This window comes from Amphibalanus amphitrite, unplaced genomic scaffold (assembly GCF_019059575.1).
Source record: "Amphibalanus amphitrite isolate SeventyFive unplaced genomic scaffold, NRLGWU_Aamphi_draft 000464F_arrow, whole genome shotgun sequence".
In the NCBI taxonomy this organism is placed as follows: domain Eukaryota; kingdom Metazoa; phylum Arthropoda; class Thecostraca; order Balanomorpha; family Balanidae; genus Amphibalanus; species Amphibalanus amphitrite.
Window position 1 is genome coordinate 157435 of NW_024881958.1, and position 144179 is coordinate 301613.

General features: G+C 48.4%; 6 protein-coding genes and 1 long non-coding RNA gene across 8 annotated transcripts; 3 read left to right on the forward strand and 4 right to left on the reverse strand.

The window, feature by feature from the left end:
• Positions 1 to 2697: 2697 nt before the first annotated feature.
• Positions 2698 to 8378, forward strand: LOC122391971. 2 transcript variants are annotated; one of them, XR_006258437.1, is made up of 3 exons: positions 2698 to 2853; positions 4190 to 4279; positions 8061 to 8378. It is a non-coding gene; the product is annotated as an uncharacterized LOC122391971 (long non-coding RNA). The 2 variants fall into 2 exon arrangements; XR_006258438.1 differs by having other exon boundaries at positions 2699 to 2853; positions 4203 to 4279.
• A 12770-nt stretch (positions 8379 to 21148) lies between these two features.
• On the forward strand, positions 21149 to 24756 carry LOC122391972 (larval cuticle protein LCP-22-like). Its single transcript, XM_043386355.1, has 2 exons — positions 21149 to 21199; positions 24212 to 24756. Exons 1-2 carry the CDS (start codon positions 21191 to 21193, stop codon positions 24620 to 24622), a joined length of 420 nt encoding a protein of 139 aa, XP_043242290.1. The 5' UTR covers positions 21149 to 21190; the 3' UTR covers positions 24623 to 24756.
• A 12441-nt stretch (positions 24757 to 37197) lies between these two features.
• On the reverse strand, positions 37198 to 38520 carry LOC122391973 (larval cuticle protein LCP-22-like). The gene is made up of 2 exons (XM_043386356.1): positions 38421 to 38520; positions 37198 to 37732 (listed from the first exon to the last, which is right to left on the reverse strand). Exons 1-2 carry the CDS (start codon positions 38427 to 38429, stop codon positions 37322 to 37324), a joined length of 420 nt encoding a protein of 139 aa, XP_043242291.1. The 5' UTR covers positions 38430 to 38520; the 3' UTR covers positions 37198 to 37321.
• Positions 38521 to 47131: 8611 nt separating this feature from the next.
• LOC122391974 (larval cuticle protein LCP-22-like) lies at positions 47132 to 47984 on the reverse strand. The gene is made up of 2 exons (XM_043386357.1): positions 47881 to 47984; positions 47132 to 47650 (listed from the first exon to the last, which is right to left on the reverse strand). The coding sequence occupies exons 1-2, from the start codon at positions 47887 to 47889 to the stop codon at positions 47249 to 47251; spliced, it is 411 nt and encodes a 136-aa protein (XP_043242292.1). The 5' UTR covers positions 47890 to 47984; the 3' UTR covers positions 47132 to 47248.
• Positions 47985 to 48992: 1008 nt separating this feature from the next.
• LOC122391975 (larval cuticle protein 65Ag1-like) lies at positions 48993 to 50261 on the reverse strand. Its single transcript, XM_043386358.1, has 2 exons — positions 50169 to 50261; positions 48993 to 49564 (listed from the first exon to the last, which is right to left on the reverse strand). Exons 1-2 carry the CDS (start codon positions 50175 to 50177, stop codon positions 49256 to 49258), a joined length of 318 nt encoding a protein of 105 aa, XP_043242293.1. The 5' UTR covers positions 50178 to 50261; the 3' UTR covers positions 48993 to 49255.
• Positions 50262 to 52064: 1803 nt separating this feature from the next.
• Positions 52065 to 54648, reverse strand: LOC122391976 (cuticle protein CP14.6-like). Its single transcript, XM_043386359.1, has 2 exons — positions 54534 to 54648; positions 52065 to 52543 (listed from the first exon to the last, which is right to left on the reverse strand). Exons 1-2 carry the CDS (start codon positions 54612 to 54614, stop codon positions 52229 to 52231), a joined length of 396 nt encoding a protein of 131 aa, XP_043242294.1. The 5' UTR covers positions 54615 to 54648; the 3' UTR covers positions 52065 to 52228.
• A 42142-nt stretch (positions 54649 to 96790) lies between these two features.
• LOC122391986 (zwei Ig domain protein zig-8-like) lies at positions 96791 to 138990 on the forward strand. Its single transcript, XM_043386373.1, has 5 exons — positions 96791 to 97546; positions 112493 to 112659; positions 113807 to 114017; positions 127343 to 127642; positions 137433 to 138990. Exons 1-5 carry the CDS (start codon positions 97489 to 97491, stop codon positions 137600 to 137602), a joined length of 906 nt encoding a protein of 301 aa, XP_043242308.1. The 5' UTR covers positions 96791 to 97488; the 3' UTR covers positions 137603 to 138990.
• Positions 138991 to 144179: the final 5189 nt, after the last annotated feature.

Consider the following 144179-nt stretch of genomic DNA (forward strand, 5'->3'; position numbering starts at 1 on the left):
ATAACTCCCACATTTTTGAACCGATTCTTCTAAAAATTGGTATGTAGGTGCACATAGACCACTTCTTTGACATATATTCCGGTTTTTTCGATACACTCAAAATTTTGGATTTTATAAATATTTTCCAAAAAAGGCAGTTTTTTTAAATTTGGGCCAAAATCCAAAATTTTCAAAAAACCGAGACAGCCATTTGATAGACAAAGTAGAATCACGTATAACCTTTTTTGTTACGTCTTGATTCCTTTACAAATGAAGATGTTAGCGGCGTTTGAAATTTTGCCATTTTTGAGGCGAAAATGGCGAACATGACGTCACTAAAACGTCAATTTCTCCAAAATTTTCTGACGGATTTCACTCAAATTTTCAGGGAACGTGTCAAATTGATGTATGATAAGGTACTGAAAGTTTGACGTCGCTGGCGTAACGCGTTTAGAAGTTATTGGTGAAAAACGGGAGGGGGGGGCAGATTCTGCCCCCCCCCCCCAGCGGGGCGCGGGTTAACCGCGCAACGACGGGGGAGGGGGTGGATACCCACCTCCTGAGATTTTCTTTTTAGAGATAAAGACAAATTACGAGCACGATTGTATAGAGTTTGACCTAGAGAAAAATATAAAAATAGTTTTGATGACCTGAGGTCAGAAGTCAGGTCAACGACCCCGAAATGCGGTTTTAGTTTTTCGCAAATAACTTCGACAAAAATGGTCCTAGAGCTACGCCAGTGGTACCATCGCATTTGCCTTGTCAAGCCGCGTCGAATGATATACCTATATTTGGTTTGGAAAAGTCAAATTTTATCTTGACCTCATGTGACCTCGAATGACCTTTGGTTGACCTTGACACATGAAAGGTCGTTTATGATGAATTTGTACCCGCTGATCACGAATATGGCATCTATTTTCCTCTAAGCCCTCATTTAGAGCTTCCGGATGGCAAAATTGTCTTATTTATTATTAGGCACCTACTAACATAAATCAGTGAAATAGCCTTTAGCAAGGATAATCTTCTGTGACCTTGACCTTTGAGCAGCCTTGTATCGTAAGATGAACCACAAATAGGGAACTGATAAGCCTCAAAACATTTTAAATCATTTTGGAAGTTAGCACGCAAGATGTGCGAAAAAGTGCAAAGTTTGAGGTCAATTTTGGGCGTGAATTTGACCTTGACCTTTAATTTTGAGCACTTTTTTGGAATCCTCAGATTCTCTTCTTTCGTTTGACTTCCAATTTTGCCAGTTTGATGCGTCCTGCCGTCCTCTAGAAGGCTTAATTTGTGATCACTACACATGATCTGGTTTTTGCCTTTGACCTTGACCTCTGACCTTGAAAATAGACCTGAGGTCAAATATTTTAGGTGCCTTAGCCCTCGCCGAACCTATTGGTTTTCTACATACGCGCCGGCCGAGGGGAGGGGGCGGGAACGACCCCCCTCGCCGTTTCGCCCCTGGTGGAGCTAGCGCGTCGCGGAAAAAACGAGCGGATGTGCCGTTACGAGACGCAGAGATTGGTACCCAATTTTAAGGTCCTAGGTCAACCGGTGACCTCTGAGGTCAGGTCAAGTGCCCCAAGGTACGGTTCAGTTTTTGGTGAATAACTTCGCAAAAACGGCCGCAGAGCAGCCATTTTGGCAGCATCGTGTTCGCCTCGCTCAGGCGCGTCGAATGATATACTTTTTGTTCGGGTCAGGTCAACTTAGGGTGTTGACCTCAGGTCAAGGTCAGGTCAGCACCCCAGGTCACGAAGTTGGTCGAAAGAGGTCATGTCGCATATCATTCGATTCGGCAGGTCTTCCTGAGTTCATTGGTGGCTTTTTCGACTCGCTAGCTCAATTTGATCGGGAGTTATTGACGAAAAACTAATATGACCTTGATGACGTCATAAATGACGTCACGCAAGGTCAATATTGCAAAAGTGACGCACCTAACCTTGCAAGGAGTGCATCAAATCACGATTATGTGTGCTTGAGATAGTTGGAGATCGTTCCCGGCGCCAGAATACTCAGTATAATAACAGTTTTCATTTTTCCCCATTGACTTATAATGGTGAGGTCACGAAAATGACCTGACCTCATATGACCTTTAGGAAAAATCCGAGATATACAAGTTGTGGGACTCATAATGGATACTAGATCCTGCAAGTTTCATTTCACTGTGACATCTCCTCTAGCAGTTAGGGCGTTGCCAAGTTGCGACATCTGAAGACCGTGCAGAGGATCACTTATGACGTCATAGGTCAGTGACCTGACCTGACCCAAAAATGCGGTTGGTGTCAAAAGATGCGGCTTGGATCAAAGGTCAGGTATTCTAAGTTTCAGCTCTCTATCGCCAACGTGCTCGGAGCTATCGCGAAAAAACCCTATGGGGGGGGGCACCCCCCTCGGCCGGCGAGAGTTAATTACCTGATATTAATTATTAACTCATGGGTTTACGTAGTTGTCTTGGGTGCAATTATTCAATTCAGTGTGCCATATTTAGGTGCCTGTATCCTGATCTCTGAGAAAGTTTATTAGGTACTACCTTCGTGCAAAAGAAAGCAATTGAATTTTCTCAAAGTGACTTTTATAATAGAGAAGTCGCAAAAACATGACCTTAGATCAACGAATGTATTTGTAATTATATTTAATTGGTTGGTAGCTGTAAGTGTCTGGTAGATCTAGACAAATGTATATAATGCTGTTTTTTTTTACTGGCTCCAGATGGAGTCTGTGTACCGCTCTCGCCGTCCGCAGCATGCCAGGAGTACCCCGGCGTCACCTGTGCCGTGCACGAGACGAGCTCCAGCACCATCTAGCGGCAGTCATCCGAAGCTCCCAGCCCGCCGTAGAGCCCCTGATCCACAGCCCGTATCGATGACCGAAGTTAGTAAATTGCTATGAAACTAAACCGCATCCGGGAAGTGAATAATTGACACGAAACATGTTAATCCTCGCCGGCTCAGCCAATTTTGAGTCCTTCGACGGCACAAGGGGGGGGGGGGGTGGTACGACCCCCCCCTCGCGTTTGGCCCCTGATCGAGCTAGAGCTTCGCGGAAAAAACGAGCGTGTTGCCCGTCACGAGAGGAAGCCGATGATACCCAATTTTAAGGTCCTAGGTCATCGGGTGAACTTCCAGGTCAGGTCAATGACCCGAAAACCGGGAAAATCGGGACCTGTTAGAAAGTCGTAAAGTGTAGCTGCTATGTGGTTTTCCGGGGTGCTGATCACGAATATCGTGTTAGTTTTGATCATAGATGATGTCTTTAAGCATTTAGACCAGGTCGGGTCAGGTCAGGTCAGGTCAACCGGTAGGGGTTGTGACGGGTATTCGTAATACGTGTCAACCGCCTCTGACAGCTTCGTAACATGTTACGAAGGCACCAAAACTACTTCGTAAATGTTCAAATGGTTGCTAAATTCGAATTCAGCTCCAAAAACTAGCCTAGAAACATGTAAAACTCGAAAAAGTGAACCGAGGTCACCCGAGGTCACCAAAGGTCAGTGACCTGACCTGACCTTCAGGTGACCTTGACACCCACCCTAATGCATGGGAGCAACATTAAATCACATGTTTGAACGTTTGAAACCACGAAAAGCTTGCAAACGCGCGGATAATGCGAGCGGACATGCGCCGAACCGCGATTTCGGCCAAACATGGTCACAGAAAAGAGGTCACAGGTCAAAGGTCATTGGGGTCAGGGTCATGAAATTTTCAGGGTAGGTGTAAAATTGATCAATGCGAGGGTACTGAAAGTTTCGTCGCGATCGGCCGCTTTTTACACGAGTTATTTGCGAAAAACCTTAGGGGGGGGGGGTTGCATCAACCCCCTCCCTGTGCCGGCGAGGGTTAAAGCGAATAACTTAGCCGTTTTTGAAGATTTCAGGCAGAACTTTCTATATAATTGTAATCAGTATATGTGTTTCATCGCACATGATAAGGCTAGTTCAAAAGTTAAACACTTTTAGGCTATGAATTAAAAAATATGTTTTTAAGAACTGAGCATTTATTCAGAACGTTGATTTTCCTAGATATCAAAATAAAGAGGTTCGATAGCCCTGTATATGTGTCATCTCATGCAAAGAGAGGGGTTCTTGGTTAAAAATGCCACAGCATGTAAACGTGTGGTGATAACGCTACTGGTTTTCATGATCTGGAAGATATATAAAAAAACGGTTGTGTATCGAATAATGTATACAGTTCACCAGACGCCAGAACAGCTGTATTTTCCAGATGACCTGAGACGTATTGACGTCGCAGTTGGCGGTGAGCTGAGACACCGAGAGGAGCCTGCTTTTGAATTGAGCTAGGTAAGTTGTCGCTAATACTTTGTGCACCGGTCGGATTCCGCTTATGCCTTCTTAACCCGGCAGTTGCTGGGGTATTTCGCCACCCACCGTTTGCTGGGGGGGGGGGGGGGGCGTTAAACGCCCCCAGCCGATAACTCGAGAACCAATAGGCGCAGCGAAACGCACGAGGCGGCAAACGAAAGAGCGCGACGAGACGCTTCAGATGAGTACTTTAAAGTTGAATTTTGAGGTCACAGGTCGGGTCAAGGTCAGGTCAAACACCTGAAATCGGGCTTTCAGTAGCATGGACTTCAGGACTTCGCAATGGGCGCCTCTCGCCATAAACTCTGTCAAAACGGTGCACAATCCATCTTATAAGGCCTACAAGAGTGTCAGCTCCATATAGGGGTCAGTCAAGCATAGGTCAGGGTCAAGGTCAGGTCAACCGGGTAGGCACATATCCCCGAAAATCAAAACTGATATTCGCAGCCTGTGACACATGTTTTATAGGTAATTTGGGGCGTAGAACACGATGGTGACATTCATTTTATCATATGTGTACGTTTTTGGCTCAAAAAGTTCAATTTAATAAATTCATGTATCATGGTCGTGAAGTAGTCACGAAAAATTGCCAAGATTCAGTTCAAGATTTTGGAAAATGCGGAACGATAATCAATAATCGAAGATAGCCATTTGATTGATCATGGTATTGGCAGTCTAATGGCGTTTACGGCATGTCTGTATGTCTATTCTGTGATTTTATATGATTTTTCGAACATATGCCGTTTTTGGTCGAAAACTCAGAAATCATGACGTCACTAAAACCTCGATATCTCAAAAATTTTCCGACTGATTTTTTTGAAACTTTGTCAAAATAAACTTCAATCAATTCCCTACCGGGCCCTCAAAATTTGGCGCGCCTGCGGCGCGCCGTTTTTATGCTATGGCCCGGCGAAAAAAGTGGGGGCGTTTAACGCCCCCCCCCCAGCAACTCGCGGGTTAACCCGCGCCCTGCTGGGGGGTGTTTGAACACCCCCCCTTGTGGTTTTTTGCAAATATCTCAAAAACGGCGGCGCGGAGCGCCGCCGTTTTTGGTACACCTTATCATACATCAATTCTACACATGTTGTGAAAATTTCAGACCAAGGTCATTCAAGGTCAGGTCACCAGGTCACTTGAAGTGACCTCACCTCATAAAAAGTTTCAATGTCTGTCATAGCTACATCGAGTGACCGATCGCTTTGAAACTTTCAGCGATTGCTAAGAGCAATAGCATGTACAAAATGTTTATCTCAGAATTTTGATATCGATGACCTAAGGTCAGGTCAATTTTGCGACCTCCCCATTATAAGTCAATGGGAGAAAATTGAAATGCGCCTCTTTTGGACGAAAGACATTATAAACACTCCCAAATACCGCTTTACAAGTGGTTTAGACACCCTGAACATGAAAATGGTGTCCGTGACCCTTGTTTATGCCCTGAGGTCATCTTAGGTCACGAATGGTATCTAACAGTTTTTCGCAAATAACTTTTGATAGAGGCATGCTAGAGCGATGAAAACGCCTTAGATGTGTTCAGCTCGACGATACGGATCGACTGATATGCAACATGACCCTTTCCGGTCAGGTCATGACCTTGACCTGAGGTCAAATTTTCAAGTTGACCTTTCAAGGTCAAGTTATAGTTCATTCGATGCGTCTTGACGAGAGGAACACGATGCTGGTAAAAGTAAGCTCGTACAGGGCTTAGGTCAAAAGTTATTGTAGAAAAACTGTTTCCGAAAAAAATCGTCTATTTTTGCAGTTTTTGCCCCCTGCAGGCAAAACCGTTGACGTTAGGTCAAATCTGAGAGATTTATTCAGAAAGGGCGTTAATAGGGCTATCGAATGCGCTTTTCCGCGGCGCTGTAGCTCTATTGGTTCCCGAGTTATGCGTTGGCTTCTTGGAAATTTTCGACATTCGACCTGGAAATCGGCGAAATTTTGCCTTCAATGACCTCTGGTGACCTGACCTTTGACCTGACCAAAACATTGACCGAAGTGATTTCCTCATTATTTTTGACGCTCTTTCGAACGCCGCCTTCCGCGTATCGCTACGTGGCCCAGGAGCCGAGTTACAAGGGGGGTGTTCAAACACCCCCCCCAGCAGGGCGTGGAAATCCAGGACCCCCAGCCGGGCGCGGGTTAACCCTCGCCGGCACAGGCCATTTTGCGTCCTTCGACGGCACAAAGGGGGGGGGGGGTACCCAGGGCTGCGGAGTCGGAGTCGGAGTCGGAGTCGGAGTCGGACGGAGTCGACAGTTGTGACCGGAGTCGGAGTCGGAGTCGGAGTCGATTTTAGAAACCCGAACCGGAGTCGGAGTCGGAGTCACCGAAAATCTGTCGACTCCGCAGCCCTGCTAGGTCTGCGGATTCGGAGTCGGGAGTTGGAGTCGGTCGGAGTCAACAATTCTGCCCGGAGTCGGAGTCGGAGTCGGAGCTTGTTTTTGAAAGCCGGAGTCGGAGTCGGAGTTGCCGAAAATCCATCGACTCCGCAGCCCTGGGTACGACCCCCCCCCCCTCGCGTTTGGCCCCTGATCGAGCTAGAGCTTCGCGGAAAAAACGAGCGTGTTGCCCGTCACGAGTGGAAGCCGATGATATCCAATTTTAAGGTCTTAGGTCATCGGGTGACCTTCCAGGTCAGGTCAATGACCCGAAAACCGGGAAAATCGTGACCTGTTAGAAAGTCGTAAAGTGTGGCTGCTATGTGGTTTTCCGGGGTGCTGATCACGAATATCGTGTTAGTTTTGATCAGAGATGATGTTTTTAAGCATTTATACCAGTTCGGGTCAGGTCAGGTCAGGTCAACCGGTTGGGGTTGTGACGGGTATTCGTAATACGTGTCAACCGCCTCTGACAGCTTCGTAACATGTTACGAAGGCACCAAAACTACTTCGTAAATGTTCAAATGATTGCTAAATTCGAATTCAGCTAAAAAAACTAGCCTAGAAACATGAAAAACTCGAAAAAGTGAATCGAGGTCACCCGAGGTCACCAAAGGTCAATGACCTGACCTGACCTTCAGGTGACCTTGCCACCCACCCTAATGTATGGGAGCAGCATCAAATCACATGTTTGAACGTTTGAAACCATGAAAAGCTTGCAAACGCGCGGCTAATGCGAGCCGACATACGCCGAATCGCGATTTAGGCAAAACATGGTCACGGAAAAGAGGTCACAGGTCAAAGGTCATTGGGGTCAGGGTCATGAAATTTTCAGGGAACGTGTAACATTGATCAATGCGAGGGTACTGAAAGTTTCGTTGCGATCGGCCGCTTTTTACGCGAGTTATTCGCGAAAAACCTTAGGGGGGTTGCATCAACCCCCTCCCCCCTGTGCCGGCGAGGGTTAATGGCCAAGAAAATTACAGAAATGCCTTAGCTTGCCACTGCAAACTAAAAACTGAAACATGTATTGAAAATGAAATATTGTGCATACCCCAGCAACTGCTCTGTTCTGTTATCTGCTCTAATAAGGTTATCTGCGATAAAAAACCCTGAATGGCAGGGTTAAGTTTTTCTCCAACTGTTTTCCAAATGTAACGAACTCCGGTGACCCATCCACCAGTTGCTTTCTCATTTCTCGCTCATCCTCTGGCTTCCCGATCATCCTCTGGCTTCCCGTTCATCCTCTGGCCTCCCTATCGCCCTCTCGTTTCCCTCTCGCCCTCTCGTTTCCCTCTTACCCTCTCGTTTCCCTCTCGGCCTCTCGATTCCCCCTCGGCCTCTCGATTCTCTGTGACACCGTTGCCCGTTTTCCGCAGGCTGAGCCGCGACTCACCATGCCTGACCTGCGTGCGCTGCTGATGGCGACTCTGCTGCTGGCGCTGCTCGGCTCCGCCGCTGCCTACGACGACCCGTTTATTCCCGGCCCGGAGATGGCGTCCTCCGCGGAGAAGGCCAGCGGCGCGCTGCTGCTGGTGGCCGCCGGGCTGCTGGCCGCCCTCCGTCTGCTGTGACCTCTGTGACCTCTGACTGGTCCGGCGGACTTGCCATTGACTGGCAACGCGTGGAGCGTAAGGACCTGTCGCATGATTTTGCACCTTGACAATAAAAAGGCATGAATACAAAAACATATATGAGTATGCTTTTCCTATTTCACTGATGATGTTTCAGTTACTGGTTTTTATGTCAAGCACTGGTGAACTGTGAATGTTTGAAATGTGAAAGTTACAAGGCTCAAAATGGAAAGAAACGTCAAAAGATAGCTATATTATCTCTGTCCTCTGGCACCGCCGTCAGCACCAGCGTCACCACCGCCAGCTGCCGCTGACAGCCTGGGCCGGGATTGAAATTAGGGAACCCTGTGCTGGTTCCCATCCTTTTCATGCAACGCCGTCGATTTGGACAATTTGGTACTGATCTCTGGAGGCTAAACCGTTGATCTTCTACCAAAGCTAAGAGCATTATTCAGAGGGAGCATAAGAGAGCTATCAAATGCATTTTTTTCACGGCGTTGCAGCTTTATTTGTTCCCGAGGTTAGCGTCAATTTGTCAAAAGATGTGGAAAATGCGAAATTTGACCTTCGATAACCTCAGGTGACCTGACATTTGACCTAACCTAAAAAGGCCGCAATACTTTTGTCATCATTTTCCATGCACTTACGAACAAGGCCTACAACGCGTCTCTTCGTGGCTTATGAGCTGAGTCATGGGGAAGGGCGTAAAAATGCCCCCTATTTGAATCCCACGAATAATTCAGACGCCAGCACGGCATGGGACACTCAGCTCAGTCAAATAAAAGTCAAATCGAAGTCAGTTGAATGAGAAAGCTGGTCTCATTCATTCACTGAGAAGGCGCAGAGGTTCCTATCCAGTAACACGACACCTAGGTATGTAGAGCAACATCCATAGGCAAGCCGATTATGAAGTTTGACGGTCTTTAGCAAAACAGGGTTATTTATTCAAACACTTATCAACTCGCATACCATTGTGCTCGCTGATCAAGTGCAAATAGCTGGTTGCATGTGTCTACAACACAATGTTTGAGGCGGCGGCGGCGTATGCGGCGTCCTGAGCAGCCTTGTTGGGGTCCTCGGGAGCCACCGGGATGGCGGCGCCCTCCATCACAACGCCCTCGGGGCCGGCCCGCCAGGTGATGGTGACCGGCACGTCGTTTCCGTCCTCGTCCTTGGCGACGAACGAGTAGATGCCCTGGCTGACGATGCCGACCTCCTCTCCGATCTGCTCGGGCCGTCCGGACACGTCCTGGGAGCTCTCCTGGCCCTCGCCGGCCGTCTCGTAGCCGTACTGGAAGGAGCCGTCGTCGTTCTGGACCATATCCATGCGGACGATGCCGGCGGCTCGGAGCTCCTCAGCGGGGTCGTAGGCCGGGTCCTGGGGCCGGGCGGCGGCCACGGCCAGCAGGGCGGCAATCACCAGCTGCAGAGATGAACGTGAACGCATGACATGAGTTATCGACTCGTTCGGGTAAGTACGTGATTTGATAATAAGCTTTCAAAGATGCTTGAGGAGTAGGGCTGTGCACTGTGTAGTTTATGCCAATCATGATTCTGGGCAAGGCCAAATGGACATAATGAAAACGCTGGTAGCGTTCGATCAATCCACAACTTACCAGTTTCATGTTTCAGATCCACACTGTTTGAGGCTACTGACAGATTATGATTTCCAAAACGCTTTATATACTACATGGCCAAAACTGGTTTGGCAACAGACATCTTCCTCAGTAACGCACAACGTTCCTGACCCTGACTATGTGCAGACGGCTGTCGCTTGCAGCCGGCGTATACCGACTTTCGACACCAATCAGCCCTTCAGATCTCACGGGTTCCCGCAAGAAACACCCTGCGCGCTTGGCTGATGTGCGTCCTGTCGATGACCCTCGCCGATTAGCTCGTGTCTGACGGGACTATACGGAAGTCAAACCGATTTATTATTCACGCTGCAAGCCACCGTCGTCGTTCAAAACTCTTCATGCAGCAGCATGAAAATAAGCGCTTACGCGTCTTACCACAGGTGAAAGTCGAGGTCATTAAAAAAAAAAAACTAGCCCGCACATTACTGCGTGACGCGAGTGACTGAAGGGGAGGGATAGCACCGGCTGTCAAACCCGCAGGGATATCACTGGCCGCTTTGTATTTAGTCAGCCCCGTGCACACTCCCTACGCGGAAATCCACACACACTGCACACTTATATATGTTACAGACCACATATATACACAGTGAAATAGCGTAAGCAATAGCCGTTTTCACGACGGCCATCTGGTAAGTACACATTTGGTGCATATTAGGTGTAGATTTGGTCAAATTAGTGTGTGTTTTTCTGAAAAAATTATCAGTTGGAGTTGCACATGTGCTTATTTATCTAGTTGTTCAAATTATCAGACATCATTTTTGATTAAAATACTGAAATAAACTCATTGCATGAAGATATTTATTGTATAAGAGCTTTTTATAGAAGACCTTGTAGATTTTGTCATATTAGGTGCATTCGTCAGAGGGGTGTTCACGGGCACCGCACACTGCTGCGTGCGGTGTGTGCGGTACGTCCAGCAGGCGTGGGGGTAGGGGATGAGTAGGCGGTTCTGACGTCACGGCTGCGTGTGGTGGACGGACCGCTGTGGCCAGTCCCGACCGGCCACAGCGATCGCTGTGTGCGGTGACGGAAGGCTGACGGACGCAGTGGGCAGAGCTTCGAGGCTGTGTGCGGTCCGACCGCACACGGGGCCCGTGAACAGCCCTCTGATAGCCCGTCGTGAAAATGCTAATATAAAACGTTTTTTATTGTGCAATTTGGCGCAAGGTACAGTTTTTTGTCCTCTTGGATATAGGCACATATTTTCAAGCATAGGACTTTTTCGGGTAAAAGATCATCCCTCAACAAGAGCAAACCAAACAGCTCCAAGTCTCAGCAGCAAGTGAGTAAGTAACGAAATTCATCGGCCTTGCCTAGCTGGCACCTTATCGGGTTTCCTTCTTGCTTTGCATCCCACCGGACGTCGCATGAGCCGGTTTCACGGAACATTTTATCTTGCCTTGCCACTCGAGCCTGAATTAGATAGCCGGGGTTCAAATCATGTAAAACAAAAGATCTGGCCCTGGACGGCGAGGAACTGGCCAAAATGGCGCAAAATTTGCCAACCGTCAGGCGTCAGAGACCGAATAGTAAGAATAAGAAGGTCCGCAAAATTTACCTGAGCTTCGCTCCGTCAACAGTTCCGTTAAATAAAATATGGATTTTCCATAATGCAACAGCTCCAGCGGAAAAGCTTGTTAGCTGTCAAGACCTTTTGATATTTAGGGTTTGGTTCTGTAGTGCTGATAAGGCTTCGAAGGACGCCGTTGCGGTTTAACCCGCGCCCTGCTGGGGGTCCTGGATTTCCACGCCCTGCTGGGGGGGGGGGTGTTTGAACACCCCCCCTTCTAACTCGGCTCCTGGGCCACGTAGCGATACGCGGAAGGCGGCGTTCGAAAGAGCGTCAAAAATAATGAGGAAATCACTTCGGTCAATTTTTTGGTCAGGTCAAAGGTCAGGTCACCAGAGGTCATTGAAGGCAAATTTTCGCCGATTTCCAGGTCGAATGTCGAAAATTTCCAAGAAGCCAACGCATAACTCGGGAACCAATAGAGCTACAGCGCCGCGGAAAAGCGCATTCGATAGCCCTATTAACGCCCTTTCTGAGTAATTTTCTCAGATTTGACCTAACGTCAACGGTTTTGCCTGCAGGGGGCAAAAACTGCAAAAATAGCCGATTTTTTCGGAAACAGTTTTTCTGCAATAACTTTTGACCCAAGCATTGTACGAGCTTACTTTTACCGGCATCGTGTTCCTCTCGTCAAGACGCATCGAACGAACTATAATTTGACCTTGAAAGGTCAACTTGAAAATTTGACCTCAGGTCAAGGTCATGACCTGACCGGAAAGGGTCATGTTGCATATCAGTCGATCCGTATCGTCGAGCTGAACACATCTAAGGCGTTTTCATCGCTCTAGCATGCCTCTATCAAAAGTTATTTGCGAAAAACTGTTAGATACCATTCGTGTATTGTATTGTATTGTATTGTATTACCTTCATGGACAATCCACGCGGGGCGTGGCGATTACAGTCCAGAGTCTGAGTCGGGCACAAACAAAAACATGCGGGGACAAGAAACACAGGCATACAGATTCAATCGCTGGACATTCGCTCTCTCTATATACAAACGGACGATTCAAGACAGCACACCGTACACGGATGTCGCACCTCCTTCCCCTGACACGGGTCATCGTCGGGCGGACGCCATCGCCGGACAGACTGCAGCCTTGGCCGCACGGGCGAATGGGGCGGGGCGCTGTTCGATGACACCGGGAGGCAGACTGTTTAGTAGCGCCGCGGCCCGGTAGCCGAATCGTCGCTTGCCAGTCTCGAGCCGCGAGCGTGGAAGGTGGAAAAGGTGGTCCTGTCGAGTGGACCTCTCTCGCGCGTCACTGTTATTCATGAAGATGGCAGCTAGTGCTTCGGGCTCGCCGTTGCTTATTATTTTCTGCGCAGTTACCATGGTTTTAACATCGGCCATAGCTTTTGGAGGCATCCATCCGAGTGAATCGCGGAGGCCAGAGACGTGATCGAATTTCCGGCGGCCGAATATGACCCGTGCTGCAAAGTTTAGAATTTTTTGAAGTCGGTCGAAGTTTTTCTGGGAGCCATTTCCATATACAGTGAGGCAGTACTGGACGCGCGAGATGACGAGTGCAGTCACGATCGTTTTGAGGATACCGTCTGGGAGGCAGTGTCGTGCGTGGGAGAGGCCGATCAGTACGCCCATGCAGCGGCGGCTCAGCTCGGCCACGTGTGCTTCCCAGGTGAGTGCGCCGTCGAATACAACTCCCAGGTTTCCCACCTGCGCGCACGGCAGGAGCTCAGCGTCACGGAAAGAGATTTTGAAGCGAGGCAGGTTACGTAGGTTTTGTCGGCTACCGAATACCATCAGTTGAGTTTTAGAAGCGTTGACTTTCAGGGCGTGTGCGCAGAACCATGCGTTAAGTGACTCTAGCGATGCCTCCATGCGCGAGATGAGACTCCTGATGTCGTTGCGTGGGCCGCTCACCAATATCTGGGTGTCGTCTGCGTACTGATAAGCGGTGGCGTCTCCGGCAAATAGTGAGAGGTCGTTGGAGAATATAGTGAAGAGGAGGGGACCCAAAGCCGAACCCTGGAAAACTCCTACGGTGTTTGGGAGCGGTCGAGAGGTTATCTTACGGCCGGTTTTGTCTTTCAGGGATACACTCTGCGTGTGTCCCTGAAGATAAGCGGAAAACCAGGAGGTCTCAATACCGTAGATTTGGAGCTTTTTGACAAGGAGTTCATGGTCAATGACGTCAAAACATTTGCTAAGGTCTATGAGGCATAGCATTGAGATCTCACCCCTATCGGTGGCGGCAAGGATGCTATCTGTGACTGACAGCAGTGCGGTCTCAGTGGAGTGTCGGGGGCGGAATCCGTGTTGGGTAGACGAAAGAAGGTGGTTATGGGTGAGATAGTGATAGAGCTGCTGATGGATTACACGCTCGATGATTTTCATGATTACGGGAACTAGGGAGATCGGTCTGAAATTGCTGGGGTCAGATGGGTTGCCCGACTTGAAGATCGGTTGAACGATAGAGTGTTTCCATGGGTCAGGAATGTCGGAACGGGTGATTGAGACGTTAATGATGTGTAAAATGATGTCGCCAATAGTTTGGAAGCATACTTTTAACATGCGGATGCATATACCGTCAGTGCCACGCGCGGCAGAGTTTCGCATGCTGAACACTGTGAGTCCGAGTTCCCCGAGAGTGATGGCCCTCGGCCTAAAGCTGCATGTGCCGACGCGGGGTAGACGTACATTTAGATCAGTATCGTTGTTTTGGGTACTCAGTTCGGCGGCAATGCGGGGCCCGACAGAGACGAAGAAAGAGTTCAGATCGTCGGGAGACAGATCGGGCTGAATATTTGGACCATCTTTCTTTCCAGCGATCACTGATTTGATGCTTTGCCAGACTTTGTTTACCCCACGCTCGCTGATCTCGTTTTGGAGGACGTGACGGCGGTCTCGGCGTAAGGCGGCACGGACGGAGCCTAAGATGACCTCAGGGCATAAACAGGGGTCACAGACACCATTTTCATGTTCATTGTGTCTAAACCACTTGTAATTCAGTGTTTGGGAGTGTTTATAATGTCTTTCGTCCAAAACAGGCGCATTTCAATTTTCTCCCATTGACTTATAATGGTGAGGTCGCAAAATTGACCTGACCTTAGGTCATCGATATCAAAATTCTGAGATATACATTTTGTACATGCTAATGCTCTTAGCAATCGCTGAAAGTTTCAAAGCGATCGGTCACTCGGTGTAGCTATGACAGACATTGAAACTTTTTATGAGGTGAGGTCACTTCGAGTGACCTGGTGACCTGACCTTGAATGACCTTGGTCTGAAATTTTCACAACATGTGTAGAATTGATGTATGATAAGGTGTACCAAAAACGGCGGCGCTCCGCGCCGCCGTTTTTGAGATATTCGCGAAAAACCACAGGGGGGGGTGTTCAAACACCCCCCCCCCCCCAGCAGGGCGCGGGTTAAACGCCCATATAAAAGAGTTCCTTGTCGCCTGTGCACACAGTGCATCTGCAGTGCGAGCTCCGTGGTTACATAGCGACATGAAACTGGTGAGTTTTTTTCTAAGGCTAGTCCAAATATAAATATTTTTTTGATATTTTCATGTCTCGCTCGCTCCCTGGTTACTAGGCTTGCTGAACATAAAAACTCGGTTCTCCGACTTGCGACGAGGAGTTATCCGGCCACCAACCCGCTGCCACCGGGATAAGTGACCGAGTGTGGTATTGTATCAAATTACCATTTGAACGTGCCAAGCTGTATGAAGATTAGCACCAATGGTGCATGCTGTAAGAATAAGTGTTAAGTAAAAGGTTATAGGCAACCACTCTGTAACCAAATCGGTTAAAGGGACCCTCCCACCTTCAAAAAAGTTCATGAATTGGCACGAAAGTGATGTCGCTCGGTTCAGAAAGAGCGAAAACGAATATCTACCAAATTTCATCGAAAAATATTCACCGGTTTTCAAGATATTAGACTTTTACTTTTGTTTACTTTTTGGGATCTCCGCTGTTCCTAGCGACTTTATTTGAAAGTGCGGCATTTGTTGCGCGCAAAGCAGCATATACCACCGCGTGCTACCAAACGTTTTAGTAAAAGATTTAAAAATTGTTAGATCTCCGCTGACGTCACAAATTCTAAGGGGGCATACCAATGCACTAGCCCCTTAGAATCCGAAAACTGCAAGTTTAAAATTCCATATCTCCGAATTAAAGCATTTGTCGATGTTGTGAGTGCCCAAACCGGTATTTGCAGGCCATGGCCACCATGGCCTGCAAGGTTTCGTCAGACCCACAGAGCGCCAAGCGCAGCACTGACATGATATTTGACTTGTTCGTGTCCAACGGCTACCCTCCACGCTGGCTGCACGGGATAGCGCGTCAGGCTCTGAAACAATACAACAGACAAAAGTATCCGACAGCTAACCGCACAAGTGACCGTAGTCACACAGGAGCCCATCCCAAACGTAGGGATAGGATATATGTGTCACTGCCTTTCATCAGTGACAGCCTGACCCGGAAAGTAGATGCGGCCCTGAAATCTGTTAATCCCAGCTTAACAGCATCGTGGAAAAATGGCAACACCCTCGCCAAACGCCTGGTACATTCGGCTTTAGAGCCCCCACCCTGTCGCGCAGGGAAGCAGTTCTGCCGTACGTGTAACAATGGACTACATGGGCGATGCACAACGAAAAATGTCGTCTATCAGATCACATGTATGATGTGCGCAGCTGCCGACGGGCCTCCTCAGACATACATTGGAGAAACAAAGCGCTGTGTCAGATACAGGTTCGATGAACATTTTAGAGACGGCACCAATCGTACGAGGCAGACTCCCTTTGGAGAACATATGAGGGAGAGCCATCCGAATGAGTCAGAGCCTCGGCTATCTGTCACCATTCTTCGCAGATGCAAAGACGCAGCTGACCGGAAGATAGCCGAGGCTCAGGCTATCCGGGATAGGCAGCCCTCTCTGAACGGTCAGATCGACACGTGGCCACTGCTCCACTAAACGATTACGTTTTGTCAGCCATCGATCGATGTGTATTATGTATGTACATGTTACACGCATGTAATGTATTCGGTGTGATGTGTTGATACATTTGAGTACGAGGGTAGGACCCAATTACTTGTAATTACTAAATTTCGGTACCGGTGTCAAATGTGTAATTGTGTAGGGATCGTGTGTGTTCTTATTTAGGCCAACATGCGTCATTTTATTTCTGTATACCTATGCTGCCAGTCTGGGGAGAAGATCGTGATCGTAAATTATGCCTTTTTATTTTATTTTAGGTATCATTGACTTATATGTATTTAGGATCAGTACTTAGGGTAAAGTGTTAAAATTGGATTATTGTTATTTATGGTAGCAACAACTTGTGATCGGTGGTGCAAAGAATGTTATCCGCACGTTCGCCATCTCTGCTTCAAATATGAATGTTTTAAATGTTCACTCTGAAGAAGCCACAAGGGCGAAATATCAGTGTCTTTATATATATTTTGTTTTTTTCGTCATTTTTCGATTAAGTATGAGCAAAGGCTATTTCATCATCACTAAAGCCATGGCCACCAATTTGGCTATCTCAACTCAAAACTAATGTTAAGGTGGGAGTGTCCCTTTAAATATTGCAATGTCTGCTGATATCACCGAGTGTCCAAATACTACACATCCCTGTTTTTATTTTAGTTTTGATAACCTGAGATCATCTAACTACATCTAACTACATATAGTTGATGTAGTCGTAGCGTTGAAAATAAAGGGAGTTTTCACATATATTCAATTATGAAAACATTGAAGATGTCGTCTCGATTTCGTCGTTTTTGTTTTTTTGCTTTTTTGTGTTGCATGCAGCTCTGCCTACGTCTTTTTATACCAATGCATGACAAAGTGTGTGCTTGCGTGCCATAGGATAATAATTAATTAGCCAATCGCCAGGGGGTGTCGTCATAACCCTTCTCTCCCTTCCGTCCACGCTATGAAAGAAAGGTCCTGGCCTGGCGCGGGCTAACCCGCGCCCCACTGGGGTCTGCGTATAACACGCCCTACTGGGGGGGGGGGGCTATTCATAGCCCCCCTCCTAACTCCGAAACTACTGGGCTGATCGTCAAAATTCAAACGGCGTCTGATAGCCCCGGAAAAACTGTCGAGCGAAACCTAATTTCATTGACCTCGAGGTCACCGATGACGTCACAGGTCAGGTCAAAGTAAAAATTATTAGCATTTTGGCATATTCACGGTTTGGGCTCTGGCTGCCGTCTTACAAGTCAGATCAGGCTCATTTTTGGATCACACACTCTGGAACAGATGCTCTAGTTACCCTGAGGGTACCAAACTTGTACTTTGATTTTCAGGTCAAGATCAGGTCATCACAGGTCACGAAAATATTATATCATGCGTCGGTCACGTGACACATGTTTTATGGTCCATTTAGGTCAGAGATTTCGAATTTGATGTCGTCTGTGTCATTCGAGGTCATTTTGAGTCGAATTTAGCTTATGTTATGTCACTTTCAGGTCAAAAAAGGTCAAATTTTGAAGTTAACCCTAGAACGCCTAGGGGGGGGGGGTGGGTTGTATCAACCCCCCCTGAGGTTTTTTCGAAGTGCACGCTAAACGGCTTGTCGTAGCGGGCTGAAATTTTCAATACCCTCTGGGGCAACCTTTGCGCATCTTTTGCCGAAAAAAAATTGATCGGGTCATGTCAGGTCACGGAGTTATGACGTCATAAGAGGTACAGCCTCCGGCCGACAGTTACCAAACGTGTGCGCCGAATCCCTAGGTTTTCTGCCGGTGATACCCACATTGTTTGATGGATCATGATGAAACTTCCCATGCATGTTGGGGCAAGCATTGGCTATCGTGTGGTGCAAGAAAATTGACCGGGTCAGGTCAGGTCACGGAGCTATGACGTCACAAGAGGAACAGCGTCCGGTACTATTTTTGAAAAGCGCCCGAACCACTATTTTGCTAATTCTTGTCACCTCAATGGGAATATGCAGCAATATTAGCTTCTATAGGGAGCAAATGGACCTCCCAAATCCAAAAATACAATCAGATTTCAAAAATTTAAATTTTGATTTTTCGAATTTCTGCCGCCGACTGTGACCTTGCCGACTTCCGGCGCTCCCAACGCGCCATTTTTAGAGCTAGGGAAACGAAATACATACCAAACGATAGAGAATTGATCAAGGAGCACGATAGTGAAGGTTTCAAGTCGATATCTTCCACCGTTTTGCCGCAATCGCCGCGGAAAGTTGAAAAATTTTGATTTTTTCGGAAAATTTGACCTTTGACCGGTCATAAGTAGGTCAAATGTTGACCTAGGACCAAAAAATATACCACCAATCGCGAGATCTCGTTGAGAGCAATCCGTTGGTTTTTCCGCTAAGCTCTACGACCTTCCGTTTCGAAACGCCAGGGGGGGTCGTAACAACCCCCCCCCCCCTGGTTGTTCGTGTTGTGAGAAATGGCCTGGTCGTGCGAGGGTTAAAATTTTTCAATAAAAAAGGTGTCTATTGGATGCAGTTTGAGCTCAGGAACACGATGGTGCTACTTATATTGGCGTACGATGTCAAATACGTGCTGAAAAATTGATTTGAAAAATTAATAATTGTGAATTTTTTGCAATAATAAGTAAAACTTGGCCATTTTTGAAGATATTTAGCTAAAACTTGCTAGAGTTAGTCATAATAATGCGTTCTATCACATATATTCCGTTTTTTCGAAAAGTCAAAAACTTTTTGAAAAAAATGTAAAAATATAAATTTTGGATATTATTATATCAAATTTTCAAAATTTTCAAAATTTCGAAAATCCGAGATAGCAGTTTGATAGCGCAGTCTATTCTGAGTCCTCTCATGCAAAGAAATTGGATCTAGTCTAAAAACTGAGCTCTTGGGAGCGATTGCCGTGGTTCAATGTTTTGCGTCGAAATCGGCCGAACATGACGTCACTCTGACGTCATTTCCGGCCGACCTATAGTAGGTACGAAGTTCAAATTTTGACACAAGGTGTCAAATTGATGCAGCCTAAGGTACTGAATGTTTGGCGTCGATACGTCAAGCGGTTTTGAAGTTATTGCAGAAAAACGGGAGAGGGGCTATAAATAGCCCCCCTCCCCAGTGGGGCGCGGGCTAATCACATTTTATATGGGCTCAGTAAAAATGCAACGGTTTTTACATAAATAACTATACTATCTTTGCACTATTTCTACAGCTGGTGATTGCCGCCCTGCTGGCCGTGGCCGCCGCCCTGCCCCAGGACCCAGTGAACGACCCTTCTGAGGAGCTCCGAGCCGCCGATATAATTCAAATAGAGACGTCCCGGAACGTCGACGGCTTCTTCCAGTACCTGCCTCCGCCTCCTTCCGGCGAGGGGCCGGAGAGCTTCCAGGACGTCTTCAAACTATCCTTCAGGATCGGAGAGGACGCCGTCTGAGACGTCAGCCAGTGCACACACTCATTCGTCGCCAAAGACGAGAAACGAGGTGCCGGCTACCATCAACCGGCGGACCGGCCCCGAGGGCGTTGTGATGGAGGGCGCCGCCATCCCGGTGGCTCACGAGGGCCCCAACAAGGCTGCCCAGGACGCCGCCTACGCCGCTGCCGCCGGCGCTGGCACCAATTCTAACCGCACTGGATATTGATCTGAGCGTTCTGAGCAGTACTCTTTTGGGCGTAGCCCATTACCAATCCTGACTGGATCAAGATAATTGATAATTGACTACTCCCGAAATAGTCACTGCGTTTTTGTCGTATATTTGGCAATACATTCAGTTTTATTATAAGGCTGTGGTTTTTTGTTTTCACTTTTTTGTTATGGGTGTTTGGAAAGTGACATTGGTGTTGATTGATTTGCCGTGGAAGTTGCCAGGATAATGTGGGTGTTTGGACATCCACAGTTGAATACAATTCTCTACCTTTGTAGCGGTGAGCAATTCGGTAGTCCTCAGTGTTAGTACTAGATACGTTAACCCGGCGGCCGTTGGGGGGGGGGCATATAGTTGCCCCCCCTTTATTTCTGCGACGATATCGTCGCAACGCGAAGAGATAGAGAAACGAAACTTTGCACACATCTTCCTGAATACCTAGCCGAGGTTGTGTCCAAATTTGGTGTCGATCTAATTTGAAATGACGTCACAGTGACGTCATAAGTGAAATTATAGATTTGCGACTCTCATATTCCTCACGATACATCAGATATATGGGGGGACCGAATATAAAGGGTCGATTATTGGTCAGAAACTAGATGGAAGTGTAGTTAGATGTTTTAGGATGACAGCAGGTGCTGTCTAGTTCATTTACAGTTGAGTTTCATGCTCAGCGTCATCAGAAATGGTCCATATCGGAAAACGGCAAAACTTTATGACGTCACTGTGACGTCATCTTAGGTGCTACAACCACCAAACTTTCCTCAAACATTGCCTAGGTATTCATTTGAAGCTATGCCAAGTTTCACTTTCGTAGCTCATCAGGTTTCGGAGATATTTCACAAAACGTAAAGGGGGGCAACTTTATGCCCCCCCCCAGCGGCTCGTGGGTTAAGCTTTCAAATGCATTCTGCAACGACTTTACTGTAATGCGCGTAGTCATAAGCATACAATCGGCATTTTTCAAAGCATAGTGGCTCCGATTGAGAAGCTAGTCATCCGTCAAAGCCTTCGGATCTTTAGTGTCTGGCTTTGCAGCGCGGATTATGCTTACGAAGGCCGCCGTGTGGTTCGCATAGCCCCTATAAAAGACCACCTCTCCGGCAGGAGTGCACAGTGCATCTGCATCGCAAGTTCGTGCTAACATATCGACATGAAGCTGGTAAGTTGAGAAACTGAGTGGGGCATTGGGCTAACTTTTAACGCGCCATTTGGCATGTAAATTATTACTGATTACGGTGTCGCAACGCAGTGGCGCAGCCAGGATTTCGTTTCGGGGGGGTCATCGCTTCCAAAGCGGGCCCCCTAGTGTGCGGGCCCCCACCCATTTTTCAGAATCTCTCCATATTTCATACGCATTCTGCTGGGCGGGCCCCCTTTACCTGCACGATAACCCTGAGCGAGTTTGAATCAGAAAATTTGCATAGGACAATAGCTCGGTAATCACCCGGTCTTCACTTTTTACGCAAATTGACCACGACAGAAATATGTTACTATGACGTATGACTTCGTATCTTTCGAGTCCGATATGAGCCCCAATTCCGCAATATGCATAGCATATTATATGCAATCGGAACTGTTGCCTGCTTCTGTCGCACAAGATTTAAAAGTAGTCCCATGTGCCTGTCCTAAGTCATTTATTGGCTGCTGTAGTAGAATGTGCTTTTATTCTTCTTCATTACGTGAATTCGCTCGTAAGAAGTTTTAACCCTCGCCGGCACAGGGGGGAGGGGTTGATGCAACCCCCTAAGGTTTTTTCGCGAAGAACTCGCGTAAAAAAGCGGCTGATCGCGACGTAACTTCCATAGTGCGCTGAAATTCGCGCAACTTATAGAACAAGGATGGGTAACGTGCCTGTGAAGAGTCACAGCTCGATCGGGCCGGTGGTGAGCACATGGCGCGTGCTCAAAAAGTGCAAATTCGCGTCATAGACTTTACATGCATGCATAAATCGGCTTGCAAAAATGGGCGACAATGGCTCAACTTGCCCGACACGGGTCCGGTCCCCGTGCAGTATCTCGGTAACCGTGGGTCCGATCGGCACGAGGAACACAGTATCGTGCATGAGAATCGAACGGGCTATCGAATGGTGTGCGGTGCAGGGATGGCACGCGCCACGTGCACCCGTGAGGGCACTTATGCTTGAAAAATTGACGTTTTGGACGGATTTTGGACTTAATGCTATTTTTGGGTGACTGTCAGACGGAGCGGGTTCAAACAACGCTTGTTGGCAAGAGAAATGTACCTACCGCCTCTCATGGGAAAATTGTGAAAAGCTAATTGATCAAAAACAAGGTGGAACAAATTGCTGGAGAAAATAGCATTTGCTTATGACTTACTTAATTACAGGGGTTTTGCTACATAACCTGGTATGTTTGACAATTGAAATGGGCATAGATTGGAAGAGCATTCAATTGTGACCAAGGTCCAATCATCGCTTTTGCATGACGAGCAACAATATTCTTAAGAATATAAATGTTTCAAACCTCTACATAGTAATTCATCGATGGCTTTCACTCTTCAATAACCTACGCCAACCTATGTCATGAAATACACTTGGCATGTTCTATAGTAGAACGCATGGTTATTATCAGACACGAGCACCTCGATGCGATGGATATTTTTCCCAAAACCAAAATGCTTAGCCGTCAAAAGGCAATCGACCGTAATGGATACATAACCCACAGACACAAGACCAACCAAACGCCCACCGATCGAAAATACCCCTTATTCGCGTTGCGAAGCAAGCGGGTCACCCTAGCGGGCCCCATTCACCCGGGGGCTCGGGCCCTATCCACATGGGGGACCAAGCCCTATCCATACGGGGGCCCGGGCCACGTTCACCTGGGCTCCGGGCCTCGTCCACCCGGGGCTCCGGGGCCCGCTCACCAGGGGGCCCGGGCCCCATCCAGCCGGGGGCCCGGGCCCCGTCCACCCGGGGCCTGGGCCCTGGGGTCCGTACTCCCGGGGGCCCGGACCCATCCATCGGGGGGCCCTGGCCCCATCTACCCGGGGGGCCGTGCCCCATCCACCTAAGGGGCCCGGGCCCGTTCTCCCGGGGCCCGGGCCCCATCCACCCGGGGGCCTGTGCCCTATCCACCCAGGGGCCCGTGCCCTATCCACCCAGGGGGCCCGGGCCCGTTCTCCCGGGGCCCGGGCCCCATCCAACCGGGGGTCCGGCCCCGTCCTCCCGGGGGGCCCGGGCCCGCTCTCCCGGAGCCTCGGGCCCCATCAACCCGAGGGGCCTGGACCCGTTCTCGCGGGACCCGGGGGTCCGGGCCCCGTCCACCCGGGGCCCGTTCTCCCGGTGGCTCGGATCCATCCACCGGGGCCCCATCCGCCGGGGGCCCGGGCCCTATCCACCCGGGGGCCCGGACCCATCTACAGGGGGCCCGGGTCCCATCCACCCAGGGGGCCGGGCCCGTTCTCCTGGGGGCCCGGGCCCTGTCCACCTGGGGCCCCAGGCCGACCCCTCACCCGAGGTGTCGCAGTGGGCATTTCTCGAAGCGGGCTCGTCCGATTAGATTAGGACCTCTCTCTCTCCTCTCTCTCTCTCTCTCTCTCTCTCTCTCTCTCTCTCTCTCTCTCTCTCTCTCTCTCTCTCTCTCACTCTCTCTCTCGAGCGGGCCCCTGACAGAAATTTCGGGGGGGTCAGCTGACCCTCTGACCCCCCCCCCTGGCTGCGCCACTGTCGCAACGTGTAACTTACATCTATGAAAACGAATTGCTGAAAAGAGAGTTAGACGGGTACAAATCAGACACGCACACCAATTATTGCTTCAAAATTGTTTTGAAGTGTGTATTAAAAAAAAAAAACGAGAACAGAGTGGACATGCTACATGTATCTGACGGTGATATCTTGTGGTTAGTGAGTGCAACTACGACCTCCCGATTACATATATTCGCCAGACCGTATGGTAGGTGTCGGGGCTCAGTAAACGGCAGGCTTAGCTTAGCGTGGTCTCCGCGGTGACCATCTGTATATTACAATATTCAGGTAATAAAATAAAGGGAAAATATTCGTTGAAAAACACTGAGCCGAAAATTGAGCGATGGGGGTAAGGACCTGGGCAACAACATTTGCTTGCAACAAATGAGATAAGCAGACGGTCAATATGTTGGTCAATCATGACACTGTTTAACATAAATAACCATCTGTGCACTATTTCCACAGCTGGTAATTGCCGCCCTGCTGGCCGTGGCCGCCGCCCGGCCCCAGGACCCGGCCTACGACCCCGCTGAGGAGCTCCGAGCCGCCGGCATCGTCCGCATGGATATGGTCCAGAACGACGACGGCTCCTTCCAGTACGGCTACGAGACGGCCGGCGAGGGCCAGGAGAGCTCCCAGGACGTGTCCGGACGGCCCGAGCAGATCGGAGAGGAGGTCGGCATCGTCAGCCAGGGCACCTACTCGTTCGTCGCCAAGGACGAGGACGGAAACGAGGTGCCCGTCACCATCACCTGGCGGGCCGGCCCCGAGGGCGTTGTGATGGAGGGCGCCGCCATCCCGGTGGCTCCCGAGGACCCCAACAAGGCTGCCCAGGACGCCGCCTACGCCGCTGCCGCCGGCGCTGGTGACTTCTAAGGCGGAAAATGATCCGAGAACCCTGAACTATCTCGCCTCTGTGAAGGCTGTGTGCTGATCGAGTGGACGCACTAACACTTGCGAGTCATTTCGCTGTCATCATGTGATATTAATAAATGCAGAAGTATCATTGAGCCCGCCCGTATTGGTCTTGTCACAGCTTCTGATATCATCGAGAGGATCGTGAGGTAGGAGGGTCCAGAGCCGTTCCGCCTCTGATCTAGCTAGATTTTCTCGTGAAAAAAAGAGCGTGCTGCCCGTTACAAAAGAAAGTTGATGATACCTTAACCCTCGCCCGCACATGCCATTTTCCCATCCTAGAGCGCACATGGGGGAAGGGGGGTGGTTGCCACCCCCCCCCGCGCCATTTCGTTCCTGTTGGAGATAGAGCTTAGCGGTAAAGACCAAAAAGATTATTTGGGAAGGGACGAATCCAATGATACCCAGTTTTACCTTCTCAGGTCAGTCATTGACCTTCCAGGTCAGGTCAAACTTAAAAATGTTGCTCTTTTGGGTCACCGTTGGATATCAAGTGCGCTGCTTATCATATACCGATGACGATGCTGTTTTCTGGTGCCAAGCCAGCTAGAACCTCTTTGTCACACTACCCGACCAAATTTTTGCTGCTGAGGTCATTTCAGGTCAAGTTAGGACAGGGTCAGTTATCCCGCGCCCCGCTGGGGGGGGGGGGCAGAATCTGCCCCCCTCCCGTTTTTCGCCAATAACTTCTAAACGCGTTACGTCAGCAAGGTCAATCTTTCAGAACTTTATCATACATCAATTTGACACGTTCCCTGAAAATTTGAGCGAAATCCGTCGGATTTTTTTTTTTTTTTAGAAATTGACGTTTTAGTGACGTCATGTTCGCCATTTTCGCCTCAAAAACGGCAAAATTTCAAACGCCGCTAACGCCTTCATTTTTAAATAAATCAAGACGTAACAAAAGGTTATACGTGATTCTACTGTGTCTATCAAATGGCGATCTCGGTTTTTTGAAAATTTTAGATTTTGGCCCATTTTTTTCTCAAAAAACAACTTTTTTGGGAAAATAATAATAAAATCCAAATTTTTGAGTGTATCGAAAAAAAACGGAATATATGTCAGAGGAGTGGTATATGTGCACCTGCATACCAATTTTTAGAAGAATTGGTTAAAATTGGTTTATGCCGGTCCCGTAGCTCAGTTGGTTAGAGCGTTGGACTCCGCGTGGTGAGAGCACGCGTTCCCGGTAATAACAGTCCGGGTTCGAAGCGCGACGGGCGCTCGACATTTATGGGCCTCCTGACAGGTATGGTTGCGGTTGGTGGCAGGCCGTAGCCAGGCGAAGTCAGAGAGGGGACCGGCCGTGCGCGGCTTTGTGCGCACGTTAAACTTTGGACTCTAAATTCTGCCATAGAATCGGAATTGCGCGATCGGAGGGTAGAGGGCAGGGTCATCGCAACAAGCTTCGCTTAGCGGTGGCTCTGTCCTTGTGAATCCTTCCCATCAAAAGGTTCGGACAAAATTTATAAAAAAAATGTGGGAGTTATTCAAAAATTTATGACGTCAAGACACACAAAAATTTTGAAAAAAATGATTTTTTTTTGAAGTTTTACACCTCGTACGGCAACAAAAATAGCACCATTCGATTCTCCATGAAAAACTGCATCAGATAGACACCTTTGTAGGCCTTAACAACCAACTTCAAAATTTGACCTCACTTGACCTGACCTTGACCTGACCTCGACCTGAAATTCATCCAGAGTTGGTCCATATCACTTATTGAGTGTGCCTATTGAATTCTATGAGTAAAATGACCCATAAAACATGTGTCGCACATGCCCTTTTCTATATTTTGTTTTTGGTGACCTGACCTGACCTGACCTGACCTTGACCTTGACCTTTAACCCGCGCACCGACGGTTAAAGGTAAAAACCCCCTGAGGTTTTTCGCGAATAGCGGGAAAACCGCGGCGCGTAGCGCCGCGAAATTTGGTATGACTATAACCTCATCAATTTCACACATGGTGTGCAAGTTTGAACCTCCTACCTTTTAACACGCGCAGTGGAAGGGGGGCGGATTTCGCCCACCCCTCCTGTTTTTCGCCAATAACTCGCGCCGCAAACATGATATTATTGTGAAATTTGGGCTACCTGTCCAAAATTGAATTGCGGATCTTCTCGCGCATAAAATAAGAAAATCGGTTCGCAACTTTTCTAGTAATAGCGGTGTAAAGTCAAACATCCTGCCGCCGCGGCGGCGCGGCGGCGCGGCGGCCGGCGCTAGCCGTTACGCGCCGCCTGAATTGTAGACTGTGCCGGGGCGGGACGGTTCCGTCTTTACATCGCGCTCCTTACCGCTGATTATATTCGATTCGCGTCAAATTTGACGAAAAGACTAAGAAATGTACAGGCAATCTTATGGTCAAATAATTTTAAAAATCGGCCGGTAAAAACTTGAGTTATGAGTGTGTAAACACAAAATTGTGATTGCCGCTTTTCCCGCGTCCGCCGATCCCGCTTCGGCCGGCGACATCTTACCCTTAGCAGGCTTCTAACTGCCATATTTATTGTTTGATTAACTAGAAATTCACCATACATACTCGCAAATGTATGTTCTTTCGTATAGTGAAAGAAAAAAAGGAAATCGGCCGGTAACTTTTTGAGTTATCGGCGTGTAAACGCAAAAAAGTCGCTCATATGGCAGATTTGACCACATTTGACCTCGTTTGACCTTGAAGATATTGACCTAGGGTCATGAAATTCACACACAACAGAGTTCCCCAGGGCCCCCACCTACCCTCTAAATTTCGTCTCCCTAGCTCCATTGGGAGCTGAGATCTTAGGGAAGGGCCGCCATCCGCCCCCCCCCCTTCCACTGGGCGTAGTACTCGCAACCCTTCCACTGCGCGTGTTAAGGTCAGGTCACCAGGTCACTTTGAATGACCCAACCTCAAGTCACTTTTTTGCAACTTTGTCACCGTGCCACAGCTACAGTAGATGTCGGAGGCCTTTGAAAGTCGCAGGATATTATTAGGTCATTAGTAGCTACAATTTGTTTATCTCGGAATTTTGATATCGGTGACCTAAGGTCAGGTCAATTTCGCGACCTCCCCATTATAAGTCAATGGGGGGAAAATCAACTCCCTGTTTTTACCACTAAAACGGGTCGGAATGGCCCCATATACCATACATGACTTCATATACGATCAACCTTCACTACCTTGAGGTCTGTTTTGCTGTTGGGCAGCTGTGAGGTCATGTGACGTCATCAAAGGTCACCAAAGGTTTTTGGCCAATAACTCCGTACAGGAACAAGATACAAACGCGTGGATGGTCTCATTGTGTTCAGCTCGTCAAGACGCATCGAATGATATACATGATGACCTCGAGGTCACGTGACCTGAGGTCAACCTTTGACCTTGACCTTTCGAGGTCAACATATATATCATTCGATGCGGATTGACGAGAGGATCACGATGATGCCCTTAGTTTGTTCCTATCTTGACTAATTCGAAAGTTATTCGAGAAAAACTCTCCATATCTAGCGCCGCCATTTTGACTTTTTCGACCCCTGTGACGTCATCTTTGACCTGACCTGAAAATGACCTTTGTAAAAATTGTAGATCTTGGCCGTACGTATCCGATGCCGTTTACCGCTTGTCGCTATCTTGCTTCATTCTCGAGATCTCAGGGGGGGGGGCGGTCATCCGCCCCCCCTGTCGGTGCGAAGTTGGCGCAGACCCCCGTCGGTGCGCGGGTTAAATGACATTGTATGCAACGAATATTGTCTTGGTAGTCTAAGAACACGTTTTGGGCAATCAGTCTCAGTCCATTCTTCGGCAACTACGGTGCAAGGCCGATACTGTAGAAACTTGCATTTTGTACCCTTGACCTGACCTTGACCTGACCTCTGACCTACTTAAGGAAAACAATTTGGGCTCTTAAGATCCGCCTTGTTGAGAGCTTTCGATTGCCGTTTTCCCCGTCTTTCTACGACCATCGGTTCGGAAGTTAGACAGGGGGGGGGGGGGCAGAATCTGCCCCCCAGCAAGGCGCGTATGGCTGAATAGCCCAGCGGGGCGCGGGTTATATGTGTTTGTATGTCTGTGTGTGTCTGTGTGTATACTGATGTGTGCACCGATTGTTTTTGTGTCCATATTACATGAAATCATGATCTGCTGAGAAGCTTTTACCAAAAATGCAGTAAAAAAATTCACAAAAAGTAAATTCAGCTTGCCTAAAACGCCATTATCTTAGATGACCTAGGTTGACCTTGACCCTGACCTTGACACCTGTACATCGTCGAACAACATGTTCCATGATAGGTGGGAGGTAAGACTGGCAAAAAAGGCCGAAATCAAGGTGTCAAAAGCTCACAAGGCCCATGGCAAACGTAAGATGCTGAGAATTGGCCATTTGGGTCATGACATGACCTGAAAAACAAGGTCATATCTCCGAAACCAAAAATCACAGAAGCTTGAAATTTTCAGTGGACATCAAGAAAGGATAGAGGAGCAGCTCTACGAAAAATCAGCCTTCGAGCTTTAAAAATGTTGAGTGCAGAGCAGAAAGACTACCTGGGGGGGTGGCAACCCCCCCCCCCCCATGTGCGGGCGAGGGTTAATAAGGGTATTAGGACATTGGTTGACCTTCAAAGTCAGGCCAATGACCCCTAGTAATCGGAAATGTATGGACGTAATAGAGCTTAGTAATACTAGATTGTCATTTTTTGGGGGGACCTGATTTCGAATTTCCTATTGGCATTGATTAAAGATGATGTATTGGTGCCTTTCGAGTAGGTCGGATCAGGTCAGGTCAAGTCCCCCAGAAGGCAGAAAAGAAGGCCTGCCATCCATACCATGTGAAAACTGCCGCTGAAAGCTTCGTAAAATGTTTCATAGGAACCAAAACCAGTCCACTTTCCTAATGCTCAAATGAGTGCCGAATACGAAAACAGCTTCACAAAGTACCATCCTAAAACTTAACCCGCGAGTTGCTGGGGGGGGGGGGGGCGTTAAACGCCCCCACTTTCTTCGCTGGGCCATAGCATAAAAACGGCGCGCCGCAGGCGCGCCAAATTTTGGGTACCTGTAGAGAGTTGATTGAAGGTTATTGTGACAAAGTTTCAAAAAAATCGGTCGGAAAATTTTTGAGATATCGAGGTTTTAGTGACGTCATGATTTCTGAGTTTTCGACCAAAAACGGCATATGTTCAAAAAATCATATAAAATCACAGAATAGACATACAGACATGCCGTAAACGCCATTAGACTGCCAATACCATGATCAATCAAATGACTATCTTCAATTATTGATTATCGTTCCGCATTTTCCAAAAGCTTGAACTGAATCTTGGCAATTTTTCGTGACCATGATACATGAATTTCTTAAATTGAACTTTTTGAGCCAAACACGTAGGGTAGACCGGGGCAAGTCGCCCCGCCGAGGTAAAACGCCTCACCGATGTTTCTCGGAACTGGCAAGGTTCTGGGGAAACATCCTCTCTTCTATAAAACGTGCACTATACGATCATTATATGAGCAGACTGGAAAGAAATTGTGATGACTCTTTAGGGAGATATAGCCAAAAATGTGTTTTTGGAGTGATTTTTATTTTTTGTTGTCAGATTATGCATCATGGCGTTCTTTTATCGTCCACATCAGGTTAACGACTTTTATGTATTTTGAAAAACTACTGTCTAACGCTTACAATGCCGGGTTGGTTCGTGTTAAATTATGTCTTCCTGGAGTGCAAGGCGTTGTTCTCTGACCGAACTACGTGATGGGGTAAAACGCCCCAGTAGGTCGCGGGGCAAAAAGCCCCATGGGGCGTTTTACCTCATGTGTTGTTCGGACTACCCACTTCCTAACGTTCGGTAGCTGGCGAACGGTATGTTTCTATGCATTTATATGTACTTTTCTCAGCAACTGGATGGCAAAGGAAGTATTTTGTTAACATTTGCATTGCAACAATGTATTATTTGGCCTTATGAGGCAGGTGAAAAACCTGCTCATACAATAGTGTCGTAGCTGAACACCTGATAGGATGGAAGGTGCTAACTTCAGTGCCATGCCTCCCAAGGTCCAACGGACCTTTCATATAAGATTTAGTCAACTAGCATGTTTAATCTTTAATCTAGAGTATGGGGCTTCTTGCCCCAGGCCGTGGGGCGTTTTGCCCTGGGGTTGGGGCAAAACGCCCTATTTGCAGTTGCTTAACAAACCACTTCCTAGCTGGGAGTCCGATCATAAGTGAATGAATTTGAGGGGTGGAATTTAAAGTAAAATGTCCAAAGAACGCATTGAGCACAAATTTGGCCTTTCAGGTTATGTGGAATAAAAGTTATGTAGCAAAATAAATTATCTGGGGCGTCTTGCCCCAGGCTACCCTACACATATGATAAAATGAATGTCACCATCGTGTTCTACGCCCCAAATTACCTATAAAACATGTGTCACAGGCTGCGAATATCAGTTTTGATTTTCGGGGATATGTGCCTACCCGGTTGACCTGACCTTGACCCTGAACTATGCTTGACTGATCCCTATATGGAGCTGACACTCTTGTAGGTCTTATAAGATGGATTGTGCACCGTTTTGACAGAGTTTATGGCGAGAGGCGTCCATTGCGAAGTCCTGAAGTCCATGCTACTGAAAGCCCGATTTCAGGTGTTTGACCTGACCTTGACCTGACCTTGACCCGACCTGTGACCTCAAAATTCAACTTTGAAGTACTCATCTGAAGCGTCTTGTCGCGCTCTTTCGTTTGCCGCCTCGTGCGTTTCGCTGCGCCTATTGGTTCTCGAGTTATCGGCTGGGGGCGTTTAACGCCCCCCCCCCCCCCCCCAGCAAACGGTGGGTGGCGAAATACCCCAGCAACTGTCGGGTTAAAAAGTGAGTTAATAAAAACTCAATGAACTAAAAGTTACTTTGCAAGTCCATAATGTATGGATTTCACATGAAAGCACATTTCTTATCAGAATAAGCCTGAAAATGCACGGAAAATGTGCGCCGACATACGCCGTATCGCGATTCCGGCCAATATAACATTAAATCAGGGAACAAGTCGAGTCCAAATGTCACTTGGGTCAGGGTCATGCTGATGCTATTTCAAGGCATATTTGTAAAAAATGTTAACTCGATGAACTATTTGTGATTCGTCTTACGATACCAGGCTGCCCCAAGTTCAAGGTCACGGAAGAGGATCCTTGCTAGAGACTCTTTCACTGATTTCAAGTCAGTTATCCCTTGCCCCGTAGGGGGGGGGGGGAAACAGCCCCTTCTTGTCCTTTTCCGTCGATATCTCCTGAACGGCTGAAGATATCGCCACCAAAATTTTAGTACCCATCTGGGCATCATTTTTACACATTGTCACCAACAAATTTTCAGAGGCTATGACAGGTTGGCCACAAATGACGTCAGAATGACGTCATGTTCTGTCATTTTCGACCGAAAAAAGACCTTCGCAAGAAGACCTGTCAAGCCTACAGCTTTGAAGATACAGAGAAATGATCGAACCTAAAAGATGTAAAATTGACAGCACTACAAAACTGCTTCCTCGGATTTTTGAAATTTTTGAGTTTTGACCCCCAAAATTAAAAAACCTTTTTTTAGATATATTAGCGAATAAATAAAAAATTGGAGTTTCGAAAAAAAAAACTGAATATATCCCAGCAAACATGCCCACATGGTTCCCATATGGGGCCCACATGGGCCCCCCACCTCTTCCATATGGGCCCCACATGGGAATGGCAGTGGGTGACACGTGGGACCCATATGGGCCAGCCCACGTAGGCCCCATATGGGACCCACGCGGCGCCCACATGGGACCCATATGGGTAGCCCATCTGTAGCCCATGTCCCACGTGGGCCCATCTGGCCCATGTTCACCCCATATGGGACCCACATGGGATGCCTATCTCAAGCCCACATGCGTTTGGCCCATCTGGCCCATTTTTATCCCATATGGGGCCCATATGGGTAGCCCATCTGTAGCCCATGTCCCACGTGGGCCCATCTGGCCCATGTTCACCCCATATGGGACCCATGTGGGCATGTTTGCTGGGATGTGATAGTAACTATAGTTACTATCACAGTAACTATAGTTATAGACGGTATACCGTCTACTATATAGGTACATACAAAATTTCAGATCGATACCTCGTTTTTTGGCCAAGTTATAGCCAAAAACCGCTCAAAAATGATGACGCCAAATTTTCAAGCTCATTTTTGGCAATTCTAGACCTTGTAGAGCAAAACAAAGACCACCATTAGACTCCCCGTGACGAGCTGCATGGAATCGATACCCATTTTATGCAAAAATATCAACTTTAAAATTTGACCTAATTTGACCTGACCTTGACCTGACCTTCACCAAAACGTGACCTATGCTGGCCCCAAAGGCTGCCTAACCCACATAATCGCATTTGTCATGTAAAATGGACCATAAGACATGTATCACACGACACTTTCATATTGTGACCCCCGGTGACCTGACCTCGCTGTGACCTGACCTGGTATCAGTGACCTCAGATAGCAAAGTATGTGTTTGACGAACAATGTCCCATCGATGGTTTTCAATAAATTACCAATTTTCTCGATTTCACAGCACATTTCTTGAAATGCCTGTGAACGGTTAAAATCCGACCTTTGACCTGACCTGTGACGTCATTGGTTTGACCTAGGTCAATGAAATTTTGTCACAAGGTAGTTCCCGGATGGGGATATCGAACACCGCTTGAGTTTTGAAAATCGACCGATAAATTTCCGAGATCTTAGGAGGGGGGGGGGGGGGCGAAACGGCCTCTCCCCTACGGGTGGTAGGGTCCGCCGGTAGCCCTACGGGGCGCGGGTTATGACAATGAACAATTTTGTCATACTGAGGCTCTAAATGAATGCTTAGAGCAAAATGGATGCCAGATTCGTGATCAGCGGCTACGAATCCATCATATACAACCTTTGGTGTGTCAAGGTCAACCAAAGGTCATTCGAGGTCGCATGAGGTCAACATAAAACTTGACCTTTAACCCTCGCCCATGTAGGGGGGGGGGTTGGTGCAACCCCCCCCCCCTGAGGTTTTTCGGAAATAGTGCAAAAACGGCGGCGCGCAGCGCCGCCAAATTTTGGGTACCTTATGGGGCAAACCTTGCGCATCTTTTGGCAAAAAAAATTTGACCGGGTCATGTCAGGTCACGGAGTTATGACGTCACAAAGGGAACAGCCTCCGGCCGGATTTTCACAAACTGAGTGCCAACGCCCGAGGTTTCCTGCCGGTGGTACGGACATCGGTTGATGGATCGTGATGAAACTTCCCATGCATGTTGGGGCAAGTATTGGCTATCATATGGTATAAGAAACTTGACCGGGTCAGGTCAGGTCACGGAGCTATGACGTCACAAGAGGAACAGCGTCCGGTACTATTTTTGAAAAGCGCCCGAACCACTATTTTGCTAATTCTTGTCACCTCAATGGGAATATGCAGCAATATTAGCTTCTATAGGGAGCAAATGGACCTCCCAAATCCAAAAATACAATCAGATTTCAAAAATTTAAATTTTGATTTTTCGAATTTCTGCCGCCGACTGTGACCTTGCCGACTTCCGGCGCTCCCAACGCGCCATTTTTAGAGCTAGGGAAACGAAATACATACCAAACGATAGAGAATTGATCAAGGAACACGATAGTGAAGGTTTCAAGTCGATATCTTCCACCGTTTTGCCGCAATCGCCGCGGAAAGTTGAAAAAGTCTATTTTTTCCGAAAATTTGACCTTTGACCGGTCAAAAGTAGGTCAAATGTTGACCTAGGACAAAAAAATATACCACCAATCGCGAGATCTCGGCGAGAGCAATCCGTTGGTCTTTTCCGCTAAGCTCTACGACGCTCCGTTTTCAAACGCCAAGGGGGGGGGGGGTCGCACCAACCCCCCCCCCTGCATGGGCGAAGGTGGCAGATCGCCGTTTACGGGCGAGGGTTAACGGACAAAATATATACCAGCCAACGCAGCTTGACAAGACGAATGCAACAAGCTAAAACCTCACCTTAGTGTCTTTGACCTCGGACTTCTGACCGCGGATAACCAAAACTATTTTTTTCCTAGGTCAAACGCTACATATCCGTGCTTGCAATCTTCTCTCTCGCTCTCTCTCGCTCTCTCTCTCTCTCTCTCTCTCTCTCTCTCTCTCTCTCTCTCTCTCTCTCTCTCTCTCTCTCTCTCTCTCTCTCTCTCTCTCTCTCTCTCTCTCTCTCTCTCTCTCTCTCTCTCTTTAAAACTAGATTTTTGACAGCTATTTGAAGCTCACGTCTGTGACACCGAAGTTTGCCGTGCAAGGTTCCAGCAAAATCAACCCTGTGACGTCATCTGGTGGATAAGTCCAATTTTTTGACTTCAGAAGATGTCCAAGTAATGTGGAAAAAGACAGTGGAAGTTTCATTTTCCTATCCCTAAGCGTTCGGGAGTGATCGCCAATATTCGCCAGCGGTAGGGCGAAAAAAAACTCCCCCTCCCCGGGCCCGCGAGGACATTTCCAAGTGTTGTGTGCCTGGGGAAACACAAACATTGATTTTTAAGCTTTCTTTCTGATTTTTAAATCCTTTTGCCCTGCCCTTGACCTGATCTATGCTTTATTGGACGACTCTTGCATGACCCGGGCATTCGTGTAGCACTTCAATTATTTATGTATTCTGACTGAGCCTATGACCCAGTCTGCAAAACGTGGCAGGGTTCGACGAGATCTCGTCGGGGCAGACACAGTGGGGCAGGGGCAGAAATCGGGGCAGCTTTTGAGAAGTTGGGGCACAGTTCGGCGATTCCGGGGCAGACCGTTTGCAGTCGGGGTGGACCGGGGCGGGGCACACGGTACCGGGAGAAAATAATAAAGAAGCGGAGTATTGTTGAAACGCGCGAGAAAAAGTGGGCTGCGCCACAATCGTCGCTAAAGCGCAGAAACTGTCATTTAAAACTGCTGCCATATTCAAACTTCCCTTCATCAGGGCTATGAATGTTTTACGCGCCGTGTTTCGTATTAGCAACCAAGGAAAGGTGCTCCCGGAGCTAACTCCTTTCTAGCCTAACCAAATCGAATCAAATCAAATCAAACCAAACCATACCTAGCCTAATCGAACGCTCATAAATGTGCCGTATAACCCTCACATAGTTGCCGTCCGGCCAAATGATGCCGCGAACACGCGACCGGCGGCCTACAGATTACGAGACTAGCACACTCGGCTCGGCACACTTGAAACCAAGCCATTAAGCTAGCTGATCACCGTCGAGACTCGAGACAAGGTGTAATTTCAGTTTTTCAATTGTGCATTGCGGGCTGGGGCATTGTCCCGATCTTTTGTTGCAAAAACAAAATGCGCCCCTCGCTCCAGATTGATTCGCTGTTGCCATGGCAACATGAGGCAGTTTTGCACCCTAACTGCCCCCGTGTTCGATGTCTCTCGGACGACGAAGATTCTACGTCGTCCGGCCAATCCCGTTCAAGGTCAGCGGGGGCTCAGCTGCGGTTATGGAACGTGATTGGTCGGACGACGTAGAATCTACGTCGTCCGAGAGACATCGAACGTGGGGTTTATCATCATTTTATTTTAACCGGAGCACTAGCTGCTTTATATATAACCTTGATCAATGAGCAGATCCTTTCGTAAAAAAAAATTGTTTAGAGTTTCAACCGCGACCGACTTCAGCATTTGCACGGGTAATGTATTAATATGTGTGGTTTTTATGCCATATATAGGTAGTTCATTTAGGGCATAATCTAACCTGCCCCGAGTAGATGCCCCATTTGGGGCAGAAATTGGGCTGCCCGGAAGTCAACTGCCCCATTTGGGGCAGGATTCCGGCTGCCCCAAACACCTCGTCGAGCTGGCTGCCACGTTTTGCAGACTGGCCTATGACGAGCGATGCCCACTAAGTTCAGACTACTGAAAGCCCGGTGTCGGGGTGTTTGACCTGACTTTGACCCAGTCCGTGGTCTTAGAATTATTTTGCGTTGATGCTCACCAGCAGCGTGACGTACCGTTTTTCGCCATCTCGCCTATCTCGCTGGGACTATTAGTATACAGTACACACTCCATACGGAAAGCGTCAGGAGTTGACCCTGCATCCTTCCACTCAGGCCGAGTCATAACTCGAGGTAAAAGCTGTACGGATACCCAGCAAACATGCCCACATGGGTCCCATATGGGGTGAACATGGGCCAGATGGGCCCACGTGGGACATGGGCTACAGATGGGCTACCCATATGGGCCCCATATGGGATAAAAATGGGCCAGATGGGCCAAACGCATGCATGGGCTGGAGATGGGCATCCCATGTGGGTCCCATATGGGGTGAACATGGGCCAGATGGGCCCACGTGGGACATGGGCTACAGATGGGCTACCCATATGGGTCCCATGTGGGCGCCGCGTGGGTCCCATATGGGGCCTACGTGGGCTGACCCATATGGGTCCCACGTGTCACCCACTGCCATTCCCATGTGGGACCCATATGGAAGAGGTGGGGGGCCCATGTGGGCCCCATATGGGAACCATGTGGGCATGTTTGCTGGGTATTTACTAACGAGTGATGGTTGATTTGATGAAAAGCTGTTCACATTCTGAAGATGTATTTGAAATACATGGTTCGATGACAGCGAGCACACTGACTTTCAGACAATCCTTTCCAATATCCCAATTCATAAAGTAGATTTAGTGTTGACATCAGTTCGTGGATTTAGAAGTCGCCGGCGCCGGCGGCAGCGGCGTAGGCGGCGTCCTGGGCAGCCTTGTTGGGGTCCTCGGGAGCCACCGGGATGGCGGCGCCCTCCATCACAACGCCCTCGGGGCCGGCCCGCCAGGTGATGGTGACCGGCACGTCGTTTCCGTCCTCGTCCTTGGCGACGAACGAGTAGGTGCCCTGGCTGACGATGCCGACCTCCTCTCCGATCTGCTCGGGCCGTCCGGACACGTCCTGGGAGCTCTCCTGGCCCTCACCGGCCGTCTCGTAGCCGTACTGGAAGGAGCCGTCGTCGTTCTGGACCATATCCATGCGGACGATGCCGGCGGCTCGGAGCTCCTCAGCGGGGTCGTAGGCCGGGTCCTGGGGCCGGGCGGCGGCCACGGCCAGCAGGGCGGCAATCACCAGCTGCAGGCAGATAGAAATGAATCAGAGATGGATACAGTTCGGACCACAGACCTGACAGACCTAGCCAGCTGTGGACAATTGCACACAAGGGGCAGCTCACACATGACAGCAGCGACTAAATTTCGCGATGGGGTGCAATTCGACTTGGACTGCGATTTGGCTGTGCGGAGCTCATGAGCATTCTTTGAATTTCACACTTCAGGGTGTTCTAGCTGACTAAATTTTATGAACAAACCCGAGAAAAGCGTACAATTATTTTTAGGTATTTTATTTTTGACGGTTATTTCACGGAAAATGAATCAAAATAAAACAAATTCATTATTCGCGGTACATGAGTCAAATTAGGTATTCATGTTACCGGATACCTACATCTACATATAAACGCAAGTTCTCACTTTTCCGCATGTCACACCATCCCTATTGATTTTATGAAGATTATTTATCTGGCATTCTTTGAATGAAAAATAACCGCTTTTTGATTAATAGCAACCGGTCAAGTATTTATCAAGATCCGTTACCAATTGTATGATCTAACGTAGTTCAATCATATCCAATAACCTGTCACGATCGAAACCGATTGGCGGTAGCTGGCGCTTATGGCAATGGTTTATGGCAATGGGTGTAGGCTAGCAACTGTCCCGAACAACTAATAGTGAACAACCAACGGCTCGTACACTGCCAAACTTACCAGCTTCATGGCGATGGGTGCAGTCACAGGATGTCTGAGGCAGATCAACTGTGCCTGAGCCCCGCCGGACGCGCCTTTTATAACGCCGCCGTGCAGCCTATGGCGTCCTTCAAAATCGTAATCACCTCTCCGCAATCTCGCCAATGCCTGCAGTCACCGATGACCACCGTGGTAAGATGGCGGCCGACGACCGCGGCGGCCGGGACTGAGAGCACAGCATTTCTACTAGAGCGGATATCACAAATACGCCAGTTAGATTATACCACTAATACCACAGTATACATATGTATGTCTATCGTTAGTTAGATGAATGCGTTTTACATGACACTTCCGCAACACCTAAGCATATGTCTAATGTGGGTACAGCGTAAAACCGTAAGTCCCATTCTAAAGTCAGCTTACCACCAAAGAACTACTAGGCCTACACATGCATGTACAGTGAGCTAGTCAATCGTTCTCCCAATAAAATTATCCAACACGTTGTCCAACACCAGGCCGATATAGGAGCTCGAGGGAATATCAGTTTTAATTTTGATCGAATAGGAGAGCTGCTACTCTGGAGTGAAGATTAGGGACGACACCGCGAGGACATGAAAAGGGAGAGCGACGGTCGGAACGCCGGTGGGCCAAGTACCTAAGGCAAGGTCCAATCTTATAAAGGGTTTGCTATTCTATTGACATATAGGGCCTTGCTATTGACGCCATTGAGTAACATTTACAGCGATGCAGTGCTGGAAAATACATGCGTATTCTTAGTCAAAGAAACGATTCATGAGACTGTCAATATAAGAGAGGTGGGGAGAATTGGGACGCCGGAGAATAGAGACACGCCAATATCTAAAAAAATGGGCAGCATCCTTGTATGATTTTTGCCTTTACCTTTTGATTCTATGTGATGTGCAACGATGGGAAGCCTCAGCAGCCCTTTTATGGCCGTTGGTTGGGCTGTGCTGGCTGAACACCAAAAAACTTGTTTTTCGTGTGTTATTCTGAGTTGTCTGTGTATTCCATATGACAAACCATCTTTCTTTAAACATGTTACGATGTTAGCTTAACACCGTCTTTATGCGATTGCTAGTTTGCATGCAAACGCTCTGTAACTGATGAATGACAAAAAATGCGTGATTTGATACGGCGGTGTTGTGGGAGAATTGGGATACCAAATGGTGAAAATGGTAAAGGGGTGCAAAAAGATGCATTTTTACCTACATGTTTTGGGTTGGGTTGCACAGCTGCATCCCCTAACCACAAATACATCAAAGCGAAGACCAGAAAGCCTTACTCTTGTAAGAAACTGTGCATTTTATGGGAACATCGAGGTCACGAAACGAGGCAGATAGTGTGAAGATAAGTTTCCATGTATCAATTGATTGCCTAAACATAGAGAGACAAATAATTCGAGATAAACATATTGTCCCAATACCTCATTTTTTGTGTCCCAATTCAGCCTCGTGTCTATCCCTTTTCTGCTGCGTGTGTCCCTTTTCCCCTCAAAATGAGTGTTTTTGTTTTTCTCCACATATAACCACACTTCTATAAAGGCTCGGTTTTTATGATGGTATACTGCAGAGAAATGGCCTATCCTTTATTGGTGCTGCACAAAACAGCTTGGCTACCACACTTTTCAAATAATACCTAAGCAAATATGGCCTGAGAAATAAGTCCCCCGCCTCTCCCCTACATATGATGGACTGAAATGCGTGCAAAACATTTTGGATGTAATAGCCGTTTCCTGCACCGAACTTTAGCCCGTGCTGCCATATTCACTCCGACCACACCCTTTATAACATCCAGTCATCAGTGAGACTACCAAGACCCAGCGGCCAGATTCCATAATCTGTATGTATTTAGCTGGACACACTTACCAAAAACCGAACGAACATAAGACATTGATAAAAAGACATATCTGTACCAAATTCAGAGTATTTTATATACTATCGAGGCCTTAACCCTCGCATGTGTAGGGGGGGGGGGTCGGATGGACCCCCCCATGGTTTTTCGCGAATAACTCGCGTAAAAAGCGGCCGATCGCGACGAAACTTTCAGTACCCTCGCATTGATCAATTTCACACCTACCCTGAAAATTTCATGACCCTGACCCAAATGACCTTTGACCTGTGACCTCTTTTCCGAGACCATGTTTGGCCGGAATCGCGATTTCGCGTATGTCGGCTCGCACTAGCCGCGTGTTTGCAAGCTTTTCGTGGTTTCAAACGTTCAAACATGTGATTTGATGTTACTCCCGTGTGTGTCAAGGTCACCTGAAGGTCAGGTCAGGTCATTGACCTTTGGTGACCTCGGGTGACCTCGGGTCACTTTTTCGAGTTTTACATGTTTCTAGGCTAGTTTTTGGAGTTGAATTCGAATTTAGCAACCATTTGAACATTTACGAAGTAGTTTTGGTCAGAGCTGGGCGCGTTCCTCGATTTTCGGTAGTGCGTTAGCGTTCCTGCGTTCCTCCGGCCGCGGTTAGTGCGTTCCTGGAATAGCGTTCCTCATTTTTTTTTCGTTCGCTGCGTTAGCGTTCCTGCGTTCCTGCGTTCCTCCCTCAAAAATACCGCCGAACCACGCGGCGCGGGCCCAACCAAACACGGGGCGAATCGATCACAGAATACCGAGAATGGCGACGTGGGGCCGAAAAGCAGCTCGACATCTCTTTTCCGAATCGAATATCTGAAATACGTTTTACCAATATCATCCGTAGGGTTTACAACAAAAATACGACCTGCTTAAAAACAATAGTTAAGTTAAAAGATGTATCTTAGTAAAAGTTATCATATTTACTTCACACATTTAATGCCTGAAACTGAATCGAATAGTAAACATCACCTCTAAAATCTTTACACATTTAATGCCTGAAACCGAATCGAATAGTAAACATCAGCACTAAATCTAAGCAAGCCTTCCTCGATTCGACCGACAAGTGGCGCCTCTACCGGCAATCACACGTACTCGAGATTCAAACATTTGACACAGAGGTCATTGGCAGCAATATAATTTTTCGGGTGGTTCCGCAAGAACGCAGGAACGCTTCAAAATTTCGGGTGGTGCGTTCCTCTTACTTGCGTTCCTTTGAAAAACTTTGCGTTCCTGCGTTCTTGCGTTCCTAAAAAGGGCGGTGCGTACGTACGGAAGAACGCAGGAACGCACTAAAGGAACGCACTTGCCCAGCTCTGGTTTTGGTGACTTCGTAACATGTTACGAAGCTGTCAGAGGCGGTTGACACGTACTACGAATACCCGTCACGACGCCTAATGGTTGACCTGACCTGACCTGACCCGACCTGGTCTAAATGCTTCAAGACATCATCTGTGATCAAAACTAACACGATATTCGTGATCAGCACCCCGAAAAACCCCTTAGCAGCCACACTTTACGACTTTCTAACAGGTCCCGATTTTCCCGACTTTTGGGTCATTGACCTGACCTGGAAGGTCAACCAATGACCTAGGACCTTAAAATTGGGTATCATCGGCTTCTTCTCGTCACGGGCAACACGCTCGTTTTTTCCGCGAAGCTCTAGCTCGACCAGGGGCCAAACGGCAAGGGGGGGGGTCCAACCGACCCCCCCCCCCCTACACATTAGAAGCTGGCAAACGCCGCACACATGCGAGGGTTAACCCTCGCACGACCAGGCCATTTCTCATAACACGAACGACCAGGGGGGGGGGGGTTGTTACGACCCCCCCCCTGGCGTTTCGAAACGGAAGGGCGTAGAGCTTAGCGGAAAAAAACCAACGGATTGCTCTCAACGAGATCTCGCGATTGGTGGTATATTTTTTGGTCCTAGGTCAACATTTGACCTACTTATGACCCGTCAAAGGTCAAATTTTCCGAAAAAATCAAACTTTTTCAACTTTCCGCGGCGATTGCGGCAAAACGGTGGGAGATATCGACTTGAAACCTTCACTATCGTGTTCCTTGATCAATTCTCTATCGTTTGGTATGTATTTCGTTTCCCTAGCTCTAAAAATGGCGCGTTGGGAGCGCCGGAAGTCGGCAAGGTCACAGTCGGCGGCAGAAATTCGAAAAATCAAAATCTAAATTTTTGAAATCTGATTGTATTTTTGGATTTGGGAGGTCCATTTGCTCCCTATAGAAGCTAATATTGCTGCATATTCCCATTGAGGTGACAAGAATTAGCAAAATAGTGGTTCGGGCGCTTTTCAAAAATAGTACCGGACGCTGTTCCTCTTGTGACGTCATAGCTCCGTGACCTGACCTGACCCGGTCAATTTTCTTGCACCACACGATAGCCAATGCTTGCCCCAACATGCATGGGAAGTTTCATCATGATCCATCAAACAATGTGGGTATCACCGGCAGAAAACCTAGGGATTCGGCGCACACGTTTGGTAACTGTCGGCCGGAGGCTGTACCTCTTATGACGTCATTACTCCGTGACCTGACATGACCCGATCAATTTTTTTTCGGCAAAAGATGCGCAAAGGTTGCCCCAGAGGGTATTGAAAATTTCAGCCCGCTACGACAAGCCGTTTAGCGTGCACTTCGAAAAAACCTCAGGGGGGGGGGGGTTGATACAACCCCCCCCCCCCAGGCGTTCTAGGGTTAACCCTCGCCCGCACATGCCATTTTCCCATCCTAGAACGCACATGGGGGGGGGGGTTCCCACCCCCCCACGCCATTTCGTTCCTGTTGGAGATAGAGCTTAGCGGTAAAGACCAAAAAGATTATTTGGGAAGAGACGAATCCAATGATACCCAGTTTTACCTTCTCAGGTCAGTCATTGACCTTCCAGGTCAGGTCAAACTAAAAAATGTTGCTGTTTTGGGTCACCGTTTGATATCAAGTGCGCTGCTTATCATATACCGATGACGATGCCGTTTTCTGGTGCCAAGCCAGCTAGAACCTCTTTCTCACACTACCCGACCAGGTTTTTGCTGCTGAGGTCATTTCAGGTCAAGTTAGGTCAAGGTCAATTATATGTGTTTGTATGTCTGTGTGTGTGTCTGTGTGTATACTGATGTGTGCACCGATTGTTTATGTGTCCATATTACATGAAATCATGTCCATGATCTGAGAAGCTTTTACCAAAAATGCAGTCAAAAAACTTCACAAAAAGTAAATTCCGCTTGCCTAAAACGCAATTATCTTAGATGACCTAGGTTGACCTTGACCTTGACCTTGACATCTGTACATCGTCGAACAACATGTTCCATGATAGGTGGGAGGTAAGACTGGTAAAAAGGCCGAAATCAAGGTGTCAAAAGCTCACAAGGCCCATAGCCAACGCAAGATGTCGAGAATTGTTTGGTTACTAGCCTCATCGTTCGCGCACCATCTAGTTTGCTAGAAATTTGCCGAAAGGGTTTGGGGAGCACTTCATGAGCTCACGAGAGCCATTGTTGATTTGTGGTTATTTGGTGGTGTTGTTGGGTGGCCTTGTCACTTTTCACGACCTGACCTGTTTGCATTTTTGGACAATATTTGCAGCTAGAGCTATTTCCAGGCCTTACACACGGCAACACTTTTACCAGACCTTCTACTCGTATGTAGTGAAAGCATCATGAGGTCAGCTACTCTGACAAAAGCCAGTCGGTGAACGCTCGGGATCTCCTGCGCCTGCTGTAGCAAACGTCAAGCGCGTCTTTCAATTCGTTTTTGTCTGTCACTGTGCGAGTGAATGCGTGAATGCTCGCTACATCATCGGAGAATAAGCGTGGGATGTTTACCAGCCAATTCTGATGTCCCTATACCACGTTGATGTGTAGCATCATATTACAAAACGGGTTCTGAATGAAGAATTAACCCTTGCCCACTTATGTCATTTCCCATCCTAGAACGCACATGGGAGGGGGTTGCCGCCCCCGCGCCATCTCGTTCCTGCTGGAGAGGTTTGCGGCAATAACCAACAGATTATTTGGGAAGAGACGAATCCAACGGTACCCAATTTTACCTCATTAGTTCAATTATTGACCTTCCAGGTCAGGTCAAACTAAAAATGTCGCTGTTTGGGGCCACCGTTGGAATATCACGTGCGGTGCCCATCATATACCGATGGCGCTGCCGTTTGTGGTGCACCAAGCCAGCTAGAACAGCTCTTTGTCACAATATCCGACTAGATTTTTACTGGCTGTGGTCATTTCAGGTCAAGCTAGGTCAAGGTCAACGATATGTGTTTCTATGTCTGTGTGTGTCTGTGTGTATAGTGTATACTGATGTGTGCACCGATTGTTTATGTGTCCATATCACATGAGATCATGATCTGATAAGCTTTTTTTCAAAAATGCAGTCAAAAAACGTCACGAAAAGTGAAACATTAAGCAAGCCTAAGATGCAATGTTTTTAGATGACCTAGGTTGACCTTGACCCTGACCCTGACATCTGCACATCGTCGAAAAACATGTTCCATGATAGGTGGGAGGTAAGAACTAAGACTAACAAAAACATACCAAAATCATGGTGTCGAAAGCTCACACGACCCATAGTCAGCGCAAGATATTGAGTATTGGTCGTCATTTGGATCATGACATGACCTGAAAAACAGGATCATATCTCCGAAACCAAAAACCACTAGAACTTGACATTTTTAGTGGACGCTGAGAAAGTATAGAGAAGCAGCTATACGAAAACTCAAGCTTCTAGCTGATTTTTTTAACCCGCGCACCGACGGGGGGGGGGGGGGCGGATATCCTTAACCCTCGCCGGCACATGGTGGGGTTGATGCAACCCCCCCTAAGGTTTTTCGCGTACAACTCGCGTAAAAAGCGGCCGATCGCGACGAAACTTTCTGTATCCTCGCATTGATCAATTTTACACCTACCCTGAAAATTTCATGACCCTGACCCCAATGACCTTTGACCTGTGACCTCTTTTCTGTGACCATGTTTGGCCGAAATCGCGGTTCGGCGCGTGTCGGCTCGCATTAGCCGCGCGTTTGCAAGCTTTTCGTGGTTTCAAACGTTCAAACATGTGATTTAATGTTGCTCCCATGCATTAGGGTGGGTGTCAAGGTCACCTGAGGGTCAGGTCAGGTCATTGACCTTTGGTGACCTCGGGTGACCTCGGTTCACTTTTTCGAGTTTTACATGTTTCTAGGCTAGTTTTTGGAGCTGAATTCGAATTTAACAACCATTTGAACATTTACGAAGTAGTTTTGGTGCCTTCGTAACATGCTACGAGGCTGTCCGAGGCGGTTGACACGTATTACGAATACCCGTCACAACCCCTACCGGTTGACCTGACCTGACCTGACCCGACCTGGTCTAAATGCTTAAAGACATCATCTCTGATCAAAACTAACACGATATTCGTGATCAGCACCCCGGAAAACCACATAGCAGCCACACTTTACGACTTTCTAACAGCTCCCGATTTTCTCGGTTTTCGGGCCATTGACCTGACCTGGAAGGTCACCCGATGACCTAGGATCTTAAAATTGGGTATCATCGGCTTCCTCTCGTGACGGGCAACACGCTCGTTTTTTTCGCGAAGCTCTAGCTCGATCAGGGGCCAAACGCGAGGGGGGGTCGTACCAACCCCCCTTGTGCCGTCGAAGGACTCAAAATGGCCTGTGCCGGCGAGGGTTAACCCTCGCCCGCACATGCCATTTTCCCATCCTAGAACGCACATGGGAAGGGGGGGTTGCCAACCCTCCCCCGCGCCATTTCGTTCCTGTTGGAGATAGAGCTTAGCGATAGGGACCAAAAAGATTCTTTGGGAAAAGGCGAATCCAATGATACCCAGTTTTACCTTCTCCGGTCAGTCATTGACCTTCCAGGTCAGGTCAAACTAAAAAATGTTGCTGTTTTGGGTCACCGTTGGATATCAAGTGCGCTCCTTATCATATACCGATGACGATGCCGTTTTCTGGTGCCAAGCCAGCTAGAACCTCTTTGTCACACTACCCGACCAGGTTTTTGCTGCTGAGGTCATTTCAGGTCAAGTTAGGTGAAGGTCAATTATATGTGTTTGTATGTCTGTGTGTGTCTGTGTGTATACTGATGTGTGCACCGATTGTTTATGTGTCCATATTACATGAAATCATGATCTGAGAAGCTTTTACCAAAAATGCAGTCAAAAAACTTCACAAAAAGTGAATTCCGCTTGCCTAAAACGCAATTATCTTAGATGACCTAGGTTGACCTTGACCTTGACCTTGACATCTGTACATCGTCGAACAACATGTTCCATGATAGGTGGGAGGTATGACTGGCAAAAAAGGCCGAAATCAAGGTGTCAAAAGCTCACAAGGCCCATAGCCAGCGCAATATGCTGAGAATTGGCCATTTGGGTCATGACATGACCTGAAAAATAAGGTCATATCTCCGAAACCAAAAACACAGAAATTTAAAATTTTCAGTGGACATCAAGAAAGGATAGAAGAGCAGCTATACAAAAAATCAGCTTTCTAGCTCTAAAAATGTTGAGTTCAGAGCAGACAGACTACCTGGGGGGTGGCAACCACCCCCCCCCCCCATGTGCGGGCGAGGGTTAAAAATGTGTAGTTAGTGCAGATCAGAAACACTACCTGGCGGGGGGGGGGGGGGGGGAGGGGTGGCAACCACCTCTGTGTGCGGGCGAGGGTAGAGGTGTAGAGGCGTAGATGTGGGTATAGAGGTGCATTGCTGAGATGGGCTCAAAAGTACCCGTAATGCAGTAAGTACACTGGCTTGCTGTTGATGACATTGGGGCATCAAGTGGAGGGCACAGACTTGCTGTCATGGCTGACATATCCGGAAATTCACTGGTAGAAAATAGCATTTATTTGTTTCTAAGCACACCATGAATACACACATTAGTCACATTCGTTCCACAATATGGTCATCACTGAGCTGTCAATAGTTTAATATCTGTATGTTCATTGTCTAGACAAGCGCAGCAGCGGCGTAGGCGGCGTCCTGAGCAGCCTTGTTGGGGTCCTCGGGAGCCACTGGGATGGCGGCGCCCTCCATCACAACGCCCTCGGGGCCGGCCCGCCAGGTGATGGTGACCGGCACCTCGTTTCCGTTCTCGTCCCTGGCGACGAACGAGTAGGTGCCCTGGCTGACGATGCCGACCTCCTCTCCGATCTGCTCGGGCCGTCCAGACACGTCCTGGGAGCTCTCCTGGCCCTCGCCGGCCGTCTCGTAGCCGTACTGGAAGGAGCCGTCGTCGTTCTGGACCATATCCATGCGGACGATGCCGGCGGCTCGGAGCTCCTCAGCGGGGTCGTAGGCCGGGTCCTGGGGCCGGGCGGCGGCCACGGCCAGCAGGGCGGCAATCACCAGCTGCAGGCAAAGAAAACGGTTAGTCTCTAAGCTAGACCAATACATATTACACACTCATCATATGGTTGACAATCTTACGGTAACTTCAGTGATAAAGGATTTTTAATTTAAAAAGGTGCAATGCTGAAGCGCCCTGCCTCATTAGTTGAATTAGTGTATTCTTCATAACGAATATGCCTATGAAATATAATTGGGGAATACGGTATCGGTCAAACAATCGAAATGCTTACCAGCTTCATGTTGGCAGGTTGTTACTGTGTATGTGCTACACTTGAACTGTGTCTGGTCGCTGCACCGGCCGCCATTTATATGCCAGCTCTGCAGTGGCGTCCTTCACAAGCGTAATCCCCTTAGCAGGTAGCACGTATAATCCCGGGTAGGTATCACAGGATTCGAGGGAACGTGCACATTGCAAAGAATTCGCAGAGCGATCCATGTGCGGTGGACGAACGGAACGTCCGGTTATCTCCTGCCAGGACTTGTTTTAGATTTGGCTTTCATAGGACGACCAGACGAACGGCAAACTCCCTTGCGCGCCTGCCAAGAGGGCAAAGGTTTTGGGTGCGTATATGAAAGATTTAGGATTTAGTGGATGATATTTGTAGCCTACATCCAGCTTTACGAGAGGATAATAGCCGTTTTCACGACGGCCAGCTGGTACACATTTGGTGCACATCTGGTACAGATTAGGTGCAGATTTGGTCAAATCAGGTTCAGTGTATCTCTTAGCAGCTATCAGCTAGGGTTGCATTAATTGCTGATATGCCCATGCTTTGTCATATTATCAGAGAGCATCATCGATTAAAACACTGAAATAAATTCATAAAATGAAGATATTTGCTGTAAAAGAAATTAGGTGCAGATTTGGTCAAATCAGGTGCATTCGCCGGATGGCCCGTCGTGAAAACGGTTAATATCACGTACGTCGTGCATGATCATCTCCTGCATGATGGCGGAAGTATTTGAGGTTCCCCGTGAGCCCAAAAAGATGAAGCTGCTTTACATTGGGATGTTAACGAGCGAAATGTGTAAACCGTTTTCAGGACATTTGTCAATTTTCTGATAAATATTTGGTGCACATTTGCTGCTCATTTGGCGAAATTAGGTCTCATTGGTTTTTAGCATACCTAGCCTTTGTTTGGGTTTTTGTGTCACTGACCCGACATGGGGGTGAGGCCAGCCAATGATCTAAGACGTTACAATTGCGCTTCATCGCCATCCTCTCGGCACGGGAAGCACGCTCGTTTTCGACGAAACTCTGACTCGATCAGGGGCCGAACGGGGGGGGGGGGGGTAATCGGCCACCATACGTTAGTAGGTATAAAAAGCAAATAGGGCGAGGTTTGTTTTTGGTCTAAGTTTATTCTTACATTTGTATCACTTGAGTTTATTTTTGGTTGCAAAAAGTTACCTTTTTGATCGCCATCATGTGACGTTCCTCCTGTCCTTGTCTCTCTGACTAATCATCAGGCTATGACATTTTGCCATATTCTTAGGTATGCAGGGTAAATGAGCGTGATGAATATATTTCATGTAAAACCAACTTTCGGTGCAGTCACATTGTCATGTTATTGATGGATGAGCCGGCACGCCATTGTGTCCTCCCTAGGAGCTCTGCGGCGCCACGGGGATGGCGTCGCCGCGCGGCTGGAAGCCCTTCTCGTCGGCCACCCAGTCGATGGTGACCTGCTGACCCTCGGGCGTGCGGAACGTGTAGCTGCCCTGCATGACGATGCCGGCCTGGTCGCCGATCTGGCGCTGCTGGCCGGCGCTGTCCACCAGGATCGGGTCGCTGGTCTCGAAGTTGTACTGGAACGAGCCGTCCTCGTTCTGCTGGCTCTCGTAGCGCAGCAGTTCGGCACCGTCCCCCTGAGGCCGGGCCGCCGCCGCCACCAGCACAGCGAAAAATACCACCTGCGGGGGAAGAAAATGACTTCAGTGTTATCCTTTCTATAATCTACAAAATACGCTGTACGTTGGATAGTTTTCATTCATGGCTTTGAGATTTTGAGCTTCGCACTAGTTTTCTCCTTCAAAAAGTGAACGATATCGTCACTTGCACAACAAATCCAGTTACACATAGGTATCCGGCAAGAACTTCGACTGGGCGATCATGTAGCTTATTGAAAAGGAAACAATCAAGAAAGGTCCTTTTTACTCATATACGAGGAAAGCCTAGGGGAACCTCGTAGGGAAACCTAGACCAAATTTAGCCGAAAAATATGGCATGTTGCATCGGAAACCTACGCAACAAGGCAAATATGCCGCCGTGAAATTTGCTCAACTCGAGCACAGGTCAAGACAAAGTCCGGTCAAAGGCAAATGGTTAACTTACAGCATTTGTGGCTTCCAAGTACGGACAGCAAACAGCTGTTAGCGGAATTCATGCAGAACTTGTATGAATGCGTTGGTGGGTAGAAGGCACAATCCCAAGAAGGCACAATCCTACGATAAACGATTGCCCTGAACGTTTCTGATTCACGAGGCAGACAAACGGTTGAAGGCTTCGGATACTCACCAGCTTCATGACTGTGCTGCTGTATGTCCACGTATAGGCACACTGATCTCCATCCCTTCTCTGCCGGGCTTTTATATGTGTCACATGAGACTGCAGCGTAATCTTTCGACACATCGCTGATAGATAAATCTGCGAATAATACGATCACCCATTGACCAAGTTTGGGTCAGCCACTGGTTCTTGCTACAGGGGAGATTGACATACAGGCTATCGTTCCAGCCATAAATATCGGTTGGCTTCAGTTGATCGACATGACATTCAGCGACCGGCAGCGGGCGCAGAGCTCGGGACTCCGGCGAGCGCGACTCAATGGGACATGCAATGGGAACCATCCGGTGACGAAATGATGACCTGTTTGTGCCTCATCTGCATAGATCAGGATAGGATGTCCGATATGAGCCGCGTCCACCCAGGTTTACTGAGATGTTTTGCGTTGCATACAGTATTCACTTTTTGTTTACAACTGGTCCTCGTAAGGCGATGGCTCGATCGTAACTTGGGGGATCGTTTTTACGTCCCTCTAGCTCGACTCCCGGGCTTCGTAGCGTCAAGCGCCAAGCAATGCCTGCAATGTCGTAAGAAATTGTAAAGTACTTTTTGTAAGTACATCTAAATATCATTAGTTTTCATTGAAGGCTCAGGTCACCAGAGGTTATAGTGGTATAGCTGCAGCATGGCTGAAAGCCCTCAATAAGCAGCTGTTTATAAAATGGCTGTGTGTTCCTAGTCTACGCCCTCGATCAACGGTTTGACCAAGTAGGGATTATAATTGTCGGGAAGGACGTGTTTGTTGATTTTTTTAACGAATGTGACGACACAATGTTTATAAATACATATTACCTTTACCAGCGTTTTGTTCCTTTTGTCGAGATGCGTTGGATTACCTTTACTTAGACGTACAAAGGGCATCTGGAGAACTTTACCAAAGAACTGACATCATTTCTCTTGGCTTGTTCATATAACTGTTAAAACCAGTAAAACGCCTTTTGGGCGAAGGACGAGCGAGCGAGAGAGTGAGCCCTGCACGTGCAGAAGGGCGAAAGGGTACTTCCAACGGGCTTGTGCAAAGCACCCTTCTAACCGGTCGCTAGCGGTGTACCGAATTTGAACGCAATCGGCCCAGCCGTTCCTGAGATCTGGAAGCGGCATTCTGCACGTGCGCACGTGCAAACGGGGTCCAAAATGACTTTTGCACGGCACCCTACTAACCGGTCCCCAACCGTGTACCAAATTTGAGCGCAATCGGCCCAGCCGTTCTCGAGATCTGGAAACGCCCCCTGCACGTGCGCACGTGCAGTAGCACCCTAACCGCAACACATGGGAATGCATTGCCTGGTGGTTGCCTACCTGTGTGCCAAGTTTCAGCGAAATCGTCCCAGTAATTACCGAGTTACTGAAATGGGAACAAATTTGGCACCTCTTATTGTTGTATTTGGCACGTGCAGTGGGGGTCACTCACATAGATGAAGAGTATCCGACCTTTGGTAGAAGGGATGCAGCTACCCTACAAAAATTACCGCAAGTCAATCGCCCAAGCGGCTGCTGATATATGAGCCTCTCAAAATCACTACTTTTGCAAAACAGCTTGAACACCCTTGACTTTTCACGTGGCACGTGCCACGACGGTCACTGAGATGTATCAAAAGTAGTCAATTACGGGGTAGAAGGGATGGGACTACCCAACAAAAAAGACCGCAGGCCAATCGGTCCAGCGGTTGCTGAGATATAAGCCTCTCAAAAGCGTTACAGGCCGGGCCGGGCCGGGCCGCTCACATTGATATTTTTCCGTTATATTGAAAAGACTCACTTCGCTCGCTGCGCTCGCTCGCTCGTAATGACGCCTAATGTGGACTGTCCTCCTGGACTGAATTATGCATACTGCCAGCTAAACAAACGTTGAAGCGAATACACGTTTATTTGGACAAACAGATAAAACATTATTCACTGATCATATCACAAAGGTACAGATGACTGGGATGACACGTTACTGACACGGAGATGGACACGCAGAGTGACACACAGTGACACACGGGTAGGTCGTTGCCGGCGGCGGGGGACGTCTAGGCGGCGTTGGGGCTGACGGGCAGGTGGTCGCCCTCGGCGCGGAAGCCGTTCTCGTCGGCCGTCCAGGTGACCGTGTAGGTGACGCCGTCGTCGCCGACGAAGCTGTACGAGCCGCGCATCACGGTGCCGACCTCCTCGCCGATCTGTTTCGACTCGCCGCTGACCTCGGCCGCGGTGCCGTCGCTGGTCTCGTAGGCGTACTGGAACGAGCCGTCGTCGTTCTGGGTGTTGTCCATGCGGACGATGGCCACCTCGGGCTGGCTGTCCTGGGGACGGGCGGCGGCCACAGCCAGCAGGGCGGCGAACACGATCTGGAGGGCACGCGGGGGGACGTCAGAACACAGTCCGCATACACCTCTACGGCATTGTTTACCGGCTAAGAAGTAGACAGTGTAAAAACACTTTGTTTATTTTCAGCACAATTCTTTTTTATTCGGGAAGAAAACATATACCTAACTAATATAGCCTGAACTTGCAAGAATTGTTTTTTAATATGGACGATTGCATTAGGTACTGATTCTGGTTAGTCGCACCTTGCGTTAACCCGCGCGGGGCTGGGGTCTCCAGCCGAACGCGCGGGGCTGGGGGGGGGGGTAAATTTTACCCCCCCCCCTGTTATCTCCCGAACTAATGGTCCGATTTGGAAAATTCAAACGCCAATCGAAAGCTCTCATCACGAACTACTAAAAACATGTACTTAATTTAAAGTTTGAGGTCAAGGTCAAGGTCAGGTCAAGGGTACAAATTGCAAGTTTCTACAGTATCGGCCTTGCACCGTAGTTACCGAAGAATGGAGTCATGGACTGAGACTGATCGCCCAAAACGTGTTCTTAGGCTACCAAGACAATATTCGTTGCATACAATATCATTCAGAGGTCAAGGTCAAGGTCAGGTCAGGTCAGGTCAGGTCACCAAAAAACAAAATATAGAAAAGGGCATGTGCGACACATGTTTAATGGGTCATTTTACTCATAGAATTCAATAGGCACACTCAATAAGTGATATGGACCACCTCTGGATGAATTTCAGGTCGAGGTCAGGTCAAGGTCAGGTCAAGTGAGGTCAAATTTTGAAGTTGGTTGTTAAGGCCTAAAAAGGTGTCTATCTGATGCAGTTTTTCACGGCGAATCGAATGGTGCTATTTTTGTTTCCGTACGAGGTCTAGAACTTCCAAAAGTCATTTTTCAAAAAAAAATGTGTGTCGTGACGTCATAAAATTTTGAATAACTCCCACATTTTTGAACCGATTCTTCTAAAATTTGGTATGTAGGTGCACATAGACCACTTCTCTGACATATATTCCGGTTTTTTCGATAGACTCAAAATTTTGGATTTTATAATGATTTTCCCAAAAAAGTTAGTTTTTTGAAAAAAATTTAGGCCAAAATCCAAAATTTTCAAAAAACCGAGATAGCCATTTGATAGAAAAAGTAAAATTACGTATAACCTTTTTTCTTACGTCTTGATTCCTTTAAAAATGAAGATGTTAGCGGTGTTTGAACTTTTGCCGTTTTTGAGGCGAAAATGGCGAACATGACGTCACTAAAACGTCAATTTCTCAAAAATTTTCCGACGGATTTTGCTCAAATTTTCAGGGAACGTGTCAAATTGATGTAAGAAAAGGTACTGAAAGTTTGGCGGCGCTGCGCGATGCCGTTTTTGAGATATCGCAAAAATTCGCGAGGGGGGGGTAAAATTTACCCCCCCAGCCCCGCGCGGGTTAAGTCATGGTAGCATTGTGTTGGATTCAGTAGGCACCTAATGAAAAATAATTACTGAATGGAGTAGCTAGAATTTGATGGAGCGAGATCATCAGAACAAGTAGAAGTACCTAACTTTAAAAATGAGAGGTAATTGACATTCGTAGAAACATGCTAACCTTTTCAACTTAGCAATGTTTTTTATCTTAGATTTTCTAACTTCAACTCAAATAACCGAAAATAAATGCGGGAACTATTTACACATTGTTACCGAATAATATAGTCATGATAACCTGCCGCAGCTATTCGTATTACTAGATACAACACACGTAATATATCAGTAATATTTCAATAAGTGGTAAATCATTTCATGATCTCATGTTGTGTTCTTTCATTTCTCATTTGAGTTTTTGCACTTGATGAGTGCATTAAATTCGTCCCAATATAAGATGGTGATCAAAATTGTTAGAAGAAGAAAATTAGCAAATGTTTGCATCAATACATTACAACTTCCTGGAACCCCTGCCTCTATCCGAAATCGAGAACCACGAGCACTGAACTCACTTTGTACCACAATCCACAGAAAGCAGTCCTCACTCACCAGTTTCATGGCGAGAAGTGGATGCACGGACGTTTGGCGTCGAGTGATGTCCGCACCTACCCCGGCCGCAGTTTTATACATTTGGCCGTGAGTCGGCACATTTGAATTGATGATGTGGGCTCTTCACCTATGATTGGCCCCAAGACCGAGTATGGCCCGGGGCGGCAGATGGTGCCGGCGAACGAGCAAAGGTCAAACACTGCCAGCGAGCAGAATACAAACAGGGAAACAGTGCCGAAGATCGCTCTACAAGTCTACAGTCCTGCACGATCACATCCTTCATAATAAGTGCAGACAACTGATCACAAAAATATTGTCGTATCTATGATATAGTGATCGATATTGACTTTGCATGGTAAGAGAAGCGATGCTCACCGCAGCATAACTTCACACCTTTCTCCTTTTTGGTCGACGGCTTTGATTTTCCGTAATTAACCCGCGCCCCGTTGGGCTCTGCCGAGCAACGCGACCCGTTGGGGGGGGGGGGGCATTTTGGCTCCCTCTAAGATCTCGAGAACCACGCAACCTAGCGACAAGCGGCAAACGGTGTTGGATAGCCCTATCAGGGAACTACCTTGTGACCCAATTTTATTAAACTAGGTCAAACCGATGACATCACAGGTCAGGTCAAAGGTCGAATTTTCACCGTTTACAGGCATTTCAAGAAATGCGTTGTAAAATCGAGTAAAATGCATTTCATTGAAAATCATCGATGGGGAAATGTTCTTCAAACACATATTTTGCTATTTGAGGTCACTGATACCAGGTCAGGTCACAGAGGTCAGGTCACAGGGGGGGGGGGGGAGGGTGGTCACAATATGAAAGTGTCGTGTGTGATACATGTTTTATGGTCCATTTTACATGAAAAATGCGATTATGTGGGTCAGGCAGACTTTTGGGCCAGCTTAGGTCACGTTTTGGTCAAGGCCAGGTCAAGTTCAGGTCAAGGTCAGGTCAAATTAGGTCAAATTTCAAAATTGATATTTTTGCATAAATGGGTATCGGTTCGATGCAGCTCGTCCCGGGGAGTTCAATGGTGGTCTTTATTTTGCCCTACATTGTCTAGAATCGCTAAAAATTGAGTTCAAATATTTGACGTCATCATTTTTGAACAGTTTTTTTTTTTCGCTATAACTTGGCCAAAAAAAGAGATATCGATCTGAAATTTGGTATGTATATGGAAGAAAACAAGGACTATCATATGTATTCCGTTTTTTTTCGATATTCGTTTTTTTTAATTTTTCTAAAGAAATCAATTTTTTGAGTTTTTGGGGGTCAAAAACCCAAAATTTTGAAAATCCGAGACAGCAGTTTTGTAGCGCCGCTTTTTGTCTACTAGTCCATATAAAGAACTTTGAAATTGCTTGGTAACTGTAAATTTGGTGAGCGTTTCAAGATTGCATGTTTTTTGCTCATTTTTGCTCGAACATGACCTCAGTTTGACCTCAATAACTCCTGACCTAAGGTGACCTAAGACTTGAAATTCGATGTGAAGGTGTCAAATTGATGCCCGGGAAGGTACAAAAAGTTTGGCGGCGCTGCGCGCCGCCGTTTTCTTGCTATTCAGGAAAAACCACAGGGGGGCCAAAATGCCCCCCAACGGGGCAAGGGTTAACCAGACATGTTGGCAAAGTTCAAACCTTGGAATCGTCCGTGCTGTGCTATTTTTATTGTTTGTCGACCAATGACATTTTTAGTGTTACCAAGGTTCGCTGGTTCCAGGTTATGTAAATGGCCATTTCCACAGTAACTTCATTTTCATGATCAACTTTCAATTTCCATGATAGTCTTCAGCGAGATCACTAGTTACCTGAGGAAAAAATGACTGAAATAGTTTCGAAGCAATTTTGAAAGTTATCTAGCGTGTATTCTAACTGCTTCCAAGCCGCTTAGTTTTCAAGTGAGTTGGAGTCACTGACTGCCGTCTCATCCCACCATAAGGTACTGGCTGAGGCGCCAGCAATGCCAGGTTCAGTGTTCACATGCGCCAATTAGTCCTAATTTCACGTTTTTCTCAAGTAAATTGAAAGCAGCGCATAAACAGTGCCCAGCAGCTACTTTTTACAGCTGGCATTCCTTTCAGCCGACGCAGCCAGAGACGCAGCAGCAGCGGCGCACCCTAGTAACACCGAGTGTTTTAGCCTAAAAAAAGTGCTTTTTACCATTTTGGTAGCATCCGCCGCCGTCGGCAGGATTCCAAGGTCAGTCCATGGTCGTCATCCCCTCCTTCCAAGCTTGGCGAACTCTGAAATTCTCGCGCTAACAAGCCCACAAGAATATGCAGGTATTTTCGAAGAACCACGGAGGCATTATTAGGATCGAAGGACGCAGTGGGCGCCCGGAACCACCTTCTGATGGATGACAGTGATTTGCTTAGTGCGCTTCCATTACTTCTCGGAATCAATAACTAAGGATGGAGTTTGGGGTGCATATTTCGCAGCTAAATTTAGCCTTTTTGATTGGTTATATGAATCGTGTTAGGCCAGTAAAAAAGGAACATGATGTACGTTCAGGCATATAAGGATGAAAACACGTTCTCATCAGTCCTCAGCCTAGCATTTATCTCTTTTTTTTAATCAGATGGAAATGTCAATCATCTTGAATATTTTAGCATTTGGGTCATGTCCATTACAAGAAATATAATATAAATATGAATTTATCGGAAACATAATTGTATTAGGTAAATCTTGGCAAAGACTGGTGAAGAAGACGAGCTTTCTCGAAATTCTTAGTCGATCTACAGATGGTAAAGGTGCGCTGTAAGATGATCCAGCCTCCATAAACATTGACATTTCCCGGTTCCCGAGTAGCATCCCGGCTAACAGAAACCATTAGTTTCTATAATGGGGACTTACGCAGTCGCCTTGACCCCCGCCGTTTGTTAAATTTAGAACAGATGTTTTTTTACAATGCTAAAATAAAGAACCGTCTAAGTTCAAAGCCATTCATGCATACATAATTGTACATGTATGACAACCTCTTCCATTTCAGAATACACAACCACAAACTATTCAAACCGCAGAATGTGGCTGCTGACCACTTTCGGTTTTTTTCTGATGAAGAGCTGCGGCGCGGCTGTCACGACGCTGGGCTCCGCGTCATTTCTGCCGCAGGGAGCGGGTCCCGGATCAGCCTGTCTGGCTCTGTGCCAGGACGGATCTAACCGAGCGAGAGGAGGGGCGGTTCCAGGAACCATGTGGACCCTCACATCACCTTCTGACTTTATGCAGTGTATTTCCCATTTATTGAATGTCGTTTCGAGTAGCGAAGTTGGTGCCGTTTACATGCAAAGCGACTGACGGTTAATAGTATAATTTTAGTTAATAAATTAAGTGTATTACATGATAAATGACTGACGCAATCAGAACGGTGGCGTGAACTCTGGATTTTTTTTTCGCGATTCATCATTATTTTTACCTGATACTGAGATGAATATTTTGAATGGCACGACCAATGACCATGCACCAGCTGACTAAAAACATGTAGGTACCTAACGTTCGCTGTATTTCACAAGCCTGGATAGCTGTACACCGAGCAGATTCGATGGCAGCCAAGTGGTTAGATTACGTGTTTCAGGCAGGCCTGGCTCTCAATGCCTGAGGCATTTTTCATGCATTGCTTTGTTGGCTGGTAGCCATGAACCTCCAACCGACAGCGTGTTTTATCAGATATTTTCTCGCGGAGTCAGTCTGGGAAATGTGAGGCGGTGATCGCCGCTCCTCTGAGCGGGTGGTACACCGTTTCGCGGTGTTCTGCGGCCGTCTGATGTCAGCACCCTCGTCATTACACGACTTCCCGGCTCCTGTCTCACCAGGTAGCTGCAGTAACGCCAGGCCGACCGGCTACCGGCATCCGCCCGGCCGCCCGGCCCCGCGACACGGGGATTAGCCGGCGATTAGCATATTTCTGCGCTGCTGCAGCTATCTACACGCGGAAGGTCATCAGCATGTGTTACGTGCGACCGCAGTGCATAATACCGGCGACCGAGGGTACGAAAACGAGCCTTCTGGGCTGGGAAAGGCTCAACCGAAGTCCTAAGTTCTTGACATTGCTCACCAGCGGTTTTGTCTCGTTACACGAAACGCACTTTGTCCGCCAACCAATGTCCACCGGGACCAAATGACTGGGTATACCACCGTTCCATGCTTCTATCCTCAGGATACTGAAATCCTTCTCCTCCACGCCGCACCCCCCTCCGGGCTGGACAGGCAACTTTATCTCATGCGGGCTGCTCCCTTGGAGCGGCACCGCTGCTCCCGAGGGAGCGCACCCCGTAGCCGGGTGCAGTGAGTGCCTTGGGGCTGGGTGGCCTGTCCTCTGGACGGGCTCAGCCCCGGCGACTCACTAGGGTGCCTGCCCAGACCAATGTCTCCCCCTATATCCTATCATCCTCCCGGCTCTGAAATGGTCTCATTGGACCGAAAGGGCCTAACCCAACAAAACAAAACAAAACAAAGACTGGGTATTCGACCCTCCCCTCTTAGCTGCTGTAAATACATAAGCCGCTGTTAAGGTCCAATACGGGAGAGGGTTTAGGGTGCGATGACTACGATAGGTTGCGAGAGCCGATTCAGAGTTCAGACCGAAGAAAAAATCAATGAATGAATGAAATTATTGATGAACACATACAAACTAATTATTTGTGAATTACCGGCACACACCATGGCCCATTCGATGCATGTCTTCAGGACATAAGCTGCGCCAGCCTTGGGGAGCTCCCCGAACATGTTGGCGGCGCCCCCTCCCGACCCTCCCCTTGGCCAGCTGCGGGGAGGACAAGGTCACGGCTGACGCGTCTCAGGGGACGGCACGGCCACGGCCGACCACTGCGGCGACTCGTCTGCCGCCGCCGGCAGCGCCTCCGACCACCAGTCCGACCACTTTCACCGCCGGTGTACCGCGGAGGTCAGCGGTCAGACGGACCGACCAGCGGTCAGACGGACCGACCAGTGGAACCCCAGCTCCTTGGCAGATCTGCCCGTTTCCGGCGGAATCCAACGAGTTGCGCTGATCCAAACACTGACCAAGCAGCGCAGTGAAGTTCTACCGATACAAAATCAGCACATATCCTAACGTTTATGCGCATCACCTCTTCCGAGGTGTGGGAAGACGGGAGCACGACCTGACCTTCAGAGGTTCACCAGTGCAGTGTCATTCTGCGCACTCGATCTGCATAAGTACACATTCGTGCAGAACGGAGGTAATGCGTCACGCTGCAGCACCGATCGGCACGTGATCGGGGTGAAACACGAACAAAAACAGACTACCAGTACCCGTCATTAGCTGCTACGTACGCGTTCTCTCAGTAGTCACCTGAGATGCGCAGTAGACCAACAAAACTGTCATTCTTTCAATTATGTTTCGCAAGGGGATGCGTGCGTTTAGACGCGCCTATCTTGAAAATTTACACCGCTGGCGTAGGTAAACCTGCCACCGGGCTCCGCTGAGATTCTACTTTTGCATGCTGTGCAGAACATGAAACGTACAACATGGACGCATATCAAAAGATCAGCAAACACAAATGTAAAATATTAACCGGATATATATATATTTTTCAAAGGACGTAGTTGGTGATGTGCTATACCGGACTATTGCCGACAGACCAAGTTTGCGCAATTTGCACAGCTTGCTATTTTCAGCACGCATAATTTCGTCAGATTTGAAGCGATTTACCTGCAGTTGAGCGATTTCTATTTCAGCACTGCTGGTATGCTGAGTGCTAGCAGCTATCCTACTTATATCAGCGCTAAGCACCATGCTTGGACCAAATCAAGTGAACTCGGCATCTTCCGCTAAATGGCACGGTTCAGTGACTAAGAGAAGCTGATGCAAAATTGATCAAGAGATGCTTTAGACCGTCGACGTCACATCCTACACGTCCCCAGCGTTTCCAATTCCATCCACCGTCCAGCGGCAATCCCCGACCGGCGTCCGGCGCTGCGGCCGCCCCCACCCTCCCTCCGTCGAGGAGCGGTCTCCTGACCAGCTCTGAGGAGACGGAGGCGCCACGGCGACTAATTTGGAAAACACCGCCGTCAGACCATCAGCATACCTGACGTGGCGGTGGCCTTGGCCAGCCGCGACCCTCCTGGCGTGCCGACCGCGCCATGGTCGCCAACCGGGGATTCGACACGCTTTCCATGACAAGCCATCAATAAGGAGGCACTCCTCAGCGTCAGGCGGCTGGGACAACGGTGACGTAACGGCCAGGTGAGTTCTCAGGGAGTCGGCGACTGTGGGGAGCCGCGCTAGATGACCTACCAGAGATGGCCGCCATTTTTGCGTCTGGGAGTCTGATATCACTGAAATGTACGAATTCCGCGGCTCTAGCCAGATAAGGGCCGACGAATCAGCTCTCACTGGCGCGTCTGTGCCTTTTCCCCCAGAGGTGGAGATCTCACCTTCACCTAAATCCGCAGGGGATCGGTAATCACTCGCAGCGTCGCGTGCAAAGCAGTTATTCGGCCCGTCCGCTGGCGTTCAAATGGCGATGATTGCAGAGAAGGGGTGTGCTGGTTTCAGCTTCATATTGAGATTCACCCACTGTTCAGCAAATCAGGATTCGTTTCGAATTCGATCAGTCTTCCAAGAGCGTTTCATTCGCCTCATGTTAGCAGACAAGCGAAATTATCATTCAGAGCATGCCATTGTGTGAAATTATCTCAACTACTTGACATGCAAAAACAAATGGGGGGAGCTTTGGTTATAACTAATCGTCTAATCATGTCATAGCCTTGGTCTCATCATTCATCGCTGAACATTTCCATATCTAGAACACCAATCTCTCTCCTTTCGTCCTCCTCTCCTTTTCCTTTTTTATCTTTCTCTCTCTCTCTCTCTCTCTCTCTCTCTCTCTCTCTCTCTCTCTCTCTCTCTCTCTCTCTCTCTCTCTCTCTCTCTCTCTCTCTCCCTCTCTCTCTCTCTCTTCCTCCTCTCCTCTCCCTCTCATAAAGAGTAAACAAGTGGAGGTTTCCTCCTTTTCCTGCTTTCAAATATATCGACCCACAATTTTAGACAATATATGCCTGATTTTTCGACAATGGTCTGCAAATTTTATGAGCATATACAATTTTCTTTACACATACCTAACAACCAGAAAGCTGTAGGGGAGGGCACAATCACTCTCCTGTCCCAATAAGGGCAAATCAATAATGATGTTGTCCGAGGATAACGCGGATTCAATCTGAGTAGAACCAACACCGGTCCTTGTAGCATGCCGATGTAGGACAAGGCTGCGCCTTTGCATCGTCTGGTGAACATTTATGCACATTCTAGCATGCAGTAAGCTCACGTAATATTTGTTTATTCTCGGGAATACTATTGAATTGAAAATGGAAAATGCATTCCCATCGAGTTGCAACTGCGCTCATCGTTGAACATCATGCCTTTTTACTGTGATGGCAGAGCAAGTACACGTTGATATATTGTCCCCACATAATCTCATCCGAGCTGGCGGCTCAATGTCACCATTTTTGTGGGCATTAAGCACTATTGAAGGGATTGTCGGAGCGTCGCCGGCACGGAGCCCGATCACCGCAGACGCCGTAACGGTCCCCTGCATTACGGCACCGCTGGACTACCCGCAGCCGTGGGAGGTGCAGCAGCGGCGACTCGGCTCCGTGAGTCTGTGAGCGAGTAACCGCGGCGACTCACAGCGCCGAGAGTCGTGGAGAGTCACATGGCGAGGAACCACGGCGACTCACCGTGCCAGGGAGTTAACTACCACGGCGACTCACCGGGCCGTGAGTTTGTGAGTGAAGAACCTCACCGGACCGCGAGTCGCCGATATTCACGGAGCGAGGAACCATGGTGACTCACCGGTCCGTGAGCTGCGCTGTGAAGGACGCTGTGCCAAGGCTTGTTTGAAGCCATACAACTAACACATGGAAGATAAATAAGTGGCATGAGGCATATCATTTTCCCGTGATTTCGATAAAAATAAAAAAAATGAAGTTGATGGATAAACTATTGGATGATCGCTAAATGCGGGGTACGTTACTGTCCGCATTCTTGAAACGCATCAATGTGTATTCAGAAGTAAGTTTAACCCGCGCCCCACTGGGGGGGGGGGGGGGCTATTTATAGCCCCCCTCCCGTTTTTCTGCAATAACTTCCAAACCGCTTGACGTATCGACGCCAAACTTTCAGTACCTTAGGCTGCATCAATTTGACACCTTGTGTCAAAATTTGAACTTCGTACCTACTATAGGTCGGCCGGAAATGACGTCAGAGTGACGTCATGTTCGGCCGATTTCGACGCAAAACATTGAACCACGGCAATCGCTCCCAAGAGCTCAGTTTTTAAGCTAGATCCAATTTCTTTGCATGAGAGGACTCAGAATAGACTGCGCTATCAAACTGCCATCTCGGATTTTCGAAATTTTGAAAATTTCGAAAATTTTAAATAATAATATCCAAAATTTATAATTTTACATTGTTTTCAAAAAGTTTTTGACTTTTCGAAAAAACCGGAACATATGTGATAGAACGCATTATTATGACTAACTCTAGCAAGTTTTAGCTAAATATCTTCAAAAATGGCCAAGTTTTACGCATTATTGCAAAAAATTCACAATTATTAATTTTTCAAATCAATTTTTCAGCACGTATTTGACATCGTACGCCAATATAAATAGCACCATCGTGTTCCTGAGCTCAAACTGCATCCAATAGACACCTTTTTTGTTAAAAAATTTTAACTTCAAAATTTGACCTTTTTTGACCTGAAAGTGACCTAACATAAGCTAAATTCGACTCAAAATGACCTCGAATAACACAGACGACATCAAATTCGAAATCTCTGACCTAAATGGACCATAAAACATGTGTCACGCGACCGACGCATGATATAATATTTTCGTGACCTGTGATGACCTGACCTTGACCTGAAAATCAAAGTACAAGTTTGGTACCCTCAGGGTAACTAGAGCATCTGTTCCCGAGTGTGTGATCCAAAAATGAGCCTGGTCTGACTTGTAAGACGGCGGCCAAAGCCCAAAACGTGATCAAGCCAAAATGCTAATAATTTTTACTTTGACCTGACCTGTGACGTCATCGGTGACCTCGAGGTCAATGAAATTAGGTTTCGCTCGACAGTTTTTCCGGGGCTATCAGACGCCGTTTGAATTTTGACGATCGGCCCAGTAGTTTCTGAGTTAGGAGGGGGGGCTATGAATAGCCCCCCCCCCCCCCAGTAGGGCGTGTTATACGCAGACCCCAGTGGGGCGCGGGTTAATTTCAAGCCTTTTGTTTTACGCATTTTGTTTGTTCCACGAATCCTTTTTGCGTAAATACGCAAAAAGGATGATGTGATAGATGTGTTTGCATCTACCGAACACATTCATATCCTAATATTAGGATATGAATGTGTTCGGTAGATGGTTTGCTTCTCTCATTTCCACACTTGTTTCCTTTTTTCTTTTTGCTCTGCGGCTGTTTCTAATGATGCGTTTGGGGCTAGTTTCTGTACATGGGTTATTTGAAACTGTTATTATTCATTATTTCTTATTCCTTTCAAAGACGGCTTACTAATTTATTGCAAAATATAAACATACGATTTTACATTTATAAGTGATGAAAATAGAATTTTAGTTATGGTTTGAGGCGTTGTGAAACGGGCAAACCTGGCGCCCATGCATGCATCATGTGATTTTTACCTGCAAGGATATGGCATTGACAGCGACACACTAACAATGCTCCTCTCCAAAGCAGGATTCCTTTTGCAGGATCGTTGTCCTTGGACATCCTTTCACCAAATGACGTGTATCAGTTTTCATCTCAAGTACCACCCAAATCAGAAAATTGTTTGAGGATTTAGAATGTTAACATCCCATTCTTTTTTAGGCGATAAGCGCGGTAAGTGTTGGTCTCCACTCTCCACTCGAGGGCTGACGGCTACTGGGTGCAGCAGCCGGCTCCCAGCCTTGAGGAACGGGCCATGAGTGGCCCACGGCACCGGACCGCGAGTCGGCACTGGCGGGATCTCAGTGAGTGGCTGACCGGCGACCGCACACCAGCAGACTGTGAGAGGGTTCCTCTCCCCGAGCAGGGCTGAATTAGGAGCGCGGCCATCCAGTGGCGATGACCTGACCACAGTTCTTGGGGCTGCCGGAAACAAATGACAGAGGCGACAGCAAGATGAGCTACAAGAGGCTGCAAAAGTTGCACACTGCATTACTATGAATCTAGAAATTTAAATGCAACACGTCTTTAACCCTCGCCGGCCGAGGGGGGGGCGGGTGCCGCCCCCCATAGGGTTTTTTCGCGATAGCTCCGAACACGCTGGCGATAGAGAGCTGAAACTTGGCATACCTGACCTTTGATCCAAGCCGGATCTTTTGACACCAACCGCATTTTTGGGTCAGGTCAGGTCACTGACCTATGACGGCATAAGTGAACCTCTGCATGGTCTTCAGATGTCGCAACTTCGCAACGCCCTCACTGCCAGAGGAGATGTCACAGGGAAATGAAACTTGCAGGATCTAGTATCCATTATGAGTCCCACAACTTGCATATCTCGGATTTTTCCTAAAGGTCATATGAGGTCAGGTCATTTTCGTGACCTCACCATTATAAGTCAATGGGGAAAAATGAAAACTGCTATTCTGGCGCCGGGAACGATCTCCAACTATCTCAAGCACACAGAATCGTGATTTGATGCACTCCTTGCAAGGTTAGATGCGTCACTTTTGCAATGTTGACCTTGCGTGACGTCATTTATGACGTCATCAAGGTCAAATTAGTTTTTCGTCAATAACTCTTGATCAAATTGAGCTAGCGAGTCGGGAAAGGCACCAATGGACTCAGGAAGGCCTGCCGAATCGAATGATATGCGACATGACCTCTTTCGACCAACTTCGTGACCTGGGGGTGCTGACCTGACCTTGACCTGAGGTCAACACCCCAAGTTGACCTGACCCGGACAAAAAGTATATCATTCGACGCGCCTGAGCGAGGCAAACACGATGCTGCCAAAATCGGCGCTCTGCGGCCGTTTTTTGCGAAGTTATTCACCAAAAACTGAACCGTACCTTGGGGCACTTGACCTGACCTCAGAGGTCACCGGTTGACCTAGGACCTTAAAATCGGGTACCAATCTCTGCGTCTCGTAACGGCGCACACGCTCGTTTTTTCCGCGACGCGCTAGCTCCACCAGGGGCGAAACGGCGAGGGGGGGGTCGTACCCGCCCCCCCCCCCCTCGGCCGGCGCGTATGTAGAAAACCAATAGGTCCGGCGAGGGTTAAGTTAACCCGCGCCCTGATGGGGTCTGCCGAGCAACGCGGTCTGATGGGGGGCATTTTGGCCCCCCTAAGATCTCGAGAACCACGCAACATAGCGACAATCGGCAAACGGCGTTGGATAGCCCCAATGGGGAACTACCTTGCAACCGAACTTCATTGACCTAGGTCAAACCGATGACGTCACAGGTCAGGTCAAAGGTCGAATTTTCACCGTTTACAGGCATTTCAAGAAATGCGTTGTAAAATCGAGTAAAATGCATTTCATTGAAAATCATCGATGGGGAAATGTTCGTCAAACACATATTTTGCTATTTGAGGTCACTGATACCAGGTCAGGTCACAGAGGTCAGGTCACTGAGGGTCACAAATTAAAAATATCATGTGATGTATGTTTTACTGGTCCATTTTATACGCCAAATGCGATTATGTGGGATAGACAGCCCTTGGAGTCGGTTTAGATTATGTTTTGGTGAAGGTCAGGTCAAGCTCAGGTCAAGGTCAGGTCAAATGAGGTCAAGTTTCAAAGTTGATATTTTTGCATAAAATGGGTATCGATTCGATGCAGCTCGTCATGGGGAGTTCAATGGTGGCCTCCGTTTTGCGCTACGTGGTCTAGAATTGATAAAAATTGAGTTCAAAAATTTGACGTCATCAATTTTTAACAGTTTTTTTCACTATAACTTGGCCAAAAAAGAGGTATCGATCTGAAATTTGGTACCTACATATATCGAAGGGCGTAGGGACTATCACATAAATTCCGTTTTTTTCGAAATTCGAAAAAAAAGATTTTTTTTGTTTTTCTAAAAAAAATCATTTTTTTTATTTATGGGGGTCAAAAACCCAAAATTTCGAAAATCATTGACCTTGACCTAACTTGACCTGAAATCACCTCAGCAGCAAAAACCTGGTCGGGTAGTGTGACAAAGAGGTTCTAGCGTAACTGGTTGGTTCCATGCGTAACTTTTGGTTCCGTTTAACAGTTGTTGTTCGTGTTTGCAGCGCTTCCCTTCACACGAAAAACGAGAAACTTTTGTTCACACTCGAGTGGACAAAACACTTCATCTCATGGAGCAAAGATGAAGTACTTCCGATTCACACTTCCGACATTCACTCTCCGTCGAATGTCCAACTTAGCTACGATCGGCGGCTGGCATAAGTCCTATGCATTTCATGTAAAACCTCTGCATGCATGCGTGAATGGAGGTTTTAGCAGGGTGATCCGATTAAATGGAGCGTTTTTCACCTTTTCTGGGTAATGATCATGAGCATCGAACGTCTGCACAGGGGCCCTCTGCAGTGCGTCGGCAATCGCAGCCACTATATACCTACTTTAATTCTACCAGTCGTTTTTGTCATGAAATTCCAAAATTTCGAATTTTTCTGTAAAAAATTACATGTCATGGCTAGAAGGAAACCTTTGTCCCCATCGGAACCCTCGCACCATTGCGCGTCGAATGCTATGTAAACCGAGTGAGTAAAGACTGGGGAAAGGCAAGTTTTAACACAAAGGTTGATTTTGCCCCCCCCCCCTAACCGAAAATCTCTGGCGACGCCTGTGGGTAGCTAAATTTTATACAATTTTTAAATTTTAGTACAATAAAAAGATGCCAAAATATTGGATATTTATGTATTAACTAAATTTTTATTTATCTTTTTTACGTTTACATTATGTTAACGTTTTATTACGTTTACGTTTATTTATGTTTACATAGCTTTGATGTTTATAAGCAGAAGGCGGAAAGCAGATGCCTGTTGTGACGTGGAACAGTGCAGTTCTCGCGAATCCCGACAGGTGGCAGTTAAAAGCCCTCACCAGATAGCGCGCGGAGCGGCACTCGCCAGTCCACAGCCGACGAGGTGACCCCGGAGGAGCAAGGCAAAACTGCATGTTAGGATCTGTGCGCCCATTAGATGCAACGGCGGTAGGCTCATCTGTGATCTTATCAGGCTGGAGAGAGATGAATTGGACGAGAGTCAAGAATCATTTAGGTACCTCCTATGTGAGTGTGGATCTCCTAGCTCCCAAGTTTCATCCCATGCATTGCAACTACATAGCCGAACGCTAACGGTAATACGAGGGTACCGAGCCGATTTCCTTGCTAAACAAAGTGATCTTTCCCCGCCGGTCCTGCGGCTGCCAAGGGTGTGGAGGAAACCATGCAATTTTTCAATGATGGCTTGGAACGTGCCATTTTTAGGTAGTTCTTCATGACCACATGGTAGACGCACCATAGGGCAACTTGTGGCTGTTTTTAGTAAGGAGTTAGATGGATGAGGGAATCAATGTCTGCGTAATTGTCTAAAAATGGTTGCTCTTTCAATATTTTTACATACGGAACTCGGTCCATGTGTCATTAACCTTACCTCGGCTCAGTGGTCATCATTTCGTCCGATTATTTTGGATTAACCATAATTTGTTGCGTCTTCTGACGGTCAAAACGCTCATTATATGAGGTCTAGCTAGCTCAGTTAGATTTGAAATATTTGCAGTGCATGATGGTGCTCGGTGTCAATTTTCCGGTTTCCACTTGTCCGGTTTCAATTTTCAAAATGTGCCTGTCAGCAACAGTTTGGATACATCGAACATGAACTTAATTTGAAACACGAAAAGTTTGAGAAAATCTTACACAGCACGCTGACAATGAAGTGTATGAAGTTTGCCGAGAGCCGGGTTTCCACAAACTGGGATACAATCAAGTCGTTTATCAGAAAAGTTTGATCAAACGACACTGTTGTGAACATACTGCTCGCAACGGACCAAACGCAAACTTGGCTTTATTAAAAGAAAACATCGCCACGCGCGGATAGAAACAACATAAAATCGACTATCGGGGAATCTTAGGGTATATAGAAAACATTCGTTCATCCTTCCCTCAGCGTCTTATAACAACGAAATATTGTTTCCTTGCCTTAAAAGTAACTATTAGTAGTTGCGTGTTCCCTATAATTGGGATAATGTTAAATCCAATATTGAATGACCTGCAGCTACCCGGAGGTTGAGTCGTCTACATAAGAGTCTATTTCACCTGAGGCGATAGCATGGTTTTGCGGCCATAATTTCATCAACGTTAACCCTCGCGGGCCCGGGGAGGCGTTTTTCGCCCCCCCCCCCCCTGGCGAATATTTGCGATAATTCCCGAACGCTTAGGGCTAGGAAGGTACCTTTTCTCCCATCAATTTGACATCTTCTGAAGTAAAAAATTTGGATCTAGCTCCCTTGATGACGTCACAAGGTCCATTTTTCTAGAACCCTGCACGGCAAACTTCGGCGTCACAGACGCAAACTTCAAATAGCTGCTAAAAATAGAGTTTTAGAGATAAAGACAAATTACGAGCACGGCTGTGTAGCGTTTGACATAGAAAAAAAAAATAGAAAAATAGTTTTGGTGACCTGAGGTCAGAGGTCAGGTCAACGACCCCTAAATTTGGCTTTAGTTTTTCGCAAATTACTTCGACAAAAATGGTCCTAGAGCTACGGCACTGGTACCATCGCATTCGCCTTGTCAAGCCGCGTCGAATGATATATAGTAAAAACCGGTCTGTGCTTGTAGCGTCCGGTTACCGAGTACCCTCGAATAGGGCTGATAATCCCGGGACTTTTTGGCAATCCCGGGATCCCGGGATTTTAGAAATGCAATCCCGGGATATCCCGGGATCCCGGGATTGAGCAGTTTTTATTCTAACCTGTCTACAAAGCAGAATTTTCTTGCAATATCGTATGTATATGGCGCATCCTTACCATCATAAACACAATACCAGGCATACACCTTCACCCCGAACAAATATAAGAGCATGAATGACATTGATCATTGTATTTCTTGTTTATATTTCGAGTCAGGATACAGTAGACGTGCCTACGGATTGTGGTCGTCTGACCAGCAGCATGTCCTAGTCACATTCACTTGTTACGGTAGTAGCACTTGAGGAAGCAAAGTGCATCAACGACTTCGTCGCCGAGACTCGACCGCACTTTTGTGACGATATTCCCGACAGTGGAAAACACTCGTTCCGATTCAACACTCGTAGGAACTATGCCCTTCAGCCAGTTGTAGGACAGCGCTACCATGCCTGTCCTTCCTGAGATAGGTAAATTTTCCAATTCTTTCCTTATGGCCTTCGTCATCATCAGAGAAGATTGCGAAAAGTTAATCCCAGACGGGCATGAACTGGTGCCTTGCTCTGGAGCTCTAACCTCATCTAGAGCTTGTTGAAGCATCGACTGAAGAGACGGCGCTGATTCAGGATCATCAGCGTCCATCACTTCTGTATGGACGTGAAGTCCTTTGGTGGAACCTCCAGATATTTTCAGTACCTTTTTACAAAGACGACACTTTGCTGTGTGGCCATCTTGACTTCTTAGATAATGTTCCCACACCGCACTGCCTTTAAATTCAGCAAAATCCGACATTTTGGCAAAGTTAGCTATAGCTTATCACAAAGGCACGTAATTAATAATTATTCACTAACGGTAACCACGCCCAGGGCGCCCGGCCAGCCTCATGGATCGTCCAGCCACGGGGCTCTGACAGTAACTGAGCCACCAGACGTGCTCCCACAGTCACACAGAGAAGACGGCCGACCTCCTCCCACTCGATGGACTCGAATTCGATAGTCGGCATAGTATGTCATCGTGCAAAATGATCTGTTAAACCGAGTACCCGAGGGACGTCGCGGGGAGCGAGAGATGAGCCGAGAGAGAGCTCGTCTCTCGCCTCATTGTGAAGGCTGAGACGGTGTGAAACAATGTCAATTAGGTATATATGTAACCAATACTTGTGCATAACGACTTTGCACGGCGTAAGTAAGATCTTTGGACATAAAACTGCACTGTAATGCGTTGTTACTCACTTACCTTTTTTTACATACCTAAATACTATCAGCTACACTTTATGAACGATGTTTCTGTACGGAAAATATCGGGATCCCGAAATCCCGATGCTTCTAATCCCGGGATTCGGGATTAATACAATCCCGGGATCCCGGGATCCCGAGCCAACTGTCTATAGATTTCGAGGACTTGGAGTGCCAGATTCAGTTCATGTACACACGGTTTCCACGTGCCACACTGGTGATTACTGGTGACTTTAACAACTGTCTCCTCAAGACAAGGTCTGGCAACTCGCTGAGTGAACTGTTAGCCACATACGGTATATTTATCGCCAATGTAAAACGGCCCACCTACCGTCCGGCGGGCAGCCTCCTCGACATAATCGCTACCAGCCGGCCAAACCTTGTGCGCCGTGTGGGCGTCACCCGATGTCACTACGGTGGACCACATGATTTTACGAGAGTGTTGTTGGCCCGTGAGTATCCACCTGCAAGCACTACCGGCTCATACGTGCTCCGACGCGCGTTAGCGAGAGTGGATGCTCCGGCTTTCAATCTTCAACTCTACGAGACGAGCTGGACCGCTGTTTTCTGCTCTGCTACAGCTGACGACAAGTGGCGCCAATTTCAGCAGATCTTCGTGGGTCAGCTGGATACCGTGGCTCCGCTGAGGCGTGTACGCGACAGGCAATGTACTGCGCCCCCTGTCACGGCCGAAACTCAGCAGCTGATGCGGCGCCGCCGAGCAGCCCTCAGCGCGGGCGGCCGCGCCGAGTATAAGCAGCTGAACCGCCAGTGCCGCTCGGCTGTGCGTAGAGAGAGTCGAGAGCGGTACGAGAGGGAGATCGCGCGTGGTGATCGCGGTGGGCTGTGGCGAGTGTTACGACCTGTAATTGGCTCGAAAAAGCAGCAGTGCGAGATACCGAGCATAACCGCTGACGCACTGAATGACTATTACGTGTCAGTGGGGCCTACCACTGCTGCTAGTGTGCCACCTCCGACCGCAAACGTGCCTACCCGGCTCCCGCGAGTGTCAACATGTTCTTTTTGTGTGGAAACGGTGGACGCAGACACGCTATATACCGTGCTTCTATCTATGAAACCGTCCAATTCAACTGGAGACGATGGCATTAGTGTGAGCATGTTGCAGAAGTTTTTCCACGGCGTAAGACATGCGTTACTAGATGTTGTCAACTTCAGTTTGATCTCTGGTGTGGTCCCACGAGCGTGGAAACATGCGCTGGTGACACCTATCCCCAAAGGAAAGGTTACAACCAAGCCGTCCGATACACGCCCCATTTCTATTCTTCCGGCTATTATGAAGCTCGTAGAACGCACTGTTCAGACCCAATTAACAACGTACTTAGAAGAAAATCATCTTCTTGCTGATGCCCAACACGGTTACAGGAAGCAGCGGTCTACAGAAACCGCGCTTCACGTAATAACTGATAGGGTTCTTCACGCAATGGAAAACGGCAACATATCAATTTTGGTCTTATTGGATTTGTCCAAATGTTTTGATGTAGTGCCACATCAAAATTTACTTCGAAAACTTGCACTGTATGGCATTGACACGAAATGGTTCAGCAGTTATTTGTCTGATCACACTCAGCAGGTTAGGCTGTGTGCCGGTAAAGGACGGAATGTACTGTCGCGCTCACGAGAAAATAACATTGGTGTTTTTCAAGGCGGAGCGCTATCATGCGTCATGTACATGTTGTATGCCAACGACCTCAGCCTCAGTGTCTCAGATGATGTAACAATTGTCCAGTATGCAGACGATACACAGCTGTTGGTCAGCGGAAAGAAACGTGACGTGCAGCGAATGGTGGCCTGTATGGAGAACGCCTTACACCGTATGTATCAGTGGTTTTGTGCTAACGGCATGATGCTTAACACAGCTAAGACACAAATGGTCGTATTAGGTACACCAGCGATGCTGCGCGACCTGCCCTTAGTCTCCCTTCACTTTTGTGGCACTGTTGTTGCTGAGTCGCGAGCCGCCAAGAACCTGGGTGTTTACGTTGACCGCCATCTCAACTATGAAACGCACATCGACAATGTAACTAGAAAGTGCACGGGCATTCTTATTGCTCTGACTCATGCACGTCACGTGATCCCAAAAGTGACACTGAAATCCATTGTCGAGGCACTTGTCCTTTCCGTGTTACGGTATTGTTTGTCAGTGTATGGTTCGTGTGGCATGACGCAGCTTCGACGTGTACAAAAACTTGTCAACTTCTGCGTTCGAGTAGTGACGGGCAAGAGGCGATATGACCATGTATCTCAGTCCCTGGAACAACTGCAGTGGCTCACTGCTGAACAGCTTGTGATATATCACACTGTGTGTGCGGTCGAGCGGGTTATAGTTTCAGGGCAGCCTGAAAGCATCATGGCGACTATTGGTCTGCGGACTGATCAGCGCCACAGCCATAACACGAGGCAGGCCAGCCTGTACACGCTCCCGACTATCCGAACTGAGGCAGGGAGGAGACGGCTGTGCTACCGAGGAGTAGGGCTGCTGAACAGTGTCGGTGTGGAGCCCGGAACGTGCGGGTTCCGTTCTGCAGTCAGACGAGCTGTTAACCCTCGCCGGCCGAGGGGGGGGGGGCGGGTGCCGCCCCCCCCCATAGGGTTTTTTCGCGATAGCTCCGATCACACTGGCGATAGAGAGCTGAAACTTGGCATACCTGACCTTTGATCCAAGCCGCATCTTTTGACACCAACCGCATTTTTGGGTCAGGTCAGGTCACTGACCTATGACGTCATAAGTGAACCTCTGCACGGTCTTCAGATGTCGCAACTTCGCAACGCCCTCACTGCCAGAGGAGATGTCACAGGGAAATGAAACTTGCAGGATCTAGTATCCATTATGAGTCTCACAACTTGTATATCTCGGATTTTTTCTAAAGGTCATATGAGGTCAGGTCATTTTCGTGACCTCACTATTATAAGTCAATGGGGAAAAATTCAAACTGCTATTCTGGCGCCGGGAACGATCTCCAACTATCTCAAGCACACAGAATCGTGATTTGATGCACTCCTTGCAAGGTTAGATGCGCCACTTTTGCAATGTTGACCTTGCGTGACGTCATTTATGACGTCATCAAGGTCATATTAGTTTTTCGTCAATAACTCTTGATCAAATTGAGCTAGCGAGTCGAGAAAGCCACCAATGGACTCAGGAAGACATGCCGAATCGAATGATATGCGACATGACCTCTTTCGACCAACTTCGTGACCTGGGGGTGCTGACCTGACCTTGACCTGAGGTCAACACCCCAAGTTGACCTGACCCGGACAAAAAGTATATCATTCGACGCGCCTGAGCGAGACGAACACGATGCTGCCAAAATCGCGGCTCTGCGGCCGTTTTTTGCGAAGTTATTCACCAAAAACTGAACCGTACCCTGGGGCACTTGACCTGACCTCAGAGGTCACCGGTTGACCTAGGACCTTAAAATCGGGTACCAATCTCTGCGTCTCGTAACGGCGCACACGCTCGTTTTTTCCGCGACGCGCTAGCTCCACCAGGGGCGAAACGGCGAGGGGGGGTCGTACCCGCCCCCCCCCTCGGCCGGCGCGTATGTAGAAAACCAATAGGTCCGGCGAGGGTTAAGTCGCAGTAGGGTATACCTGACTTCATCATGTGCGTGATTGTAGCTGCCAGCTGGTATGTCTGTTTCGCCGTGTCCACAATGTTTTAATTCGCTTACGTGAACTAGTGAAAAGCCATTGTTTTATAATGGATCTTGTTCGAATACATCTATCTATCTATATAGTTTGTTCGGAAAAGGTCAAGTTTCATGTTGACCTCATGTGACCTCGAATGACCTCTGGTTGACCTTGACACATGGAAGGTCGTTTATGATGGATTTGTACCCGCTGATCACGAATCTGGCATCTATTTTCCTCTAAGCCTTCATTTAGAGCTTCCGGATGGCAAAACTGTCTTATTTTTTATTACTAACTTGGATCAGTGAAATAGCCTCTAGCAGGGATACTCTTCTGTGACCTTGACCTTTGAGCAGCCTTGTATCGTAAGATGAACCACAAATAGGGAACTGATAAGCCTCAAAACATTTCAAAACATCTTGGAAGTTAGCACGCCAGATGTGCGAAAAAGTGCCAAGTTTGAGGTCAATTTTGAGCGTGACCTTGACCTTGACCTTTAATTTGGAGCAAATTTTCAGAATCCTCAGATTCTCTTCTTTCGTTTGACACCCAACTTTGCCGGTTTGATGCAGCCTACCGTCCTCTAGAAGGCTTACTTTGAGATCACTACACATGTGCCGGTTTTGGCCTTTGACCTTGACCTCTGACCTTGAAAATTGACCTGAGGTCAAAAATGTTAGGTGCATTAGAATCGTCTCGTAAGGACCTTTCGTTTGGTATTGCTTTTGTTTCCAAAGCTCCCTTATTTACGGAGTTAGACAGGGGGCGAAAAACGCCCCCCCCCCCCGGGCTGCGGTGGTTGAGATTACCCCCGGGCCCGGCCGGGTTAAAACTTTGTCGACTTATTGCTTTGACTGGAGAATACGACCTTTAGACTTTCAGAATGAGATGGCTACCATTTACCCAGCTGGTGTGAACTTAAATAATTCACCGGTAACCTCCAACTCTGCACTCTGCAGCGCACACCAATTTTACCTTTATATAAAACAGGTGCGGAGAGCTGCAGGGCCAGGGTCGGGAATACACAGGGCTATTACAATGCATATTACCGGTTTCAAAGAAAGATTGGCATCAGTATCAATTTAATTGAAACACATGATATGGACATGTTTCAGTACCTACTTCGAGCGCAAGAGCACTATCACTCAGCTGAAGCTATACCTACCAGCCCCAATATAAGGCGAGACACACCTGTTTTTCTGTCGTTCCTCTTCTTTACACGAACACTGCCCACATACAGGCGGGGACGTACAAGCAATAACCGGCGCGGCGCGTACGCCCCGCATACGAGGCGGGTCAGAGGGTAGCCCGTGCAGTCCCCTCACGTAGGCCCAGGATTAATGAGATAACGGAGCTCGCGCCCAGGTGCCGCCCGAGCGGCCCTGTCGTCCTCAGCTGCGGCCGACATGTCGAACGCATGTGACGCCATTATAAGATTGGGTAGTTGCGTACGGCATCTGGATTCTGGACGATGGCAGCTCTTATATTTTTAGCTGAATGTTTGCCATGCTATCTTCAAAATAAAAGACGTGTCCGCCAGGGCTGTGGAGTTGATGTATGTCCGGTGATTTTGACTCCGACCCCGACTACTGTTTTCAAAAACCAACTCCGACTCCGACTCAGGGCAGAACTGTCGACTTCAACGGACTCCAACTCCGACTCCGACTTCGCAGACCTGGCAAGGGTGCGATGTCGATGGATTTTTGGTGACACCGACCCCGGTTTCAAAACTCGACTCCAACTCCAACTCTGACTCCGACACTGACTCCGACTCCGACTCCACAGTCCTGGTGTCTGTCCTACTCGATGTTCTTTCCTTCTATTTATAAGTTCGATAAACTAGAGAATGGCCTGAAGTGGCCAGCCTGTGACCCCTTGGCCAACGATGGCCCCACACGGCCCTGGAAAAGGGTGGGTGAGCTGCCATTGTGACGTTATAAAAAGCTAGGTGCAAACATGCGTATTGGGAGGTTCGGAAACTGTGGAATGACCGCACACGGAAAAGTTGACGACCCTTTCGGCAGCTTGTGGATACCATGACGACAATGCTTGGTTGCATATTTGGCAATATCGAGCTCTGCTGTGTCGCAGACGACGTAAACCGCAAATATGAGTGCTCACTGCTCAGTCTCGCAAAAACTCACGGCGAGCAAAGCACGCTGAATCCTGGTCCGAACGAGTCTTCCCACGGCTGACGATTAGCTTGGGTCACGGGAAAACATCTCAGACTGCTCCTTCCGGCAGCGACGCCCACTCAACTTTGGCTCTTTATGACACATGACGGACAGACGGCCTCTCCCACTGACCGGTCGGCAGGGGCGGGCGCCGGTCACTGACGAATTACCGACAGACGTCTGTCGGTATCCGGTCGGAGCGGGCACACTCGGCCGTCCAGATTGGCCCCGCCGTCCGACGACGGTGGACGTCCGACCAGCGCCGCTGGCCACCGGGCGCCATTGTCCGTCCCACCGGGCTCCGTTCCTGATGGTTGTTTTTGTGCATACTTTCAGGAAGTGCTGCCAGCGAGAGATATGCAGATCCAGCACAATGGCGCCAAACGATCGTCCAGGGCGGCTGTGCAGGCCATCGCCATTCGGATCCTCATGAGAACCTGGTGGGTCCGTCACGGTTTTAGGATTGGGATGTCCAACACAAAAAAGGCACACCATAATGCATAATCGCACAGCTGCATTACGGAAACGATATTATTGAAGGGTTCGAACACATACCTCCCCTTCCGGTGGAAAAGCCCCTGAAAGAACCCACCATGCCGGCAAATTTTACCCTAGTCTATGAAGTAACTTTTAGTGGAGATTTCATGGTCAATTTGTCATATTCAATTTTACGTCTTTCCATAATTGAAAATCTCGGAAAGCTTTTAGCTTCAGCTCATGACATAGAAAAGCCAGCTTGTACCTACCTTTTTATATACCTCATTTCTCACGAAGGCGAATGACAATGCAATGCACATTAGGAGCAAAACTAATTTTAAGATCCCGCTTTAGGCGCTAAGGAATAATGATGTCCAAATTTGGCTCCTTCGTCGACCTCCTCCCCTCCGACCCGCATTCACGTAATTACACTCTTACACGGCCTTGGAATTACAAACATAGCAGGCGCCGTTATCACGGTATCAATAATCACCAACCCTGAAAGCAGAACCAATGCAACGCTCGCTGTGATGAAGTTTCCGCCAGCCAGGCGCCCAGGCTGGCTGGCGGCCGCTGGGAGGCGGCTCCACGCCACCCGTTTGAAGTGCCGGCTGGGTGACACCGCCGGGATCAGAGCTAATTTAACAGCAACTGCAAACACGCCACACAGCCGGCCGGCGACTGATTCCGGGTCGGACTGATCCTGACAGACACGTGCCAGGGCGGACTGAGCCATCTGCGAGGTGCCACCGCGAGTACAGCACGCTCCGCTGCATATTGCAAATGGAGGCACCTGTTGCCGGGCGCCGATTTCAATCACAGGGGGCTGAACTTACGCTCTGTAAGTGCGGATTCCTGATCACTCAGCAGTGCCGAGTTTCTCGTAAACTTATGTTGGTGATCCGTAAGCAAATTTAGTTGTTTCTGCTAGTTTCTAAACACATTCTTTTTAGAGCTGAAATAAAGTGTGAATCTCTGAACACATAGAAGTTGATACAAAGTGTACGGTTTTCACTTTTTGCCAGTCATATTGACAAGGCATCCAGGTCCCCTAGAGCAGTGCTATGTTAGTTATCTTCGTACACAACTACAAGCGAAACGCTCATATACGGGTGCGACGTTTGTTTATTTATGATAATTGGATATATGTGTCATCTACAAAGGGCATCGATGTCATTATAATACCCTTACGCGGCCGCTAACGCATCGACGCACATTGCGTAGCTAGATGCCTAATGTCGTCCGTCCAGGAATAGCCTCGGATATTGACGCACCTGACCAGCGCGTTATTCCGAGTGGCAGTGGCGGCACCGCCTGTCGCCTGTCGCCTGTCGCCTGCCGCTGCCGCCTGTCGCCTGCCGCCTGCCGCTTATCGCCTGTCGTCCACCCATCCATCGGTGTGCGTCCGGCCTCTGCGCCGGGCCAGGCCCTCCTGTTGCCGCCCATAGGTCCTCCTTGGCAGGCGACCTCATCAGCAGACTCACGTGCCGATTCGACCATAGCTTCTCATTGATGTCGGAAGTGGTCATTATACCGCGGGACCGCAGTCGAAGGGCGCAATTATTGCGTCATAAACCAGGTGTAATCACGCGCTGTGACGCCTGGGCCATGTCGCATTTTGGCCGCGGGCGAAGTGCCGTACGGTAATCAAACCTAGACACGTGTTGAGCCCATCGCCTGAATTAAGCACTAATGCGTTTTATTGTAATGTTTGGCTTCCTGCTTGTTAGTGTATTAGACATGCACTTCCAGGCCAATGAAAGTTCCACGGCTTATTTCCATCGTAGTTTTACCAAAACACGGCCTATATGTTGTTAATCATTGGCATTATATGTCGAATTCAGACCAGCGGCGGACTGTGAATTACAGACTTGTCGTTTCCAGCACCATGATGAAGCATATTGATGGCTTTTAATAGATACTTACGATAACTTATATGCGCAATTCGTTTAACAAATGACACTTGGGCCCTTGAGCTGGTTGCCACGCGCTGTGTGTTTTTAGTGACCCACATCGATTCAGGACATGCGTCCTGAGCATGCAACCCAAGGAGCTGTGTGGAAAATGTCCTACTTCACCTGAAGGCACTTCGTCAGCTTGCATAGGTATAGCTATAATTGAGAGATGTTAGTGACCATCGCGTCGGTCAAGGTAGGCCCCGGCGGATCCAATACCCCGTCGTCAGTGGCGTAGCCAGAAATCAGCGAAAGGGGGGGCCATGGTGCTCGAGGGGGCGACTTTTTCCCTTGAGAGGGGCGCCATAGTGAGCTAGTGACAGGGGGTCAGTCTAAAATGTAGCGTCATATATTCATGCATGATTTACTAGGTGTTCCTACGGAACCGGCACGAGTATCAGAACCAGGTTTCGCTGATTTTTCATGAAATCCAATTAATGCAATTTGCAGCTCAGTGTTTTTTTATCAAAAGCGATAAAAAATCTTTATGCATATTTAGCACGATATAGGAAACGAGCTCAGGCTACGGACATGTTATTCTCATATACACACCCATTCGAATTCGAAACGGTAAAATATGCGTTGATCGATTGGCACAATCTTTATTCTTTGCAAAAAAAACATACAGGTTCACTCACTGAACCAAAATGACCTGTGGACTGCAGCCTCTCAAATATCTTCATTGAGGGCCAGTTCAATTTTGCTACCTCTCTATAAGTACCTATAAGTTACCGATTACCTATAAGTTAACGCGCGCCGTGCTGGTGGCCTGTGCTTTCCGTGTCGTGCTGGGGGGGGGGGGGGGGTGTTTTCACGTCCCCCCTCTAACTCGGCTCCTGGGCCACGTAGCGACACGCGGTAAGGGGAAATCGAAAGAGCGTAAAAAATAATGACGGAAAGACTTCGTTTCAATTTTTAGGTCAGGTCAAAGGTCAGGTCACCAGAGGTCATCAAAGGTAAAATTGAGTCCATTTTAACAATTTTGGAAACTGCCAACGGCTAACTCGGGAACCAATAGAGCTACAGCGCCGCGGAAAAGCGCATTCGATAGCCCTTTTACAGGCTTTTCTGAATATTGCTCTCGGATTTGATCTCAGGTCAATGGTTAAGCCTCCAGCCAGAGGGCAAAATTTCCAAAAATAACAGTTTTTATGAAAAGCGTTTTTCTGCAATAACATTTGGTTCAAGACAGTGACGATATTTCTTTTGCCTGCCTCGTGTTCCTCTCGTCGAGACGCGTCGAATGAACTATACGTTGACCTTGAAAGGTTATTTTAAAAATTTGACCGCAGGTCAAGGTCATGACCTGACCGTAAAGGGCCATTCTGCAGATCAGTCGATCCGTATCGTCGAGCTGACCGCATCTGACGTGTTTTCACCGCTCTAGCACGTCTCCATTAAAAGATGAAGCCAAAAAAACCGTTTATGGTGATAAAATAGGTGACCGCTTATGACCTGAGATGACCTCAAGGGCACATAAAAGGACACATGTGCATTTTTACGATTCAGTGTGCTATGTTTACCTATGAACCGATGTTTAAGGGGTTTTAAACGACATTCGTCCAAAAGAGGCGCATTTCACTTTTCTCCCACTGACTTGAGGTCCCAAAATTGACCTGACCTTAGGTCACAGACATAAAAAGTCCGAGATGAACATTTTATGCATATTGTTAGTCTTATCAATCGCTAAAAGTTTCAAAAGTGATCGTTCTGTCGGTGTAGCTATAGCGGGTCTTTTAACTTTTTTTTTTAGGTAAGGTCACTTGACGTGCCCTAGTGACCTGACCTTGAACGACCCTCATCTGAAATTTAACAAGCTGTGTAGAAAAGATGTATGAACAGGTGTACCAAAGACAGCGGAGGCGCTGCGCGACGCCGTTTTTGAGATGTTCGCGAGGAAAAAACCTAAGGGGGCGTACCCCCCCCCCCCCCTCCAGCACGGCGCGGATCAATGGGAGACAGTTGAAATGCTCTTCTTCTGAACGAAAACAACCTCAACCATCGGGATGCAGGTAAATATGACACATTTAATCGGTAAATGTCACTCGTGATGTGACCACTTTTATGTTACTGAGGTCATCTCAGGTCATGAAAGGTCTCCAGTAGATTTTGGACAATAACTTTTGATAGAGATAGGGTGAATAGGTCAAAAACGCCCCCATTAAGCGCGAAACCTTCTGACACTCAACCCAACACAGATTACTCAAACCTTTGGGCACCATCATGTAGCTCATTCTTTTTACTACGCTTTGAGACCAAGAAAAGACACCTGCGTGTGGTATTTAACCCCCCAAAAAGGTTTTCGCATACCCTTACAAAAGGGCGTTTTGCCCCACACCCTGGGTAATACGCCCACACCCATGTGCAAAGCGCCCCCACCCCATCCAGCAACAGAAAATGATGAACATGGCAGAACTTGACGTCATTCTGACGTCATTTGTGGTCAGCCTATCATAGCCTTTGGAATAAAATTTTGTTGCAATGTGTAAAATGGATGCCCGGAGGAGTCCTGAAAGTTTGGTGACGATATCTGCAGTCGTTTAGGATATATCAGCAAAAAAGGACGGGGAGAGGCCTTTTCGGCACCCACCTACAGGGGCCAGGGCGCTACCCTGCACTCTCACCACCGTGCAAAACGCCCCCCTATCAGAAAACTGGGGGCGTCTTGCCCCATGCATCGAGTAGGCGTCTTTCCCCATCCACTCCATTTCCGGTCAACAAAATATTGACAAAAAACGCGCCACTAACGCCGTAGCATAATAAATTCAACAGAATGGCAATAAAACGCAGTTTTTAGTGATGTGCACAATAGCAAATTTTGTGATATAAAGAGGGCATCAAAATCTTAGGAATCTTCTGTAAAAACAACAAAAACAACACCCAAAACCAACATCAGCACCTACCCACGCTGCTCCTCAAGACGCAGAACCGGAAATAGAGACCTACGTAAACAAGCAGCTGACTGTTCTGAAAGAGAGGATAAAACACCTATCCGTCGATAAGAAATACGATTTTTTTTAGGGGAGGCGTTTAACCCAGGGGTGCGTTTTCCCCACAGTTACCCTATGGTAGAGCAATGAAACACCCTATATAATTATTTTCCTTCTCGAAAGTATGGATCGACTAATATGCAATATGACCTTTACCGGTTAGGTTATGACCTTTACCTTAGGTCAAATTCTCAAATGCCCTTTTAATGTCAAATTCTAGTTCATTTGACTTGTCTGTCTCGAAAAATGGAACACGATGCTGGTTGAACTAATCTCATGCAGGTCTGAGCAAAATGTAAACGTCCTCCGCGAAAACGTATATTTTGAGGCTAAAACGTTTACCTTAGGTCAAATCTGAGATAATCAATAAGAGAGAGCATAAAAAAGAGCTATCGAATATGCGCTTTGCTGCGGCGCTGTAGTTCAATCTCTTTCTGAATCCTGACTTATGCGCCGCTTTGTCAAAAAATGTCAACATCGGCGAAATTTGATTTTCGGTTGTCGCTGGTGACCTGACCTTCGACCAGTTCGACCTAGCCTTAAAATGATCTAAGTAGTTTTGTAATAGTTTTTGACGCTCTTTCGAACGCCGCCTACTGCGTGTCTCGACGTGGCCCACAAGCTGAGTTAGAAGTGGGTGTTCGAACACCCCCAGCAGGTTCAATAAAAAAACGCTTACGCTGGGGGCGGCACCCCACTGCTAGGCGCTGTCGGCATCGCAATAATGGGCGGCACAGCGCTGAGGGGCGCAACTTGTATTGAGGGGTGGCATTGTACGGTGAAGGGGCAGCGTCGCGTTGAGGGGCGGTATCGCAACGAGGGTGGCACTTACAAGGCTGCCTAATAAGGAACGCTTCGCTTGGCACATCCAAGCCCAGCTCGGCGCCGCCTAGCTGCTGCATCTTGAAAAGGGCCCTTGGTGTCGATGAGAAAGCCCCATTGTCAAAAAATTGCCTAGCGTCAGTGGTTTCGGGGGGGGGGCGACCGAAGTATCCAATTCAGTTTCGCGTCAGTGACTACTGGAGGGCGTCAACGACCTCGGATAGGGCGAATGTGATCTTCAGAAGGGCACCGGGTGCTCTAGAGGGGTGCAATGATTGGATGGGGTCACTGCTGCCTTCAGTAGGGCATCGGACGCTCTGGAGGGGCGCCATTGATCTCGGATGGTCCGACTGGGATTTTCAGAGGAGCATCAGTGGTTTCAGAGGGGCGCCATTGATCAAGGATGGGCCGACTGAAGCCCCGGTTCAGGTGAGCGCCAGTGGCTCTTGAGGGGCGCCAGCGACCTCGGATTGATGGGGCGACTGTGATCTTTAGAACGGCGTTGAGGGGCGCCATTGGGCATGGATGGGGCCACTGTTGCCTTCAGCAGGGCGCCGCAGGGAGGCTCTGGAGGGGCTTGAGCTTGGGTGGGCCGACTGTAGTCTCCAGGGGCGTTGTCTCGGATGGGGCGAATGTGATTTTCAGAGGGGTGCCGGGTAGTCTAGAAGGGCGCCATTGGTTTCAGAGGGCTGCCATCGATCTTAAGATGGGGCAGCTGTAACCTTCGTTTAGATGGGCGTGATCTTCAGAAGCGCGCCGGACGCTCTGGAGGGGCGTCATTGGGCTTGAATGGGGCGACTTTAGTCTCAAGCGGGACGACTTCAGTCTCAAGGGGGTGGGGCGCTAGTGGCTCTTGAGGGTGCTATTGATCTCGGATAGGGCGACTGTGATCTTGAGAAGAATGCGGGTGCTTTAGAGGGGCGCCAGTGGTTTCAGGGATCGATCTTGGATGGGTCGATTGGGGCAGCTGTGAACTTCAGAGGGGCGCCGGGTGCTCTAGAGGGGCGCCATCAAGCTTTAATGGGGCGACTGTTCCGTTTAGGTGGGTGCCAGCGGCTCTTCAGGGGCGCCATCGACCCTGGAGGTTCGGAATATTCTGGTTTCCGGAGGGGCGCCCTTCAACATTTGGGGGCTCAGGTCGTATTTGGGGGTGCCCTGGAGATTATTTAGGTGTCCAGGCACCCCCAAAGAGATATTGAGTTCGATCCCTGCCTGCACATCACTTTTTAATTCATGTTCTCTCTGTAAAACGGCATCAGCCTAGTCGGCGCTAATTGGGGCGCCATTTGGGCGGCTGGGCGGAAAGGGGGGGCCATGGCCCCCATGGCCCCCCCCCTGTCTACGCCACTGCCCGTCGTGTTTATGAAAAATGCTCAGCTCCATTTGGGAAGACCCTCGTTTAACGTTTACTGATGAACACTCTAAAGCACAAAAACTATATTGGGGATGGGCGATTCAGATATTGATTACGAACAAAAAGTGGCTCGAAGAACACCTGCCTGGATGACGTTTTCTCAGAAGCTCGTGACAGCCGGGTGCTTGCGTGACTTCTTTCTGGGAAGCGGCGCGATGTGCAGGCAGCCGGGTCATTGGACCGTCTTACTTGCGCCGTCTGTTGTGTGGTCGATAGCAGGGCGAGCCGCTCGAGCGCCGCTGTGAGCCGCACACCCGTCACAGATACCGGGATGACATGTCACTGACCTCACCACACAGCACAGCGACCTCAGGGGCCACCAGGACCCAGCACAGCAGCAGCGGCCACTCGGTGGCGAAAGGAAAAGGAAACGTGATGATTCAGGCAGAACAGCAACTACTGCACGGTTATTGACAGCCTTCATCAGAAACCAAGACGATCCAACATGTTTTAGGGTCCATGTGTCAAACGACTACCATTATCCCACAAGATACTGATAATGTTTCGCGGAGACAAACAAGATTTTTAGGCTAATGGCCGAATAGGAGGACATTAAAACTAGAACATCAAAGAGAAAGACAATGTGACAGCAATGTCGCCTTACACACCATTGCCGATGTCATTAAAAAATGAATAAACTATTTAAAGCCCGCTTGAGGGCGAAATATGGAGGTTTGTTGGGATAACTTTCGAAGGGCACTCACAAACAAGGCTAACAAATAATAATGAGTCAGCACGTATGAATCATAACCTTTCAGGTCACATCCATATTGCAGACCTCAAAGAAAATGCTGGTTTGAAAATAACAAATGTAAATAACATGCACCGCATGCCAGTATCAAACACTGCGGGAGCTCCCCTAAATGGGTTATATATCGGTATCATTGCGAGTCCTGTGCAGTTCGGCAATGGCCGGACTATTTTACGGTCTGCCGAGCCTCCACTCCGTGGAAAATCAATGGAGACCAAAGCGCAGGAAATACGCCCGGGGATTGCTCTTTATTTGGTCCTCATACAACGCAAATGGAGTCTGATGGCCCAGTCTCTTTCTATTTGATGTTGTTGATGGCTGCGCCGTGGTTTTTCAGATGTCTTCTAGAGACAGTATCATTAGATTAATGCTTGGCGTGACGAATGGCCGTAGATCAGCGTGGTTCTGTGAGAAATATTTCACAAACGTTAAGAATTTTAGCTGCTGCTGCGTGCGATGAATGATGACCATACTGAGGCGAATCGGTGCGAGCCGCAACAGACTTTCTGATAATGGTTTCCGGGTGTCTTTAGCTGAGCCAAACCACTGCTGAATATTGCAGTTTTATGGATGCTTGCATATAACTCAGATCCCGATTTATGGAGGACACCACTTGCAAAGAATTGTGACAAAAACCGCAGTTTACCTGCGGAACAGGAAGGTAGAAAGGTATTTGATAAATCTACATGGCATGGACGCATGTCCATTATATGTGACGCGATACAATTCGTATGACGCCACTCCAATGTTTCTTCCAAATATTCTAAGATAAAGTGCTTTCAACGATTTTAGGTCTGCATTACATACCCCTCATTTTTATCTCTTCCTCTCTCTCTCTCTCTCTCTCTCTCTCTCTCTCTCTCTCTCTCTCTCTCTCTCTCTCTCTCTCTCTCTCTCTCTCTCTCTCTCTCTCTCTCTCTCTCTCTCTCTCTCTCTCTCTCTCTCTCTCTCTCTCTCTCTCTCCCTCCCCCCTTTTCTTCCGTCGTTTATGATAAATGTACGATGTGTACCTATCTAAGTATTGATAATTTATAAACCGACTGCCGACTGGTGAAATATCGCTCATGTCGCCATTGAAAGTGTGCTCAATGTTATATTTTCCAAGTGCGTGTGGTGGCACGTTAGTGTGCCATGAGCTACCGTACTTTTGCGCAATACAAACGTAGTTATACATACACCGCCGGAAACCACGGCGCCAAATGGTGCTTGACATAGGCTTTGACCACCGACCTGACATTGATCTCGGCTTTAAAGCCCACCCTAATGGAGACTCGCGTGTTTCATGTCGCGTCGCTGCTGGTACCGCTGGCGGCCGCCCGGCTGCGAAGCACCCCATTCAAACCATCAGGGTCAGTGATGAGTGAGTGAGTGACATTAGGGCACCTCATAGCTCGCCGGGTCACTGCAGGCCTGTATGACTACTGTAATCGGAGGCCGGCGCCGCGGCGCGGACCCACTCGCGTTGATGACGGTTCCGGCGGCGGCACGTGCGCCGACAATCATCACCCCCCCCCCCCCCGACCCCCTCGTTGACGTGCCGGCCAGATTTGTAGCCGCGTGGTTTAGCACGCCGCACCGGTGATCCGTCCACAGGCTGGGGAATGTGCAGCTTTAATGTGGGGTCGATGGCGGCCCGGCCTGCAGAAGGCCCGGCTGACACGCACAGCGGCCGTCACCGGCGCCGTCCCGGCCACATCAGACCGGCCGGAGCCGCGTCCTCCAATGGTGTCCCTGGACCGGAGCAGTGTAGCTAAACATATATGTAGAGTGGGTCACTCGGATGGCATACTGTGACATCAGCGAGGTAAGTTGTGACTGGGCGCGACCTCCGGAAAATCGAATGCGCTTGATGACACCTCAGAGATCTCCGCATTATGTGTGTTCGCACTCAGTTGTCGTACAACCAGAATTGAAATCAAGGCTATATCAAACATTGACTGACAACTAAAAAAAGTATCGATTCGCTTGGTACTTCTCTTTACCTATCATGTGAAACCACCACACATCACATGTGCAGATAGTTGCTGCTAGCAAATACTCATAGCTGTTTTAGTTAGCCTTTTCCGTCATTCTGTGGCTGGTGTCATGCGGTCGTCACTCCACTAACATTCATTTCGGAGCCATCTGGCTTCTCGGAGTCGCAGCAGCTGGGTGCATGCAAACGAGCCGCTACTCATAAATGATGGCGTGGCGAGGCCGCGGCGCTGGTAATGACGCCATCCCAAGGGTAAGACATTTTATTTGATACCGCATTATCTTATAAACTTAACGATTAATGCGAAAACTTGCCACGCCTCATTTGGCAGGCCTAAAACTCGGGCATCGCAAGTAAAGGATCTGGTCTATATTTCACAGCACTTTGTCTGATGTTTCAGAAGTGCCCTCGGCCCCGTTTCCACGATGCTTGGGTGGAGCATCTATTCGTAATGCATGCGCCAAGTTTAGACCGCGCTGAAGGATCACAAGCATGCTAACAGACGTGTTACGATCTTAGCCTCAATTATGTGTTCGCTGGTGTTCACTAAGAAAGGTTGAATACATCAGCTGGGTGTATTTTTGCTTCATCAATAGCAAGCAAATGAGCAATATGGACATGGCACAGACACACCCCAGAGCGAGCTGAGGTCCCAAACAAAGCTTGCAAGTATGCACATACTAAAATGACACCCAAGTCCCAAATGTCCATGCGCCGCTTAGAGAGCGGACACAAAACCGTCACACGACACTGCCGACCTCCTCAGCAAACGAACATACATTCGAGGCCCCATCACACTCAGCCGCGACAACTGCCATTGCCCGACTGCCCTCCGCCGGCGTAGCCCCACTCGACCTCGCCTCACAGTCACGTGGTCTGCGGCCGACCAATCACCTTGCGTGCCCGCGCCACACAGCCCCAGTCCAGCGGGGTATGCTGTGCCGCCATACAGCTGCCGCGCGGCGGCCCGTTAGGCGGCACGGGCGGACATCGATAGCAGCGCCTCTATCGGTCACTAGGGAAAGCTGGGCTGTAGGCGACGAAATACCGGCTGAGTTGTCACACGTTGAATAGGTTTATAGACATCCGTCTTGTGAAAAAGTTGAACTTTTGCCTTCAATATTTCTACAGGCAATTTTAGAAGTGTCTTCACATAGATTACAACACCGTTAAGATTATTGTATTCACTTCAAGCCTTCCCTATTGTTCTTGATGATGCGGGAACTATTTCTAATTAGTGTTTCTATTTTTAAAAAGAACATACCTATTGTGCAAACGATGAAAAAAACATAGATGGAAGATTTTAAATGCAATTTTCTCTAGCAATTAATGGTAAATTATCTACAGATCAAGGAAAAGATGCATGCTAACTGATGATTTAAAGTTCTTGGGGCCAGTTGTTTTCTTCTTTTCTTACGTCGCCCCAATGACCGCGAATACACTTGTGATAACGCCTATCGCGGGAGCGCAGCCGGTCCCTGGGTTGAAGCACTTCACGTAAGACACATTATAGATACAGGTAAGCAAATCTCAACAAAGTCAGCAAGCGCCATCCACCCCAATGACACAACAAAAATGCACCACAGGATCCCGTGTTACCTGTCTCGCAAATGGTCAGCTATTCAGCTCTGAATAAGGCCCTCAGTTCGTGTCAGTGTTCTATAAATACAAACACGGGTAGGTCTAAGAGACAAATCACGGAAGCACATGTGTAGTTCCGTGATGGTCAACATCACAGTAACGCAGGTTTCAATCCAATGTCTCTTGATCTCGGTAGTCTATGAATTGTTACGCTGGCTGTTTGATCGGTGGTATGGATAATTGAGGATACAACGCTTCTCACTGCTCAGTCTCAGTCGCCATCCACCTGTTGGGATCCCATTATGATTGCCCACCGATCCACGCTGTTGAATGTTTAGCCGGTGCGCCGTTCCAGCCTCTGAGCAGGCCGCGGCGCGCGCTGCCAGTCGGTCGTCTCCGATCGGGGATGGGGGTGTGATCGGGCCATTGCCCTAACGGCCCTGCGGGATTGGCGGCGGGTGCGCGACACCTGAGACCCAATGGACTGACGACGCCCTAACAGGCAGCCGGGCCCGGTCCCGGCCTCCCACCCGAGCCTCGCTCACTAAATCGGCGGCACCTTACCGACCATACTGCGGTCGTTAGGGTCACATCTGCATTTTTATGGGCTCAGGTAATGGGATGGAAGTTGAATCTGCCTACACCGGGAGAAGTTAGCCTCAATAGACGGCTCTGTTCGATGTAAAAACCACTTGAGTTACGTAATAATAGACACCTGAGAAGGCCGCTACCATGGCAAAGTGAGACTGAGACAAGCCTGCATCTTGTTGCACTAATTGATCCATTTAATTTACTCAATTATTCTATTCATAATTGGACCCAGATGAAGGGGACAATAAATGTTATTTATTACCAGCATGATGAAGTGTGTACTATTTTTAGTTTTTAGTGACTATCCGTCATGCAAACTGCAGAATATTTAAAGTGTCGAGAGGCTCCTAGTTATTTAATTAAATGCTAGCGGTGCTGACGTGGGAAAGTCGAGCAGACGGGCATGAACTCGCCATTGAAAACAGGAGGTCGCAGCTCACCCTGTGCATCGTGACAAAGATTAATCGAGCCGCACCGCTGGCGTCTGAACTTGGCCTATAATGAGCGTCGTACCTTCCAAACAGCTTAGCAAACACCATCATCCAATCAGCCATCGACTCGGATCTTGGCGAAGGTAAGCAATGCCAGCTAAGTGACCGAAGTCACGCTTTATTTGACCGTCTTCAAACTGACCCATCCATCATTGCGGAGCTGATTTCAGCAGCAACAGGACGCCGACGATGACCAATGGCCGTTCTGCAGTCTGACAGCACGGACAGCCCAGTAAACACCACAGACTAACGGCCGGCCTCGTCATCGACCCGTTCGCGCCAATGGACTCTAATGGGCAGAGGGGGTACTGATCGGTTGGGCGAGGCATGGGAGCGCGTGACAGACGTGCATACCGCACGCCGATCGCGGCGCTGCGAACGGCCTATCCTATCTGCCTATCTGCCTATCTGCGAACGCTGCGAATCCGAGCTATGTCGATATCGATGAAGGTATTTGGTCTGTCCGGTGATTCGAGCGTCAAAAGGTGGCACTTCAGCCACAGTGTAGCAAACATGATGAATAAGTGACCACAAACAGTAACTGCTTGTAATACAGATTGAAAACGTACGATGTGTCGATAAATCACCAGCAGTCCTTAGGCATTTGATAATTTATAGCGACCTTCAGTATAATCTGACTATATTCTACTGTGTGCCAATAACTACTTAGGTACTGAATGAATTCATGGGTAGGATGGACATTGGGCATCTTGAAGTTTTACCATCGACTGTCGGTCGCTGCCCAGCCCTGAAAATGAGAAATTCTTCAACTTACATATCCAGACTTCGAACACGGTGTCGAATATCGCCATCTCGTCTTTAGTCTGGAATTATTTCCCGTCTGTAGACAGCTCGCTCTGACGGACGGCTGCCGCCGCAGTTGAGGGGTTGAGACGGTTCGTGACGAGCCGGGACTTTTTGTGAGCGCCGCGGGGCATCAGCGGGCTGGTTTAGTTGACCCGCATCGATTGCTGTCAGTCTAAAAACGCGCTGATGGATGCTGAAGGCGGTCGGCCTGAAGGCCTGCGGCGGGAGGCCCGGCGCCCCAGTCCAGTGTGCTCGGTAGCCGCACAAATGCTCAGCGGTCGGCAGAAACCGATACTGGGGTCTGGAAGAAACAATCGTCAATCGTCGCTCAACTCTCTAAGAATATTTTGATTGTTTCGACTCTTTCATAATTATGTAGAATAATTTATTTCAATGGAAATAGTTATTTGATGTTTGTTTTTCTTCGACTTTACTCAATCGTATGCACACAAATTTGATTCAGGGATGATCTCTTGCAGAAGTATACGCTGTCGGGATAAGTTCGATAGTGGTTGATGGATGCGTTTTCGTGTATATTGATCGGCAGTCCCACCCCTCAAGTTAGATCAAACCATTACCCGTCGCTGGTGGCAGAGCGTGGATTTCGAAGTCGGAATCCGCCGGCGACATTGTCGCTGCCGTCATTACTCTGGAGGTCAGAAGGGAATTATCCTGACCGAACACCGGATTCTCAGAACGACACGGCATTTGGTACAGTGCGTCCGGCTGCTGGTCGATTGACGGCGCTGCTAACACAGATAGAGGGGCCTTCGAGGTGCAGTTCCGCAAGGTGCCAAATGCATCTGCTGTTTACATGTGTGCATTTTATGCATTATTGTATTTTATAAATGCCGGTTACCTAACCCTGTACACTAGCTGCTGATGGCCTTCTCCACCAACCACTTGCTGGGGGGGGGGGGGGATGGAGGACGCTATGTGACCCCCGTCTACTACTTTTGCAATGCATGTATGTCTCCTTTATCTATTTGTTCTCAATCTTTTTTTTTTTGTATTGGGAAGCATGCCAAGCTGTGAAAACACGCCTCCGATCGCGCCCTGAGAAGCGGTACCAGTGCTGTGTCTCCGGCTATCTGCGCGCCCGTTTGTTGCTCTCATCCTTATCGCCGCTGCGGAGCCGGGCCGGCGCGCGCTCAGACGGCGCGTGCCGGCGGAGTCGGCGGCGGATCCCGTTCCATTAGGGAGCCGCCGCGTCGCGGGCAATGGCGAGACATTAGTGCTGGGCACAGAAATACCGGACCGGTGACAGTGGCACACCAGAGCGCGGCCCGCTCCCCGGCAGCCGGCGGCACGAGGCCATAGGGGTAAATGAGCAGCGGCAGCGCTGCTGGATAAACCACACAGAAACGCTGAAAACGTACGCGTTTGTTGAGAAGAATGGGCTGTTGGCTGTAAGCGTGACATTTAGAGAAATTGTACCCAAATACAAAAATTTAACTCGATGATGTGTATGTTCGAAACGTGATACGGATATGTTCTGTAGGGAACGGATGTGTTCTGTAGCAACCCACACGGCCTGACTGGTCGTGTTACGCACTGACCCAGCTTCACCACCTTCTCATGACCATTCCATTATTCTGCGGGTCCGCGGAGGCTGCGGTGGCCTTCGCGAGGCCTCCGTCCGTCCACGGCGGAAGGCCGGTCCGTCCACGGCGGAAGGCTCGTCTCTGTCCAGGACGGAACAGATCCATCGGCCACGTCCGGACCGCGGGCTGGGAGCGGTCCGCCAGCCGTCTGGTGCTGGTGACGAGCTGGACACGGACTGGTGGCGGCAGCGGGCTGGGGAGCTGAGAGCTGCAGCTGAGCCATTGGGGAGCTGGGGAGCTGAGGAGATGGAGAGCTGGGAGCTGGGGAACTGAGGAGCTAAGGAGCTGAGGAGCTGATGAACTGTGGCTGTGGGACTGACACGATCTGTTTTCTTCATGAGGTCACACTCGCATTACTTTCATGAATTAGCTAGTGGTTCTATTACCTCGAGATTAACTAGCCATCACTCTGTCTAATTCATTCTCATGGAACTGCTCTCTTGGCGCGATCCTTTTAGGGAGAACTGTGTCTAGATATCAGTCTAGATATTACCGTGGAACTGCGTGTTGCTGTCTGCCGCCCGTCCTGCGGGTCTCTCGGTGTCTTACTGGTCTCTCGGAACACCCCGGCCCCCGGGGAGGTCGGGACGCCGACTCTCGCCCCGTCACGACCATTAGGTGGGCGACTCATCAAGACGGCGCCCCCGGGGAGGCACCTCCAGGCGCCGCTCGGCCGTCCAGAGGAACTCAGTGACGTCACAGGTGTCTTCTCGGGGGAGGTGACCGGCTGTCTCGGCACTGCGGACACTGCGCACGACGCAAAGGGTCAGCTGATGCTGTACCGGAATGTATTACAGATGACCTTCTGGCAAAGGTAGCCGGAGTTACCATAGCCCTAGGCTACTTGTCACAATTCAGACATGCTCTTGTTGCGGAGTCATAACGAGAAGCCTGTGGAAGCGAAAGTCTTGTTGTTTTCCTTTTTTATGTCGGCATATCCTCTCAATTACTGAATCGTTTCTTTTTTATTGAATTTGCATAACTTTAACTGGTGTTTGGTTTGTTTTTGTTTTCCGAAAGACTGAAACTGAAGACATTATTATATCGCTTCCTGACTATTTGACCTTCAAGAGTCCATTAGCTTAGGAAATGGGTGAGCAAAAACAATGTGTCAAATTTATGGCTACAAAGGTAAAACATGAAATATGTACAGTGTACTCCAAAACTTTTTAAGCTTGTTAACCCGCGCCCTGCTGGGGGTCCTGGATTTCCACGCCCTGCTGGGGGGGGGGGGTGTTTGAACACCCCCCCCTTGTAACTCGGCTCCTGGGCTACGTAGCGATACGCGGAAGGCGGCGTTCGAAAGAGCGTCAAAAATAATGACGAAATCACTTCGGTCAATTTTTTGGTCAGGTCAAAGGCCAGGTCACCAGAGGTCATTGAAGGCAAAATTTCGCCAATTTCCAGGTCGAATGTCGAAAATTTCCAAGAAGCCAACCCATAACTCGGGAACCAATAGAGCTACAGCGCCGCGGAAAAGCGCATTCGATAGCCCTATTAACGCCCTTTCTGAGTAATTCTCTCAGATTTGACCTAACGTCAACGGTTTTGCCTGCAGGGGGCAAAAACTGCAAAAATAGCCGATTTTTTTCGAAAACAGTTTTTCTGCAATAACTTTTGACCCAAGCCTTGTACAAGCTTACTTTTACCGGCATCGTGTTCCTCTCGTCAAGACGCATCGAACGAACTATAACTTGACCTTGAAAGGTCAACTTGAAAATTTGACCTCAGGTCAAGGTCATGACCTGACCGGAAAGGGTCATGTTGCATATCAGTCGATCCGTATCGTCGAGCTGAACACATCTAAGGCGTTTTCATCGCTCTAGCATGCCTCTATCAAAAGTTATTTGCGAAAAACTGTTAGATACCATTCGTGACCTAAGATGACCTCAGGGCATAAACAAGGGTCACGGACACCATTTTCAAGTTCAGTGTGTCTAAACCACTTGTAATTCGGTGTTTGGGAGTGTTTATAATGTCTTTCATCCAAAAGAGGCGCATTTCAATTTTCTCCCATTGACTTATAATGGGGAGGTCGCAAAATTGACCTGACCTTAGGTCATCGATATCAAAATTCTGAGATATACATTTTGTACATGCTATTGCTCTTAGCAATCGCTGAAAGTTTCAAAGCGATCGGTCACTCGGTGTAGCTATGACAGACATTGAAAGTTTTTATGAGGTGAGGTCACTTCAAGTGACCTGGTGACCTGACCTTGAATGACCTTGGTCTGAAATTTTCACAACATGTGTAGAATTGATGTATGATAAGGTGTACCAAAAACGGCGGCGCTCCGCGCCGCCGTTTTTGAGATATTCGCGAAAAACCACAAGGGGGGTGTTCAAACACCCCCCCCCCCCCCAGCAGGGCGCGGGTTAAAAGATCAATCACATTTCACATCCGCCAGTCTAACTATAGGTTTGCTTTGAGCATAGCCACAGCTAGCTGTAGGTAATGCCATTGTGTTCGGCGAGCTTTGTTTGTCTGACACCTTATGCTGTTACGAGTAACAACACTGATCTCTACTGGAGTCTCATTATGATGTTTACTAAAATAATTATATTTATTTGCATACTTTTTAATGTTATGTCAGGATAAGTGAAACATTTGAAACATCCTCAATCAGTGAAGCGGCGGCTGTATACCCAATATACGTGGCTTGAGGGGAGGGAGGGGGGCGTCATCCGCCCCGTTTTGGACGGGCACACTTTGATGTGATAAAATTGATGCCCTGTCACAGCGCTAAGGACATTTATTGCAAATAATGATGGGAGGAGAACAAACTCTGACGGAATATCATGGGCTCTGGCTTGTTAGCTCTTGTGTATAGCAAAATATTTCACAGGTCACGAACAACCAATGTGCACGCCACCGTCAAGTCGTCTCCCTTCCAAACAACGCTTACCAACAATAGCGTGGTCCAAATTTATTTATACACTGCACGACAATGCCATCAGAGAAAATTGCAGATGACAGCAAAGCCATGCTCCGAGAGGTCGGCGCGTTAGGCATGCATGAATGGCCCGCAGGCCTTGTTTGCCGGCCTTTGGACGTGGAGCACGCGACGAAGTGGCCCATTCGCTGGGAGTTTGACACAAAAGCCCGGGTGGCATCCGAAATCCGTTGACCTTAGGACGGATCGTCCGTCAAGCTGGCCGATAAGTCCGCCGGCATTCGGCGTGATTGGACGTGAAGCCTTGTCACCATAAATCCGCAGGGAAAACGGTTCTATGTGCAGTGCAAAACAGCCCCGAATTTCAAAAGCTGAATGGTGTTGCGCGTCACTTGCACAAATTAATAATTACACATCTTAACCCTCGCCCCGTTGGGGGGGGGGGGCATTTTGGCCCCCCTGTGGTTTTTCCTGAATAGCAAGAAAACGGCGGCGCGCAGCGCCGCCACATTTTCAGTACCTTCTCGGGCATCAATTTTACACCTTCACACCAAATTTCAAGTCTTAGGTCACCGTAGGTCAGGAGTTATTGAGGTCAAACTGAGGTCATGTTCGAGCAAAAATGAGCAAAAAACATGCAAACTTGAAACGCTCACCAAATCTACAGTTATCAAGCAATTTCAAAGTTCTTTATATGTTCTAGTAGACAAAAAGCGGCGCTACAAAACTGCTATCTCGGATTTTCAAAATTTTGGGTTTTTGACCCAAAAAAAAATCTTTTTTTTTTAGAAAAACTAAAAAAAATCCAAAATTTTTCCGAATTTCGAAAAAACCGGAATATATGTGATAGTCCCTGCGCTCTTCTATATACATACCAAATTTTAGATCGATATCTCGTTTTTTGGCCAAGTTATAGCGAAAAAACTGTTCAAAATGATGACGTCAAATTTTTGAACTCAATTTTTAGCGATTTCAGACCTCTTACGGCAAAACAAAGACCACCATTGAACTCCCCGTGACGAGATGCATCGATTCGATACCCATTTTATGCAAAAATATCAACTTTAAAATTTGACTTAATTTGACCTGACCTTGACCTGACCTTGACCTGACGTTGACCAAAACGTGACCTAAGCTGGCCCCAAAGGCTGCCTGACCCACATAATCGCATTTGTCATGTAAAATGGACCATAAAGTATGTATCACACGACACTTTCATATTGTGACCCCCCAGTGACCTGACCTCTGTGACCTGACCTGGTATCAGTGACCTCAACTAGCAAGTGTTTGAAGAATATTTCCCCATCGATGATTTTCAATGAAATGCATTTTACTCGATTTTACAACGCATTTCTTGAAATGCCTGTAAACGGTGAAAATTGGACCTTTGACCTGACCTGTGACGTCATCGGTTTGACCTAGGTCAATAAAATTGGGTCACAAGGTAGTTCCCTGATAGGGCTATCCAACACCGTTTGCCGCTTGTCGCTAGATTGCGTGGTTCTCGAGATCTTAGGGGGGGGGGCAAAATGGCCCCCCCTTCCCCAACGGGGCGCGTTGCTCGGCAGAGCCCAACGGGGCGCGGGTTAAGTTTTACCCTGTATTTGTCATTTTTCAATTTGTACCCTGTGCGCTTGCAAGAGTCATACTGTTTTTTAAGCCAGTTGGTGTGGCTGCAACAGCGCTGAGGAAATATGCGGATCAACCCAACACCCAGCCGTTTTCTCTTTTTTAATTCCACTCGCCACTTGATCGAACTGTCGCCTTATCTGGCTGCCTCTCTTCTCGCGTTTCCCGCTGGAGGCGGCACCCTCCCCCTCCTTATCGGTCTGCTCTCTGCCTCTCTCCGCTCTCTGCCTCTCTCCGCTCCCTGCCTCTCCCCGCTCTCGCCCGTCGCGAGTGTGGTGTCGCGGCCGACGCGCAACTCCGCCGACGGTGCCCGACCGACGCCGTCGCCGCCGACGGAAGGTCGTTAGTCGTCCCGAGGAGCGACGCTGGTAGCAGCCGGCGACGGCAGCGACGGCGTCACCGGCGGCAGACCGTCGCCCGGCGTCCGAGTGCAGCTCCTGGTAACAACGCGTACGAGTGGACGGCTAACGGTGGCTGGATAACCGATATATAGCGGCCAGTGACAGTGCTCCCGGAAAATTAGATCAAGCGGTAGGCGCACAACCTAATAATCCGATCTTCTGTGGGCTCCGAGAACTATCGGAAGATTTGGAAGATTGGATTTTGCTTTCTGAGTGAATTGCCGATTTCGAAACATTGAATATCGACGTCTTACCGACAACTGTGTGTGAATCGTGCAGTGCATTGCATCGAGTCCGAAAACACCTGTGATTTGCAACGTCAACTGGGTGACGATCTGAGAGTCTCCATTTCAGGGTGTTGCGCGCTGGCCGTGGCGGACGTTGTGTCGACCTGCAGCTACAGCTCGGGTGCCGCTATGGAGGGGTGCGGTGATGCAATGTGACGGTACAGGCGCCACCGAGTGCCACAGCCGCGGTCAGTGCGGGGCCGGGCCGCTGTGGTAGTGTGGTAACCGCCGGCCGGGGCCCGCGGCCGCCCGCGCCACGCGCCGCTGGGGTCCGTCCGCAGCTGGATATGATCAGCCCGGGGGGATGATGGTGCAGCGCGACGTCAGGCCAGCGGAGAGCATCCAGTGCCCGCCACCAGCCGCACGACTATGCCGCCGACACTGGCCACTGCCATAGCGACCACGCTACTCACAATCGGTCTGCATGGTAAGAAAGGGAGATATGTTCGCCATAATGCCACTATTTTTTTCTTCACTGATTTGTTCCGTCTGAGGCGCCTGCAATATTTGTGAATGTAAAGTCGGTTAGGAATGATGCATCCTACGCGCTAAGCCCCGCTGATTACGGAAAAGCCCGGTTTTCCCTCTGCCGTGATGGCCTAATGAGGTGACTGTCAGAACTCATAAATATGAAATGTTCATTAAGCCCGGCTTTGCTTGCTTGTGTTGAGCCAACCCTGCTAACTTGTTCTGACACAAAAGAACTTGAAACAGCTGTGAGCCGGTCCCCCTAAATACAAGGCATATCCTGCTAAATTGAATGTTTTCTTATCTAAACAAATACCGCGGATGATTTACATTCTGCTCGTAAATGAATTCAATTTGCTTCTGAATTGTCAATGTAAAATGGGTTATCTGGTATTGCATACTTATTGATATAGGACGTAGGCATTATAGACTGTAATTTTTTTTCCCTATAGTATCCGGCCACTTTTCACTAACAAAATGCGAGTAGACTTGAAGTCTGCTCGCATTCTGTTAGTAAGAAGTGAAGTCTATATAGTCGCATTTCGTTAGTGAGAAGTGGCCGGATAACTAGGAACTTAGTTAACATTTTTACAGTGTAGGTACTGGCTCTTCTTGCATGTGATAAAGTTCTATCCCTTCATCTGTACCAGTGTGTCTTTTCGGCATAGATCCTTTACACACATGACACAATAGTAATTTTCAATTACAAATATTTATATATTGCACTGCATTACAAGCCAATTGATACTTAATTGATATTGACTGAGCACTATGTATAGCTCTCGTCTATGGCACTTGCTGCAAGGATTGGGCTCTGAGAACTCCTCTGGCCGGAACTGAGCCTCAATGCGCAAATACCGCATCAGAAATTGTTTGCGGATCGGCTACCACCGGGTCGGAATGGAACTGGTTGGTGAGCTGATTGTCTCAATTCAATCCGATAGATGGCTGCATTTGCCGTTTGTCGATGATAACCTGAATATATCCGCATCGCTCAAACTGGAAGCGAGCGATAGGGAGAATTGCTAAACGCATCTAAGGTATCAATAGCCTTGTATTCATTTAGCCAGAGGGTATTGCAAGAATATAGATAACAACATCTTGCTCATAACTTGAGGAAACTGAAAAATTCAATTGATTGTGATTATTTGATTTTTGTTATTATTTTATGATTATTTGTTTTTGCAATTGTTATCATAATCATGTTCCACAAGGCTTCAAATCATCCAAACTAAAACTAGAGTGTGTCTAAAAATATAACACATAGTGATTAAAACGACTTGCAACATGGCTGTAACTTATCATCGTGTAGTAGGGGAATAATTGCACATGACATAGACCCCGTTTCCATGGGCATCACTGATCCGGATCAGCAAATTTAATCCGTATTATATTTCTCAAACTATTCGTTACATGATATAGTTTCAAGTGGATTAGGCTTATATAATCAGTTAATCCATTATTTTCATTTTCACATATTGTCTAACTATACTGGATTACCTAATCCATTTTTACTGATCAGGATCAAAGATGCCCATGGAAACGTGGTCATAGTGCTTCCATATTCATCATAAGTACTGACGGTCTTTCTTTTTTGTCATTTTTATTTAAAAGTATTATCTTTTGCTGGAGTATTTCATTTAAGTATGTTATACAAGGAGCCGGCATCGAATTGCAATTTATCCAGTTCAACAGACAAACGATTAAATGATTTAAGTACCGTGTAATGTCTATGCGCCCTTTTCAACTCCAGCACTTGGCACGGTAAAGTAATCTTTTCGAGTTGAGCGTCATCTGAATATTCTTTTCTCCCATGTTGACCGCATGTAGGTGCGAGTCTCTTATCGATTGCGTCAGGCGAGCCTGCAGTAGCGATGCCGCTTCACCCGTCTACAATCTACATGCAAGCACACTGCCTATTGCGGCCATCCGTATGGTGGTATGCAAGTTACTGTAGGTGGGAATGCGACGCGCCTGAGGACGGTCCGATGGGACCTTATCGACCCCCTGGCACGACCCTCACTGAGAAAAATCCTGACTCCGCATGACACCCTCAGGGGGAGTTCACCAAAACGACACCCCAAAACTCCCGGGTGGTACTCCTCATTACACCCCCTCCAAAACTCTCCATTACACCCCAAAACTTCCCTCGAGAAACTCTCTGTAACTCTCCCTACCGTTTTAGAAAACTCTTCATTACTCTCATTTACCCTATCAAAACAAACAACATACTCCCTGAAACTCCCTTCCATTACTCTCAATGACTCTCCTATTGCCTCATAATTACTCCCGATTACTCCATTCCATTATTCCCCAAAACTCCGTTTACATCTTCATGGTATACCTATACCTCTTGTTACTCCCCATCAAACTCACCCAAACTTCCCATCACTCCACTCCAGCCCTCCCCCCCCCCCGAAAATAAATATTGGACGAATAGCGTAACCACCCAAAGCTCGTGTACCGAAGCACAGATAAAAAATATATTTCAAGAAATGTGTATTCATAGTCCGGGGCGGTGGGAGGGTTAAAAAATTAACAAACGCTTTCGACATCCCGCCGCGGCACGCTCTCCGGGAATCCAAAAGGCGGCCTACCACAGCAGGAATGCTTGGTCTGGTGGTGCCGCTACCCTACCACCTCCTGGGCTTCGACGAATACTGCGTCTTCTTCGTCCGGCTCTCCTTTCACGATGGTGGGATGGATATTTTGCTGGCCTCCGTTGACTTCCGACGTGTCTTGCGGGATGCGCTGCAGGCTCTTCAGCTCATCCCCTGCAAAATGTTAATAACCATGAAACTATAGGTACACTTAACATTGCGTGGGAGGAAATGGAGGAGAAAGAAAAAAAGAGAAGGAGGGAAATAATGAAGGAGAAAGGGAGGGAAGGAGGGGAGGGATGAAGGAAGGAAGGAAGGAAAAAAGGAAGGAAGGAAGGGAGGGAGAGAGGGAGAAAAAAAAGGGAGAGAGAGAGAGAGAGGGGAGGGAAAGAGGGAGTGAGGAAGGAAGCGAGGAAAGATGGAAGGAAGAAATGAGGGAGGAGACTGAGAGGTAGGCAGATGAGACAAGATGGACGAGACGAGACATACGCGACCTGACGTGTTGGCACTGTTACTGCATTTCGGCACATGATGTCAAAATAATGAAAGCAAGAGATTGCAACGTTAGCATACTTTTTATGCACTACAATTTTGATAAAGTTAAGTTTCAGTGAAAGTCTAAAGGGCAAGTTAACAGCCTCCATCTTAGTTGCAGACACAGTAGGGCAATGCCATAAAACGTACCTACTTGAACGCTCAAAAAGTTGAGCAGATCGCTAAAAATAAGCTAAGGACGTTATACGCTGCATAGGTTCCCATGTCAACATTAAAGAACGAAATTCAATTATGGACACTTTCTAAAAACATACAACAATTTAGACAAAATTTATTTAAACATGCTGGTTTGTCGGTGGTTTTCGTCATTCATGGGCAGTGGCAGTGGTAGGTAAGTAGGTAACTGATTTTTTTTTTATATATAGGGGCTAGGAAAATCAAGGCTTTTATGCCAAGATAATTTAATTTTCTGGCTCTGCTTTGAAGCCCTTCAAATTTGATATTTGTCATTGGTATGGATATTAAAATAATTGGGCAATAACAATAGGATCCATGACGTGTAAAGCTTGTGTAATCCTAACTATCCAATTTATTCCAGGGAAATAATGTATGATATTTGCAAATACCTAGAAACTCAGAGCATGCTGTTTCCGATCTTTATCTCACTCAGGAACAAAACAAATCAATTACCCTTACAGAGACCATTCCAGCCCATCAAGAACATGGGGTTACCATATGTTCTCATCACAGTATTATAACACTTTGCACTATAAAAGCATGATGGGAAATACAGCTAAGCTTACCTTTAAATCCAAAGTAAGGTCCAATTATCCGTCACTGTATAGGTCAGGTCCGTCTAAGTCAACACGCTCTTCACTAACACCTCGCCCGCCGCCCCGCACAACGTGCTGTGTACTACGCGCAAAAGATGGCGGCCACCGGCAGCCTCGCGACGTATGCTAAAACCCCTTCGTAACTCCCCTTTTACTCCTGTCGGAACGTTCGGGAAAAGTTTTTCGGGAATAATGGAGAGTTGCGTCACAGGGTTATGGGGTGTCACACATGGAGTCATTTCGCCATCCATTAAGAACTCTTGAAAACTCTGTCGCAAAATGAGGAAGGCTCGAAGTTACCCTAGAACACACTCAATAACTCTGCTGGAAAGGGAGTTATCAATGGTTTTAAGGAGTTTTCAGGGGAGTATTTTCCAGAGTTTTGACCCATATGGAGTCAATTTTTTTCTCAGTGCTGGCTTGTTGCGCGGCACGGCCCTTCCACACACGTCAGCAGCGGTGCAGAGCTGCGACCATTCGTCTGAGTTTGCTGACAGGCCAGCGGGACAGACGAGATTGTCATTGGTTCAGAGTATACAAGTCCACTGCAAACTGCTGCCCCGGACAGTTTCCAGTAGCAATAATTTCAGTCATTTGTCTATACTAACCCATTAATGCCGCTTGGGTCATATATGACCGAAAAGCAAAATCTTAATGTTTTTTCTCAATGGAGGCAAGTCGCACTTTGAGGAGCTTGTGCGTGTGTTTTGTTGGATTTGTGGGTTCAGTGACGAGCGTCGGAGCCGCATAAAACTTGTGTGAGCTCGTCCAATGAAGTTTCTGGAGCCAAAAACGACGGGACTGCACAGCCGCCGGTGACTGGCAATGGCGCGCCGCCCCAAAAAGTAATATTATATCATGTTTGCACTATACTATCTGCTGAATGATAAAGGGTATGATGTATATTTTTGCCCTTCTTGTCGCCATCGGATAACTTTTTTTCCTCGATAAATATCATTGGGTCATAAATGACCCAGCCGGCAATAGTGTTGTCAATTTTCTCGTATATTGAATACAAGGGAAGCAACTGATGATTATACGATTATTTATTTCTGGGGGTTGTGATCAGATCACAGTGGCGGATCCAAAGGAGGGGGGTCATATGGGTCACCCATGACCTCCCTTGGGGCCCGGGGGCACCACCGACCTATCAGGGCCGGGCACCACAGGCCTGACAGGGGCACCCCAGGCCTAGTGCTGCGATATTGGGATATCATGTGCGGACCAGTCGTGCGGGGCCGTGACGCGGGTCGGGCCGGCGACTCGGCCGGCCGAGGGGCACCACGGGCCTGTCAGGGGTACCACAGGCTTGTTAGGGGCACCGCAGGCCTGCAGGAGCACCATTGGCCTAGCAAGAGCACTATAGGTCTGCACAGACCTACCAGGGGCACCAGAGGCCTGCCAGGGGCACCATCGACCTCACAGGGGCACCACCAGCCTCGCACGGGCACCTTGGGCCTGTAAAGGGCTCCACGGGCCTGTCGGGAGCACTTCAGGCTTGTCAGGGGCACCACAGCCCTGCCAGGACCCAGGGGCACCAGCGGCTTAGCAGGGGCACCACAGGCCCGCCAGGGGCACCACAGGTCTGCCAGGGGCACCACAGGCCTAGCAATGGCACTGCAGGCCTGTCAGGGGCTCCACAAGCCTGTCAGGGGCACCTCAGGCTTGTCAGGGCCCAGGGGCACCACAGTCCTTCCAGGGACACCACAGGCCTGTCAGGCCTATGGTGCCCCTGACAGTGTCAGGAGCACCAGAGGCCTAACGGGGGCACCACAGGCCTGCCAGCGGCATCAACGGCCTCGCCAATGAGACGTTGCAAAGCATTGCAATGCAGTGCCTCTTAATATTGTTTGGCTGAGACCGCTATACAGTATACACAATAAGGTATCTAGCTAAATCGGTTTTCGTGATAACTCATTATTTGTGACTATACTAATGCCGGTTGGGTCATTTATGACCCATGCTTATAACTTGAGAACCGATGGAACAATCTTTTTAAGCTTGCACAGTTTTCTTACTGGGACCCGTGTGACTAACATTTGTTAAGGACAACTTAAGAATCAAAAAATAAAAATTCCGGCATTAATGGGCTAAGGCAAGGCAATAGACGACAAAGGGCACACATTCAAATTGCTACCGTAAAAAGATGTGTATTTGATTTTGCATGGTGCCAAACATAAAACGAAACATCTTGATCCAAGGGAGCCCAGCTCCTAAACATAAAAAATAAAATGAAACTAATGATACCCATACTTATTGCTCATTATGCGATGCATGGAATTGGATAATGAATATTTACATTAAAAAATCGACAAATTATTCGGAAAAACCACAACGATAATTTTCGGTTTCAACAAAGTTGCCACCATTCATTTTCTGTTTTATATTAATGTTTTGCATTCGAAATCCGCCGAGCTCAGAGCGCCGTGGTAACTGCCGCCCTGTTCCGGAGTCGGACACGAGACCAGACCATGATACCCCGTTACTGGGTCGAGACAAAACCATTTAGCGGTCGCGCCTCGGTGGCTGTGACCTTTGGCGTGTCCTGGAGGAGACCCGTGCTACATGAGCTCCGGGCTGGTCACGAAGCGAAGGACCAACGGATCCACCCCGCCGACCGACCGCTGACCGACCGACCGACCGACCGCTGACCGACCGACCGACCGACCGACCGACCGACCGACCAATTGACCAACCGACCCATCGTCCGACCGCTGACCGACCTGCCAGCCGGCCCATCGTCCGAACGCTGACCGACCCACCCACCACCAACCGCTGACCGACTGACCGACCGACCGACCGACCGACCGACCGACCGACCGACCAATTGACCAACCGACCGACCACCAACCGCTGACCGACCTGCCATCCGACCCATCGTCCGACCGACCGCCGCCCAACCGAGCGACCGATGGGAAACTACCCAGCTAGCTTGACTCTTTAGTCTTCCTTTGTTCAGCACTGAGAAGAACTAGCCTTGAATTTTGAAATACATAGCCAATACACATTGAACTTCAATGGATGTATGTTCTTCAGTTTGACGCCGGAAATATGATTGATATTTCTGGCCGGTATGTCAAATACTGTTTTGAACTAGGAGAATTTGATATCACAAATATTTGAACAACGCCAACGACTACTGTATGATGTTGAATAAATTGATTTGTACGGCAAATGAATGCTGGAACTCATTTCAGAGTTTTCCTCCTTATATGTTTCAAACTTTCCCAGGCAAGGACCTTTAGGGCAGTGGTCGGCAGGTCATTCGGGGTCGTGCCCCCTTTTTGGGCGCCAGGCAGGGCCATTACCCCCACCTACCAGACCCCATTGCTGACACAACCAAGTTTACTGAAATTCCATACCGTCCTGGAACTCTGGGTATTTGTGCATTTCCAATGCATCAGATTTAAAACATGACACTTCCTCCACAAAACATTTAATGCCTATATCCCAGTAGCGGCGGAACACCTTCAATTAAGGGGGGAGGGGGGGGGGGGGTCACTGCCGACTTTTGGTCCCATTCTTTCCATGCAACGCCCATAGGGCTAATGTTAAAATGCAAAAATCAAAGGGTGCACGGTGCCCCGGTGCCCTCCTCGTTCCGCCGCCTATGCTATATCCCATTTAACCCGGCAGGCGGTGGGCCTCCCAGCCACCTTCCGCGCGGTGGGAGGGAGGGGGCATTTTTTTGCCCCCCCCCCCCGTATCTCCGAAACTACTGGACGGATCCGGAAAATTCAAACGGCGTTCCATAGCCCTGTCAAATTGGTCCAAGGAAACCAAATTTCATTGACCTCGGGGTCACAGATGACGTCACAGGTCAGGTCAAAGATAAAATGTTTCGCCGTTCACGGTGCTTCTAGGGAAAGCGCTGTAACACCGAGTAAAACGCATTTTGTCGAAAATCAGCGATAGGGCGTCAGTTGTCTAGTACATAATATGTTGCTATTAGAGGTCACTGGTCATACCAGGTCAGGTCACAGGTCAGGTCACCAAGGGTCACCACATGAACCCAACTTTACTAACGTTGTGCGATGCATGTTTTATGGCCAGTTTTTCATTTCCAACTCAATGGTGTTGGTTATAAGACCATCAGGTACGGTTTAGGTCACTTTCTGGTGGAGGTCAGGTCAAGGTCAGGTCAAAAAAGGTCAAATTTCAAAGTTGATATTTTTGCATAAAATGGGAATTGATTCGATGCAGCTCGTCACGGGGAGTCTAATGGTGGTCTTTGTTTTACGCTATGAGGTCTAGAATTGCTAAAAATTGAGTTTGAAAATTTGACGTCATCAATTTTGAGCAATTTTTTCGCTATAACTTGGCCAAAAAAGAGGTATCGATCTAAAATTTGGTATGTAGATAGAAGGCGGTAGGGACTATCACATATATTCCGTTTTTTTTTTTTGAAATTCAAAAAACTTGTTGGATTTACGGCTATTATATTTAAAAATCTATTTTTTGGGGGGGTCAAAATCCAAAAAATTCGAAAAATCGAAATAGCAGTTTTGTAGCCCTCTTGATTCCACACCTTTTATGTCTGAAACATTTTTCTGTATCACTAAAGCTGTAGGCCTGACAGCTCTCCCCGCGAAACCTTTTTTTTTTGGTCGAAAATGGCAGAATTCACGTCACTCTGACGTCATTAACGGCCAACCTATCATATCCTTTGGAAAATTTTTGGTCACCATGTGCACTAGCTACTCCCGGGAGGGTACTGAAAGTTTGGTGACGATCGGCGCAGCGGTTCTCGAGATATATCGAAAAAAACTAAAGGGGGGGGGGGGCAAAAAATGCCCCCCCCCCCCCACCGCCTGGAAGGTTAACCCTTGTACGTATAGGGGTGGCGGGTGGTTTTTCGTTAAAAGCTCACGTAAAAGGCATTGGATCACGACCAAATTGTACCCTCGAGCCCATCATTTTTTTTTTTTATTCACCAGCCCGGAAAATATCATGACCTGAGACCAGTTTTACCAACAGAAAAATAACCGTCTGCCGGAATTTTTGCCTCAAGACCGCTTCATATACGGAGCGGAGCGTAAACGCGATGGGCTCGTAAGCGGATAGGGCTTTACCGTTTACGCTCCATATGTGAAACGATCTTTAGGCAAAAATTCCGGCAGGCGGCTATTTTTCTGTTGGTAAAACTGGCCTCTGGACCCATAATGACCGTTGGCTTATGAGCTTTTTCTGGAGATCATCTTGAGCCATAAAATCTCACTTCAAGAAGTTATAGCGGGTCCCGATTTTCTCGACACTTATCATTGCCCTCTTGAATGAGACGGAATGACCAAGGACCTTAAAAATGGGCAGCAGCGGCTTCCTATTGTCACGGGTAGCACGCTCGTCTTTTTTATGCACAGCTCCATATCCGAGTCCGAGAGGCCGCGGGGGTCCGATGACGACTCCTCCCCCTTACGTTAGCGGCTGTTGAAACGCCAACAGACGGGCGATGGTTAAAAGTTGCAGCTGCTTTTGTACGACTGTACGGAGGGGTGAGATGGTGAGGCGAGCAGGTACATGAAAATTGGTATCTAATCAATGTGTGCTGTGCCTTTGGCCTGGGCTAATCTTTGAACCCTGGGATGCAACAGTCACGATGGCTCCATCACTGGAGCTACAAACTCTAAAAAGATAGGCTTTCTCAGAATCCCTCATTACCCCCACCGAAAGGGCTCCATTACCCCCAAAGGGGGCATGCCCCACCATTTGCCGACCCCTGCTTTAGGGGATGTAAAAGAGCTAAGTATTGTCTTCAATTTTTTTTTTTTTTTAGAAAAGCAATGCTACTGAAAACAAATCATAACCGAGATCGCGAAGGGAAATCACCGCAGGCTACTACTGATCTTGACAATTGTTATCATTTGTCGCTAGAGCACATGAAGAGCAGAGGATAAGTCATAAAAATGCTCCTATACGTCACATGCTGGATTACTCGCTAACAAGCATAGCGGCGCGCGTCTGCTATTGATATAAACGAACAACTATACTCGGGTATGAGGTATACTCATTCGTTCATTTGATAATTTGGTCGTTGAGGCCTTTAGCTCTAAACCGTTAGTGCCGTTACCTTTTATCACGTTCGCCTTATTGAATCATTCTTTTCCCAAGATTTACTCCAATCTCATCTTGTCATTCGAGTGTTTTCTTTTGAAAACAAAGTTATGCCCTAGCAGTCCCTGAGCGTTTCGAAGGCGTGACATTTCGCCTTCGAAACGCTGGTTCCTTTGGAACTTCAAGAAACACTAACTTACAAATAATACCAGAATGGCTGATGTTTAACACGGCTAAAATACCCTAAATGTGATAGAGCATCGTTAACCCTCGCCCCAGTGGGGGAGGAGGCATATATTACCACCCTGTCGCGTTTCTTTTGCGTGTGGATAAAAAACCGCGCCGCTTGGAGTAGCTTTTTGTGCATCAATTTTGGACAATGTGTGAAATTTTACCCCAGGTCATGTCAGGTCAGGTCACCAGGTCAAGTTCTGACCAAGCCTCAAAAAAGTTTGCAATCATGTCCAGCCTGCAGTGCTTGTCAGAAAGGTTTTAAACTTGGTAAATTGCATGATGTTATGGGCACCTACAATGTGCATATCTCGGATTTTGTTTATATCCGTGACCTAAGGTCAGGTCAGTAGCGTGACCTTTCCATTATAAGTCAATGGAGAAAAACGAAAATGCCTCTAGATCCGTGTGTACGCAAAGGAACAGTCCAAATATTTCAGAACCACAATGATTTGGACCACCCGTGACGACCAAGGTGTTTTTTTTTGCTGATAGCCTCTAGAGAGGTCATCCGAGGTCATTTGAGGCTACAAACAGATTTTTGCCAAAAACTCTCGATTGGAAGGAGATAGAACGCTGGGGATGGTCTCATTATGTTTGTCTTGCCGAGACGCATCGACTGATATGCAGCATGACCTTTTCCGGTCAGGTCATGACCTTGACCTGAGGTCAAATTTTCAAGTTGACCTTTCAAGGTCAAATTATAGTTCATTCGACGCGTCTCGGCGAGAGGAACACGATTCTGGCAATAGAAAGGTCGTGGTGGCGGTCTTGAGTCAAAAGTTATTGGCGAAAAACACTTTTCGGAAAAACAGCTATTATTGGAGTTGTTGCCCTCTGGAGGCTAAACCACTGACCTGAGGTGATTTTTATGATGACCTTATCAAAAGAAGAGTTCAAAAGCTATCGATTGCTTTTCCAAGCGTTTTTCTAACTATCATAGTTTCTGAGATAATTATCGCATGTTTTCTGAACAATAACATAATGACAATTCGCAAAATTTTGACCTTTGATGACCTCTGGTGACCCCAATATTGCTCTAAGATGAAAAATGACTGAAATACTTTTAAACGTACTCATCGAGAGCTATCGAATGCTTTTTACCGCGTCTTTCTAGCCCTCTTAGTTTTTGAGTTAGAGGTGGGTGGTAACATATGCCCCCCCCCGCCCACACACACTAGGGCGAAGTTGGCTGAGACCGCCACTGGGGCGCGGGTTAAGGTTAACCCTCGCCCGTATAGGGGGGGGGGGTCGAACGGACCCCCCCATGGTTTTTCGCAAATAACTCGCGTAAAAAGCGGCCGATCGCGACGAAACTTTCAGTACCCTCGCGTTAATCAATTTTACACCTACTCTAAAAATTTCATGACCCTGACCCCAATGACCTTTGACCTGTGACATACTTTTCGAGACCATGTTTGGCCGGAATCGCGATTCGGCGTATCTCGGCTTGCATTAGCCGCGCGTTTGCAGTCTTTTCGTGGTTTCAAGCGTTCAAACATGTGATATGATGTTGCCCCAGGCGGTAGGTTGGGTGTCAAGGTCACCTGAAGGTCAGGTCAGGTCATTGACCTTTGATGACCTCGGTTCATTTTTTCGAGTTTTACATGTTCCTAGGCCAGTTTTTGCAGCTGAATTCGAATTTAGCAACCATTTGAACATTTGCGAAGTAGTTTTGGTGCCTTCGTAACATGTTACGAAGCTGACAGAGGCGGTTGACACCTACTAGGAATACCCGGCAGGACCCCTACTGGTTGACCTGACCTGACCTGACCCGACCTGGACTAAATGCATGAAGATATCATCTGTGATCAAAACTAACATGATATTCGTGATCAGCACCCCGAAAAAACCCGTAGCAGCCACACTTTACGACGTTCTAACAGGTCCCGATTTTCCCGACTTTTGGGTCATTGACCTGACCTGCAAGGTCAACCAATGACCTAGGACCTTAAAATTAGGTATCATCGGCTTCCTCTCGTCACGGGCAACACGCTCGTTTTTTCCGCGAAGCTCTAGCTTGATCAGGGGCGAAACGGCAAGGGGGGGGGGTCCAACGGACCCCCCCCCTTATACGTTCGCGGCTGGAAAAACACCAATACGGGCGAGTGTTAAAGTCCAATTTGAAGTAAACGAAAATTGATCACGTCATCCAATTCTCTGATAACTGGAGTAATATTTGTTAACGAACGTACTGTCTCGTGATTTGATTTTTCCCCTCCTCTCTCTCTCTCTCTCTCTCTCTCTCTCTCTCTCTCTCTCTCTCTCTCTCTCTCTCTCTCTCTCTCTCTCTCTCTCTCTCTCTCTCTCTCTCTCTCTCTCTCTCTCTCTCTCTCTCTCTCTCTCTCTCTCTCTCTCTCTCTCTCTCTCTCTCTCTCTCTCTCTCTCTCTCTCTCTCTCTCTCTCTCTCTCTCTCTCTCTCTCTCTCTCTCTCTCTCTCTCTCTTAACCCTGAACCCCGTTCAATTTAAACCCCAGAGCAAATTTAAATGACAAACAAGTGAAGGTTCTCTCTCCCCACGGTGAAAGACAATGGGCAGTAACGTGAAGTGACATCACCTATTTGAACTTAGTTCGTCTCCCGCTTTGTTGTTCCCTGCTGGCGAGAACCTACCTCCAGGGCCTCTCTAAGACTGCTCCCATTTACATACACCTTTGTCGCAAGCGCTTGAAGTCATTTTCTCTTCAAACAGCGGCGTTGTTTGTTTACAGCAGCCCTCAGAGCGTGGGGGCCAAAGCCCGGTGCCCGCTCAACCTGCAGCTTTAGCTCCAGAATTTGGTAAGGCTCATCAGAGGTGGATCCAGCCGATCCGTTTGGGGAGGGCAAAGCTTCCGACCCATTCGGCGGTCCCGACCCACCGTCGCACCGGTGACTAAGTGAGCTACAACGCCACACTACACCAGCATGCATTCACTCCGTTTATCAGCATACCATTACCGAATACCGACCCAAATCTTCAGAAACGAGCGAAGTCCTGCTTTTCGTCCAGATTGGCATCGACGCCGTATTAGATTTTCTCATCTTCGGGAGGGGCAAAAAGATAGTCTTGCCCACACGATTTAGCTTTGGTGAGGGCAAATGCCCATTTTGCCCCCCCCCCCCCCCTGGATCCGCCACTGAGGCTCATTACGCAAGGATTTTGACGGATTTGCCTTGATTTTCATGATTATTTGATTTCATTGTATTTTATTTTGACGTCTTGCGTTCGAAATAAACAAGAAAGAAGCGCAATTGATTCTCCCATCAACGTCTGAAACTGCTGCATTGTGGCATGAGCTGCTACTGGTCGAGTATGTCACTGCCCGCGGCGCCCTTCGAGCAAGTGGGACCTATTTCACGGAGAGGTCCCGCGGTTCGTCACTCGCTAAATCATGAAACACATGTCCCGCAATATAAAACCCCGGACACATGAAAAATGTAACCTGCTGGGTCGCCGGGATGGCCATTCCGAGCCCTCCTGTGAAGTGAGGAATTTCTGAAAACTCATCAACTCGGTCTGATGCGCGAGACCTCTGGAAGTTCGGTTCATTACCACATTGTGCATCATTTACCATTCGCTCGCCGAAGAGTATTACATAAATGTCCTTGGAGAATGGAGATGAATGCTCAAAATAACATGTTTTATATTCATATAGCAGAAACGCCTAAACGGCCTTGCCCTTGGGCTTGGACAGCACTAGCAGGATGTGGTTTTAGAAACAGTAAGCGAATTTTCGTGCGATATTGTAAGATAAGATTCGGTTTTGGAAATAGTTAGCGGCATTACTTGTGAAATTTAATATGGTTCGATATTAATGCCTCTACATCCATTTTACTTGCACTCTATTGGACTAAAATGGGTCATGGGTCACGGCCTCAATGCATTTATCATGTTCCCGCAGGGCGGGCGGCCGATTCGCCCACTTAAACCCGGGCCCATCGCTCTTCTGCATGCTGATTCGGCGGCTGGGCGGCGTCGGTCGCGGCGTCTACCCATCTCCCGTCTCCGCGCCGTCAGCGGCCGTCGGTGGCGACGATCCGACCCACCCGTCACCCGACCGGGAGGTCATCGGCGCCGGCGACCGCGGCGGCGTCACCGCACCGGCCACTAACAACCCAATCGACTCGTATTTCTGGCCGACCGGCCCCCCGAGAAACATCCTGTTAGCGGCGGCTATAGTGGCGCTCTTGCGGCGGTGCTTGCGCCGCCGCTACGGTCGCTCTCCTGGCCCTGTAATGGCGACCTCAGAAGCCAAGGGGCGGCACTAACACGGCAACATTCTGATTTCGTCAGGCGAAAGAGAAACGAGAGCCGTTCCCAGAGCCATCGCGAACGTTTGCGCCGGATTTGAAAGGCTTTGGGAACATCGCCGTGGAAAAGAATATCACCCGGGATTTTGCTGAGGCTTCAGCTGCCCTTTGCACAATGCCGCCTGGCGCAATGGCCAGATATAATGAGACGTCGTGCAGCCGCGATGTCTATAAGATTGTAGCTGACAAAATGGTGTTTTGTTGACACATGGTGCTTCTGTGTCTACGAGTCCGACTTTGTTTGAAGGCGTGGGCCTGCACCCCTTATATCTGTATCAATGACACCATTTTGCCACTGTGACTGTTTCTCGATGCATCTATAACACGTCGTTAATTAACGCTGTTGCAGCATCTCACTGCCACCCCACCTGTGTATATCTCTGACGGCTGTTCTGTGCGCGGCAGCGGCGGCGGCGGCGGCTGACCAGCCGACCCACGACTACAGCTCGCTGCTGGAGAGCCTGCGCCTCACCGGGCCCGTGTTCGACCCGCTGACACCGACCAACGTCACGGCCCAGGTCGGCTCGCACGCCTTCCTCCACTGCACCGTCCACCACCTCATGGACAAATCGGTGAGTGGAAATGGATAAGAGGCTTTTGGGTAGAATGACTTTCCGAATACCGCCAGTACCTCGCGACAAGGAAACTTCTTTTCAAATAGGTAATAAGCCGTTGCGCTATGCCTAGGCATCGAAAGCTCAATACGCAGAATCACACACGAGCACAGACTCCACGTGTCAGAGCCCGCTGCCTCTAGTCAGTGCCTCAACTTTCGGCGGACATTTGTCCGTATTTGCGATAGCAGATAGATGTGCCACTACTTGGGACGATGGCCTGCAGTGATGAGCCCATTGACGCAGTCGTCGGCCACATTTTCCCGATGAGGCTATTCATGGCGAGCCCGGGTGGGTGGAGAGGTCCGGTCGCCGGCAGGACGCCTTCACGGACATGAAACCCGCCATTTGTCAGACGCCTTGCAATGTAGTTTCTTTTAGAAGTGCTCAACGATTTCACGATAACATTATAATATTGGTACCGAGCCAACGCCAAGGAGTCTCATGGTAATCTTTGAGAATAGAAACTTCAATTTTGGTTTGATTTGCGAAGGAGTGATGTGCAAACATGACCCCCTAGAGTCCTATTGTGGAAATCACGTCCTTCATCCGGTGACACGTGTGCTACTGTTGGCCCAATCCTTATATACGCTGGCCTTGGGACCGCGGTATGGGGCAGCGTTCATTGATCGATCCTGCCCGTTATCTTCCCCGCTCCTCATCCACCGCCCCTCCCCGATATTCATCCCCCTCCCCTCCCCTCTCTCTCCCCGGCCGGCCGTATCTGGCCAATGCCTTGTAACGTTGTCGGAAGATCAATGGAGCACAGCAGAACGCATAACCTTCGAAGATGCAATGATTAGTTCATGTTTGACAGCAACGGCATTTCGTATCTAGCCCCGTGGATTCATGAAAACAATCTCACGCACTTTCTTGTGCATTTTCATGCATCACTATCAGTGACTAAGTGCAAATTGCAGAGGTAGTTCTAACTATTCTTTGAAACCTGCTATGGATGCCTATTTTGGGGGCTCTATTGCACCATGACACCGCAATGCTCTTTTCGTCGCCATAACAGCTCAGCCAGGACTGGCCTCACCGACTGCTCTATTACGTGTATGACCATTGATCACGCTGTGCCGCCCTTCCCCTCCCCCTCGGGCAGGTCTCGTGGGTGCGTAACAGCGACTCCCACATCATCACTGTGGACCGGTACACGTTCATCGCGGACGCGCGCTTCCAGTGTCTGCATCCGGAGGACTCGGACGAGTGGACGCTGCAGATTCAGTACGTGCGGCCGCGCGACGCCGGACTCTACGAGTGCCAAGTTAGCACCGAGCCGAAAATATGGCGCACCATTCGGCTCAGCGTGGTCGGTGAGTTCTGCAGAGAAGTTGTGTGGGAGGCTAGTAAACACTAGCGGCGGCCGCGATTGAAAACAGTTTTACGGGGTTTTCGGTTTCCAGGTCTTGTTTTCGTCATCGCTGACCTTGTTTTTGCCAACTCCTAATAGGAGTTACGTTAAATGTGCAGTCGTCAGAAAGTTAGTCTGGCTCCCGTCATAAGCATACGTGTCACTGAATAAAATTATTCAGACCGGACTTTCAAGAAGTTTCTTGGTCCGCTAGCCGCTCTTTGTAGCAGCCCCATGTTTTCATCAACGCGTTTCCAGTTTTCTAGTACCTACCATCGCAGCTGAGCGAGCACTGATAATGATGCTGATCAAAACGTGTTGGTTTCACATGCCCGACTTACGCGGCGCATATTATTTCTTTCTGCTGTATGTAGGTATGATAAACGGTAAACGGATTTTTAGGGAAAACGTGTCAGCACCAACGCTAACAGCCCCCCCCCCCTATAAAAAAAAACGAAAGATAGTGTCGAACGCAGCATATTTCAATGTAATCATTATGTTTTGTGTAAGCGTTATGCGTCTTCTCAACAATGGACGGCAGGCCATGCGGAAGTCATTCTGTCATCTTTTGTAGGCTGCAGCGAGCGCCCGGCCTGGCGCCCGATCGTACATCAGGGCTAAGCTCGCGGCGCGGTCATCGTAATACCGAGCAGACCCATCATTTATTTTCTGAGCATGAGGCTAAATAAATCATTTTAACCCTCGCCCATGTAGGGGGGGGTTGGTGCAACCCCCCCCCTGAGGTTTTTCGGAAATAGTGCAAAAACGGCGGCGCGCAGCGCCGCCAAATTTTGGGTACCTTATGGGGCAAACCTTGCGCATCTTTTGATGAAAAAAAATTGACCGGGTCATGTCAGGTCACGGAGTTATGACGTCACAAAGGGAACAGCCTCCGGCCGGATTTTCACAAACTAAGTGCCAACGCCCGAGGTTTCCTGCCGGTGGTACGGACATCGGTTGATGGATCGTGATGAAACTTCCCATGCATGTTGGGGCAAGTATTGGCTATCATATGGTATAAGAAACTTGACCGGGTCAGGTCAGGTCACGGAGCTATGACGTCACAAGAGGAACAGCGTCCGGTACTATTTTTGAAAAGCGCCCCGAACCACTATTTTGCTAATTCTTGTCACCTCAATGGGAATATGCAGCAATATTAGCTTCTATAGGGAGCAAATGGACCTTCCAAATCCAAAAATACAATCAGATTTAAAAAATTAAATTTTGATTTTTCGAATTTCTGCCGCCGACTGTGACCTTGCCGACTTCCGGCGCTCCCAACGCCCAATTTTTAGAGCTAGGGAAACGAAATACATACCAAACGATAGAGAATTGATCAAGGAACACGATAGTGAAGGTTTCAAGTCGATATCTCCCACCGTTTTGCCGCAATCGCCGCGGAAAGTTGAAAAAAGTCTATTTTTCCGAAAATTTGACCTTTGACCGGTCAAAAGTAGGTCAAATGTTGACCTAGGACCAAAAAATATACCACCAATCGCGAGATCTCGGCGAGAGCAATCCGTTGGTCTTTTCCGCTAAGCTCTACGACGCTCCGTTTCCAAACGCCAAGGGGGGGGGGTCGCACCAACCCCCCCCCCCCCTGCATGGGCGAAGGTGGCAGATCGTCGTTTACGGGCGAGGGTTAAAGCATGAAAGTTCGATGTTTGCCAAATATCGTGCACTTATTTTTACCATCGCTTCTCAAAGGACATTTCACCTTACATGAGAAAATATGTTTGAGATAGCAGATACGTCCCTCGAGGGCCCAAAAATTTCATGATTCGCGGTCTTTCACCTGAAACTTCTCGGATATCAACAGTTTGAGAATTCAAAGTCATGTGACGCTTTAATTTCGGCGCCTGGTGGATGGTTCAGAGGGACCCAGCGTCTGGGTGATTAAATGTTTTACGCGGCGATGGATTTTGAATGCATGCGCAGCCGGGAAAACACAAATGATCCGGGCAGTCCTATGTTTCAAACATTTGCCATTTTTTCTTTTCTTTCCTGTGTTTTCCTGAGAAAGTGTTTCATTTGTCTTCCTAGCTCTAGTAATTGTCTTCCTTTTGTGTAGAGCATACCACTTTTAGAAACTATGTCGTGACAATCTATCTAGGCACCATTCTGCACAGCCATGAAGTATTGGGGACAGGGCACTCCGCGCTACCACTTTAACCTCAGTACATGAATCGTCACAGTTCCTCGCGCAAAATGAATGTTCACAAATCCATCACACATACCTTTGCTGCGGACATCAATTAGTCATTGTGGAATAGCACAGTTGGTGCCCACTTGCTGTGTAACCAGGTGGTAATATATAGTGGCGTGGCAGCGGTAATGTGGCACTATATCGTCACAGTGCCCAGCGGCCTGGATTAACGGCGACGGCAGTCGACATCTTTGGCACACACAGACACACAGCCGGTTGGGGCTTTGTTTAGGTTTTCTGTCTCAAATTTGTCAAACCCTTTCTGTGATGAATATAAAAATAGAAAATATCAGAATTGTTTGCATATGCTTTCCACGAACACTTCACTTCAAGCCTGCGCCCATAAAAGAGTTTTTTGGTCTGGTTGCTGTTACTAAATGATGATGCAAAGCTTATTGTTGGGTTAGATGACTTCCGGGGTGTGCTGCTACGAGCGTGGAGCACCCGTTAGCTCCAAATGGCAAATATCTGCGAGGCGAAGAAAGCGAATGAATAATATCCTCTCAGCTTTCGTCCATTTCGAAGATAAATAGTGGTTTGATGGTGATATATCACCACTAAAATTACGCACACGTATGTCGAGTAACGCAACAGGGCCGGCGAAAGATGTCTAATCTCATCGCAGGGGATTTTTGTATTTAGAAGACATTGATTCAGTTTTGAGGTTTACGTAGTGAGTAACGGGAGTATAATTTGCGTTGACGGTGCCACCGAGGCACTCTGTAATAGTGGATCAGTTTGATTTGGATTACAATGACCATTTCTCGAATCGTGTATGTTCCAACATAACTTATTTACTCTGTGTGAGTCAAGGGATTGTCGCTACTTGGGACATTTCCCAAATCTAAGCAGTCGTTCCAGCTTGGATAATTTTTCGTTACGTCGTATACAAAGTTACGCAATCCTCACCTTTGTAAAAGGCACCATAACCTTTCCTCATTGTTTCTGTGACAGTTTCCCGTCCTGTTATGTCCTTCAGTGACTTGTTCACTATCGCGGCGTCCGTACCAAGGGCTTTAGCGACTGGTCAAAAACTGGTCAGTAGTCGGAGACTGGTCAGAGACTGGTCAGAGACTGGTTAGAGACTTATCCGATATTGGTCTGAGACTGGTCAGTGATCAGAGACTGTATGGAGACTGGTCAGAGATCAGAGACTGTATGGAGACTGGTCAGAGACTTATCAAAGACTAGTCAGTGTCAGAAACTTTTCGAAGATTGGCCAGATACTATGTACATATAGTCTCTCAGAGACCGGTAGCCGTACCGCCGTCACACACTGGTCACAGCCTGGCGTCAGTACCGGGGCCTACAGAGGCCGGCACTCACCCGGATCAGGACACAGCTGCAGCCAGCCAATACAAACATTTACTGATTAGGGCTATTCATTAATCTGATTGTCCAGCAGTGCCTTGGGAAAAGCGCGCTTCGGGTCACCGGAGATGGGTCAATGATTGGTTGCCGAGGCGCAAAAACGTTCCTTTAGCTTAGAACAGCTCTCGCTTCCAAGACCAGACTGCTCAATGATGGAATGCATATGCAATAGTACCATCATTTTAGTGCCAAGTGAATTCAAAGGCCCCCATGGCCTGCACTCGTATCAGGCAAACTCACTGGCCCGCGCAGTTAGGGCTCAGACATTGTGCGAGTGCATTTCAATGTCTAATTTTGCACAGGTCCAGCAGCAAAGGGGACTCACCGTCCCTGGAACATGATCGATCCGTTAAGCACATTATAAATAAAACATTAGTGAACCACCAAGGCGTGTCGCTTGGATTGCCTGCGGAGGCGCAGTGGAGCTGTGTTGTGCTGGTGTTTTGGTATTCGTGCAGCGGATCAACGGGAGAAAGACTTGTTTCTCCGGCCCGCTGCCTCCACACGGAGAAGGCCCATTACCGTATTATGTCACGCAACAAATGACGAGTGTGCCTCGTGCCACGATGATCAATCGATGCCAAATTGTGGGTTTGGTTTCTAGACCAATACATGACGTCAAAGGCCACATCAAAGGTCGTCCAAGATCCGCAAATTGTGTGTTAGTGAAGCTTTTCTCATATTGCTTGGTACCAATTGTTAGGGTTTAGGTATACGAAGGTTGATACGGTTGATACCCTTAGCTAGCCTCCACGGCCACCATAAGGCCGTTTTTGCTACGTTAGGCGGCACGGGCGGACATCGATAGCAGCGCCTCTATCGGTCACTAGGGAAAGCTGGGCTGTGGGCGACGATATACCGGCTGAGTTGTCACACGTTGAATAGGTTTATAGCCATCCGTCTTGTGAAAAAGTTGAACTTTTGCCTTTAATGTTTCTACAGGCAATTTTAGAAGTGTCTTCACATGGATTACAAAACCGTTTAGATTATTGTATTCACTTCAAGCCTTCCCTATTGTTCTTGATGATGCGGGAACTATTTCTAATTAGTGTTTCTAGCTTAGTAAAAGAACATACTGTGCGAATGATGAAAAAAGCATAAATGGAAGATTTTAAATGCAATTTTCTCTAACAATTAATGGTAAATTCTCTACATATCAAGGAAAAGGTGCATGCTAACTGATAATTTAAAGTTCTTGGGGCCAGTTGTTTTCTTTTTTCTTACGTCGCCCCAATGGCCGCGAATACACTTGTGATAACGCCTATCGAAAAATAAGAAAAAAATGTACACATCACACACCACCAAACTAACAGCCAAACTGAACCAAACTCGTGTTCTGCAATCGGGGTGGCTACAGTTCACCCACGATTCTGTTGATGGATAATCATTCAGCGTGTGCCGTCGTGCATAGGCGGCGGAACGATTTGAGACAAGGGGGGGCACCAGCTCAAGGAGCCAAACCTAGGGTACCCCCAAATCCTGTTTTCTCATCGGATTTAGGCCACTTATTTTTCGTCACAGCCCTGACACGATGTTTTTTTTTCTTTTTCTTTTTACTAAACGAAAATGGCAGAACACTCCCGTATGTGTGGTTAACTTGAAGCTGATCCTCAAGTACCTATGTGTTTGTCTCTTTCTTATTCTCGTTTGATAAATTCCATTAACCCTCGCCCGACGAGGGGGGTTGATGCAACCCCCCCAAAGTTTTTCGCAAATAACGTAAAAACGGCGGCGCGTAGCACCGCCAAATTTGGCATACCTTCTGGGGCAACATTTTCGCACCTTTCCTGAAAATTTAAAGTCCCAGTCATTTCAGGTCAGGTCACCAGGTCACAAAAACCGGTACAAGGTCAGGGGAAAATTTGGCAAAATATTGTTCAAACACCAGCTTTAAGTTTTTATTGGTAGCTTTCGGAAGCGTTACAGCTTCCTTCGTCAGCCTTGGATAGAATTCTTAAAAAGACAGATAAACACGTAAATACAAAACAATTCAAAATTCAAAAAACGCCACTTAAACTCAAAGTGGCGCAGATATTCGAGAAAAGCTCGTTTCGTAATTCGTAGCGTTCCACTTCGTTGGCGAATTCGCGTACATGAGTAAGCACAATAAACAAAAATACACCGCACGAACATTGAACTATCATTTAGTCGCCTAGCCGAGCACACGATACACATCTGCCACCATGACACCAGGTTTCACATTCAGCACATTTCCTCTCGCCTTGTCGATAAAAATACCCTCTTTGATTTTTCGTTTCCTCCAGTCAGACTCGTAAGCTAAGACTTTCACATCTCCCCAAGCGACACAGTGGCCCGTTTCTATAACATGTTTGGCTAGTCCTGAATGATTCTCGTCCAAGTTGCGTATCGCCCTCTTGTGCTCTGTTTCTCTCGCTTTAATACTACGACACGTTTCTCCTATGTAAATTTTTCCACACGCACACACATATTGGTAGACCACGCCCGTCCTGTGACACATGTCCCTCTTGTCCTTGGGGTGCACCAGAAAGCTTTTCAAATTCCTCTCTGGCCTGGTAGCAACCCGGGCAAACGGTTTGACCGCGCGTGTAACTCTCTCCGTGACCCCCTTCACGTAAGGTAGAACAACTAAAGGCTTGTCCGTCTGCTCCTCTCTGACCCCAGTCCTCTTTGGTCTGGCTAGTTTCCTGCGAGTGGCCTGAATGAAATGTTTTGGATAGTTGTTAGCCTTAAGTGCCTTATCTATGTGACCCGACTCAGCCTCCCTACTCTCCTGACATGATACGAAAGTTTCGCCCCTCTGTACCAATGACCGAATCACCGACTCCTTGTGCTGTTTACTGTGATGTGAGTTAACCCGCGCGGGGCTGGGGGGGGGGGTAAATTTTACCCCCCCCCCCCCTCGCGAATTTTTGCGATATCTCAAAAACGGCGGCGCGCAGCGCCGCCAAACTTTCAGTACCTTTTCTTACATCAATTTGACACGTTCCCTGAAAATTTGAGCGAAATCTGTCGGAAAATTTTTGAGAAATTGACGTTTTAGTGACGTCATGTTCGCCATTTTCGCCTCAAAAACGGCAAAAGTTCAAACGCCGCTAACTTCTTCATTTTTAAAGGAATCAAGACGTAACAAAAAAGGTTATACGTAATTTTACTTTGTCTATCAAATGGCTATCTCGGTTTTTTGAAAATTTTGGATTTTGGCCTAAATTTTTTCAAAAAACTGATTTTTTTGGGAAAATCATTATAAAATCCAAAATTTTGAGTCTATCGAAAAAACCGGAATATATGTCAGAGAAGTGGTCTATGTGCACCTACATACCAAATTTTAGAAGAATCGGTTCAAAAATGTGGGAGTTATTCAAAATTTTATGACGTCACGACACACAAAATTTTTGAAAAATGACTTTTTTGAAAGTTCTAGACCTCGTACGGAAACAAAAATAGCACCATTCGATTCGCCGTGAAAAACTGCATCAGATAGACACCTTTTTAGGCCTTAACAACCAACTTCAAAATTTGACCTCACTTGACCTGACCTTGACCTGACCTCGACCTGAAATTCATCCAGAGGTGGTCCATATCACTTATTGAGTGTGCCTATTGAATTCTATGAGTAAAATGACCCTTAAAACATATGTCGCACATGCCCTTTTCTATATTTTGTTTTTTTGGTGACCTGACCTGACCTGACCTGACCTTGACCTTGACCTCTGAATGATATTGTATGCAACGAATATTGTCTTGGTAGCCTAAGAACACGTTTTGGGCGATCAGTCTCAGTCCATGACTCCATTCTTCGGCAACTACGGTGCAAGGCCGATACTGTAGAAACTTGCAATTTGTACCCTTGACCTGACCTTGACCTTGACCTCAAACTTTAAATTAAGTACATGTTTTTAGTAGTTCGTGATGAGAGCTTTCGATTGGCGCTTGAATTTTCCAAATCGGACCATTAGTTCGGGAGATAACAGGGGGGTAAAATTTACCCCCCCCCAGCCCCGCGCGTTCGGCTGGAGACCCCAGCCCCGCGCGGGTTAAAATTTAGGTAGCTATCTGTGTGTGTTGTTTTCCTGTATACTCCTGTCATCACCGTCCCGTCCTCCCCCCTCCTCACCTCTACGTCCAAAAATGGAAGAATGCCGTCCTTCTCCCTCTCCACCGTGAAAGCCACCCCTGCCGCCTGACTGTTTAGGTGCTCGTGAAGGCTCTCCACCAAGTCCCCTTTCATCACTACAAAAGTGTCATCCACGTAGCGTCGCCAGACCTTAACTGGATGGGCAAAAGACTCCAGAGCTCTCTGTTCCAGCTCTTCCATAAAGAGATTGGCTACTACAACACTAACCGGACTACCCATCGCTGTGCCCCTTTTTTGTTTGTAAAAAGCGCCGTTTACCTGAAAGTACGTCGTATCCAGGCATAGACGAAGTAGCATGACTATATCATCGACATCCATGGCAGTACCTGCCAGAACATCACTGTCGCCCTTCTCTTCCTCAGCCTGTAGCCTTTTTTTGGCCACATCACAAGCTACCTCAGTTGGAACCGAGGTGAAAAGAGAAGTGACGTCGAATGACACCATGTTTTCATCTTCGTCCAAGTTTAGAGACTGCGCAAATTGAACAAACTCCTTCGAATCTTTCACGTGGGAGTCGGTCTTCCCTACTAGTGGGGCTAGAATACGGGATAGGTGCTTCGCTATAGGGTAGGTTACTGACCCGATCGTGGAGACTATAGGTCTCATAGGAACCCCCGGCTTGTGGACTTTTGGCAAACCATAGAAGAGCGGTGCCTGAGGGTCAGACGGATATAGCTGTAAGTACTCCTTCCTGGACAAGTGACCCTTCCTTTCTACAGATTTCAGGGCATCTCTTACTTTACGAGTATAAGAAGGCGTAGGATCCTTAGGTAACTGTTCATAGGTGTCCACATCTGACACCAGGTCATTGATCTTTGATCGATATTGATCCGTACTCATGACACACACTGATCTACCTTTATCGCTAGGCAAAATCATTATATCATCCCGGTCCCTGAGATCATTTAAAGCGCGCCTCTCGTCTGCCTACCCTATAGCGAAGCACCTATCCCGTATTCTAGCCCCACTAGTAGGGAAGACCGACTCCCACGTGAAAGATTCGAAGGAGTTTGTTCAATTTGCGCAGTCTCTAAACTTGGACGAAGATGAAAACATGGTGTCATTCGACGTCACTTCTCTTTTCACCTCGGTTCCAACTGAGGTAGCTTGTGATGTGGCCAAAAAAAGGCTACAGGCTGAGGAAGAGAAGGGCGACAGTGATGTTCTGGCAGGTACTGCCATGGATGTCGATGATATAGTCATGCTACTTCGTCTATGCCTGGATACGACGTACTTTCAGGTAAACGGCGCTTTTTACAAACAAAAAAGGGGCACAGCGATGGGTAGTCCGGTTAGTGTTGTAGTAGCCAATCTCTTTATGGAAGAGCTGGAACAGAGAGCTCTGGAGTCTTTTGCCCATCCAGTTAAGGTCTGGCGACGCTACGTGGATGACACTTTTGTAGTGATGAAAGGGGACTTGGTGGAGAGCCTTCACGAGCACCTAAACAGTCAGGCGGCAGGGGTGGCTTTCACGGTGGAGAGGGAGAAGGACGGCATTCTTCCATTTTTGGACGTAGAGGTGAGGAGGGGGGAGGACGGGACGGTGATGACAGGAGTATACAGGAAAACAACACACACAGATAGCTACCTAAATTTTAACTCACATCACAGTAAACAGCACAAGGAGTCGGTGATTCGGTCATTGGTACAGAGGGGCGAAACTTTCGTATCATGTCAGGAGAGTAGGGAGGCTGAGTCGGGTCACATAGATAAGGCACTTAAGGCTAACAACTATCCAAAACATTTCATTCAGGCCACTCGCAGGAAACTAGCCAGACCAAAGAGGACTGGGGTCAGAGAGGAGCAGACGGACAAGCCTTTAGTTGTTCTACCTTACGTGAAGGGGGTCACGGAGAGAGTTACACGCGCGGTCAAACCGTTTGCCCGGGTTGCTACCAGGCCAGAGAGGAATTTGAAAAGCTTTCTGGTGCACCCCAAGGACAAGAGGGACATGTGTCACAGGACGGGCGTGGTCTACCAATATGTGTGTGCGTGTGGAAAAATTTACATAGGAGAAACGTGTCGTAGTATTAAAGCGAGAGAAACAGAGCACAAGAGGGCGATACGCAACTTGGACGAGAATCATTCAGGACTAGCCAAACATGTTATAGAAACGGGCCACTGTGTCGCTTGGGGAGATGTGAAAGTCTTAGCTTACGAGTCTGACTGGAGGAAACGAAAAATCAAAGAGGGTATTTTTATCGACAAGGCGAGAGGAAATGTGCTGAATGTGAAACCTGGTGTCATGGTGGCAGATGTGTATCGTGTGCTCGGCTAGGCGACTAAATGATAGTTCAATGTTCGTGCGGTGTATTTTTGTTTATTGTGCTTACTCATGTACGCGAATTCGCCAACGAAGTGGAACGCTACGAATTACGAAACGAGCTTTTCTCGAATATCTGCGCCACTTTGAGTTTAAGTGGCGTTTTTTGAATTTTGAATTGTTTTGTATTTACGTGTTTATCTGTCTTTTTAAGAATTCTATCCAAGGCTGACGAAGGAAGCTGTAACGCTTCCGAAAGCTACCAATAAAAACTTAAAGCTGGTGTTTGAACAATATTTTGCCAAATGAATCCGTCCCAGCTCAACAACAACATATATAATCATATCAGGGGAAAATTGGACTAGCTTAGCGGCAACTGAATTCCAAAGTTCACTAAAATTGGTAACAAAGTACACCATTCGATGCGCACTGACGTCCTGAGTTCACTGGTGCTTTTATTTTTGCTCTATCTTTGCTAGGTAAAAAGTTATAAGCGAAAATTTTTTAACATGTTTAACCCGCGCCCTGCTGGGGGTCCTGGATTTCCACGCCCTGCTGGGGGGGGGGGGTGTTTGAACACCCCCCCCTTCTAACTCGGCTCCTGGGCCACGTAGCGATACGCGGAAGGCGGCGTTCGAAAGAGCGTCAAAAATAATGAGGAAATCACTTCGGTCAATTTTTTGGTCAGGTCAAAGGTCAGGTCACCAGAGGTCATTGAAGGCAAAATTTCGCCGATTTCCAGGTCGAAGGTCGACAATTTCCAAGAAGCCAACGCATAACTCGGGAACCAATAGAGCTACAGCGCCGCGGAAAAGCGCATTCGATAGCCCTATTAACGCCCTTTCTGAGTAATTCTCTCAGATTTGACCTAACGTCAACGGTTTTGCCTGCAGGGGGCAAAAACTGCAAAAATAGCCGATTTTTTCGGAAACAGTTTTTCTGCAATAACTTTTGATCCAAGCCTTGTACGAGCTTACTTGTACCGGCATCGTGTTCCTCTCGTCAAGACGCATCGAATGAACTATAACTTGACCTTGAAAGGTCAACTTGAAAATTTGACCTCAGGTCAAGGTCATGACCTGACCGGATAGGGTCATGTTGCATATCAGTCGATCCGTATCGTCGAGCTGAACACATCTAAGGCGTTTTCATCGCTCTAGCATGCCTCTATCAAAAGTTATTTGCGAAAAACTGTTAGATACCATTCGTGACCTAAGATGACCTCAGGGCATAAACAGGGGTCACGGATACCATTTTCATGTTCAGTGTGTCTAAACCACTTGTAATTCAGTGTTTGGGAGTGTTTATAATGTCTTTCGTCCAAAAGAGGCGCATTTCAATTTTCTCCCATTGACTTATAATGGGGAGGTCGCAAAATTGACCTGACCTTAGGTCATCGATGTCAAAATTCTGAGATATACATTTTGTACATGCTATTGCTCTTAGCAATCGCTGAAAGTTTCAAAGCGATCGGTCACTCGGTGTAGCTATGACAGACATTGAAACTTTTTATGAGGTGAGGTCACTTCAAGTGACCTGGTGACCTGACCTTGAATGACCTTGGTCTGAAATTTTCACAACATGTGTAGAATTGATGTATGATAAGGTGTACCAAAAACGGCGGCGCTCCGCGCCGCCGTTTTTGAGATATTCGCGAAAAACCACAAGGGGGGGGGTGTTCAAACACCCCCCCCCCCAGCAGGGCGCGGGTTAAGCAAAATTTTTGCATTCATACCCCCAAAACCCCCTAAATATTGACTTAGAGTCACCAAACTTTCCTAGGGGCGAGATCTCCCATGGACCCACCTACCCTGTAAATTTGTCGTTTCTAAGTGTCATAGGAGCCAATCGCGAGGGGGGTCGTACCAACCCTCCCCCCTCGCCGTCCGTGTTATGGAAAAGGCCCTCGCCTGGCGAGGGTTAATCCTACATGTATCAAATTACCAAGAAGCCATTGCAGTACTAATCAGTGGCGAATCCCAGGGGGGAGGTCACATGGGTCATGACTTTGGGCCTGGGGTCACCACATGCCTGCCAGGAGCACCACAGGCCTGACAGCCGACAGGGGCACCACAGGCCCGCCAGGGGTACCACAGGCCTAGCAGGGACACCACGGGCCTGTCAGTGGCACCACAGGCCTGTCAGGAGCACCATCGGCCTAGCAAAAGCACTACAGGTCTTCCAGGGGCACCACAGACCTGCCAGGGGCACCAGAGGCCTGCCAGGGGTACTATCGGCTTCGCAGGGGAACCACCAGCCTCGCAAGGGCACCATGGGCCTGTCAAGGGCACCACAAGCCTGTCGTTGGCACTTTAGGATTGTCAGGGGCACCACAAACCTGTTAAGGGCACCTGCGTTCTAACAGGGGCACCACAGGCTCGCCAGGGGCACCACAGACCTGCCAAGGCCCAGGGACACCACAGGCCTAGCAAGGACACCACAGGCCTGTCAGGGGCACCACGGGCCTGTTAGGACCCATGGCACCCAGGGCCCATGCCGTGGGCTTGTCAAGGGGCAGGGTAGGTAGGTACCACAATCTTTCCAGGGGCACCAGCGGCCTAGCAGAGGCACCAGTCATCACACGACTAACCAAAAATAAAGAAAATAGAAAACTGAAAATAGGGTACCACCAAAATTAAGTGGCCGAAATCCGTTGAGGTTTTCATTTTGGGTATAGGTAGGAGCACCACTTCGATTCATGACCCTTCCCTTGGAGTTTTCCCGAATCTGCTCCTGGTACTAATACATCAAATTTAAGGAGGGGCACCTTGCTATTGGTGCCCCCCTTGCAGAATTCAAGGGGGGGCACGGTGCCCCGGTGCCCCCCCCCCCCGTTCCGCCGCCTATGCCGTCGTGACAGCTTGTCATTTGCATGCCGGTAGTAATTAGCACGATCACTCTGTTTTCAGCCAGTCATGTTGTCGTATAGGTTAGCGTAATCGGAGCAGCACACAAGTCGTGATCATTGGCGAAAACAACCCTGTTCTAGGGCTGATTGATTCCGGAACATTTCGCAAAAGAATGCGCGTAATTATTTGTGAAATGCACCAAATGCAATCGTTATGATGCATTTATATCAGTCGTCGACAAAGTCACCTATGTTTGTCCTATTTTCTGCATTTTGCGGCGTTTGTTGTGTCCTGTTCCTCCACCAGTTGTGACCGCTCGTTCGCTCAAATTCTCCGCTAGTGTGACCCCTCCGCCCGTCTCCGCTAGTGTGACCCGTTCCTTCGTCCTTCTTCGTCAGTGTTCCCGGTCCGTGCGTCTCCGCTAGTGTTCCCCGTCCGCGTGTCTCCACCAATGTGACCGTCCGTTCTCTACGATCCGCAGAGCCGCGCGTGTCGATCGAGTCCGACTCGCAGGACCTGTTTGTGAACGCGGGCAGCACGGTGGAGGTGCGCTGTGTGATCGCGCTCACCGTCTCGCCGCCGGCGCACACGTTCTGGTACCAGGACGGCGGCCGGGTGGTGCCCGACGGCGCCCGGCTCCGCGTGCTCAGCCAGCGGTCCAACGACACCACGTCGGTGTCGACGCTGCACGTGGAGCGCGCCCGTCTCGGCGACTCGGGCAACTACACGTGCGCTCCGAGCAGCCTGCCGTCGGCCAGCGTCCGACTGCACGTGCTCAATGGTGAGCGGGGCAACGTGTTCTCCCGGCTGGGTACCGGGCATTGGAGGGTCAGCGGAGGGTTCCAGGGACGCCAGAGGGTAACAGGGGGTCTGGAGTCGGCGGGTCGTCGATACCAGGTGGCGGAATTATTGATTATGTCGTGGAGAGTGGGATACATGCGTTACAAACAACTATTTCTGTGAACCTTTTGTGAACTTCAATTTCGTTTGAAAAGCGGCGCCGGAAAGTGCACGGCGCCATGGTTTTATATTGGCTCAGATCCGGAGTGAAATGCCAGTCGTTTGTCACAACCTTTGACCGAACGCCTCGCAGATAAACGGCCAGATATCTCAGAGGCTATTTGACAGCGCTGTGACGCTGACCTATTGCACCAATATTTTGCACGACTTACTCACAGGCATGAACTGAAGGTCCGTCCTCCCTCCCTCCCACCCTCTCTCTCCCTCCCTCCCACCCTCTCTCTCCCTCTCTCCCACTCTCTCTCTCTCTCTCTCTCTCTCTCTCTCTCTCTCTCTCTCTCTCTCTCTCTCTCTCTCTCTCTCTCTCTCTCTCTCTCTCTCTCTCTCTCTCTCTCTCTCTCTCTCTCTCTCTCTCTCTCTCTCTCTCTCTCTCTCTCTCCCATTGTCATTAACGCACCATTACCCTGCAATGTTGTAAAGTGTGAGTTCTCACTAGGCACAGGCCGCCGTCTATAAGATTATCGCGTGCCAGTTTATCGCTGACTGGGACGGAACAGTTCATTTCGAGGCCTACAATCAAGCTCCATTTAGCGAAATTTGATCTCGCATATGTCGTCATGAGCTCATGGGACTAGCACATAAAACAGTTCGTAGAAGCATTTCGCTTCGGTGGCATGACAGATCGGTTATTTGAGCAGACAATATGGGCTGTCGAAGTCGCGAACTTCGCTCAGAACGATGGTTCAGATTGAACTGATGGGAAATGGCACACTTGGAAATTGATTTTTAACTTGAGCATGTACATGATAAAAAATAGTTGAATTTATATGACGCCAGCTTGGAAGTGTTTTATATGTCATCTTAGGCAAGATAATGCATGCTACTTGAAAGGAAACTATTCCTTCAATCAATTGTAAGTACGTACATACTAGATACATACTACGTACATACATACGTACATACTTGTACGTACGTACTGATGGATTCGTTTTTGCTTTGCAGGATTGTAAAAGACAACGTTCTTTTGTGTTGTACCTATATGTTTCGATTATTTTACGGATGGCCGTATGCCTGACGATTTACATGTTACTGTGGTGAGCTCAGCCTGACGTCCGACTTTGGTCCGTATGACTCAGATATAAACATAACTGGTCTATAGCGTCTGTTATATGCATGCGATTGCATGATGACATGGTTTTGCAGCATGATATGTCTGTCAACCAGCGTAAATGTCGCACGAGGCACAGCATAAGACTCATACCTAAGCACCGCAATCCAATTTTCTAATGCAGCCACACAACTACCCACACTGGTGAAGTAATTGCCAAGTCTTGGCCGTATGCAGCTGTTGTTTGCTGTTGACATATGCAACAACTACTGTAATGGATTCCGGGTACCTAATAATTTAATAGTCATGATCGGCTCGCTGGCACGCCGTCGGGCGCCTGATGAGAACATTGTGTGGTGCCTAAGTGGTGCTGTAACACGGGCGTCGAATACTGATGGCATGGTGTCGCATATCATCCGACCACGGCGGCTACCCCCTCCCCTCCTCACACAGGGGTCGTAGACCGTCACCCACTAGCCGTCGCCCGGGGGGGGGGGGGGCGATCGCCCACACAGTCCGGGGGGAGGTCGAAGGCTGAGGCCTCAGGGTCGGGTCATAGGCTCGAGGCAGGCACTCAGCGGCACTCAAACCCGCTATAACTTCATGCACTTACTGCTAATTAGCAAGAACTATGTGGTCAGTGTTTCCAAACACGTGTTTCCGTGCATGTGCATTCCTTTAAGTGCACGATAAAAGAAATAGTGCCTTGTCATAAATGTAGGCCGCAAAATGGCCTAGGTAAATGTCTGGCGATTTTTATTGTCAACAATGCGGTTCATAGCTAGTGTTTGCAGTAAAAGACAATGACAAATGACCTTTTGCTGACCGCCAGTTCTTATGCACGGTTATTGCCTTGTTGATCAATAATCCATAAGCTCTGACTCGTAAATGTCGGCTGAGTTAGCGTTCATCCTTGTTCATAAATCATAAATTCAAAATGTAACTTGTTTTTTGCATGATACATTGACATTTTGAGAAAAAAAAAAAAACATCAATGAAAGCTGCTGCTGTCATCACTATAGAATGAAAATGTTGTCGCACCTGTGTTTGCCAGAATTTAGCGTTCATCACTACTCGAGTAATGCCAACGCACACTCGCACTGAATGTACAGTAGGGTTGTTCAAAAAAACCGAATTTTGGAAAAGTATATGGGCTCATGGCTCATGTGGTGCGGTATTCTTTTCTGAGTCCAATGATACCCCTTTTTTCGAAAAGTATTACTGCTAGGCGCTGCTCAAACGGCTTAAAGAGGACCATGTTACGCCCGCCGACCGGCCGGTGTCAATAAGGGCGAGAATTCGACGCCGCACGGCGGCGGCAGCGCCTTATCGGCACCACGCGCCACGACATCTGCCGGGCGGCCGGCTGGGCGGTGGGAAGTTATAAGTGCGTGGTCTTATTGCACACGATCGGGGTGAACTATCCCATGTTTTCGGGGCGGAAATTTTCAGTGCAGCATCGGTGCGTCTGCCACGGTGGTCTTTGTCGATGGTATAGAAAATGACTCAAGCAGAGCTCAGAAAAGACTGAATGATTCCGGGTAGTTGCCTCGAAACAATCCGTTTTAAGAATACAGCTGCCTTCTTAACGTACTGTATCACTTGTTAATTCTTCAAAAAGCAAGCTCTGAGCAATAACAGACTTCTTTGCATTGCTGTTGACAATTTAAGTTGCTTTTGGACGGTGGCTCGCAGCCCCAATATGCTGCCGCGTAACTCTATTCCAACGACGAAACGGCAACGTAGCGAGAATCGAAAATTTAACGAAGTAGGTACAACAGGAGCTGGCAAGGCTCCTGCATTGGTCTATCCGTCATGAGTGACACACCGGGTTAATGTGTCACGTCAGGGCAGAGCTGTGTTCTATGCCGGGTCTGGATTCGGGTCTTGATCGGCATCGGTGGGCACGGCCGCCCCATGGCCAGACTGCCGGCGTCGCTTATGCTCGAAGGATTGGATAAACGGCGCTTGATTTATATGAGTAGGTACTCCGGCGAATGTCTCTACTCATGTCTCACTTCGTCACACTGTCAGGGTGGCCACCCTGTCATTCCCAGACATGTTATGTTTTCTTTCGACCCGCTAATCTAAGCTACACCTGGCGTCGATTCTGTTGCCCCAGCATCTGACATCAACGTATCTGAATAATGACATTGGTGACGCCTATGCTCGTCAAAGCCACCCCCAAACTTGGGCCGATGACTGTCGGGTCTCCTCCATATTCTGTCCTTGTGCATACTGCATTGCCAGCCCCTGCTGTACGTATATCGTGAATTTTCGATTCTCGCGAAGTTGCCGTTTCGCCGTTGGAATAAAGTTGCGCGGCAGCATATTGGGGGTGCGAGCCACCGTCAAAAACTAACGTAAATTGTCAACAGCAATGCAAAGAGGTGTGTTATTGCTCAGAGTTTGTTTTTTGAAGAATTAACAAGTGATACGGTACGTTAAGAAGGCAGCTGTATTCTTAAAACGGATTGTTTCAAGGCAACTACTCGGAATCATTCAGTCTTTTCTGAGCTCTGCTTGAGTTATTTTCTATACCATCGACACAGACCACCGTGGCAGACGCACCGATGCTGCACTGAAACTTTCCGCCCCGAAAACATGGGATAGCTCACCCCGATCGTGTGCAATAAGACCACGCACTTATAACTTCCCACCGCCCAGCCGGCCGCCCGGCAGATGTCGTGGCGCGCGGTGCCGATAAGGCGCTGCCGCCGGCGCGCGGCGTCGAGTTCTCGCCCTTATTGACACCGGCCGGTCGGCGGGCGTAGCATGGTCCTCTTTAAGCCGTTTGAGGAGCCCCTAACAGTTAATACTTTTCAGAAAAAAGGGCATCATTGGTCTCAGAAAAGAATACCGCACCACCTGAGCCATGAGCCCATATACTTTTCCAAAATTCGGTTTTTTTGAACAACCCTAATGTACAGGGATGTTCACGAAAAACTGACACATTTTAAAACGACTTTGTGAGCATGTGAGAGCTCACGGAGACTTGACTTGCATGCCATTCGAAAGCCTGTTGAAAAAAGTTTTGTATCTGCATAGCTCCTTTAGTTAGCATCACATGAGCTTCCAAATAAATAAGAAAGCGTTAAAATGGGGAAATTTGACTTGGCGACAAAACTTAACGGAAAAACAATGAAGCTCTCGCGGCTGCCATCTGCCACCACGACTGAACCAGTCTACGAATTCGTCTAAAATTTGACATATTAACCCGCGCCCGGCTGGGGGTCCTGGATTTCCACGCCCTGCTGGGGGGGGGGGGGTGTTTGAACACCCCCCTTGTAACTCGGCTCCTGGGCCACGTAGCGATACGCGGAAGGCGGCGTTCGAAAGAGCGTCAAAAATAATGACGAAATCACTTCGGTCAATTTTTTGGTCAGGTCAAAGGTCAGGTCACCAGAGGTCATTGAAGGCAAAATTTCGCCGATTTCCAGGTCGAATGTCGAAAATTTCCAAGAAGCCAACGCATAACTCGGGAACCAATAGAGCTACAGCGCCGCGGAAAAGCGCATTCGATAGCCCTATTAACGCCCTTTCTGAGTAATTCTCTCAGATTTGACCTAACGTCAACGGTTTTGCCTGCATGGGGCAAAAACTGCAAAAATAGCCGATTTTTTCGGAAACAGTTTTTCTGCAATAACTTTTGACCCAAGCCCTGTACGAGCTTACTTTTACCGGCATCGTGTTCCTCTCGGCAAGACGCATCGAATGAGCTATAACTTGACCTTGAAAGGTCAACTTGAAAATTTGACCTCAGGTCAAGGTCATGACCTGACCGGAAAGGGTCATGTTGCATATCAGTCGATCCGTATCGTCGAGCTGAACACATCTAAGGCGTTTTCATGGCTCTAGCATGCCTCTATCAAAAGTTATTTGCGAAAAACTGTTAGATACAATTCGTGACCTAAGATGACCTCAGGGCATAAACAAGGGTCACGGACACCATTTTCATGTTCAGTGTGTCTAAGCCACTTGTAATTCGGTGTTTGGGAGTGTTTATAATGTCTTTCGTCCAAAAGAGGCGCATTTCAATTTTCTCCCATTGACTTATAATGGGGAGGCCGCAAAATTGACCTGACCTTAGGTCATCGATATCAAAATTCTGAGATATACATTTTGTACATGCTATTGCTCTTAGCAATCGCTGAAAGTTTCAAAGCGATCGGTCACTCGGTGTAGCAATGACAGACATTAAAACTTTTTATGAGGTGAGGTCACTTCAAGTGACCTGGTGACCTGACCTTGAATGACCTTGGTCTGAAATTTTCACAACATGTGTAGAATTGATGTATGATAAGGTGTACCAAAAACGGCGGCGCTCCGCGCCGCCGTTTTTGAGATATTCGCGAAAAACCACAAGGGGGGTGTTCAAACACCCCCCCCCCCAGCAGGGCGCGGGTTAATGTTTGGATGGATTATGTTTTATACTATTGGCATATTGTGGGCAAATTCCTAAGGAATGCCAAAATTGGCAGGCTTGGAAGTGCTGATGTCAGAAACCATGGCCGCATGCTGGCAGTCACTGTATGTAGAGTGGTACCGTGCCATCTTTTAACAGCTTCTGTTAGCTACTGTAGCGGAAATGGGTCGACGTCTACACCATTTGGTGGTTCTGGCACGTCAGGGCCACCCTACGTACAGTAACGGCGATCATCGGTCTCACACGAGAACAGGGGGGAGGGGGCACTTGTCTCGCGCATCACCTCTCACCCATAGCCGGTCATTTCGCTCTACCTCAACTCCGTGGACTATTCCTGTGGGGTCACGTGAGTGACATGATCTGTAGCAGCGGCCCAAAGGACATCAAACCTCCCGACGAGTGCAGTGAGAGGTGCTGCAATTCTCCAGGCACGTGCCCAAAAACGGGGAATAATTTCCTGTTTCGGGCTGAGTCGTGCACTGCTCCAAAAACTCGTCATCTGCAAAATACGCTGTAACTTCTTAGAAACGAAAATGACATGATCCCAAAATATGTCAATACAAACTTAGAAGTCCACTCTATTTGCCCATAGCATGATCACCGTTCTGAGGGCAAGTGTTTTCTCGTAATTCGGAAATAAAATGTGTCAGTTTTTCGTGAACATCCCTGTATGTATTGATACCGTGTGAAAATGATTTAGGCCAGAAATTACGTGGATTGTTGCAAATTAGCCGAATGTCACAAGGAATCATCTTTTTTTGTAGCCTAGAATTTTTTATACAAAATAATTCATTTATTCATTTATTGTTCTGCTACAACCCTTCAAGACCCCGCCCTCAAAATTTCCAGCGTTCAAATACGAGCGAACGACGGTCACCATGATTCGCCATTTATTGTTACCGAATGTCTGGGGATATGCCTTTTTGAACCGAGCTGTGTAGTGTATAGGCTGCTCTCGCCATTTGTCGAGGAGCCGCTGTCGTTGTTGGTGAATGATCAGCCATTCTGAATGTGCCATTGGAGATCGGCCCGCTACTGAAGTAGCGCTGCCTTCCGGCCGGCCGCCGGCGTGCAGCGCTCCCAGCATGAATTGATTGGCGGCGGGCGTGTTTTTTGGAGCCGACTGACGACACCTCTGGGGACATTTCTGCCCCATCGAGACCAGCTGGGGGCAGAACAGCGGCCAGTCAGCCACAGGCAGAGTGGTACAGCTAGGCAGAGGACGAGGACAGAATGGTACAGAGCGGTAATTCAAAAGTGATATGCATGCAAACTTTGGAATGGTATTGTGGCTACTGCACTGCCATATGAATACATCTGAGTCCATAGCATTGCTGTTAGCTAACAAAGTAACGTAACAAGTGCGAACCCCTCCCCCTCCCCCACACCTTTTCACCTCGCATATTCCAGCAGTTTATTCGCGGCACAGTGGGTGTCGTATGTCGTAATGCCGTGGCGCCTGCACTTCAATTGGCCTTCTGACTTCGCCGGTAGTGTCATTGGAGATTCCAAACGACGGTAGTTTGCCCTAGCGTCGTGGCCGCAGTTCGTGTCGTTATGTGCACTCCGATATTAACATTTCAGCGGAGCGCCGGTCGTCTATGCTAAGTATGGGTTAACGATTCCATGGCGGCGTCGGAATATGCTATCGACGCGCCGTGAGCGATGGGGCGACGGGTGTCCCTGGCGGGCGGCGGCGGCCCGTGTCTGGAGCGACCGTCGGTATGTCCGGCCATCAGCTGAACCCCCTATCCCCCACCCTACCCCCCTCCAGCCTGAAAGCAGCTCCACTCGCTGGTTAAACAGCGCGACGTTCCGACAAGATCCGCCTTTTCATCAGAAACATTGGATTGACATTGATCGCGATTTCCCGTGGCAATGGCCTTGTTGCATGACAACAGTGGTCGGCGTGGCGCAGTTTTGTCCATGGCCAGGAGACGCTTGGATTTGGGAGTGGTATGGGTGAGTCTGACACCGGTTTTTACATGGACCGATTGGGCATTGGACATTCACATCGATGCCGACATTGACGCAACCGCAGCCAGGATACTCTTTAGTGGGGATGATTGAAATGGACTGTCGGTAAACAGCGTTCACCTGTTTTCGGATGGCAATGAGCCTCCCGGATTATCTCGTATAATGACCTCCATATGCGACTTTGATGGTGTGAATCTCATTGATCATTGATTATCCCATTTGGTAACGTATTTTATTTGCGGATATAACATGGATTTTGATGGCAGTTAGTCCTAGATAATTCCTCTCTGCATTGCGCTGTAAAGCTGCCAGTTGGCCGTTTGACCGCGGGCCGGCGGACAGTCAGCGCCATCGCCGGCAGCGTACCTCGTTTGTAAGCGACTTTCTACGACGGGCCCAAGTTCGACACAATGGCTGTGATGAAAGCATTGGGAGCGGCGCAGCACCGTCACGAGTGCCTCGTCCCGCTGCCATTGTGTGATTTGCTGCTCTCGGGGACGGCCGCGGCCCGATCGGTCGGCATTGACGACCGATCGGGCCGTCAATGCCAAAGCTGACAATTAGGCCAGTTTTTTTTTTTTTTTTACCAGTCACTCATGTCGTTGGAAAATAAAGTACACAATTCACAAACAATCACCAACCAACAGTTTGACCGTTAAAATTTGTCGTCCTGCAGCCCAGTAGTTAGCATCAGGCTTAACATCAGGATGGAGGTCGTCGAAGCCGGATCTGGAAAACTGTGAAGTGAAGCAAAAAATCAGGAAATAGAGGAAATGTATCGAATAGGTCAACTGAAGCTATTATCATGAATATGACATATCAGCTGAGGTTTTTGGTGGATCAAAAAACTACAGCTAGGTAGCGCGTTGAACATATACCGAGTCTCAACGGAATGTCTTGTATAAGACCACCTTCCATAGCAGTGATGCACTGGCTGTGCCTGTGGCCTATGCCCGCGCATTGGCTGCTGACTAGCAAGCAAGTACAGTTTTCAAAGGCATACAGGATGAAGGTTAGTTTTTTTCAACGCCTGATTGAAGCATATGCGGGAAGTTTTCAACCGACTGCTGCCTTTATTGTCGGCTCGCTGCGTTGTGAACGAACACCCTCGAGAAGGGTGGTATGTGAAAGTCCATCAACTTCAAAGTGAGGATGCCTCATACGGAAAACCCCACTGCATCAAATATGAATTTGTTGGGTGAGCTTATGCGAAGCATGCAATTTTAGATGCGACCTGGAAGTGTAACCCAAAACTGCATTTATAATTTGTTTAGTGCTTCAAAACCATTTGGTCAGACCTTGTGCATTAGCGACTACGCAGTGGTACTGCCTACGTTAAGTTTACTTTTCAGAGTTAATCAGTTCCTATCAGCATATGTACCTCCTTAGCTAGTGAATGGCTATAAAAATATGCACACGCATGTCGTTGAGGTTTTCCTCGTATCTATAATTTTTTATTGTGAATTCTATTGCATATTTTCTGACTTAAAAAGTAACAGCGACATGCGCGCCAACTTCGCCACCGTCACTGCGACATTCTACAGGGAAGCCCACTGATAGTGGCTCCCAGAACTGCGATAATTACCAAACTTGGCGCACTCGCTGCTGCTTATAAGAATGCCACGTTCCCGGAGGCCGAAGTGTGTCGCCGGCGGCGATTTGGGCCAGCTGTATCAGCGGCGGCGCCTGATGGTACCGAGTCGCGCCCCTCGCAGCGTCTCATATCGCCGCAGCCGAAAATGACAGGATGGTTAGCGCCACCGGGATGGCGTCGCTCCAGCTGCTGCGTCGTTTGGCGTTACGAGCTTTGGGCGTTACGGGCCCTGGGCGTTACGAGCGCGGCCAATCGGTGTCGCTCGCCGCCCGCCGCCGACCCGGGTCGGCTCGCGCCGGCCGCGACGGCGACTGTGGTGGCGTGATAGCGAGCCGGCGCGGCGGCGCCAATGCCATGAGACGACATTGGGGTGGCCGGCCGGGTATCATTGCTGTCAGCGCCGGTAATGGACCACTGACTGCGTGCGGAGGGAAGGGGAGGGACTCCGGGGTCCCACCACTGACAGTGTGCTCTCTGACGCTCCGTGTGTGTCTGTCTGTCGACAGGTGAACACCACGCGGCCATGCAGGACGGTGTGAGCGCCGGGTGGCCGGCGCGCCGCTCGCCGCCGCTCTGGACACTCTGCCTGACCCTGCTGCTGGTGCTGGACGCCCTGTCACCGGCCACCCGGGCCGTCCGACAGCCGGCGACGGACGCTGCCCGCTCCCCGGCGTGATGGATGGCCGCGTCGATCGGTCGGTGGTCCGCCGCGGCGGCGGCGGCGCGCTCCTGACCGCCGCCAGAGCCCACCGCCGCCGCTACCGACGGCCGTACCCCTGGGACGGCCACTCGCCGGGAGAGAGATGGAGCGCCGACCGGCCGCCGACGGGCCCGTGCACAGGGCGGGACCCCGAGCAGGACTGGTGAGGTTTCTCCCAACTGTTGGTGTCGCTGGCTGACTGTCGATGGACTACCAGTTCTGTTGGTGAGGACGGACAGCGATGGAGGGACTCGGGGCGATGGTAACGTCGCTGACCGGTCGCGTCTGTGGGGGGAAATGAGCGGGGCGTCGGCGGTCGATAGTTTTCCTCGCGCGCCTGTCGTTACCGCCTGCCGCTGACGACTCGGACTGCTGCGCCGTTTCCGCGGCTGGCTGAGTCCGCCCTCGGTCGGCGACTGTTCGTATTTGGCCGTGCTCCCGCCGCCGTGTGGTGAGCCAGACTCTCGGAGAGCGGCAGTTACCGTGCGCGGCACGTCGCGACAAATGAGCGGCCGGTGAGCCAGTTAAGCCTCGCTCGCGCCGGACACTGGCGCCCAAATAGCCGCTGTCGTCTATCAGCTGGGGTAGGTGAGACGGTGAGAAGGCCCGCGCCCGGCAGACCGCACAGGAGCCGATGGGCCGACACGAGACTCTAATGAAAAGTTGTCCGGTCTGGGACGACCACGTGCAGGTCCGGGACGGCCACGTGCTGTGAAATGAATTGAAAACGCGCTGTTCAGGCGCAGTGAAACTCAAACAGGTGAGATGTAAGATGTGAGAGGGCGGTGAGATGTTAGCTCTGAAAAATCATGTGGAGAGGAGACTTCATGGGGCTAATGTAAGCGTCCAAAAACAATGGTTCTGGCTAAGGAATACTGTTCACAGAATTCTGCGAACGGGTTTTGGTGTTATAACGTGCATGTTCAAGATGTTTCATTGTGAGCAAAACGGTGGTCGTTACTGAAACTTTCGGCTAAATAATGTCACAAATTTGTCCAGCAAGATAATCATGATAATGGGCTTTGGAAGCGGTCGAGTTTGTTGTTACACTGTTTCCCGACCGCTGAATATGGTGCTGAGCTGGTTCCATGGTGTTCGATGGAAATAATCATGTTATATCGGGTCCTCCATGTTCAGAGCGGAGATTCGGGATCTAATGGTAGGTATGCGTGGTGTGATGCCAACGGTTCCTTCAGAGAGCGCCATGAGAACAGGCCCCGCGATGCCTGAACTGATCGTCGGTTATTCCAGTTGTCATGGTGCCATGTTACACTTCTTGTGGCGGGTGCCGACACAATGTGGACGTGTGTCGTCCTGAATAACATTCGCAGTAGCTCGAAAACAATAAAATGGTGATCGCGGAATATGGAACTGGTACGTTCGACCGTCGTCACAATCAAGCCCATCTTGTGAGTGGCTGCTGACACGGGTGGGAGGCCGTTTGTGATGGTCCTATGCGGCGCAGCATCCCCCAACTATAACAAATGTACACATACCCTTCCATCCTGCGACGGCGGTGCTCTTGAAGAGATGTGAGAGCCACAAAGAGAGACTCCGCACAGTCATCGTGGAAGGATCAAAGAAAGCAGTCGCCAGAAAGAAGGCTAGATTCGCAACTAATGAAGCGTGACACGAGCTTTTCAGGGTGACGTAAATCTGGCGATCCACCCATGCGTTTTGATTAGAGTTTGAGTAAAGATTTTGTTCTGTAGATATTTATCCTTCACGACAAAAATTGAACGTTAGTTGCACCAGGCATGACACATCTGAGCGAATTCCGGCTTTAACCCGCGCCCTGCTGGGGGGGGGTGTTTGAACACCCCCCCTTGTGGTTTTTCGCGAATATCTCAAAAACGGCGGCGCGGAGCGCCGCCGTTTTTGGTACACCTTATCACACATCAATTCTACACATGTTGTGAAAATTTCAGACCAAGGTCATTCAAGGTCAGGTCACCAGGTCACTTGAAGTGACCTCACCTCATAAAAAGTTTCAATGTCTGTCATAGCTACACCGAGTGACCGATTGCTTTGAAACTTTCAGCGATTGATAAGGGTAACAGTATCTATAAAATGTATATCTCGGAATTTTGATATCGGTGACCTAAGGTCAGGTCAATTTTGCGACCTCCCCATTATAAGTCAATGGGAGAAAATTGAAATGCGCCTCTTTTGGACGAAACACATTATAAACACTCCCAAACACTGAATTACAAGTGGTTTAGACACACTGAACATGAAAATGGTGTCCGTGACCCTTGTTTATGCCCTGAGGTCATCTTAGGTCACGAATGGTATCTAACAGTTTTTCGCAAATAACTTTTGATAGAGGCGTGCTAGAGCGATGAAAACGCCTTAGATGTGTTCAGCTCGACGATACGGATCGACTGATATGCAACATGACCCTTTCCGGTCAGGTCATGACCTTGACCTGATGTCAAATTTTCAAGTTGACCTTTCAAGGTCAAGTTATAGTTCATTCGATGCGTCTTGACGAGAGGAACACGATGCCGGTAAAAGTAAGCTCGTACAAGGCTTGGGTCAAAAGTTATTGCCGCAAAACTGTTTCCGAAAAAATCGGCTATTTTTGCAGTTTTTGCCCCCTGCAGGCAAAACCGTTGACGTTAGGTGAAATCTGAGAGAATTACTCAGAAAGGGCGTTAATAGGGCTATCGAATGCGCTTTTCCGCGGCGCTGTAGCTCTATTGGTTCCCGAGTTATGCGTTGGCTTCTTGGAAATTTTCGATATTCGACCTGGAAATCGGCGAAATTTTGCCTTCAATGACCTCTGGTGACCTGACCTTTGACCTGACCAAAAAATTGACCGAAGTGATTTCGTCATTATTTTTGGCGCTCTTTCGAACGCCGCCTTCCGCGTATCGCTACGTGGCCCAGGAGCCGAGTTACAAGGGGGGGTGTTCAAACACACCCCCCCCCCCCCCAGCAGGGCGTGGAAATCCAGGACCCCCAGCCGGGCGCGGGTTAAAAAAAATGTGTAATTCTACGAGAAAAAAGACATAGAACTAAAGGGACAAGCGATTCTCAGCTGAGTTCCATTATTGCCAGTATTATGCCACGACGTTTTCTGTAAAAGACCGTCTTCTTCCAATCAAATTCAGAGTAGTTCTTGTCCGATGGAATTGCTAATACTAAACGTCCACACAACTTCTGGCAATTTCCGTTTAACCCTATCATTACGTGTTGAAATGACAGTATTCTGCTGGTGGATTGACATTCGGCCTGAAACGCGCTGGTAAACCATTAACAGTGTCTGGATCTGAGCCGAAGTGGAGGGGGGGGGCGGTGGGGGAGAGGGGCTGGGGACACGGAGCGGGTCCCGAATAGAGGGGAGGGGAGGGTCCTCGGAGCTACATGGTTGATGGCAGAGCCGGACGAACTGTCGCGCCCGTTGGCTGGGAGCAGAGACAGTGACACGGAACAGGCTTCATGGATGTCCATGAAGTATATGCAATGTCCATTATCCATGGACATTATTCTGCAAACCACACTTAGCGGGATTGCGAGCTATTGGATATAGTGCAATGCATCGTTCTCGCATAACTGCCTGAAAACGTTCGCATAACCGTTTTAAACGTTATTGTTGGTAGATTTCTGGACAAATTGCCAGTTCTCTTGCAGACTCAAGAGCTGAAATTTGGAGCACAGTAGTTGGTGAAGTTGGTAAACTTTTGTTATCAATGTGCAGTCCAGATCAGCAGCATTTTATGTTGGGTCGTAGCTTAGCGTTTCCGTCTCGCAATCCGCACACGCACATGCAACGCTTGTGTGTGTCTTTTCTAGTGAACGCGAGGTCGAACTAATCCGCACATCTACCATATTTATCCAAGCAGAGCTTTAGGCAATGTTTTATATCATAGACAAATCCAATCAACAAATGAGGATAATCCTGGTAAAACGATCGTGTGCTTTGGTACAATATCAACACTTCTGGGTTCTGGCAATATAACATTTGGTCATGGATAGGTGAGCCTCTAGATCCTATCCAGGGCACCACAGAGACGAGCATCACAACAGCTTGGACTATAGTTAGACTCAACATTGGGTAATTTCCTGCATTCGTTATTTGCAAAATAGCAGTAGAGGCAGATCAATAAAGACATCGAGAAATGTCAGAGAACCTCTACCATAATCTAATATCGCTGTCAGTTGCATGTTTGGATTGTTTCATCATTATGTTTGACTAGTCAAAAAAGGAAGTAAGATTGGCTTGGTCCAGGGCATCATCGAACTAACATGGCGATTTATAGTCATGTGCCGAAAGTAAAAAATTATCATATGAATGTTTCGTGCTCCCTCGGTTTATTGTTGTCAATTGTTTATTTGCCATGATCGCCATTTTACTAGTAAATGATATCGAATGCCAGCAAACACCTGTATTCCCAGTTGCCCCTCCAACAGATAACATTCAGTTTTCCTGCAGGCTGCAGTCTGTTTCAGACCTCAGTCGGACCGCGACACATGGTTCGCGGTCTCACTGCACTGCAATGTGACCTGTAATTGGATGGCTGTTTTACTGTCGAAGTACCGTCACGGTAGATGCCCACGAAAACGGGACACTGTGGGCAAAGGATCCTAGGTGAGCAGTTGCTAGCACACCACCTCCCCCTTCTTGAGGCACCCTTCAATTGAGACTCTCGGTCACGTACTGGCAGGTCATAGGAACAGTTTCAAAGCTTCGTTAAAAACTGTGAGTGCGGTGAAGGCGACGGTCTGTTCAAAGTCAGTCTCCATCAAAGCCAGAGTGAGTCATACATATGTTTTGTTGGCTATGTACTGCCAAAAAGGATATTGGATGAAATTTGCAGTCATGTGTGGGAAGGACAAGGACAATGCAATTAAGATGTGTCTTCAACTCGTTTATATAACCGTTGCAAGCGCGGCATTTACTAAAAGCCAAAGGGAAGGACCGGCAGTGTCACGTAAAGATTCCTTTGATGCAAGTTCTCGCTATAAATTGTTTCCACTACGAAATGACACAGCCTGTTAGCTATCATAGTGATAATGTCGCAGACTAGTCAAAATTTACATTTGATATACGCATACCAACCACGCTCAATCGTGTCCTGGCATCTGGCTTCTTTAGGTAAGTCAGTTATGTAATTATTTTCATTCTTCATAGTCTGATGTGACTGTGTAATGTGCTCCCGAATTCGACGGCTGATGTAGAAACCATTTAGATTTAAGATCCATAAGTAACTAGCATTTTCAATCCAGAGGGCAGCGAACTGGTATTCGATGTTACCAAGATGGGTGCATTAGGCAGCAGTTTTATCCAGTGGACAATGGGATGGTCTCCGCAATTTAGCCGTCATTTGGCTGAAATTGGACAGAGCGCGTTCATTAATTAATTCCAACTTCTAAGAACAGCGCGGGGTTCATTATTTTCCATAGGTCAGGCAATGGGGAAATGACAGTCACGCACTTTATACGAAGGTGATGTTCTGCCTCAGCACGGCTACAGTGGCAGACAACGGTTGGACAGCGGAAAAAGAGAGAGAGAAAGAGACAGAGAGAGAGAGAGAGAGAGAGAGAGGGAGAGAGAGAGAGAGAGAGAGAGAGAGAGAGAGAGAGAGAGAGAGAGAGAGAGAGAGAGAGAGAGAGAGAGAGAGAGAGAGAGAGAGAGAGAGAGAGAGAGAGAGAGAGAGAGAGAGAGAGAGAGAGAGAGAGAGAGAGAGAGAGAGAGAGAGAGAGAGAGAGAGAGAGAGAGAGAGAGAGAGAGAGAGAGAGAGAGAGAGAGAGAGAGAGAGAAAGGAGATGGGTAGGGAATCAGTCTGCTGTCGTTGGCGCGGCTGGCGTCCTTTCAGCGCTGGCCGGCACAACAATCCGCCAATATTGCAGGGGCCATGTCCGGCCATTGGGCGGCCGTCGGGGCCGATTGTGCGGCGCGCCGCCGCGGACAGCGCGGCCATCCCTCCCATCGACAGGGCCGTATTTGTCACGGCACGGGGTCGGGCCGACGGCGGCGCCGGCTCGGCCCGGAAGTCGTCGGCGACGGTCGGCCGAGTCGCCGGAGACGGGCCTTCAGCCGCGGCCGGCCAGAAGGCGCCGCTCGTAAACGGAGCGCGTCCGACGCCGCCGGGGTCCGCGGCGCCCCGCCGGCCGTCGAAAATGAAACCGCCTCATCTGGGCGACGTTGTCGGCGGCGCGGCGCGGCCGGCCGACGCTCGGTCAGCGGCGCGCGGTCCCGTCGCCGAACAACTGCCCGAGGTCAGGGCGAGTCACTCTCGACTGCGGGCTGAACTGGTGGGTGTGCTGGCGGCGCAAATAACGAGTGAAATGCAGCGTCAGCGTGGATACTAGAGCACACTCGTGAACACTCTGAAATGATAGAATAAACGCTTTCCTACCTGATGAATGGCTGAAGTGCTATTTCGCGCAGCGTTCTCTCTCATGCTCTGCTAAATTTGGACGCCGTCTGAGAAGCTTTGGAGGAGCTCACAGTCTCACTCTGCAATGTAAACATGGTGAAGCATTTCCTGGAGAGTGTCTGAGAGATGCTGCGCAGGCAAATTTAGGCTTAGCCAAACAAGTCCCG

Excerpts from the sequence above, each read along its gene's own strand:
- LOC122391976 (XM_043386359.1), bottom strand. The coding sequence starts at position 54,614 with ATGTATAAAACTGCGGCCGGGGTAGGTGCGGACATCACTCGACGCCAA. Across the intron at positions 52,544-54,533 it reads CACTTCTCGCCATGAAACTG|ATCGTGTTCGCCGCCCTGCT; the intron begins GTGAGTGAGGAC and ends CGTGCCCTCCAG.
- LOC122391986 (XM_043386373.1), top strand. The coding sequence starts at position 97,489 with ATGCCGCCGACACTGGCCACTGCCATAGCGACCACGCTACTCACAATC. Across the intron at positions 97,547-112,492 it reads ACTCACAATCGGTCTGCATG|CGGCGGCGGCGGCGGCTGAC; the intron begins GTAAGAAAGGGA and ends TGTGCGCGGCAG. Across the intron at positions 114,018-127,342 it reads CATTCGGCTCAGCGTGGTCG|AGCCGCGCGTGTCGATCGAG; the intron begins GTGAGTTCTGCA and ends TACGATCCGCAG.